The following is a 144,179-nucleotide window of genomic DNA, read 5'->3' on the forward strand; positions in this document are numbered from 1 at the left end:
TGATGTATTTTGTACCTTTGTTATTGTATTTTTCTGTTATAAAATTGTTATTGACACCAGTTCATCAAATTAAGTAACTTGTAAGCATTCATTTCACTGCACACATTTCTGTTGGTCATAGTAATGCACAATATGTGAGAAGTTGGGACTGTTAGTGTTTGCACGTGTGTTACTAATTCAGCAAGGGACTGGATAACAGCATTGCTGGTTCTAAGGACAATTCCAAAAACTTCGTGAGTGTACAAGTGGTGGTTTATGGACTTGCTATCTTCTCTGCAAGACTCTTCGATGGTGATTGTGCACCTGCACAGTCACAACAGATGGCTGCTGGCCATCTCTACAAGGACTACAGTGGGTCTACACCTTTGCTGACTCACCAATACCATTATTTCTACAAGGACTACAGTGGGTCTACACCTTTGCTGACTCACCAGTACCATTATTTCTACAAGGACTGTAGTGGGTCTGCACCTCTGGTGGCCCACCAATACCATACTCTCTACCAGGACTACAGTGGGTCTGCTCTGTGATGACCTACCTACCAATCTTCTTCAAAACGTCGAATGACTCTGCTGTGGGTTTACTCTGTTGTGGCCCATTACCTGTCAGCATGTCAAGAGTCAGCACTGTCTTTCAGTTGGAAGGACAACACTACTTCTTCAAGACTGCATGGAAATCCACTACTTCCGTGTGCATTGTCTTTTACTGCTCAGACTTTGAAAAAAAAAAAACACTGAAATTTTACTGTGACGAACAATCTGGACTGTCTTTATGGACTGTGAGAAAATTTCGCTTTTGACCAACATTGTATAAATAAGTGTGTGCATTTGATATCTTTGTTATTGTAATTATGAAAAATTTTTTCAAATCATTATTGGCCACTGCCCAAAACAATTTGTAAAATTTTTTGTGGGGAGCATGGGGGCTATGTAAGTAGGCTGTTTATGTTTTCTTTATGTAAATAGGCTGTTTATGTTTTCTTATTGGCAACGTTACGTAGCGCTCTGTATGAAAATCAGTGGCTGTGCTGTGTGCAGTCTGTGGCTAGTTTGCATTGTTGTCTGCCATTGTAGTGTTGGGCAGCTGGATGTGAACAGCGCGTAGCGTTGCGCAGTTGGAGGTGAGCCGCCAGCAGTGGTGGATGTGGGAAATGAGATGGCGGATTTTTGAGTACAGAATGGATATTATGCAGCTGGATGTGAACAGCGCGTAGCGTTGCGCAGTTGGAGGTGAGCCGCCAGCAGTGGTGGATGTGGGAAATGAGATGGCGGATTTTTGAGTACAGAATGGATATTATGAACTGCTATGTATATTATGCTTTTTCAACACTATTAAGGTAAATACATTGTTTGTTCTCTATTAAAATCTTTCATTTGCTAACTATGCCTATCAGTAGTTAGTGCCTTCCGTAGTTTGAATCTATTATGTAGCTGGCAGTAGTGGCGCTCGCTGTATTGCAGTAGTTCGAGTAACGGAGATTTTTGGTGAGGTAAGTGATTTGTGAAAGGTATAGATTAATGTTAGTCAGGGCCATTCTTTTGTAGGGATTTTTGAAAGTCAGATTGCGTTGCGCTAAAAATATTGTGTGTCAGTTTAAGCATAGTCTTGTATAAATTGTTCTAAGGGGACGTTTCATACTATGACCTTGCGATCAAATGTTTTCTGTTCCCATTGGAGAGGCACGTCCTTTCGTCTACTAATCGCACGGTTTTGCGGTGCGGTCGCAAAACACAGACACTACAGTGAACAGAGTCGTCAATGAACGAACGCACAGATCATAACTTTGAGAAAATGAAGAAAGTAAACTTTTCACACGAGGGAAGACTTGAACAAAGGATGTCTCCTTCCGCAGCTGCTCACGCTAACTATGGGACCACGACGCTCCTGAGCTCACGCCAAACTTGATGTTGCCTATCTTGCGCATGGACTACTCAGTTTGTATATTTTGCTTATTTCTTTCATAGTTCCACACAACTTCTTCCTGTTTTTTCGATTGATCTGTGTTCAGTTTTTCAAGACCTATCCACTGTGCCAACTTATAATTAAATCTGAGGGGGGGTGCGATGGGGAGGTTCCCTTGTCAGCACGATTACGATGAACACTTCATCACCAGGGCCGAAGAAGCAAGGCAGCTGGCTGGCTCCGGACACTGGACCCCCAGGAGAGAGACCGGGAGCACTACATCGCAAAGCACTGGCCAGTGAGATACATCCCATGACACTCTCAATGAATTTTTACGCCTGTTTGGAAAGTGAGACTGCCGGAAGATTTACTAAAGAGCTACTTTGAGCTGTACCATATCCTTCGTCGCTTGTCGGAGCTCACATATGACGTCGAGGATTACGACCCTTTATCAGGAATATAAATTCGCAGACATGTTTTCCATGTCCTCCGTATGAAGTCCTGCTACAGTTCACAGGGGCAGAGTGACAAGGGGACAAGGAAACACTTGATGATAGTGAAACTTCGACAAGCCAGACTACCTTCAACATAGTGAAGAGAAGGTAACAACAGAACATGTGTAACCTCCAGGGCCTTCATATTTAGGGCAACTGATAAGATCTACAAGGTGGCGCACGAAATGTGTTCCCAATTGTTTCTTTCACTATTTACGGCGCACATTAGATATCCCGCTGGGAGCTCTACAGCAGTACCAGCAGAGCTTGGAAAAACAAATGAGTTACGAAATGACGTGTAATTCACAATACTGCCGCTAGGAGACTAGTAAGCAGCAATGGCTGACAATGGAAGACTGACGACGCAGCAACGATCGGCAATTATGTTACTTCTTCATGAAACGAAAAGCCTTGTTGTGACTCAGAGGCGTTTTCGACAACAATTTAACACACTATGGGTCCCTTGCAAGAAGACCATCCACAGCTTGTACGATAAACTTGTACAGGAAGGAACAGTATTGGAAGCGAAGCGACCTCAGCCTAAGCCTGTTTGTTCACCGGAGAATATTGAAGCGGTACGAATTGCTGTACAGAGAAGTCCCGGGAAATCGTGTAGAAAGGCAGCAGTGCAACCGAGAATATCCAGACGCTCCGTTCAACGCATTCTTAAAAGTGACCTCCGTATGTACCCATACAAGATGACCTGTGCACAGAAGCTCACTGAAGAACACAAGCAGCAGAGACTACTGTTTGCTCAGTGGGCGGAGGATAGGAAACAAACTCTCAACAACGTTTGGTTTTCAGACGAGGCGCATTTTCATTTAGACGGTGCGGCTAATAAACAAAATGTACGCTTTTGGGGCACTGAAAACCCACAAGTGCTTCATGAACGACAGCATTATGCTCCGAGGATTACAGCTTGGGCAGCAGTTTCCAGTCACGGACTTATTGGACCCTTTTTCTTTGAAGAAACTGTGAACAGCGAGCGTTATTTGAGCATGCTTCGCAATAGCTTCATTCCACAGCTTCTTGCTACTGCCTTGCCCTTCAACACGCAGTGGTTCATGCAAGATGGAGCAAGGCCACATACTCCAAACACTGTGTTGGAGTTTTTACACGAGCGTTTCGACATGCGGATCATTTCACTCAGGTTTCCATGTCGCTTGAATGACGGGCAAAATTGGCTCCCCAACAGTCCAGACCTCAATGCATGTGAATTTTTTCTTTGGGGGTACCTAAAGGAAAAAATTTTCCCGAAATGTCCACGTGATTTAATGGAGCTCTGAAGACTTATTCTTCAAGCTTGCAGTGAAATTACGGAAGACATGTGCCGTATGGTAATCACTAACTTCAGTGTTCGTTTGAAGGAAGTTAGGAAATGAGATGGTGGACATATTGAGCATGTGCTGAGTTAGAACAAATCTCTATGGACGGCTCTTCATTGTAGCATATGTTCCTTTCAGATTGTATTGACAATAAAGTTTATCTTCAAAAACAAAATGGTAACACATTTCGTGCGCCACCCTGTAGATGTAGGGTGCCATACTCGTCTGGAATGAGAACTTCTATCGCTTTTTGAGAGGGAGTAATGCCGCTAGCGCTGGTGCATGTAGTTACGAGTAGGAATTAGTATCGCCGATTAGTGTGCTGTGGATTATTAGTTCAAACCTGACCGCCATCAACTGTTTGTTTTTTAGTATTTACCATTTCCGGAAGGTTCTGGAAATATATTTGTAATCTTTGTATATTTTAGAATATTCGATGTTTGTATAAAATAGCAGCATTCTGGATTATTCAATGTTTGTGTAAATAGCTCTCTGTCCAACAGCTCAGTTCTGTTCTGGCTATATATTGTGTTCTTAATGAACGTGCTTTCAGTGGTAAGTGTTGTATTTCATTGAGGATATCGCTTTCGGATTTGCACTTGAGTGTGGTTATGACGCGAAAGTATTTAGGAGAGGGATTTACAGCTCTGGAACTTACCTGTTAACCAAGGGAAGCCTTCCAAAAATTCTGGCCAGAAGTAAGGAACTACGAATAATTTTTATTTGTTTCTATTAATATTGCCCGCAATCCCAGAAAAAAATTAAAATTGTGCATGTGTTTGTCATGGTGCGCACTTACTCTCGCATGTGTGTATGCGTGTGTATCCTGATGAAGGAGCATGTGTACTTTATCTCCAACCCCTTTCTACCGAAGACTATAGCAAGGTCACTGTTCCTCCATTTTTCGTACTGGGGAACTTGTCCAGCGCATAGTCTATCCACTGGCACTCTGCCAGCAACACACCCAATTCCGGTGATAAAACAACCCGAATATGTAATCAATGAATCCAGTTTTTTAGCAGATCGAAAACTTATCGTAGGTGTGAAAATGGTTCGCTGATTAGCAACGACGAGAGAAAGTATAGCCGGCGATCAAAAAGTTTCCGTTCGAAGGCTGCACAGTCAATCAGACAAACTCGCCTTGAACGTTGAGGCAATAATCTGAGCGACGCATCAGGTTGAAGATTTTATGTTATGTTAACCAGAGACATAGAAACGACGAAGAGGCTCCGTCCGCGCAACAGCCGCAGTGGTCTACAACCCCACGACGACTACCGCAGTCCACTTCACCCCTCCGCCTCCCCACACCGAACCCAGGGTTATTGTGCTGTTCGGCCCCCAGTGGACTCCCCCGGGAACGTCTCACACCAGACGAGTGTAACCCCTATGTTTGCGTGGTAGAGTAATGGTGGTGTACGGGTACGTGGAGAACTTGTTTGTGCAGCAATCGCGGACATAGTGTAGCTGAGGCGGAATAAGGGGAACCAGCCCGCATTCGCCGAGGCAGATGGAAAACAGCCTAAAAACCATCCACAGACTGGCCGGCTCACCGAACCTGACACAAATCCGCCCGGCGGATTCGTGCCAGGGACCAGGTGCTCCTTCCCGCCAGGAAAGTCGTACGTTAGGCCACACGGCCAACCGGGCAGGCTAAGGTTGAAGATACTTGTTTGGTAACAAACAATGTGCTGCTGCCCTGAAGAAGTCGGTAACTGCTTGCTGCACATTCTCTTCCGAGAGGAATCGTCCATGCTTCAAGGCCTATTTTGAAAGACCAAAGGCGTGTTAATCGTCAGGGGATAGAGCAAGATTGTATATAGGGTGCTCGAATGTCTCCCATTTGAGGTAGCGTAACTTCTGCGTTACGGGGACATACGTCATCATGAAGCAACAGAACCCCTTGTCGCAGTTTTCCTGGATACCAACTCAGTGGGAGCCATTCGAGCATCCGCCCTATAGCCCTGATCTCTCCCCCATACTATTATCAGGCATTCAGTCCCTAAAAAGGGCCTCGAAGGCTCGACGGATCACGTTGGACGAGGATGCACGGCAGGCAGTTACGAACTTCTCCACGCATCATCAGGACATGCTGTTTTACCGAACAGTTATCTTCAACCTGGGACTCCAATGGGATAATTACCTCAATGCTCAAGGTGATTTTGGCAACGGCATTGCCGCAGTGAATACACCGGTTCCCGTCAGACCACCGAAGTTAAGCGCTGTCGGGCGTGGCCGGCACTTGGATGGGTGACCAGCCGGGTCAACATGAGGTGCTGTCATTTTTCGGGGTGCACTCAGCCTCGTGATGCCAACTGAGGAGCTACTCGACCGAATAGTAGCGGCTCCGGTCAAAGAAAACCATCATAACGACCGGGAGAGCGGTGTGCTGACCACACGCTCCTCCTTTCCGCATCCTCAGGTGAGGATGACACGGCGGTCGGAAGGTCCAGATGGGCCACTAGTGGCCTGCAGACGGAGTGCTCAAGGTGATTTTACCCGCCTGGCATTCCGATTCTGGACTGTACAGCCTGCGAACTGGAAATTTTTGATCGCCCCTTTTATGACTCTAACACACGTTAATTCACTTTAAATGCTATTTCATTTTCTTGTAATGTTCTGAAAGGTCTTGTACTTTGTACATTTATTTAGTCACGAGTTGGAAAAGACATAACAAATATGGCAACAAAAATTGGTTCTGACACATGTGCATTCCCATTACTTGCAGCTGTCGTATCTAATGACATTACTGCTCTTGCTATAATAGAGTGCACATTTTAATCAATTATCTACACAAATGGCGTTCAATGTGTATCACTTTTACAGTGATCAAGAATAACGCTGCAGTCCTATCTTTAGGAATTCCACATTCTGACAGCATACTGCTCGAGGAACAACTGCTGAATGCTTAGGTTCAGAGACATCTACACAGAGGAGACCAAATGACATGCGACATTGCTACTGAGCTGCGGTGTTCGGCTCTTGGACAGTTTCGCCTCGATCCCTGGGCGGTGGGAGACCAGGCCTCAGCTCGGTGCCCTCCTCCATCGGCAGCAGCCGCGAGCAGAACGGAGAAATCGACCGCCGGCTTATCTCCTCCAGCCGCATCAACAGTGTTTTCGCTCGTCTGTGGTCCGCCTCCTCCCACGAGGTCCTCAGCAGCCCCAGCACCTGTGCGCATTACAATTACTGAGACTCGAGGTTCCCTAATGACACTTTCTGCGACGGACAATCACTCATTTTTGTTGTTCAAGGGTGGGTCAATAAGCACAGGGTTACTACACACATTCATTCGTTTCCAAAGCTCTATATTTTCCAAAGCATAACGGGCAGTCAAATGAAAACCAAACACCGGTTGTAGCTGCACCGTGGAATGGTTACACTCAAAAGTAGTCACCATACGCGTTAAGACATCTGTCCCACTGGGAGACGAGACAATCAATCCCGGTTTCGTACAACGCTGACAGCTCCACTTCCGCACCGACTCTTGCACTTTCTCGTCAAACTGAAACCGACGTCCACACACGTTATTATTCATGTCACCAAAGATACACTACTGGCCATTAAAATTGCTACACCAAGAAGAAATGCAGATGATAATCGGGTATTCACTGGACAAATATATTATATTAGAACTGACATGTTATTACACTTTCACGCAGTTTGAGTCCATAGATCCTGAGAAATCAGTACCCAGAACAACCACCTCTGGCCGTAATAACGGCCTTGATGCCCCTAGGCATTGAGTCAAACAGAGATTGGATGGTGTGTACAGGTACAGCTGTCCATGCAACTTCAACACGATACCACAGTTCATCAAGAGTAGAGACTGGCGTATTGTGACGAGCCAGTTGCTCGGCCACCATTGACCTGACGTTTTCAATTGGTGAATGATCTGGAGAATGTGCTGGCCAGGGCAGCAGTCGAACATTTTCTGTATCCAGAAAGGCCCGTACAGAGCCTGCAACATGCGCTCATGCATTACCTGCTGAAATGTAGGGTTTCGCAGGGATCGAATGAAGGGTAGCGCCACTGGTCGAAACACATCTGAAATGTAACGTCCACTGTTCAAAGTGCCGTCAATGCGAACAAGAGGTGACCGAGACGTGTAAGCAATGGCACCCCATACCATCATGCCGGGTGATACGCCAGTATGGCAATGACGAATATACGCTTCCAATGTGCGTTCACCGCGATGTCGCCAAACATGGATGCGACCATCATGATGCTGTAAACAGAACCTGGATTCATCCGAAAAATATGACGTTTTGCCATTCGTGCACCCAAGTTCGTCGTTGAGTACACCATCGCAGGCGCTTCTGTCTGTGATGCAGCGTCGAGAGTAACCGCAGCCATGGTCTCCAGGCTGATAGTCCATGCCGCTGCAAACGTCGTCGAAGTGTTCGTTGACTCAGGGATCGAGACGTGGCTGCACGATCCGTTACAGCCATGCGGATAAGAGGGCTGTCATCTCGACTGCTAGTGATACGAGGCCGTTGGGATCCAGCATGGCGTTCCGTATTACGCTCCTGAACCCACCGATTCCATATTCTGCTAACAGTCATTGGATCTCGACCAACGCGAGCAGCAATGTCGCGATACGATAAACCGCAATCGCGATAGGCTACGATCCGACCTTTATCAAAGTCGGAAACGTGATGGTACGCATTTCTCCTCCTTACACGAGGCATCACAACAACGTTTCACGATGCAACGCCGGTCAACTGCTGTTTGTGTATGAGAAATCGGTTGGAAACTTTACTCATGTCAGCACTTTGCCAACCTTGTGTGCACGCTCTGAAAAGCTATTCATTTGCATATCACAGCATCTTCTTCATGTCGGTTAAATTTCGCGTCTGTAGCACATCATCTTCGTGGTGTAGCAATTTTAATGGCCAGTAGTGTATGAAAATCACATGGTGAAAGGCAGGCCTCTATATGAAGGATGTTGCAGTGGTTCCCAACCAAATCTGTGAAACCGATTGGTGAATAATAATCTGGTACCTCCGTCCCGCCTCAGTTACACGTTAGAAAACGTTCGCACACTTTCACTTACGGATAACAATACACAGGGACAGCTGCGTGCACATATACCGTCCCAGGAGGAGAGAGAGAGAGGGGGGCAGGGGGTAAGGAAATGTCACCAGGATGGGCATCTGGCCACCCCCTAACACTAACACGGCCAAATCCTGTAATAACCCTGCCGACACCATACGAGTAGGGACACAGACAAATCGAGAGAGAAGAATTTAATCTTTTGTGAGCTGAAAATAGACAGACACTATTCCAATCGACCACCGTCCCATTCAACTTGTATTTTCCTCTTCAAATATATCTGCTATCGATAGAAATCACCAGTTCTTCGATTCGTTGGAAACAGTTGCGTTGCTGACGTGTCAATAAAATATCCTTACTTTCGAGTGTTCTTACGATTCCACCAAATTAGAAAGGGATTTTCATAATTGTCCGCCCCGATAGCTAAGTGGTCAGCGTGACGGATTTCCGTCCTTCGGGCCTGGTCTCGATTCCCGGCAGGGTCGGAGATTTTCTCCGCTCAGGGACCTGGTGTTGTGTTGTCTTCATCATCATCTCATCTCCATCCGGCTCGAAGGTCGCGCAATGTGGCGTCGAATGTAATAAGACCTGCACCAAGGCGGCCTTACCTGCACCGCAAGGGGACTCCCGGCCAATGACGCCAAACGGTCATTTCCATTTCATTTCCATAATTATTTTAACCTCTGTTTTTTAAAGAGATTCATAGTTTCATTACACAGCCATTAAAGTCTCATACTACATTGTAACTTCATTATTAAAAGTTACATGATAATTTAACGTTCATTGAATAACAGATTATCCTGCCTTTTTGTAACTAAAAAAAATTTTTTTTTTACTTTGGTGTGCACTTATTCAGTGAAATGTTCAGCAAACGCACCGTCAATGAGAGCAGAAAGCTAAGTGACGTCCGTTTCGTTCATGTGGCTGAGCATAGCAGCTTTATTTACATTTTGTGTTTCGACTACAACTAAGTTTCGTGTTGCTGCTCATAGCGCACGCTTCTACACCATCCAACGTTCAAAAGAGGAAAGCTTGTGATATGACAACATTGTACGGACCACCGGGATGGGTTTATTACCTCACGGCACCTACTGCACCAGTATGTGTGTGGGCCAGTGCGTACGTGGTAGTGATCGAACAGTACTGCAGCTTCACGGCGTGATAATGCGAGAGAAGCTGATAAAAAAATTTCAGCCTTTCCATACAAACAGATAATGTCAAAATTGTTCGTAGATATCCATACAGAGGGTGATGAAAAACAGTGTGAAAAGCTTGTTGCAGGGTTGATTGTGCTGAGAAATAATTGTTAAGAAAAAAATTCGATATGTTGCGTCGCTTCCGAGTTAATTAGCTTTCAAGTTAGCCAATCGGGCCATTACGCGGGAAAAATTCAAGCTGTGCGCCAGACAAAATTAGCGTCAGTTCTTTTCATAGCGCAGATGACGGGACTCGAGACTGCTCAGTCTTCAACTTGGGTTCGATTCTTACTACCGTCACCCGTCCAATTTTTGTATCACTATTTTGTTCAGTTTCAGAAGAACAAACGAAGAGCACATTTGGTGACACCGTCTATAGCGGGCCGCTTGAGTTTTTGCGCATTGGCCTGATTGGCTAACTTCAATGACAGTTGACTCATAAACGGCGTAATCCATCGAATTTTTTCTTAACAATTATTTCCCAGCACAACATACCCTGCAACATCCTTAAAAGTTCTTCAGAGTGGTTCTGACCACCCTGTATAATTAGCAAGCTCAACAAATAATGTACCATGAACTTATTACAACCACATTTTAATCCTTTTCTCCTTTACCCTTCCAGTTCTTGCATTTAATAGTTAAGGCTTTTAATAAACTTCCGTTTTAATTATATTGCATCAAAAAATTTCTTCAGTCTTTGGAAACCTACAAGTAATTGTTTGGTGATTTCTAAATCAGTCTTAGTGAAAAAATTATCTTCTCAGTACCTTTCATACCCACGTTGCTGACACATAGACAAAAATAAATGATTCTATCTGAATAGCTATAAAAGTATATTATTATTAGGACTGCAACAGAGACTGTGCGTTCTTTTTCAAGTTTACCGCTTCCTGCAGCTGTATGCTTTTGGTTATTTTCCTAGCGATGCTCATATATATATCATACTAAATGCAGGCGAGCTCCGCGTTGGCCAATTAGATGAGCTGTTTACAGGTTATTATTGGCGCTATTTCTAAGTCATCACCATTTCACGATAACGAGGTTGTTGCTCGGGGACGCTCGCCTTTGGTTTCTTTATTGTGATTTCAGTTCCCCACAGAGTGCAAACTTTCGTTCGCGGCAGCACTAGGAGTTGCGAGCTGAGCGCCTCGGAGGCCTTTTACTGCCGAGAAAAATCCCCGTACTCTATTTGATAGCAGGCTGAGGGAGCTGGGCCGCCCTGGAGGGTCTGGAACGCGGAAAAATTTCCAGTCTGGGACGGCTATGCCTGAGTCTAGCACTCTAACAGATTTGTTTTGAGAAACATGTTGGCGTATAATTTTTACGTTTCTTAAAACTTCTTACATGACTTTAAATTGCAATGAAATATAGTCAAAGCTAAAACTAAAACGCTATTATGGTATGATGATGACCCGGATGGTGCTTGAAAATGTTCATGATAATGATGAAAGTGGAATGATGAGAGTGACTATGAGGTCTTGGGCATCTACAAGTGTCGATGAAAAGTCTTTGAGATGGAGAACAAGGGAGACAACAGGGATGATTTGAGGTGGAGCGTTGTGACAAGGACTGGCAAGAAGTATATGTCTTGGGACGGATTTCATGGTTAGACAGTGGGATTTGGTTGAAGCCTCAGTAGACGAGTATGGACGATGTATGAAAGTGAATGGAAGTTCGGATATAGATTAGTGGCGCAGCATAGTACCTGGATTGGTAGTAATATTTGCATGTCGCTCGGTGGCCAAGGACAAGTTTTTCCAGTTAGATTCCACTCCAGTAGTTACCTGGATTGCTCATCATTGTGCAGGATATCAATCCTATTTTTCAACATAATCTCCGTTCGATGCGGCAGCCTTACTCCACCTAACTGGGGTGGGGGTCCAGTATGCCTGGATGGTTTTACTATACTGGTCAGCGACGCAGCCAACGTCTTTCAGCTTCAATAACATCCTCACCATCCCCGGAGTTCATTCTTCATTGCGGCGTGTAAGACCTATTTTAGAAAATAGGTCGAAAATAGGTCTTACACGCCGCAAGACCTATTTTCGACTTATTTTGTATCTATATCGTTGTTTCTATATCAATTTGTGGTGTTTCGTATGCGGAGTGTTGTATCTATCGTGAAAATTCTGTATATAATTTCAGTTACGTGGAAGTTTGAATGATGTTGGTTAAACGGTGCTTGTGAATTTAAATAACTACTGGAATGATTGTCATATAATGTACTGTAAATGACTTTGTCCGTACTCAGGGAACGTAGGGTTAAATGTAAAAGGTGTGGGGAAGCCCCATAGCTACGGAAGTAACATGGCGGAGTGGAAAAGGTGTGGTTGGCCCGAAAGTGGCAACTCGTCCTTTGAGACGGGTAAGGAGGATGGGCTGAGCAGTGTTGTGGTTAATATCTCGCTAGCAGCAGCTTATCATTGTGGCTCATATTTTTGGAGTTTTGAGGCCAGAAGAGCTTAAGAGTAGTATTTATGGGCCTCGGATGCTGTATTTGGTGATAATATTGTCATAGCATGATTTTTAGCCCTATAAAAATATAATTCCGACGCCAAGATGACCAGTAATAGGGCGGGGTCAACAGTACTGCCATGACTGCAGCGGGACCAAGCTAACAGCCACTGAAGATTACGTCACCAGTACCACCAGTCTTCCAGTCAATTGTTTGTATTTGGTACCCTGTAAATGGACCAGGAATTTGTGGAATTTAGCTGGTTGTAATAACAATCGTGTTGTTGCTAAAAACTCTATCTTACACCCGTAATCATCCCAAATCTCAAACCTGGACAGGAATACTGTCCTAGTGAATTTAATTCCGAGTGTCCTACTTTATTATGGAAAGATTTATCTCGTAGCAGTAAAAATAATTGTCATTGCTTTTTAATGTGTGTTTAAAGTTCAATTTTATAGTTTGAGAAATACTCCACTTCCAGTGCAATTTTAAATCAATCTGCAGCTATTTTCTCAAACAATTTGCATTACTTGAAAAGCTGCCTGAAAATAGTAAAGTTAATCTGAAATGAAAAAGATTATTAATTGTTGCACTTATGCACTTTGATCAGAATTACGAAGTTTTATCAGCGTCCATTTCATGACTAGGAGTTTGAACTTGAATTTAATGTTGTGTTGGCATTTGCACAGCCAACTATACTTTGAATAGGCTAAAAGACTGCTTATTAAACCACATTAGTTATTTAAAGAGTTATAGTTGTTTTGCTTTACTTAATTAATAATTAATGATAAAGAATACTTACCATTTCTCATACATACTAGTGTAGTTTTGTTAATGAGCATGGTTCTCCAAACCATGAAAGTTTAAGGGTCCTCATGTACTAGGCTATTCCGTCAATGAAGCAATGCAAAGGCTCCTTCAGAGCCAGTGTAGTTAGATTTGAATTCTGTTTAAGCGCTTCAAACCGAGTTCAAGAAAGTAATATTTACTGTGTTACCTACTCTAATGCAAGTTGGTTAATGCACAGGCATAGAGACCCTGTACTGGGTAATGATGTTATAGATTATGACAGACCCCCTCTGATTTAAATCAGAATCATTTCAGCTTTTCGCTGTTCAGTATTTTTACTAGCTTCGTGTGCGTTGGTGACTGGTCCCATAAACTGTTGCATCTAGTTCATTTCAGGTACGTGTTGTTGAGAGAGATCTGTTACTGTTTGCTATCTCATTGGCCATTTGTTTGTCTGATTTTCAAGTTAGTAGTACATTTAACTGCAAGGTTAGGTTACTGTGTTGTAGTGTGAATGGGTATAGTGTGTGTGTCAAGGAAGGCTAGGTTAGCCTCAGCACTGCCTTCTGCTTTATTATGTTGGTCGACGAAAGAATGCCCAATTAGGCTGGCGACCGATATTAATATGTAATGTTACAACTTGCTTTTGTGCTGTCGTCTATTCCCGACCCACGTGTTTTCTGTTCTTATACTCTGCTGGAGTGTTTCGGAAACGAATCCCATTTTGATTGTTCTGTTTCCAATAGGTAATCTCACGGTCAACTTTCTTAAAAATTCCTCACAGGGCTATAACGTTAGCATCGATTATTGTTTAAGACAAGCGGTGTTACAGTTACAAGCTAACAGACAGAAGTGGGTAGGTGCGATTTCTGGGCTCTAGGGTAGATGAGGAAGAACAGTCCAATGTAGTTTCGTCAGGTCCACTCGGATGTGCAGATTTGTGTGAGGTCATGTGTTGTCTTGGAGAAAGAGAAGTTCATCTGCATTTTTATGCCGACTAACACGCTGAAGTTCTTTCTTTAATTTACTGAGGGTATCACTTCAGAGTTGCACCATGAGGCAGGACATCAAACAACCCTTCAGAGTCCCAGAAGACTGTCGCCATGATTTTAGCTGCTGAGAGTGTGTCTTTGAACTTTTTCTTCTGAGGAATGATCTATGTATTGCCATTTTGTTGAAGTGATGAACCCATAGTTCGTCGCCTGTGACGATGTTGGACACAACGTTACCACGATGGGCCTTGTAACATACAAGCAATTCCATAAGATGGTCCATCGTTGCTCTTTATGGTCTTCTGTTAAGCGACGAGGAACCAAGCGGGCACACACTATTGAGCACCCCGACTGATGGACGAATGTTTCAGCAGTGTCAATAGAGATGTCCACTTGAGTAGCGAGGTCTTTGATTGTGATCCGTTAATCACCTCGAATGAGAGTGTCCACACGTTTCAACATTGCGGGAACCACAGCTGTGTGCGGCCGCCCGGCACACGGGAGATCGGACAGGCTTGAGCGACTTTGTTGCGATGACGAGAGACGCCTCGCCCGACGACTCACCACGCTTTTGTTCACTGCTACTTTCCCGTAGACATTCTGCAAGTGACTCTGAATGTTTTTGATGCTGCATTTTTCCGCCAAAAGTGTGAGCCTTGCCGGATCGTATCGATTGATCGATCGGGTCGGCATGATGTGATTTTTGGGGCTATGCCGTTTGACGTGGCTTTTGGCCTCGACGGGCGTGTGGCGCTAGAGAGGGACAGCCGGAGAGCCACGCGGCGCTTGAGAATCGGAGGCGAGCGTGGCTGAGCAGGCCGGGGCACGACGCAGAGACTGTGGTGTGTTTGACACGTTTGTAAGACCGAACCTGGCTTGTAGCGTGGGAATTGGACTCGGCCACATTGCCCGAATCGAGTCGTGCGGCCCTGATTTGGATCTGTAAAGGATTTCATAAAAGATTTGGTGAGAATTGCTTGTCATGGTTTTGGTGCGCATATTATACTGATACTTGCTTCCCAAGTATCGGTACCATGACCGGAAACTGTTGTCCTGCCAACCAAAAGGTCCCCTCTATTTAGTGCTGTATAAATAAACACGTGTTATCGTGTGTCGTTTAAGGTCTATCTGGATTTTGTGATGTGATACAGTCCGAGTATGCGAGGTATATTAATTGGTACTATTCCTGTTCGGAGTGACGGACGGCATAAGCCAGTATGGTGAAGCTGTAATATTTTTCCTGGTACAGTGAACTGTGTGGACGTTGTTACAGTTGGTTCAAAGCACAGGCTTAACATTGAATATGTACGTTCTGTGTTATGTAATAGCATTTCTTGTTCACTTGTAAACAGTGAAATGGTAGCCTTACTTGACTATTTAAGTTTATCAGTATCCTGTTAAGGGGTAATTGAAATGAGCTCCCCAGTTTCAGTGTGGCAAATGTTAACCTACTAGTGGAGTTTAAATATCTAAGCTGACTTGGTATTATGCTATTCGCCCTCCTCCTTTAAGGTTACGTCAAGGGCATTAGTTGTTGATTCACACTTGGCCATTTTATTTCAATGTTCGTGAAACAGGCTGTTATTTTATACATCGTAGTTATTTTACGTTTGAGAAATTAATGTTTGCCGTTTTCTCCTCCCTCCCTTTCTCTGAAATTGTATAGGAGCACAGGCTCTAAGACATTTTTTCCAGTATATTATAGTGTACTGTGTGAGGCACCCTGTCCAGCTTGCCCACTTGCTGTGGGTTCTGGGTCTAGCCGCCTCTGGTCTGGGTCCAGTGGGCCCTCTTCTGCTACTTGAATTAGCCCAAATACAAACAATTGAGTGGAAGACTGGTGGTACTGGTGGCGTAATCTTCAGTGGCTGTTAACATGGCCCCGATACAGACATGGCAGTACTGTTGGTCTCGCTCTATTACTGATCTTGTCGTCGGAATTATATTTTTATATGGCTAAAAACCATGCTGTGACAATATTATCACCAAATACAGCATCCGAGGCCCATAAATACTACTCTTAAGCTCTTCTGGCCTCAAAACTCCAAGAATATCAGCCACAATGATACGCTGCTGCTAGCGAGATATTAACCACAACAGTGCTCAATCCAGACTCCTTATCCGTCACAAAGGACGACTTGCCACTTGCGCGACAACCACACCTTTAGCACTCCGTCAGGCTACTTCCGTATCTGCGCGGTTCCCCACATCTTTTGCATTCAACCCTACGTTCCCTAACTATCGACTAAGTCATTTACAGTACATTATATAACAATCATTCCAGTAGTTATTTAAATTCACAAGCAGCGTTTAAACAACATCACCTGTTTTGAAAATGTGTCACGAAGGGGCGTATCTGTTTGTATTTTATTTTGTGTTAAAAATTGTGATATCCATTATTGGTTAAGGTTTATCTCATTATTGTAATCTCCTTTTGGGAGCTTTACTGTGTAGGGAATTTAATTAACTTGCGAGCCACTTAATGCTTGTTTAAAGATTAATGTTGTCGTTTGTACAGGGCAGTTGCCCGTGCTTGTAAGGATTTTCACTGACTTACCTTATCACAAAAATTTTAAAGATAAAATTTTATATTGCCAAAGAAAAGTTTAATAAAAGTGTTGTTGTTATAAACTGTGAATGTTGCTTACGTGGCCCGGCCCTCCCACTCAACAGTAATTGGCTGATTAGGGTGAACTGACCACCACAGAGTGCACCTCCGTTGCAGTCGCCATTTTGAAGACCACAAATAGGGCCGTCGCCCACCTGAACTTTATGAAACTGTAGCGGCCGAAGTGGCAATATTGCGCCATATCCCACAACAGTTTCGCATTTTTTCAACCGAAATTGGGCGAGAAAAAAAGTGTTGTGTTACTTACTGAACGCCACCCCCCTCCTGTAGGGGAACGTAGGGTTCAATGTAAAAGATGTGGGGAACCGCGCAGATACGGAAGTAGCCTGACGGAGTGCTAAAGGTGTGGTTGGCGCGCAGGTGGCAAGTGGTCCTTTGTGACGGATAAGGAGTCTGGATTGAGCACTGTTGTGGTTAATATCTCGCTAGCAGCAGCGTATCATGTGTTAGTGAGAGGGATAGGTTGCCTGTAGATCAGGGGTGTCCAACCATTTAGCTTACCTGAGCCACAATGGAAGAAGAGGAGCATTTGAGGGCCGCACATAATGTACTTAACACCAACAATAACCGCTGAGAAGAACTTACATTTCTTGGGCCATATTGATACTTGCTTTAGGCCGCATGCAGCCCACAGGCCGCAGGTTGGACACCCCTGCGCCGGCCGAAGTAGCCGAGCGGTTCTAGGCGCTACAGTCTGGAACCGCGCGACCGTTACGGTCGCAGGTTCGAATCCTGACTTGGGCATGGATGTGTGTGATGTCCTTAGGTTAGTTAGGTTTAAGTAGTTCTGTTTCAGGGGACTGATGACCTCAGAAGTTAAGTTCCATAGTGCTCAGAGCCATTTGAAGCATTTGACACCCCTGCTGTAAATGGAGATTTTTTTATTTTTTGTGGTTTTAGGGCGCACAACTTCAATGGTCATTAGCGCCCAGACTACGTTAGGAATGCACCGCGAGGCACAAGTTTAAAACAGCAACTAAAAGGGAAAACACGATAAAAGTCAGACTGACAGGCATAGGATTAAAAAAACAGCAGAATCAAATGTCCTTAGAGAGGTTTGTCAGGTTGATACAACGAAGAACGCGAGCAGCTGCTCGTGGGTCATCCGCTAAAATGGCATCTAGAGTACATGGCAGGCCAAGGTCAAGACGCAGTGTGTTAAAATCCGGACAGGACGTTAAAATGTGGCGGACCATCAGGAATTGCCCACACGGGCAGAACGGCGCCGGCGCAGCCGTCAGCAGATGGCGATTGCTGAACCGGCAGTGTCCAATTCGTAACCGGGCCAAAACGACCTCCTCCCGCCGAGAAGGGCGTGAGGAGGACGTCCAAGCCGCGGGAAGAGGTTTCAAGGCCCGAAGCTTGTTGTCCATAAGTGCAGCCCAATCGGAATGCCACAGCGATAAAATGCGCCGACAAATGACCCTGCTACAATCTGATGAAGGGACACAACAAGAAGCTGTCCGAGGCTGGAGGACCGCAGCCTTGGCCGCGGCATCTGCAGCTTCGTTCCCAGGGATACCGACATGGCCAGGAACCCACATAAAGCTAACCGGAGAACCGTCGTTCACCAGCTATTGAAGAGAGCGTTGGATCCGCTCACGAAAGGGTGAACCGGATACGGATCACTGAGGCTCTGGAGTGCGCTCAGGGAATCGGAGCAGATGACATAAGCAGAATGTCGGTGGCGTCAGATGCAAAGAACAGCCTGGTAGAGGGCAAAGAGCTCAGCTATGTGGAAACGCCACCCGCTTGCCGGCGCTACCTTTATGAGTACGCAGATGACGAGCGCCCCGAAGAAGGCGGCGGCGGTGAGGACGAGCACTCCACCGATCTGGGCGCCCATCCCGCGCAGCACTGGCAGGGCGCCATTCAGCTGGCGGCGGACGGCAGCGTCTGGCACCAGCAGCGGCACCAACACCGGGCCCAGCACCCCGCCCACCAGGTGCGCCGGTAGGCTGCACGTCTGCACAGCACACGGCGAGGCGGCTGACCAGCAGTGGTCGGACAAGACAACAGCATCTAGTACAGAATGCAAGGAGCGGCGCTGAATTATTCAAGCAATGGAGTCAATTACGATAAGAGACCCTTAGGTTTCCACTCCTGTTCCACAAACTACATCTGATCCAAAGTATGTCTCATACCCTTACGTACTGTGGTTTGGTTTGGTTTGGTTGTTTGGGGGAGGAGACCAGACAGCGAGGTCATCGGTCTCCTCGGATTAGGGACGGAAGGGGAAGGATGTCGACTGTGCCCTTTCAAAGGAACCAGCGTACTGTGGGATTGTTAAGTAGATGTCATGAGAGATAGACCCACCACCATAAAGGAAGACGGGAAGTATTGTGTTGTTGGTACAGAAGCAGCAACCAGAAAATGCGTCGCTCAGGGGAGCTCAGAAACTCTGAATGTGGGCTTGTCGTCTATCAGGGACATTTTATCCTTCTAAAGCCGCCCAGTTTGCCGATTTGTGATGAGTCTGTTGAGTGGAAAAGCAAATATACACCCACAGCTAAAGCAATACCAATCAGACTTCATGTACTGAGGGACAAAGATCGTCGAGTAGTGCGGATAATGGTTGTAAAGATTATAATGAAATCAGCGGAAGGAATAACTCGTCAGTTCCAAAGTACTACGAGCAGTCCAGCTAGCACAACGACTCTGCATAGGGAGTTAAGAAGAATGGGATTCAATGGACGAGAAATTTCTAATAAGCCAGACACACTATGTGATCATAAGTATCCGGACACCCCCGTTTTTCATATTAAGTGCATTGTGCTGACACCCACTGCCACGTACTCCATATCAGTGATCTCAGTAGTCTTTAGACATCGTGGGAGAGCAGAATGGGGCGCTCCGCGGAGCTCACGGACTTGGAACGTGATCAGGTGATTGAGTGTCACTTGTGTCATAAGTCTGTACGCGAGATTTCTTCACCCCTAATCATCCCTAGGTCCCCTGTTTCCGATGTGATACTGAAGTGGAAACGTGAAGGGACACGTACAGCACAAAAGCGTACAGGCTGACCTCGTCTGTTGACTGACAGTTGATGAGGGTCGCAATGTGTAATAGACAGACATCTATCCGGACCATCACACAGGAATTCCAAACTGCATCAGGATCCACTGCAAGTACTATGACAGTTAAGCGGGAGGTGAGAAAACTTGGATTTCTTCGTCGAGCGGCTGCTCATAAGCCACACATCACACCAGTAAAAGCCAAAAGACGCCTCGCTTGGTGTAAGGAGCGTAAACATTGAACGACTGGACAGTGAAAAAACGTTGTGTGGAGTGACGAATCACGGTACACAATGTTGCGATCCGATGGCAATGTGTGGATATGGCGAATGCTCGGTGAACATCATCGGCCACTGTGTGTAGTGCCAACAGTAAAATTCGGAGGCGGTGATGTTATGTGGTCATCTTTTTCATGGAAGGGGCTTGCACACCTTGTTGTTTTGTGTGGTACTATCCCAGTACAGGCCTACATTGATGTTTGAACCACTTTCTTGTTTCCCACTGGTGAAGAGCAATTCAAGGATGGCTATTGCATCTTTCAACACGATCGAGCTCCTGTTCATAACGCACGGCCTGTGGCGGAGTGGTTACACGACAATAACATCACTGTAATGGACTGGCCTACACGTAGTTCTGACCTGAATCTTATAGAACACCTTTGGGATGTTTCGGAACGCCGATTTCGTGCCAGGCTTCACGGACCGACATCGATACCTTTCCTCAGTGCAGCACTCCGTGAAGAATGGGCTGATTGAACGTATGCCTGCGGGAGTGGAATCTGTCATCAAGGCTAAGGGTGGGCCAACACCATTTGGAATTCCAGCATTATCGATGGAGGGCGCCATGAACTTGTAACTCATTTTCAGCCAGGTGTCCGGATACTTTTGATTACACAGTGTATCTCTCTAGTCTTTGTCAAGCGACAGTTGAGGTGGTGTAAAGAGCGATGTCACTGGACCGTGGATGAATGGAGACGAGTGATTTGGAGTGTTGAACCAATCTATATCTTGTGGCCATCCAATGGAAGGGTTTAGGTTTGGCGCATGTCTAGAGAATGTTACCTACCATCATGTGTAGTGTCAGCTTTGAAGTATGGAGGATCTGGTGTTGTGATATGGGGGTGTTTTTCTTGGTTAGGGTATTGATCCGTTGTTGCACTTAAGGAAACGTTAAATGCTCAAGGATATGAAAAAAATTCCACAGCACTGTGTACTCTGTGTAGCAGAGTAACAGTTTCAGGACGATTATTGTTTGTATCAGTATGGCAAGGAACACAGTCATATAGCAGCATGAGTGACCAATGGTGTATGGACACTAACATTCTTGAAATGGACTGGCCTGCACAGAGTCTCTACCTGAACCAGTGGATCACTTTGGGACGAGTTAGAATGTCGATTTATCTCCAGACCCTAGCGTCTAACATAACTATTTTGTCTGGTTTCGACTTTTGAGGACGGATGAGTTGCCTTTCTTCCACAGAAGTTCAGATACCTCGCTGAAAGTATCTAAGACAGAGTTCAAACTGTCATAAAGGTGAAGAATAGACACATGCCATAATAATGTCCACTAACAGGTGTCTGGATATTTTCGATCTGATGGTGTGTATGGGATGACTCAGCCCAGCTGTTCGTCTTCGGTATTCTCCAAACCGATTAAGATATCGTAATTCTGCTTTCATACAAATCAACCATTATATGTCTTCACAAATCAGATATGTCTCTCTTTGAAGCTGTGCTAGCGACGTGACCCAAATTTGCATGTGCACCATATAGTATATACTTTATTTTCGGGCCATTGTGTAGAGTTATGAATGAAATCCAGAGAACAACGTCAAGTAACTGAACATCGTTACTGTCATATAACTGAAGCTATGCAAGCAGCAGACGCCAGGAATGTTTTTTGGAGGTGTGAATCTTATGTGTCTCATATTGAACTGCAGTGACATCTCATGGCAATGATAGGAGCACATTATGATGTAGGTAATATCTTTACAACCGCAGTATGTTTGTAACGTATTGTATGAGAATCGTGAGACATGTATGTGTGAGTGATTCAGTATGTAAGGAAGGCTGGCTAATACGTCACAAAGGAAAAAAAAGAGTAAAAACATACATGATCTACATGTTTAGCTCATGTTACAGGACTCCTCATGTGAAATTTAACATATACGATGATGCATTGTTGAGACTCTTTGTCACAATTCTTTGTTGTGGACTCTTGATGACAAACCCCTTTGCTGTGACATGCAAAGAACTGTGGCTACATCTAGGTTTGATGGAAGTAAAATAGAAAGCTGAAAGTTGAGTCATCTGCTGAGCTGCTGAAAGAATTTACTATATGAAAACAAAGCAAAGTTGGTTAAGTTGCTGAAGCAGTTTTTCGGAAAATGTCTAACTTGCAGCATAAAAAATAAAACACCAGATATTTTGGATTCCCATTTTTATCGCTGTGCAACTGTTCTCCAACGATCGCAGGGAATAAATTAGTTAAAGTATACGATTTTTTTCAAATTGTAAGTCTCACATCACGACCTGATGATAAGGTGGTTATCTTTTCATTATTGGCCATCAAATTTGAGTAATTCACAGCCTATTGTTTGAAAAATCTGCTGTGAATTACAAGTGCGAATTGCAGTTGCTAATCTGAGGGAAGAAGAAATTAGCAATCTGCAACTGCTATCCTATTTCTAAATTAGTTCCTTAACCTTTCATAGAGGCATTGTGAAATCTTCTGTATTCATCCGCAAAAGATTTCTGAATCCCATTCCAGAAGATTTTACCCAAATCCTTATGAGCTTTAAAGGCCCTAAATCTCTTTCTTGCCACTGAAGACTCGTTTACCAGACTCGAATTTGAATGTGTCCAAACACAAAATATCTGAATACGCAGATGCACAGGTACACTGAGCGCGCTGCGCTGAACACGTTCTGCCTATTGTTGGTATATGAAAGGAAGTCATGCTGGACAGAACTATGGATCGAAGAAGTTCTGCTATTCACCACTAGATGGCAATGGCATTGTTTTCACAGCATCGGTGGACTACTACTTCCCCCAATTTGCTATGAAGTATTGATTTAGTGAAGAGTTCCAGTAAAAACTTTCGCTCTCTGGGATTAGTTTCGTTGAGTGTTCCAGTGGACTCTGGAATTTTTTGGCTTGGACAAGTAACTGTGTGAAGTTTTTGTGATATCGGTACTAGATGTTGTTTTAGTAGTCTGAATAGAATTAATATTCGCACAAACTAAGTTGACACTCAGCTGTGGCACCGATTGTCAATTTTGTTTGTGCGAAATTCGAGATCACTATTGTTAGTTCTTTAAATCTTTCTACAGTAGTAACTGAAACGTGATGTAGATGTTTAGTTTTTTCAGTAATTGTCAACATTTTATCTTGAGTGAGAAGTGTGGGCTTTATTGTTGGTTTGTGAGTAGGGGGTTACGGTGTGAGATTTGTTCAAAGTATCTTCATTGGTGGGAAAGCAGTGGGGAAGACAGCGGGCATCCTAGCGAGTTCCTCTCCTGGAAATGCAGAATTTTTAGCAGAAATAAGTTAGTACGGGAGCAGGAACATACGATCTGTGCACTTCAGGTGCAGTTACAAAACGTAGAGGTGGAATTAGATGGGAGAAGAGGGCGCTGGGGAATGGGAACTGGCCACTGGTAAGAAGGCTGCTAGGAGAAGAAGATTTTCAGACAGTTATACTTTGCTTATCACCAATAGATTTGACCAGTTGTCGGAGTTTAGTGAGAGGAGCCTCTTGTAGCTGCAGGTGTAGGAAACATGCAGCAGACCATAGTAGTTTAGAGCCCTAAGACAGTTGCAGTTTCAAATTGAAGAGGGTTCTGCTATTGGGTAGTTTACATGGCAGAGGTATAGCCCAGCAGTTGCAGAAAGTGTTGTGGAGTGAGTACCAGGTCACCAGCATTGTGAAGCCTAGTGCAGGGTTGGCTCAAGTGACTGTCAACTTAGGGGAGTTATGCAGGAATTTTACGAAAGAGGTGATTGTGGTTGGAGCTGAGAATAGTCTTGATAGGGATGGTGAGTATGGTGTAGGTGGTAATCTGGAAAAGATAGCTACTCTGGTGTTAGAGCTGCACCTTTTTTAGACTGAAGTCAGCTGCTAGGTATCCCTGTTTAAAAGGGGTCTCTCTAAGAAAGGAACCACCTTCAAAGAAGGTCTCCTATCCAAGGAGTGAAAGAATTAGCACATTTCATCAAAACATAAGAAGTATTAGAGATAAAGTTAGTGAACTACTTATAGATGTTGACTCTATATTATAGGTAAATCAGATTGCTTGGCACCCCTGTTGTTCCAACTGTGCTTTAGAATACATAATGAGGGAATAGTACAAGACTAACCCAAAGAACATCCAAAGTGGAAGACCCAAAGACAACATAAGTTTAAAGTGTCTAGGATTTGCTGATAACCTAGCTCTCTTGTCCAACAGTATTTAGGAAACTAAACAACAAGTTATCTCATTACAGTAAATAGCACAGAAAACTGGTCTTGGAATATCCTTTGAAACAACAGTCATCATGTTAACTGGCCGCCGGCCGGAGCGACCGAGCGGTTCTAGGCGCTTCAGTCTGGAACAGAGCGACCGATACGGTCGCAGGTTCGAATCCTACCTCGGGCTTGGATGTGTATGATGTCCTTAGGTTAGTTAGGTTTAAGTAGTTCCAAGTTGTAGGGGACTGACGACCTCAGATTTTAAGTCTCATAGTGCTCTGAGCCATTTGAACCATTTTTTTTTTGTTAACTGACCCACCGCTCATAAACAAATTTTGCCATAGGAAACCAAGAAATAGAAACTGAAGATAAATTTAAATATCTGGGAGAAATCATAACATATAACCTCAATGAAAAGCCAACATGACGTAACAGAATAAACAAATTGACTAGAGTACAATATATCACCAAGAGCACCTACAACAAAAAGAGCCTGTCAATAGCAACAAAATTAAAACACTGCAAAACAGTCACTCAACCAGAATTGACATACGCATGTGAAACCATCTTCAAAACAAGTAACACTGCACAAATAGACAAAACACTCAAAATAGAGAAAAGAATCATCAGAACGAGCATCAACTAATCATACCAGAAAGATGGACACTGGAGAGTAGCTACAAATGAAACAGTCTACAAGGAAATAGAACCGATAATGAGTACAATCAGGAAGAAACGCATTTCATTTTTCGGACATACAATCAGACCTCAAGAGAACAGAATCATCAGGAGAATAATAGAAAAACTGTGGAATACTGGGTGCAACATTAAGTGGACTACAGAAATCAAGGACGATATGGATGAGCTACAGATTACAGAGGAAGACCTAAGAAACAAAACTGACAAAATCAGGAAACTCACAGACAAACTTCCCGGGTTCGATTCCCGGCGGGGTCAGGGATTTTCTCTGCCTCGTGATAACTGGGTGTTGTGTGATGTCCTTAGGTTAGTTAGGTTTAAGTAGTTCTAAGTTCTAGGGGACTGATGACCATAGATGTTAAGTCCCATAGTGCTCAGAGCCATTTAAACCATTTAATCACAGACAAACAAACCAGACTGCAAACGAGAATCAACAAACAATAGGAAGGGTGATTTCTGACGAAGAAAGAAGGATGAGGTCCGAGAGAATGAAGAACTACTGGGGTGAAAGGAAACTGAAAAATTCTTTGTATAACGTTGTCTAGAGTGGTCCAATTAAGGCCATAAAATGTAAATAATAATAATAATAATAGCTATATCAGAGCACCACATAAATAATACGACAATTCCGAGGCTTCCTTTACCAGGCTACAGATTAGCTGGCTCTTTTTCAAGCAGATATTTTTGGAGTGGGGAAGTGGCCAGATACATAAAAAGCAGTATTCCACTTGAGTCGGTAGATGTATCAAAGCATTGCACTAAACAGGTATTTGAATGTTGTGCAGGGGCTGTTGAATTTCGTGAAACTAAACTTTTAATTATAATTTTTTATAGGTCCCTAGCTTTGACTTCAGAGAATTTCTGTTCAAGCTAGAGAGGGTTCTTTGTTCATTTTGTAGGAAGTGCCAAAAGTTAGTTTCATGTGATGACTTTAATACAAATTTTGTATATGATTTTGCAAGGAAAACGATGTTGGAAGATCTTTTAAATTCATATGACCTGATTCAGACTGAATTTTTTCTAACCAGGGTGCAGGGAACAGTAGCACAACTATAAATAATATTGTTCTTCATTCTTCTTTACTAGATAACAGTTCTGTTAGCAAAATCGCGGTTGGCCTTTCAGACGATGAAGCACAAATTTTAACATTAAAAGGTTTTTCTATTCAAACAAATGTTATATACAGGGTGTTACAAAAAGGTACGGCCAAACTTTCAGGAAAATTTCCTCACACACAAATAAAGAAAGGATGTTATGTGGACATGTGTCCGGAAACGCTTAATTTCCATGTTAGAGCTCATTTTAGTTTCGTCAGTATGTACTGTACTTCCTGGATTCACCGCCATGATTTCATACGCGATACTCTACCTGTGCTGCTAGAACATGTGCCTTTACAAGTACGACACAACATGTGGTTCATGCACGATGGAGCTCCTGCACATTTCAGTCGAAGTCTTCGTACGCCTCTCAACAACAGATTCAGTGACCGATAGATTGGTAGAGGCGGACCAATTCCATGGCCTCCACGCTCTCCTGACCTCAACCCTCTTGACTTTCATTTATCGGGGCATTTGAAAGCTCTTGTCTACGCAACCCCGGTACCAAATGTAGAGACTCTTCGTGCTCGTATTGTGGACGGCTGTGATACAATACGCCATTCTCCAGGGCTGCATCAGCGCATCAGGGATTCCATGCGACGGAGGGTGGATGCATGTATCCTTGCTAACGGAGGACATTTTGAACATTTCCTGTAACAAAGTGTTTGAAGTCACGCTGGTACGTTCTGTTGCTGTGTGTTTCCATTCCATTCCATTGACGGGAAAAACCCACAGTGGTACAACAACAAAGTTAGGAAACTACTGCGAAAGCAAAGAGAGCTTCACTGCAAGTTTAAACGCAGCCAAAATCTCTCAGACAAACAGAAGCTAAACGATGTCAAAGTAAGAGTAAGGAGGGCTATGCGTGAAGCGTTCAGTGAATTCGAAAGTAAAATTCTATGTACTGACTTGACAGAAAATCCTAGGAAGTTCTGGTATTACGTTAAATCAGTAAGTGGCTCGAAACAGCATATCCAGACACTCCGGGATGATGAAGGCATTGAAACAGAGGATAACACGCGTAAAGCTGAAATACTAAACACCTTTTTCCAAAGCTGTTTCACAGAGGAAGACCGCACTGCAGTTCCTTCTCTAAATCCTCGCACAAACGAAAAAATGGCTGACATCGAAATAAGTGTCCAAGGAATAGAAAAGCAACTGGAATCACTCAACAGAGGAAAGTCCACTGGACCTGACGGGATACCAATTCGATTCTACACAGAGTACGCGAAAGAACTTGCCGCCCTTCTAACAGCTGTGTACCGCAAGTCTCTAGAGGAACGGAAGGTTCCAAATGATTGGAAAAGAGCACAGGTAGTCCCAGTCTTCAAGAAGGGTCATCGAGCAGATGCGCAAAACTATAGACCTATATCTCTGACGTCGACCTGTTGTAGAATTTTAGAACATGTTTTTTGCTCGAGTTTTTGGAAACTCAGAATCTACTATGTAGGAATCAACATGGATTCCGGAAACAGCGATCGTGTGAGACCCAACTCGCTTTATTTGTTCATGAGACCCATAAATATTAGATGAAGGCTCCCAGGTAGATGCTATTTTTCTTGACTTCCGGAAGGCGTTCGATACAGTTCCGCACTGTCGCCTGATAAACAAAGTAAGAGCCTACGGAATATCAGACCAGCTGTGTGGCTGGATTGAAGAGTTTTTAGCAAACAGAACACAGCATGTTGTTATCAACGGAGAGACGTCTACAGACGTTAAAGTAACCTCTGGCGTGCCACACGGGAGTGTTATGGGACCATTGCTTTTCACAATATGTATAAATGACCTAGTAGATAGTGTCGGAAGTTCCATGCGGCTTTTCGCGGATGATGCTGTAGTATACAGAGAAGTTGCAGCATTAGAAAATTGTAGCGAAATACAGGAAGATCTGCAGCGGGTAGGTACTTGGTGGAGGGAGTGGCAACTGACCCTTAACATAGACAAATGTAATGTATTGCGAATACATAGGAAGAAGTATCCTTTATTGTATTATTATATGATAGCGGAACAAACACTGGTAGCAGTTACTTCTGTAAAATATCTGGGAGTATGCGTGGGGAACGATTTGAAGTGGAATGATCATATAAAATTAATTGTTGGTAAGGCGGGTACCAGGTTGAGATTCATTGAGAGAGTTCTTAGAAAATGTAGTCCATCAACAAAGGTGGTGGCTTACAAAACACTCGTTCGACCTATACTTGAGTATTGCTCATCAGTGTGGGATCCGTACCAGATCGGGTTGACGGAGGAGATAGAGAAGATCCAAAGAAGAGCGGCGCGTTTCGTCACAGGGTTATTTGGTAACCGTGATAGCGTTACGGAGATGTTTAACAAACTCAAGTGGCAGACTCTGCAAGAGAGGCGCTCTGCATCGCGGTGTAGCTTGCTCGCCAGGTTTCGAGAGGGTGCGTTTCTGCATGAGGTATCGAATATATTGCTTCCCCCTACTTATACCTCCCGAGGAGATCACGAATGTAAAATTAGAGAGATTAGAACGCGCACAGAGGCTTTCAGACAGTCGTTCTTCCCGCGAACCATACGCGACTGGAACAGGAAAGGGAGGTAATGACAGTGGCACGTAAAGTGCCCTACGCCACATACCGCTGGGTGGCTTGCGGAGTATAAATGTGGATGTAGATGTAGATTAATGTGATTTGTAGAGAAGTAATAAAATGAGCTCTAACATGGAAGTACGCGTTTCCAGACACATGTCCACATAACATATTTTCTTTCTTTGTGTGTGAAGAATGTTTCCTGAAAGTTTGGCCATACCTTTTTGTAACACCCTGTATAATTACGAACTATGAAGGAAAGCTAATCCAATGGCCAAGGAGTTTTTTAAACCTCGTTAAGGAACAAGAGTGGTAGGATGTTTTAGCGCTTATGACATAGAAGACATATATAAGGCTTTCCTGAACACATTTCTCACGCTCTTTGAAAGTTACTTTCCTTTAAATGTTCAAAACAGGTTACTAGCAATAAAAAAGCAGCATAGGTGGCTGACTACTGGGATAAGGATACCATGCAAAATAGAGTGGGAATTATACCAAAATGTCAGGCTAGGCGCAAATTGAGACGCGTATAGCACGTGTGACGTGACACGACACTAGAGCGCGAGACGCACGTTCCACACAAGTCGCGCGGGTCCAGCGCATATTGCGACGCGTACACCATACTTCGCACGCTCCGACTGGCGACGCTCTGCGCTGACAGAACCGAAGCACGCGCAACCTGTTATCTTTCTCAAACGAATTTACAGAAACTATTCACTGAAAATATTTTATTTTTGCCTTACTTGTAGCGTTGTATGTAAGCTTCGTGGCGAAGTGCCCACATCTCGCTAATGACCATTCTTATTGTGATGTACACATTTTAGTAAGACACTACGCAAAATTCAAACAGTTTGCAACGAAAATTAGGGGTCGCTATAATTTTTCGTTTGGTGCGTATTACACCATATGTTGCTGCGTATGAAATTTAGCTAACATGTTGAATTTAGACTTGGGAGGAGGTCTCTATCTGCCTCCGATCTCGAGAAAATGGATCATATGTAGCGCGCTCCCTTCCGATCACACTCCCGCGACAATGAAATACTCGCAACATCTCTCATATCTCCTAAACCACCCGAGAGATCGAAACGAAAGTTTGGCGAATGATAGCACACAAGGAGGAGAGTGTTTTGCCAATTCTTAAACACACGGAACTTTCTTATCTATGGCGATGTATCAGTACTTATACTTCACCATTCATTTATTTCACTACAGTGACTGTAGTGTTTTAAGAGTTATCGACAGCTAGCGAAACAAGAGCTTCCCAGTATGAAAATAAACATGAAATTTCTTCTTTTATGTTACTGCAAACCGACACTATGAGGTTTTTCGTAAGCTATTGAGCTTTGTGATTACCAGTTACTTGTTTAATGAGGCACTCCGTTTCGGAATTCTGTCGCAATAGCTGCTGTGAGATGAGTTTGGCTAATGACACTGTGACAAAGGAAGTACAATTAAACCAGTCACCAAGAGAAATGTGGCCGTTACTCACAAACGGTGATGCTTCTTCGAATGAGAAAAGGTTAACACAAAAATAGATTGCCAATTCTGTTGGAATTTTGGTGGAACCCACGTAACCCATCGCCTGCATCTCGTGGTCGTGCGGTAGCGTTCTCGCTTCCCACGCCCGGCTTCCCGGATTCGATTCCCGGCGGGGTCAGGGATTTTCTCTGCCTCGTGATGGCTGGGTGTTGTGTGATGTCCTTAGGTTAGTTAGGTTTAAGTAGCCCTAAGTTCTAGGGGACTGATGACCTAAGATGTTAAGTCCCATAGTGCTGAGAGCCATTTGAACCATTTTTTTTCGTAACCCATCGTATTTTTAACACTGAGTGACTGGAATGGAAACTTACCAAAGCATTTTATTTCTTCTCTTGATCTGAACAGTATTAAAATAAGGAGAGCGTTCCTTCAGGCATTTGATAGGCACATGACGGATACTGGTTACTCACCTGCGACTTGCCAAACTGACACTGTGTGATCGCGAATAAAATAGTTGTTATTGAGAAAAATAAACAATTGATCTGTGGCACAACACAATGACTAGTGTATTGCCAGCAGCGGAGGATAATGCGTGCGACAAGAATGCACAAGCTAGCCATGTGTGCCTTGTGAGCTGGAGTTCGAAAAACATTGTAAGAAAGTAGGTCTGCCTGTGTCAGCAGAACATTTCATCAAATTAAATATATCTAATCATGACACTCTTTTAGGAAATTCCTACTTTCGTAATAATACCGACCATTTTCTTCTTTTGTGTAGCCTATTGTATAATTAGTTTATTAATGCTGATAATGTGCATGCAACAACTGCAATTCTTTTTCTCATCACGGCGAACCAATTAGAACATCCTTATTTATGACTGCTTTTCGACTGTTTCTAGCTTTCAGTGGAAATGTGATGTTCACATGCATGTTGTACAGTGTCTCGTATTACATTATTACATCCTGTGGTGAGTGTACTGTAAGACCTTCGGTACACACACCATCAGATTATTTGACTTGTCGCTCTAACGAAGCGGGCGAGTGTCAGCAATATGTCTCGTGGTTTTATCGTGGCGTGTTTATCTTCTGCCGTTAGGTCAGACGATAGAAATGCCACTTGCACACTTAGAGTAGCAGATTGACGGTGACCAACTTTAAACAGAACTTGATTAATTTTCAAACACATTTATTAAAATAATAACAAGCATAAAAATAACTTAACTTGGTTCTGGATGCTATTTACAACTGACAATCTGAAGTTCCTTTGGTCTGGGTACGTTAATCCTATTCTCACATATCTCTGATACTTGACAAAAGTGTCTATACATTTATCTTCATGGCTATGTACAGGAATATGATAATCTTATTAGGTGCAGACTGAAACTTGACTATAGACTGGTACAGACAAATGCAGACTAATGCAGATTGACGCTGTCTCTGTTCAGTGAGAGCACAAAATATTAAGGTAGCAGTACATTTCTTAAAAAAGTAAGTCTTTGGCACGTGAAAAGGAGCAAACACAAAATCTGAAGAACCAACTGTCTGGTAAGTTCCTCAGTAAATAATTTTTATTGGAAAAAAAGCAAGAAATAAAATACATCCATAGCGATAACAAGGTTAACAAAACAGAAAATGTCATTCAAAAGGTACTTCGCAAAGTATTCGTCCACTCATGTTTTTTTTTACTTTTAAGGCATGAAGACATTGTTTAAATTTTAAAAGCCCGCATCTCGTGGTCGTGCGGTAGCGTTCTCGCTTCCCACGCCCGGGTTCCCGGGTTCGATTCCCGGCGGGATCAGGGATTTTCTCTGCCTCGTGATGGCTGGGTGTTGTGTGCTGTCCTTAGGTTAGTTAGGTTTAAGTAGTTCTAAGTTCTAGGGGACTTATGACCACAGCAGTTGAGTCCCATAGTGCTCAGAGCCTTTTAAATTTTAAAAATTAATATTTATTGGTATTTCCTTCTGCACTTATTACTGCTTGGTCCTTTGGAGTACGCTGCCACAGAGGTTGGAATTTTGTCCCACTCATCTTAAAGAGTTTAAGACTTTCTTGTTACATATTTGCCTTTTATGACGTTCTCTTTCACCATTTTCCATAAGTGTTAGTGGGATTAATATATGAGGTAGGGTGTTGAGTAGTTTCAGTGTATCGTACAGGAGGCACATTCTAGTATTTCCAGCCATTCAGATGTAATTTCACCAGAGACCTAATTTTTCGGCGTTATCTTTTAGATTTGTCTTTGAGATGTTGATATATATTTCGTGATCCACTGTACAGTCTCTAAAATGCAGTTTTCCAACACCTGCAGCACTCGTATAGCACATATCAGGGAACCCTAACTGTGTTTTACCATGGGCAAAGGTTCTGCCGCGTCATGTCCACGTTGTTTATGCCACACCATTCACCTGCCATCCGACCTGAATATGTACTTTAATCAGGAAATTTAAAGCTATTCCTGTAGTCTCCTCCCTTGAAAGCGTCCTCCTGGGCAAAGTGAAAACGTTTCTTCCAATTCTGTGCACTAACCCAAAATTTCTTGCCAGCTACCTGGCCAATATATCCGAACTTCTAGCAAGTATTGCTGACTGTGTTGGCACATATCTACTTGTTCCTCGGCTTTAATTCCCCAACCAACTTAGGACCACTGATTTTAGCATTATTCTTTGTTTCCATCACTATAAACCGCAAGTCTGCATAGGTCAGTGAGCGAGGGCGGTTCGTTGCTGGGTTCTCAATGTTTTGATTACGCAGAGACAGTCTGTGATCGACTGAAGCGTTGATCTATGTCTCGCAACTACTTTAGCAATCTCGTAAGAGGATCTGCACTGATTCTGCAAGCGTAGAATAAGTTTCGTTTCAGTTAGGATCGTCTCACTATGCTTACGGCCCATGTTGCAAACTGTATTACCAAGGTGCCGCTCATAAAGACAACAAATTGTAGACTGTGGGTGCGGGCGGATAAGGCTAGTGTGCCTTGGGTGAGAATTGAAGTTTAGTCCCTGGGTGCGAATTTTAGGTATATTGACGTGATGTATGATTAGTTTATGAAATAGCTTTTGTATGACATGTTCTATTTTGTTAACCTTTTCATCGCTTTGAATGTATATGTTCCTCGTTTTTCAGTAAAAATAATTTACTGAGTTACTTTCCACACGACTGGCTTTTCAGATTATTTATTCGCTTCTTTTCACGTGCCACTGCTTGCTTTTTTTTACTACACAGCTAGACGAATACTTTTTTGTCTACTCACTCTAGGTACGCTGGTGGGGAGAGGAGCCGAAAGACGCCTGAGAGTGTATCTACTATAGCAATCCTAGATGCCAGGGACCATCCGAGATTTAGGCTCAAAACGAGCTCTTTTTCTCTACCAATTAATTAATAAAAGTCGCTTTTAACACAATATCTGCAAGGGGATGTCTAAGCTTCATTACACCTTCTTTATTATTGTTGCACTATGCAGTAAAAACTAATTGTAATGAGAAACAAATGTTGGTGAATATACTACAGACCAAGTACAAATATTTCTGACGTCGAACGAAGTTTGTTAGTGATTCTTGCTGCTGTCCAGCATGTCAGTCACTGTGAACGCCGTGTCAGTTGTGCTTTTGGCTTTGATTATTCTATTAAATTAAATGTGTCAGTCTCAGTAGTTGTGTATTAGTCCAGGGTGTTTATAAATAAACGCACTGTAATGGCGTCTCGGAATATTATCAAATGTAGATTTTCTACCCTCACGTCTAATAATAGCCAAATAATCAGAGTTTTTGCAGCTCCAAACTTTACCAATGCTTTATAATATCTGCTATGAGCGGCGATACTGACGAGAACACTGCACAGAACAGGAGATAACCCAAGAGCGGTTTACTTTTTCCGTTGTGAAAAGGAAAAATGAGTTTGGCTGTACATGTGCTGTGTGACCTTCTACAGACTCGTGGCTACTTTGAGAAATATATACGGAGATTTGATCTATGAAGGAGTCTTGCAATACATTTAAAAAGCTTGCTGAGCCGAGGTATCAGTGGAAATAATGGAACTGTGTAAGGTCATTTCAGACGATTTATTAGCTGCCATTATGGACAATCCTGAATGAGTCACTGTAATCCGAGACAAAGCAATCTGTGTAAACATATGGGTTCACGACCGTCGAAAAAGGTTAAAATGCTTCCATAACTGAGTGTTTTTGGACTGTGGTTCTAACATATTATACACGGTCCAGCTCCACGAATGTGACCACCTGTCAGAAGCCCGAACAACCGCCGTTTGCAGCATGGACGTGCAGGAAGAGAGTCGGTGACGTCCTCGAAGTTACCGACAGTGATGTGGAGCCTTTCTGACTCTATGGCTGTGGTCAGCTACGCTAGGTTTCTCGACTGGGGATTCATGGCGCGAACAGCCCGATTGAAGTGATCGCACAGATTCTCAACTGGGTTTAAATCTAGGGAGTCTGGTGGCCAGGTGGGTATGTTAAATCCATGAAACTGCTCTTCCCACGCTGCATGTACAACGGAGCTGTGTGACACATTGTACTGTCCTGGTGGTAGATGCCATTGTGCCGAGCCCGCCGGGGTGGCCGAGCGGTTCTAGGCGCTACAGTCTAGAACCGCGAGACCGCTACGGTCGCAGGTTCGAATCCTGCCTCGGGCATGGATGTGTGTGATGTCCTTAGGTTAGTTAGGTTTAAGTAGTTCTAACTTCTAGGGGACTGATGACCTCAGAAGTTAAGTCCCATAGTGCTCAGAGCCATTTGAACCATTTTTTTAAACCATTGTGCCGAGGAAGAAACAAACTGCTTGTAGGGTTGGACATGGTCCGAGAGGATAGGCAAATACTTCTGTTGATCCACTGTGCCCTGCAGAATGACAAGATCACCCAGGGAATGCCACGAAAACATTCTCCAGACCACAATGCTGCGTTCTCCAGCTTGCACCCTTCCGACGACTGTCGCAGGACTGTTCACGCCAAAGGCCATGTGTCTGATGGAGCTTCATACGTGATCGTCTGAAAAGACCAACTCTTGCCGCTCAGTGAATGCCCGGTTGCTGTATTGGCGTGTAAATGCCAGCCTCTGTCGAAGAATGACAGTCATCATGGGTGCATGAACCTGGTGCCTGCTGCAGAGGTCCATATGCAGCAATGTTCGCTGACCGGTCGTTAAAAAGATACTGTTGGTAGCCTCTTGGTTCATTTGGACAGTCAGTTGCTCATCAGTTGCACACGTCTCCACAGCCGTCGTTCAGCCCTCCTATCTATGGCTGCAGGTGCACCATAGTTGCCTCGCTGCCAGTTTCAGATACTGCCATTTCGCCATGCATGATATACCGAGTGATCAAGAAGTCAGTATAAATTTGAAAACTTAATAAATCACGGAATAATGTAGATAGAGAGGTAAAAATTGACACACATGCTTGCAATGACATGGGGTTTTATTAGAACAAAAAAAAAAAAAAACAAAGTTCACAAAATGTCCGGCAGATGGCGCTGGACAGCAAAACTGCTACCGTGATGGGTGAGAGGTACGCCGATATGTTACGGAATCGCATTATCCCCAGCCTGGCTGATAAACACCTGCTGGAACGTACGATGTTTATGCAGGATGGCGCTCCACCCCATATTGCTAGACGCGTGAAAGATCTCTTGCGCGCGTCGTTTGGTGATGATCGTGTGCTCAGCGGCCACTTTCGTCATGCTTGGCTTCCCAGGTCCCCAGACCTCAGTCCGTGCGATTATTGGCTTTGGGGTTACCTGAAGTCGCAAGTGTATCGTGATCGACCGCCATCTCTAGGGATGCTGAAAGACAACATCCGACGCCAATGCCTCACCATAACTCCGGACATGCTTTACAGTGCTGTTCACAACATTATTCCTCGACTACACCTATTGTTGAGGAATGATGGTGGACATATTGAGCACTTCCTGTAAAAAACATCATCTTTGCTTTGTCTTACTTTGTTATGCTAATTATTGCTATTCTGCTCAGATGAAGCGCCATCTGTCGCACATTTTTTGAACTTCTGTATTTTTTTGGTTGTAATAAAACCCCATGTCATTCCATGCATGTGTGTCAATTTGTACCTCTCTATCTACATTATTCCGTGATTTATTCAGTTTTCAAATTTATACTGACTTTTTCATCACCCAGTACTTTAGCCATGGCGGCACATGAACAGTTTACAAAGTTAGCCATTTCAGAAATGCTTCCAGCCTTGACCCGAAGGCCTATGATCATGCCTGTTTGGACCTCAGATAAATCTCTCCCTTTTCACTTTATGATAGCTACTGCATTGTATTCTGCATCCCCCAATAAGATTTATATATCCTCCACCGCTGGTACTGCCGCCTGTCGTCTGTGAGTGGTTATTGCACGTTGACGTCGAACATAGGCGATGGTCACATTAATGTGACTAATGTGACTGGACTTTGTTTTTGTGAGGCACTGGACTGTGTCTTCCTAAGGCACAAACTGTCACAGGAGCATACTACCGAAATCTCCTTATTGAGAGGAGAGGCTGTCAGCAAGGAGCATCACGAGAAGCTGTTCAAGACGGTGTTTTCACTCTATAACAGTGGTTCCCAACAGGTGGTCCGCGGCCCCCAAGGGGTCCACGAGCTATGCCAGAGGGCTCCGCAAGATGCTATTAGAATAAAAAATGTATTAAATATATTTTGTACGATACAGATTTTTTGTTTTGGTCGTTTCCTGCATGAGCAGAACTTAATGAGTCACTAATTAACTTTTCTACTTTAAAACAATTCTTGGAGTCATCAGAGGAGAGTTTACTTCAGCAGATCAAGATCAATGCAGCCGAGCATCTACGCAGCCTAGCCACCACTTTTATAGAGTATTTCCCTGAACCTGACCCTGACGACAGATGGATTCGAAATCCCTTCAGCTGTGAAGAAATAGACAAAATCCAAGGCCTCACAGAAGAAGAGCAAGATCAACTTGTGGATCTGTTCAGCTGTGGTACGATGACAAAAATTTTCATCGGTGATAAAATTACAGACTTCTGGGCATCAGCACGCAAGGACTACAAGAAACTTGGAGATAAGGCAATGGCAAAGTTCCTTCCATTCGCAACCACATATCGGTGTCAGCTAGCATTGTCTTCCATGTGTTTCACGAAAAGCAATCATAGGAATCGGTTCGACATGCGGTCGGATTTCGGAGTGAAAGTTTCAAGTTTGGAACCTAGTATTTCAGAAATAATGGACTCAAAGGTCAGATTGAACTCAGCTAATTAAGAACTGAAAATTAAAACTAACTGTATACTGATGGAGTACTCTTTTGTAACTGTAATTTTTAAATAAATAATACGTTGTATGAAATTAGTGTCTTCTTATTTTTCATAAATGTCTACTCAATGCAATCTCAAGTGTAGTACATTTGAAAGACTCAGTTTTAATTTTTTCCTGTCATTTTCAGTCCATACTCAATTTTTATTTTTTTTAAGGAGTTTGTTATACTAAACACCCAGATTTGAAGACAAAGATTTTGAGCAATAATCAAAAACTTAGCAATAACAATGATGGCTGAATTGAAAAAGTTTTAAGCTCAATATTTTTTCAATAATGAATACGTCAATGTTTTTTCTAAGTACCAAAAATTGAAAACGTATAAAAAGACTCTAAATTCGGCTTTTTTAGGTACTTGATACTGTGATATGACAAGGTACTAATTATGCTCGATGAGGCTCGATGAGGGGGTCCTCGAGAAAATTTTGTTGGGAACCCCTGCTTTATAACAATGCCCCAGCTCAGTCTTCTCAGTGTACAACCACACACGCCACTTCTTTGTCCTGTCAAATTTTGCCTCACTCACCGTATACTACTGACACGGCATCCGGTGATATCTTCCTCTATCTTTGGACGTACAACCCAGTGTGTGGCAGGTACCTGCATAATGACGACGACGCTATATTGAAGGTGTGACATTGTCTGAAAAGTAAAAACGTACGCTCCTACAATTGAGGTGGCCTAGAAGTCGCCAACTGTAGGGTGACGTGTGTTGCTTTGAAGGTTAATAAGTGGAGGGCTAACAGTATTATCAGGATTCATCATCGCAGCTTGTAGTTTTATTGTACTTTATGAGTACCGGTACTCTTGGTACACTGGCAGGAATGCGCCACCTCTGTCGGAGTACTCTGAGAGACTGACCGTGTCCTCGATGGCAGTGCGGTCCCAGGGGCGACAGACGAACCCGAGCAGCGCCCCCGCCGAGGCACCGGCAGCCACCGCCAGGGGTGGTGAGTAGTCGTGAGGCGCGGCCGCCATGGAGACCACTCCGGCCACGCCGCCCTGGCCCGCGTGCAGCATCAGCACGTCCCTGCTGCGGTTGTGGCCTGCGGCAGCACAACAGTCAGGCATTGTAAAGCGCGCATAAAATACTGAACGGTCACCTTGTGGTAGGGAAGGTGCAGTCTGACAGCTGAAGCCGTATCTTAGCAACCGTTGAAAGTCTGCCCCTTGTTTGTTAAGCTTGTGGGTGTTGGAGAAAACAGTTCCTTTATTCCCACATATATTTAGCAATAACTGAACACTACACACATGAATGAATTGTGTAGACATGAACAGCACGGAATAACTAACTAAAGCTAAGTCAAAGAATAATTATATCACTGCACATAAATTAACACTTCACGGAATGTTTATGAAGCACTGTACACTTGTAGGGATCGATTGTCAGAAATAGGTCACTACATGACTCCCCCCTTTAATGCTAACGATACTGCAGATTAAATTTCACACGCCGTCCAGCTCTTGTAACTACTTCTTTCTTGAAACCGGGCGGTACGCCACGTGTGTCAGTCGTTGTGTCAGGGAGTGGTGTAGTAGTCCTCGACGTCGGTCTTGGTGTTGCAGTGACTGGTGTTCGCTGAGCGTTGTGGTGTTCATGGGGCACAGGAACACTTGTAGCTTCACCTGTCTTCTCTGGTTTGTGTTCAGTGGTAGCTGTGGTGTCTGTTGCGTCCAGAAATGCAGGCTTGATACGATCTACTGCAACTGTGGTGGGTGTACCGTTAATCATTATGCGGAAAATATTGGCATCCCTACTGACTACCAGATATGGTCCGTCATATGGTGGCTGCAGTGGTTTACGCACAGTATCATTGCGTAAGAATACATGCGTGCACTTGTCTAGCTCCGCAAAAACGAACGAGTGTCTTCCAAGCTGGTTTCTGGGCATTGTTGGTCTCAATTGGCGTGTATGCTCTCTTAATCTTGTGGCGAATTCTGAGGCTGTGATTATATCATCTGCCATGCTGTGCAGAAATTCTCCAGGTAGGCGTAACGTTTGTCCATACACCAGTTCCGCTGCTGTTGCTCTCAGACCATTTTTGAATGACGTTCGTAGACCCAAAAGTACGATAGGTAGAGTCTCTGTCCAATTCGGTGTTGCGTGACATCTCAGAGCTGCCTTTAACTGTCGATGAAGACGCTCAACCATGCCATTTGATGCGGGGTGTTGGAGAAAACAGTTCCTTTATTCCCACATATATTTAGCAACAACTGAACACTACACACATGAATGAATTGTGTAGACATGAACAGCACGGAATAACTAACTAAAGCTAAGTCAAAGAATAACTATATCACTGCACGTAAATTAACACTTCACGGAATGTTTATGAAGCACTGTACACTTGTAGGGATCGATTGTCAGAAATAGGTCACTAGAAGCTGATTAATTTTCGTGTAAGAAGTATCTCCCTTTAATATAAGCGGACGCAGTGCTCCATGGTTCCCATTTCTACCGCTATGTGTCTAATTCTTTCAATTAGACCCGATAAATTGAGATATGGGTAATCAAACTCGCTAGAAAAGATAATATTCTAATTTCAAAATGAAGCAATGGATAACGCAACAACGGTGAATGGCCATGGAACAATACGAGCGCATTAGGGACGGTAAGACTTTCTTTTTCTGATACTATGAATTCAGTTAGTCGCATGAAGTGCATATTGCATACAATGGATATGCCCGGATTGAAAATTCATAGAATATAGTCATTATCTCAGTGGTATGGATGAAGGATACTAAATAATGCTAAGAGAGAATTTCAAAAATGGCTCTGAGCACTATGCGACTTAACTTCTGAGGTCATCAGTCGCCTAGAACTTAGAACTAATTAAACCTAACTAACCTAAGGACATCACACACATCCATGCCAGAGGCAGGATTCGAACGTGCAGCGGTTGCGGTCGCTCGGCTGCAGACTGCAGCGCCTAGAACCGCACGGCCACTCCGGCCGGCCAGAGAATTTCAAGTATCATTCTCATTTATTTCGATAATATTTAAGAAAACTGTTACTCTCTGTGACAAAACATTTAAGGAAACTATTACTCCTTGTGACAATACATAAATGAAATCTATTCACTATCTCTTGCATCTCTTCATACCGGAAACATAGACAACACTTCGTCGCCAGTTACATCTACTAATAGTCCACAGCTCGTGGTCGTGCGGTAGCGTTCTCACTTCCCACGCACGGGTTCCCGGGTTCGATTCCCGGCGGGGTCAGGGATTCTCTCTGCCTCGTGATGACTGGGTGTTGTGTGATGTCCTTAGGTTAGTTAGGTTTAAGTAGTTCTAAGTTCTAGGAGACTGATGACCATAGATGTTAAGTCCCATAGTGCTCAGAGCCATTTGAACCATTTTTTTTACATCTACTAATGATTAAAATGGGTGAAAATGTATGTTACTGAATGGTGGCCTCTTAACACCATTTAGTTATTGTCACACCTATTTAACGTGCGGAGTAGGGAAGGATATTACCTTTCACTCTCTCAAACATTACTTGTGTTACTACACATGCAGTACCATGCGGATCAGTTCATGTTGAAACCGCGTATTATGCAACCGCAATGCAACGTGAGCAAACCGGCCCAGGCTTCATGACTCCACATTATTCATACTATGATTAACGAATGGCAAACCAGTGACTATCGTTAAGAATGCTGGCAACACGTGGCCAAGTTCGACAACAAAGAAACGAGTAAAATAAACCGCTGAATCATGAAAAATTTACATTGCTTATATCCAGAACGATACTATGCAACAGATGAAACATTAATGAACCTGTCCGCTATTGACCTAAGAACAAAAACCGTTGGTTCGCGCCCTTAATCACCTCGCGCCTACGTCCGCTAGTAATCTGAAAAATTTCTACAAATAAAATATCGCTGAACGTTTCCCGGTATTAATTCACACCCGAACATCCTTCATAATCAATGTTACCCAAAAAAACCTACATTATGAATAACTTTTTCTCACCATCAATGACGAGCGCCGCACCCCTGCGTCTGTCTCGTCCAATCGGCGGCCCCAGCGTGTCCTAACATGGCGCATTCCAGGACCAACCACCAACCGTTGAAAAAACAGGTGGTGGGGGTAGGACTTCTGTGAGAACCAACCTCACAAATTCTGCCCTGCTCATCCCCACTATCTTCGGAATCACGAACTCTCTGCCGAATCTGCTCACGTTGTTATGTTGGTACTAAACTACCATACTGTTACTATCTTTGACTAACCCAGATTAGTATATATTCCATACATAATTACGTGTATCCATCCATATACATTATGGGATCAAAGGATGAGAGAGGAGGTGTGACACCAACAGAAGAAAAAATATACACGGAAGCATTCTTGAATCCAGAGGTTAAATAGCTAGACGAAACATTGAAAGGACGCTCTCGGTGTAAAATGAATTATTAAACATGTCGAAATTAATCAGTCAGTTAAATGAAGCGCAAACCTGTGACGTTTCACTGTGTTAACAGTTAATGTCAGTAAGACCACTAAATTAAGGGGACTAAAGTCGTGGTATATCTCCTACTACTGCGTCAGACCTCATTTTGTATCGAGCGAGCTGGGGCAGCGGTTAGCACAATGTACTTGCATTCGGAAGGACGACTGTTCAAACCTGCGTCTGGCCATTCTGATTTGGCTTGTCCGTGATTTTGCTAAATCGCTTCAGGGAAATGCTGTGATGGTTCCTTTGAAAGGGCGCAGCCGACTTTCTTCTTCATCCTTCCCTAATTTGTGGAACCGATGACTTCGATATTTGGTCCCCTCCCCTGAATCAACCAACCAACCTCCTTTTGCCAGCATAGTGCAGCAGCTCGACGTGGTATGGACTCAACATGTCGTTGAAAGTCTCCTGCTGAAATACTGAGCGATGCTGCCCCTGTAGCCGTCCATAATTTCGAAAGTGTTGCTGGTGTAGTATTTTTTGCACCAACTGATCTCTCGATTATGTCACATAGATCTTCGATGGGATTCACGTAGGGCGATCCGGTTGGCCAAATCATTCGATCGGATTGTGCAGAATGTTGTTCAAACCAGTTGTGAACAGCTGTGTCTCAGTGACATGGAGCACAGTCATCTATAAAATTTCAGCGTTGTTTGTGAAAATGAATGGCTGAAAATGGTCTCCAAGTAGCCGAACATAACCGTTTCCAGTCAATGATGGGTTCAATTTGATCAGAGGATTCAGTCTATTCCACTTAAACACAACCCACACCATAGTGGAACCACCACCACCCTGCACAATGCCTTGTTGACAACTATGGTTTCGTGGGACCTGCACCATACTGGGACACTACCATCAGCTCTTACCAACCGAAATCGGGACTCATCTGATTAGTCATCTAGGGTCCAACCAGTATGGTGATAAGCCAAGGAGAAGCGCTGCAAGCGATGTCATGCTGTTAGCAAAGCCACTTGCGTCGGTCGTATGTTGCCACAGCTCATTAACGCCAAATTTCGCCCCACTGTCCTAACTGATAAGTTCGTCGCACGTCCCACATTGATTTCTGCAGTTATTTCATGCAGCGTTGCTTGTCTGTTAGCACTAACTCACGCCATTGCTCTCGGTCGTTAAGTGTACGTGCATATCGCTGTCCAAACACTTTGGTCATCTCAAAGTAATTCGATAAATGAGGCGTCTAGTACTAAAACCGGCTGTCACAGAAGGAATATATTTCAGCACTTTTTAAAAACCACTGGAGACAAAACAATGATAGTCACAAACGCTTTTCTTTTATAGCTACATCCTTTTATTGTTACATCTCTGTACTAGTAGCTCACACCAGCCTTACACTGCAGTTGGGTGTAAAATTATAGTCAAAGGTCATATGAAAATTTGTGTCATTCCCCTCAGAACCTGTTCGAAAATATTACAACAAAAATTACATTCCTTCACCATGTCTTTCTGAAGCCATGTATCTTTGAGAAGTACTTGTAGTTATGTTTTCTGCATCCTTCTTCATTCTCTTTACTGTGCGTTTATGATACTCGTAGTTAGCGGTTCCTGCAGTCGTCTCAAACACTGTTGTTGAAGAGCTCTTGCTTCCTCATTTGCCTCTTCTGATATACATTTAATATTATTGCATATAATCACATGTAGCTAATGATGGAGAACTTTATCTGCACATGTGGTTGTGTGAAGACTTTAGTGGGTTTGTGGGCTTAAAGGGACCAGACTGATATGGTCATCGGTCTGAAGACTTTAGTGCTGTGCTACAGACTCTCATTGAGAGCAACGATATAATTCGAAACATTCAGTTTGACAGATGACAAGCAATCAATGTGACCGGCGCTTTGGATCTACGGGGTGGACTCACCCAGCAGTCAGGTTGAGAACGAGTTTCCATGCAAGTGTCACAATTTTTTCACAACCTCTTCTTCCAGTGATGGCTAGGTGGTGAGAAGGAACGCCTTTTACGTCAACTAACTGCAATAATGGAATGGCTCCCACTGAAAGGGAGTCAGTCAGAATATTGAAAAAATGGTTCATTGCACACACATTCTTGAATTCCCTAGAAAAAAAAGACCTCACACAGTTGCCCTTCTCGATTCCTTCATATTTATAGTATTTTAAGTTCAGTGCCCTGACATCAATTCCCAAAACCAGTAGCAATTAGTTTTTGGTCAAATATTTGAGTAGAGTGAAACCAAGACCATCGATACCTACAAATTACCCCTTGGATTTGTATCTGAATTGAAATTTTGTGAAATGAAAAAGTGTGGTGCCAAATTAACAAGTGTAGTTTTGCAAAAAGGTTTAATTGCTTGAATGTAATCAAGTTTTATAAGAAAAATTTAATTACCAATTTAAAGGAAAATTTTTTGTCTGAATTTTCATAGCCAAATGAAGAGTGTGAAATGGACAAACGCAGTGTAAAACTGACCACTGTGAGGTCTAACAACATGAACAGCTGCTACAATGTAAATGTCTTTCACATTGAAAAAAAAGTCAAGTTACAGCATTAGTTGGAACTCATTTGCTTTCTCGTGATGTATATACTCTTAATAAATTCTGAATAGTCATCAAGATTTCAAAATATTATATTTGCTGGTTTGTTAACAAAAATTGAAAATAAAAATAAATTTGTAAAATCATTTATCTCAACCATCATTCTAACATGTATCAAATGTTTCTCTAATCTGTTTCCTCTCTTACTTTTAAGCAAATCATTTCACAAAACATGTAAATGATATTTCAATTTTTTCTTTTGTTTTATTTGAATCTGGTGTTAGATTAACAAACAATGAATCTTCATTTTTTAAAATGAAGATACAATTTTTTATTTTTATTGCTTATCACAATGAAAATGTTGGTATTCATAATGAATTAAGTGTGGTATAAGAATGAAAAATGCAAAGTGAAAAATGAAATACTCTTTGATATGAGAGAGTGAGTGGTATTACTAGTATTGTGCAAAGTCTGATAAATTGTATCCCTTTTACAATTTATCGTATTTTACTGAACTCCAATATACGTTATTGAAGTGTAATGTAAATAATGTGTAGTCCATTCTCTCAGACACATATACTGAAAGTTTCAAAAATAAGTTTTCTACGATCTAAAAGATGTATTGTGATATGTGGTGAGATGCAAAGTGGTACTGTTTACAAGTAGGTCTTCTGAATTGTACCACTCGTACTATTAACTGCACCACAAAGATCTTTCTCATCTTTATCTAGAAATATAAAATTCTCATATGACCATTATTTATTTTTATTTTAAGATATCAGTAAACGAATTTGAACCCTTAATATATATTCATTATCTAAACTATTGCTTTTCGACTCACACTGGACAATTGCAACTTAAGCTACTCATTCACCTTTGCTGCTGTTTTAATAAAATACTTTTTTCTTTGCCCTTACTTTTGCACACCAGGTATGGAACGATACGCAAAATTTGAAGAACTGAATCATTTATTCCTTCTGGTCAACAATGGCTTCAAGGCACATTGCCAATTTTTGTTAGGCCTAGTCCTCCTGTGAGGACTACTGATCCCAACAGCAGATGATGACGTTCTGCTTCTTATTATTTTTTTGAAGCAGAGCAGATATTTTGTGGACCTACTGACACTCACATGCTACAGGTCTGTTTTGTGGGAGCTGAAGAACTGAAGAGTGCACAATTTCGTTTGGTCTGCCTTGCTTTGCTTGGGAGGTCTTGTCTCTTCACTCATTTATATTTCCTCATTTCTAGACTCTAAGTATGGAGTGGATTTAGTAATCACAAAGCCTGAATCAGTGTTTTGTATGGTCGCTGCCCTGTTGTATGACTCTCATAAGAGCAGAACAGTCCTTGTCTGAGTAATATTGCTGTTAGGGTTTCTGAGAAGCTATTCGTTTGTTGCTTGGTTGTAACACGCTGCAAGTGGTTTTAAAAAATCGATGTCTAATGGCTGTAGCCTATGTGGTGTGTGGAGGCAGGCAAATCATTATAACCCCATTATCTCTAGCTATAGCTACAGCAGGCAACATATAAAGATCACTTATTAGATCAAATCAGTATTGTTAAATCATGTGTAGCGAACATTATTCTAAAATGTACTAGTACAAGATCTAAGAAAAGTGATGGTGCAATTTATAGGATGAGGCCATACAATTTAAACTTAATTTTTGCTGTACAGAGGCTATGGCGACTTTAAATATTCATGTCCTAAATTATCACTGAAGAAGTATAATTTACATGTTATGTAAATTATAAATAGAATTTACATATCAGCAAGTGTATAAATGCTTATCTTCACTAATTAATATTTACTTCCTCAGAGCATTTAATAAATTGGAACCACTGAACAGCAAAATTATCAATAGTCACTTGAACTGGTCACATACAACCACTAGATACAATGTGAAACAATTAAAAATGCAGTAGAATAATATGACTTCCCACTTACATAATTTTTTTCATTTTACAATAAGGAATTTTCATGTCTGTATCAAATAAACTGAAGCTTCTTTTTCTCTATATTCTTTTAATTATAATAAATAATCTATAGCAAAATTATACAGATAATTTTCAGAAGAGGTGGTAAAGTCACACAAAAAGACACTCTAGACCTTCAAAATAAACCACCAGATATGGTACCAGAATACATATATCTTCGAGTTACTTTACAAACAACACTGACCTCATCAACACTCATATGAAAGGAAGAGCAAAAGCAGCAATAAATGCAATTTACAAAATTCAAAACATAAAATAACTCTCAACAAAAACTGCAGTGTCACTATTTAACATGGTCACAGCACCAACAGCAACTTACAGTATCCACATAAAGTGGGACAAACTAAAAGCCAGTGACCATGTGACATTAGAGAAAGTTAAACCCCACCATACTGAACGAATCCTGGGCATTGGGAAGATAGTACCTCCAAGACTGGTCTACATGTTAATGTAAGAAACCTCCTTCATAGAAGATATCAGACTGCAGATTCTGTTTCTAAACACCAACACCTCCAAAAGTACATGAAAAGTACTTATATAAAAACACAACTCTATTTGGAATGATTCTTACTCATGTAGCACCATAATGGCAGAGGAATGGAAACAGATAAACTAAAAACTCTGAAATGTTGTAACATGATATGCAACACATGATTTTCATAATAAAAAGAACAATGTGAATAATAAAACTAGAACTAGAGTAGTACTGTATATCAGCTTGTATTTGCATTTATGTTTGTTATGTGTGTGCACACTGCATGTATTTTCATTAGTAATAATAATAGAATAGTCACTGATATTTCAATTTCTTATATTTCATACTTTCTAAACAAAATATGAAAATAAAGAACAATTTGGCAAAAACCTGTTAACTATTATGTGAATAAGAAATAAAATAGAGTGGAGAGACATGTAACATGTACATGATTTTGAGTGTCATTCTAAATTGCATCAAATGTTTCTCTAATCTGTTTTATTTCCTGGTTTTAGGCAAATCTTTTTACAAACGTTTGTCACTTTTTTTTAAATTTTACTTTTACTTAAATTCAATATCTAACAACAAACAAAAATGGTAATCAACAAACACTGAAGCTTTATTCTTTAATAAAAAACAATTATTTGTTTTCATTGCTTCTCATATGAAAATGCAAGAATTCAAAGTGCATAAAAATCTGGTACAAAATGAAAAATCACCAGGTGGAAAATGAAATACTTTGTGGAAAATGAAATAGAGACTGGTTAGTATTACTGACATGTACAATTTTTTCATCTAATAATAAGGAGTATTCTGTATCTGCATCACACTTTAATCTGTTTCCATACAACCAATAATTAAAGCTAAAAAGAATGTCACATTTATTAATGAAGTAAGTTTTAATGTTTGTTAAGTAATGTTACCAGTCGATAATATATTTAGAATTTAAATAGTAGTAACAAAAAAATTCGCAACAGTATAGTTGTGATCGGAAGACCTTCATGCTAGGTACTTTGCTTTATAACTATCCATCACTCATTGTTCTGTTATGCAATGAACCACAATGCTGTACAAATGTTGATGCAAGTAATTGATTAATAAAGAAAAGGATAATACCGGCATACATTTTATATCCGCTAGAATATTTTTAAACAACTTTAATTGATTCAAATTCTTACAGAACATTTTGTCTATACTATACTGAAACACTGTTTGATCTGGTTTCATATGTAAATAACAAAAATTAAACAGTAGCACTGCAACACTTGTCACATAATACATGTTTCTTTCTTAGTATAAAAATTTCATGCAGTACCAGCTATTTCGATAATTAGGTAGAAATGCTGTAACATCACTCAGAAATCTCCTGGTCTTCAAAATCGATTTTTTCCACTTGGTGATACTAGTATGGACTCCACACTCATACATGTTTTTCTTTTCTCCGGTTCCCTGCCAAGTGTCTGAAGTTTCGCTTTGAACTTACGAACATCCGCGACGATTAATCGCGATGTTAATGAGATCTGCGATTCGCAATGACATCGCAACGGCTCAGCCCAGCAACAGCAGCGGCCGCAGTTCGGCGTACCCCGATTTGTTGCAACCACCTCAGGGGCTGTAATAGTAAGAACGCTTTTGCAATGCGACTTTGCAAATCACGATATATTAAGGGAAGAGGAGTTCATTTCAGGTTTCTTATTTCTTAGTTTTCGTGTTCCACGCGCTGCACTCATAGATATACAGGCTTTTCAACAATCTGATTCTCGCTTCAAAGAAGTTTTTTTCTTTTTTCGAAACAACTCAAGTTTTGTTCTTTAACCGAGTTAAGTCATTGGAGCTCACTCGTCTGGTGATATTTCTTTGTGTTTCATCGTTTATTCGCTGATATGTTGTGTTCTGTGTTCGAATTCACACCTTTTTGTATAATTTATGTTTTAGCAATCACAGTTTAAAGCGTACTTCGTGTCCTTGCACGGTAGGGGAGTTTTCAAGTAGCCTATTAGCTTCAGGAGGTAATCTTTCATTTCATATGATATGGGTTGATACCCAAGGAGCACCTGATGAGCAAGAGATCATGTTCACAGCACATCCGGCTTCTGGTAATCTGACGCACCAATTGGACAGAACTCGGCACGACATCCATCAGGAGGACATCCAACAACTATATCAATCAATGACAAGCCGAATAACCGCATGCATGAGGGCCAGATATGGACCAATGCATTATTGCCTTGCTCAATTTGTGAAGCTCTTTCTCTTGAATAAACCATTCATTTTTTGATACTGTAATCATTTATTCTTCTGTACATGTGCATCACATCTACTAGTTTCCGTCCCATTCTGATAAATTCTTCGTGGTGCGTCGTTTTTTTTGTTAATTAGAGTGTATTTACAGATTGTTGGAGTCAGGTTTTGAATGTGTTTTATTAAGGTAAGAAATGTAAGGCTCTTTTTGAGAGAGAAGACAAATAACCTTACTGACGAAGTACTTCCATTTGCGGAGGATATACAGGGTGTAAATTTTAAGTTGACAAACCAGAATAACTCGAAAAATAAGCTTCACACGTAAAAATGTGTAGAATCCAAAGTTGATTATTTTTGAGGGAGACATCCGCTGGTGCTAAAATTAACCTACCAACCCAGCCCCCTGGATTTGGGGCGGGAAGCAACTTTAAAATTTCAAATGGGAATCCCCATTTTTTATTGCAGAATCCGATTATACATAAAAACTATGTAAATTTTATCTTAAACATTTGTTTTGATTTTTTGCAGTTGGCACTGTAATTCAAGAAAATCCACGTTCTCATTTTTGCGTGGAAAATGGCTACGGATTAATGAAAAATACTTATTTACTTCGTAAATTTTGATTCGCTAAAACTAAAACTCTCCCTCTCTCCCCATAGGGTGGGGTTTGAGAGGGCGGTATTAAAGTTTACAAATACTGACCCATTTGACCAATGTTGTTTGGGTCAACATTTGTAAAACTTTAATTCCTCTCTCTCAAACCCTACCCTATGGGGAGTGAAGGAGAATTTCAGTTTTAGCGAATCAAAATTTAAGAAGTAAATCAGTATTTTTTGTTTATCCGTAATCATTTTCCATGCAAAAATGAGAACTGGATTTTCTTAAATTACAGTGCCAAGTGCCAAGAATCAAAACAAATGTTTAAGATAAAATGTACGTAGTTTTTTATGTAGAATCTGATTCTGCATTAAAAAATGGGGGTTCCCATTTGAAATTTTAAAGTTGCCTCCCGCCCCACACCCAGGGGGCTGGGTTGGCAGGTTAATTTTAGCACCAGCAGATGCCTCCCTCGAAAATAATCAACTTTGGATTCTACACATTTTTTCGTGTGAAGCTTATTTTTCGAGTTATTCTGTCAACTTAAAATTTACGCCCTGTCTGTGACGAGATGGATATCCCTATGGAAAAAATAAAACTATAAGGAAGAAGAAAATGGTGCCTGGAGAGAAGGCTGCAGACGAGATGCTGACTTTGCAGCAGGAAGTGAAAAGGTCGATGCTAAACCGCATCGACAGTTTTTTACAAGACAAGCTATACACATTACAAAAGCATGGAACGTACATCAGATCGTTTTGTTGTATCGGAGACCAGCAATCTGATTAAAACCTCAGAAACGGAACTTCCCCCAACTGATGTTCAGTTGACAAGTATGATGAGATTTCTGACAATAGTATACTTGCAGAAATTTCGTACCTTAGAAGATTTATGCAAGTTGCAAAAATTCCAAATGAAGAGTCTCTTGGCTGGAAATCTTTAAGCTACTTACAGTTCGTGGCTGAATATAAATTTTCGGAAACTGTTTACAACCTCAACTTGTAGGCGAGTTTTTGTAACTGAAATGAATTAAGAATTATCACAGGTCCACTATAAGTCAAACACGGCTCTCCAGTTTGGCAGTTTTTTCATTCGAAGAACAGTGTAGCTGCAGTTATGGATCCTGCTGAGGCAGTTTGTGAATTTGCAGCAGAAAAAGGTAGAAAGGAAAGATTCTAACTTAAATGTTAAAGCCACTTACCATTATCTTTGATTATTTGTGCTGCTTCATTAATAATCAATAAAACTACGTTGTTTATAGAAATGCGTTTTGAGTATTTGCTTCCAGTCATAAAAACTGTTTACAAAATAGTTATATTATACTTTGTTTAATTAACCAGCTGTATAAAAAAAATGCCTCCTCAAATGAAATTACTTGATGTGTGTGTGTGTGTGTGTGTGTGTGTGTGTAGGGGGCGGGGGCAGAAGTTCAAACTCCGCACCGGGTGTCAAACCGCTATGCCACAGACTCCCCACTCGCTGCAAATCATGGAGCTCCACCTACCCGTCATTTGATGGCCTTATCCTTTGTGCCCAGCAAATAGTGGTACATACGTCGAGTGTAGGTGCTCCGTACATTTCACACAAAACGTTTGTCAATATTCCCTGCAGCTCCTTTCCCTGCAGTGAGAAATTCAACGACGCTACGTCCCTTGTAACGTACATCGCTTACAGGCGCCAGTTTTTGAGCACAGTTGCGACTACGCTATCTGTGGGAGGAACTGAATTTTTTTAAATGATGTCATATTGTTTTTAGGTATTACTGTTTTTATTTTATTGCTGCAATTTCGGCATTTGTGCCGTTGTCAAGCATAAATGTCAAAAATCTTCTACTTGAAAATCTCGCAAATTCCGAAATTGCAGTTGTAAAATACAAACAGTAGCAGATTAAAGCAATATGGCACAATTAAAAAAATTATAGAAGCTGCGGACACATATTACAATAAAGTAACGAGATTTTTCTCGCACGCTCAGGAACTCTAAACTGCTTCCGAACAAGTAACGGAAGAGCCAACGGTACTGACAGACCTCAGGCGATAAGGGGCATGGAGGGGCATGTAGTCAGCACACCGGTCTCCCTGCCGTTGTCAGTTTTCGTGACCGGAGCCGCTACTTCTCAGTCAAGTAGCTCCTCAAAATGGTTCGAATGGCTCTGAGCACTATGGGACTTAACATCTGAGGTCATCAGTCCCCTAGAATTTAGAACTACTTAAACCTTACTAACCCAAGGACATCACACACATCCATGCCCGAGGCAGGATTCTAACCTGCGACCGTAGCAGTCGCGCGGTTCCGGACTGAAGCGCCTGGAACCGCTCGACCACCGCGGCCGGCTAAGTAGTTCCTCAACTGGCACGACGGACACCATACAAGACCTGGTCAAGCCCGACAATGCTTAACTTCACACACGCAGGAAATTTCAAAGATTCATACCTAACGTTTTGCATTCGCAACATTGTTGTCAGCTAAGAAAAAAATTGTGGGCCTTTGTTTTGTGGACGATTCTCATATTAACGTCCATGGAGAGCTTTTGGAACTGTCGAGTGTTATAATGTTTGGTTCTCAGGAGCATGTCCTAGCACGCGATTGCTTACACCTGTTCAAAAACCTCGCCCAACTGAAGCAACAGACGAAATGTTCAGCTGTGTCAGGCCAATGCAAATGACTTCTTTAGCCACATGATCGCCATGGGCGATTTCTGGCTTTACCAATAGACCCCAAGACAGATGAGCAATGTAAATAGCAAAACGATGTGGATTCTCGAGAGACGAAGGAACAAAGACCCAACCCGACATTGGGCAAGGTAATACTGAGTTACGAGTGTTTTTTGGGACTGCCATGGTGTGGTGTTAACAGATTATGTTCGTAAGGGGAATACTACCAAAATCTCGTGATAAAGTCTGTCGCGAAGCACCGTTGCGAGAAGCTGTCATGGGAAATGTTTCTTCCGCATGACAGCGCTCCACATACAGGACACAGTCGCACGTGACGCTTCTTTGGGCTCTAAATTTTCCTATCATCTCCCCATATTCTCCAGAGACAGCGCCAAGCTAGTTAGTCCTCTGTTCTCTGACGAAGAACCCATTGCATGTTCGGCATTTCCGGAAAGACGACGAGTTGATTTTCGAGATGAAACATTTTCTGAACAGCATAAATTGCAGATGTCTGCACCCAAGACTCTGACAACTCATCCTGCCTTCGAAAAAATGTTCCACAATGAGAAGGATCATGCAGAGTGGAGCACTGTAAGCACATACTGAGCGAGAGGGAGAGCGAATAAACTTAGCACGAGGCCATGTCTAATGACAGCCGCTTGTGTAGCCACGCGGCAGAATGAACATGCGCACAGGCCACAGAATTACGTTGAGCGCAGGCTCCACTGTTCCGTAGACATCGCGCTGTGTTGTCATGTACCTAATCATCACGTATCCTTAAGCAGCTGTTACACAGGCCGTTACAGCCGCTTGCGTAGGCGCACAATAGAATGAACATGTGCATAGGCCACAGAATTGTGGTGAGTGCAGGCTCCCCTGTTCTGTAGACATCGTGCTGTGTTGTCATGTAGCTAATCATCACGTATCGCCGTTACACGGGCCGTGGTATTCAACATGCAACATGCTGACTAGATCTCCATCGTGCTACTGAACGCTCAGAAACCACTAGGCTTGTCCATACAGTGTGTGTGCTGCAGCGGGTCACACACTATTGATGCGCGTTGCTGTAAGCCTTATCTGGCTCGCAAATCACACAGTTTGTTTACAAAATGGGCAGGTGTAAAATCAGAACCTTAGCCCTATTAAAGTGCACATTTGCTCCCTTGTCCATATGCTAGTCATGTTGCCCTGTCTGTAGTATACACAAATAAAAGCTTCAATCTCCGTGAACATGTTATAAGGTTAACAGGAATGCTCCACGTCTGGTCCATAAGGACTTCATCTTGTAAAAGTTCCATTACAAATAATGCAACAAAAATTTACAACAGTCTTCCACATAAGATAAAATGTATTTAATAATTTTTACTTTTTATCCTAAGGTCATTCTTGCTTCATCACTGCTACTATTCATTAGCAGAATCTTTGCAATATGTGAAATACAAAACTTGGAACCTATGTGCAAAATATCTTACTGCAAGTAGTGCAATCTTCCTTATAGATGAAGCCAATAGAATAAACTGCCTCCTCAGAGAGAGTTCACTTATATTTACATAACATCGAATATTAGAGCATATACCTCTATTGAATTAATAAGGGCCAGCCGGTGTGGCCGTGCGGTTCTAGGCGCTACAGTCTGGAACCGAGCGACCGCTACGGTCGCAGGTTAGAATCCTGCCTCGGGCATGGATTTGTGTGATGTCCTTAGGTTGGTTAGGTTTAATTAGTTCTAAGTTCTAGGCGACTGATGACCTCAGAAGTAGCCATTTGAACCATTTGGACCAATTAATAAGGAAGTCTCAGAACGTATTAGAAAATGTGAAGGTGAGTACAAAAATATTTGAATTCAGCAAGATGGTTTCCAGCTATACATCACACAGCACATTGCTGCTTCGTGTCTTTACGCATTACGCTACAATGCACTTTTGTTAATACTTCCTTGTTTTATATACTACCATCTTCTGAAGGGTTTAATCGCACATATAACTGACAATTAATTATAACAAATAGTATCAAGAAGAGCTGGTTTTTGATGGATCTTCAGCGCTCTGTTGCCTTGAAATGGCATACTTTCATAGCATGCAAGCTACGATTCAGAAATTCTTAGCCAACCATATGATGTTTCCCGTCATTCTGCTACAACAACTTGTACCTAGAACGACGAGTTTTCGAGAGATCCTCAATTTTCTGGTGCTTTGCAAACGACTTACATTCATAGGACTTAAGTTACAATATAAAATTTACAAAATAAGTTCTTCAACTGAAACCCAATGTACTATCTTTCGTCTGAGTACTGAAAAGATACGTAGGCATGTGTGAGCTAGGTGGCGCTCTTCCATCTTATTGGCCTGCGTTCAGCCGCGAATTTAGAATATCTGACAAGCTTGACATTATTCTTCACGTTCGGAAAAGCACACCGACGTACATTTTTCACTTTATGCCCTCTGAAACTTGACACGATCAGCGGTGACGTTCGAATTCGCGATTCGTGTGTTGACGGATCTTGCAGCGTGGAAAGGGCCACATGGCTGTTAGGCCACACTTGACGGGTGCTCGTCCCTTGAAAGCGATTGAGAGCGAATCGCATGGTTAGCGAGTTATACGGAAGGACTGCCGCTCACTCACGAGGAGAACCCGGCAAGTGCCGTAACCCGATGTCCCAGAAAGCTCTCTCAGCAAAAATAAGCGAACACGTGTCTCGGCTTATCCATAGGTATTCTACCGTTTCTGAGAAAATGACCACCAAGCTTTCGACAAAGATGCCTTGAATGTGCGACCGCGACACGCTCAACCCAGCTGGTGATTAGCGTCTTCTCACTTTTGTGACCCATGTTCGTAAGCCGAGTAATGCTTTTATTTATTTTATTTTATTCTTTTCATTTACTTACCCACGTCCAGAGAAAGTTACTAAACGAATGTTCTTTATCAAATTAGAGGATACAAGGACGTTATATTAACTGTAAAATTATGACTGGGTTTGACAATAACTATCATACATTTACTAAATAATATATGTGTGTAGGGTATTTTCAAGGATAGAGGAAAGTGCCTGAAAGCGGACCCCTCTCCTAAAGTGGACCCCCTAGTCTCCTAGCTCTGCAGTCTCGTGAACTCTAGCGGCACCAAGTGTAAACACCAGCTTACGCTTCTACCCATCTGTAATGGAGCGCACCAGTCGTCTACTTCACTCATTGTTCGCCTGTCCGCCCTTACGTATTCTGACAGTGGTTGAAGTTTTCGCATTGTGCTACATTTTTCATTATTTCTCCAAGATATTGGAAGGTAAGCGTTTCAACCTGTATATATTCTTAAATGGTAAGGTCCAAGGTCTTTGTTTATCACTAAACCGGTTCATTTAGAAGTTCGGTTAAAAACTGATGCCGTTAACAAAATATAGGCTGTATTTGCCAAAACTGGACCCCACTTGGTTGCCTAAACTCGACCCCTTATTCTTTCATGTTTGAAGTCTACGTGTATTTGTGCACACTCTTATTCTCTTGGAATTGTGTTTCAGATTCCAAGAGGATAATGGGGAAGGTTGACCAAAGAAAGTGGAGTCCCTCTAAAATGACTAAAGCTATTGACGCAGTTCTGAGAAAGACGATGGGTTGGAAGAAGGCCAGTAAAGTGTTTAATGTTCCGAAAACAACACTCTGAGGTTGTACAATATAAAGTACGGCACACCTGAGGAAGTGGCAAAAACCACAAGAGGTAGACCTACAGTTTTGGGTAAAAAACTTGAGGATAAACTTCTTCACTATTGTCTTGCTATGGAAGCATCTTTCTTCGGGCTTACTTATAACGATTTACGAAGAATGGCCGTGCAATTGGCAAGAGCGAAATGACGTTGAACGTCCTTTCAAAGATGAAATTGCTGGGAAAAAGTGGGTTAAGCTATTTCTTAAGCGCCACAAAGATAAACTGTCAGAGAGGATGCCTACTGGAATATCGTATGCTAGGGCTTGTGGATATAGCAAGGAAAACAGAGAAATTCCAAAACCTTCTGGAAAATCTTTATGACAGGTTTAAATTCACTCCTGACAGAATTTACAACGTTGATGAGTGCGGCATTACTGTGGTACAGTCAAAAGTAGCAAAAGTAATAGGCCTTAAAGGTAAAAAGCAGCCTCCTTAACATCTGGATAATGTGGAGCTCTTATAACAATGGTTGCTTGCATGAGTGCTAGTGGATCATTCGTGCCTCCTTTAGTGATTTTTTCGAGGAAAAAAGGTGCTCCAGCAGGAACAATCTCTGCAGCGCACCCTTCAGGTTGGATTCAAATCAACTTATTTACTCAGTGGTTTCGACAATTTATTGAATTCGCCAAACCTACAGAGGATAAACTTGTGCTGTTGTTCTTGGATGGCGACTTTAGCCACATGCAGAATACTGACGTGATCGACTTGGCAAAATCAAATCATGTCACCTTTGTCTCATTGTCACCTCACTGCTCACACAAACTGCAACCTTTGCACAAAGCTTTCATGGGTTGTCTCAAAGTTTACTACAGTGAGGAAATTAGGCAGTGGTTAAGGCACAATGAACGGGCTGTCAGTGCTTATGATGTAATGGAAATCTTTGGGAAAGCCTATATTAGATGCCAAACAGCCCAAATAGCAATTCATGGATTTAAAGCAACAGGAATATACCCGTTGAACAAATACCTGTTCTCAGATGCTGAATACATTGAAGAAGCCAATAAAAAACGAGATTCATCTTCCTATGAAGCTGCGTCAAGCAAACAATCAGCAGGAAATCAGGGGTTTTCAGACGACAGAGAAGAATGTGATGACATAAATCAACCATCAACTTCGAAAAGCCTGGGTGCTCCTCTATCATCAGTTACACTTGAAGATCCTCAGGGCACCACATCTTCTGAGACAAGTCCATTCGATATCACTCCGATTCCAAAAATTAAAAAGAGCACCTCGAATAGGGGACGAAAGGCATGCAGTTCTACAGTCATCACATCTACTTTTGGGCACTTTCCTCTAGCAATATTTTTAAATTCTCATATTCGTATATTTCATTCTTATATCAATTCTTAGTTATTACATTATATTCTTGTTTATTCTTCAGTAAAAGTTGGTGCATTCTGTTAGATAATACAAATCGTAGAGACATTTGGAACATATAAATTCCGACAGCACGAGCAACATGCGAAGAAGGATTTGTCAGAGCGATAAGTGTGAATCTCTCCTGGGAAAGAAAAATCGTTAACACTGCTGAGGATTTCACGCGTTGGCAATAATTTCAGGGCAAACCACGCATAAGGCATCATTTTTCCGAAAACTGTCCCTTACATTGATTATGAATCAAGACACACTACATGAATTTCACTGAATGTAATTTAAAATTATCTTTCCATTCATTTTTGTTTTTTTTTCCTTCCTTTTTTCAAATTCGTCCACCAGACACACAATTAGTAGACGAATAAGGACAACTTTATTTCAATACACATAGGAAAATATTAGGGTAGTAGTCTTCTGCGGACATGGATAGATAAGTGAATAACGAAAGTAAAAATAATAATCGGATTTAGAACACGGGGAACAAAAGTGTAAAGCCATGATGGTAGCAACTATGGCGGTGCTTTAGTTGGACTGCTGTCGATAAGAGACCGATAAATAACCTAGAAAACTTTGACCGCCGTTTTATCAGAAATAGTTGAATATCTACTGCTCAACCGAGACATTTGTTCAGTTGTTTTGACCCATCTGCTACTTAGCGAAGTTTCTAGGAAATGGGATTATGGCTCTTGCTACGTTTCCCTCGTCATTTTTTTTAGGTGTATGCAGTGCTCTTATGTAGCGGAGGACTAACACCATCAGCAAGTTTCATAGTGGAGTTTTATTTTTTTAGATTGATTATTAAAACTTTATGATAGCCTCTCATATTTAGGCAAGAAATGAAGTTCAAGAATGTTGGGTCGTCGTCTAGTTAGGAAGCCATCAGTAGAACTGAGTGTGTGCTCTGGTGGCGGTAGTGGTGTGAGGGTTGTCGCACCTGAGAAGAGTCTGGAGACCAGGCAGCAGGCGAGCACCCCTCCGGCGTACGCAGCCAAGCAGTTGACAGCCGCCTGCGATTTCCGGGTGCTGACGTCCTCCTGGGAACATCGTCGGCGCCATCAGCGAGGGAAACCGCCTCAGTCAGCACAGCACGTCCCTGTCAGCAGCGTAACGACTAGACTCGCCAGCGTAAACACATACCGCTGGCCATTAAAACTGCAAAAGCAGAAAGGATGTAAATAACGAAAATTTACTTCTTCGCCTGCATCTAAATATACACTGCGGAAGCCACCATACAGTGCATGGCAGAAGGTACCTCGACCACAGCTAGCTATTACCTGTACTTCCACTCCCAAATGGAGCGAAGGAAAAATGACTATCTACAGGGTGAGTCTGCAAAATGGGGACAAACTACAAGGAATGACTTCTGAGAGAAAAAAGAGCAAACATGATCATACTGACATATGGCCACAAATGAGGCTCGACCACTTGAAGGTGGACATGAAAAGATATTTGATAGTGTAGGTTTCAATGACTGAAAGTATGCATGAGAACACACCAGGCAACAGGGAATGTCCTGGCTGTATAGTGTTTTAGCTCCCTACTCAAAAGGGCAGTAATGTTGTCCATAACAACTGCCACCATCCAACCACTAAACACGTGCACAGGCCTTATTACCTACGGACTTGCCTCTGTGGCAAGCCTATATCATAAACACCATGCATGCACTCCTCATGCGGAGCCAAAGGGCCGTCAGAGCTCTACGCCACCAAGCATGCATGACAACACACCAGGCAACAGGGAATGTCCTGGCTGTATAGTGTTTTAGCTCCCTACTCAAAAGGGCAATAATGTTGTCCATAGCAACTGCCACCATCCAACTACTAAACACGTGCACAGGCCTTATTACCCACGGACTTGCCTCTGCGGCAAGTCTGTATCATAAACACCATGCATGCCCTCCTCACGCGGAGCCAAAGGGCCGTCAGAGCTCTACGCCACCAAGGAAAGAGGGACGCCAATGACGTCAGGCCGTGGCCTTCAGAGTCAGCCAGCCCGCAACAGGCCTTCCGTCAGCATCGTAGGACGACTATGCAGCATGCAGTGTGGGATCGAACCTCTCTAATTTTACATTCATGGCTTTTTCAGGAGATGTACTGAGTGATCAAAAAGTCAGTATAAATTTGAAAACTTAATAAACCACGGAATGATGTAGATGGAGAGGTAAAAATTGACACACATGCTTGGAATGAGATGGGGTTTTATTAGAACCAAAAAACCCACCCCATATTGCTAGACGCGTGAAAGGTCTCTTGCGCGCATCGTTTGGTGATGATCGTGTGCTCAGCCGACACTTTCGTCATGCTTGGCCTCCCAGGTCCCCAGACCTCAGTCCGTGCGATTATTGGCTTTGGGGTTACCGGAAGTCGCAAGTGTATCGTGATCGACCGACATCTCTAGGGATGCTGAAAGACAACATCCGACGCCAATGCCTCACCATAACTCCGGACATGCTTTACAGTGCTGTTCACAATATTTTTCCTCGACTACAGCTATTGTTGAGGAATGATGGTGGACATATTGAGCATTTCCTGTAAAGAACATCATCTTTGCTTTGTCTTACTTTGTTATTTTAATTATTGCTATTCTGATCAGATGAAGCGCCATCTGTCGGACACTTTTTGAACGTTTGTATTTTTTGGTTCTATTAAAAACTCCGTGTCATTTCAAGCATGTGTTTTAATTTGTATCTCCCTATCTACATTATTCCGTGATTTATTCAGTTTTCAAATTTATACTGACTTTTTGATCACCCAGTAAGAGGAAGTAATACATACATCAAAAATAGTTTTGCATCGCCTCAGTTCTTCCAGTTCCGTAACCTGTACAGAAAACTGGAGTAGAGATCAACATAAACATCATTTCCTCCCTTTTCATTGCTCATGAAAACCACATATTGCATGTTGTACCGCACCACCATACAGCGAGACCTTCAGAGGTGGTGCGGATGTACACATATTGCCCGAACTCTTACGGGACTTGGTAAGAATGTCTTCCACGAGTAAGGAGTGTGTTGGGTAGGGACACTACGAACGTAGTGTGTGGACATACAAGGTGAGAATGTGGGTCTGGCGGGAGACGTGCGCTAGATACTCCCCGCAGTCCCACTGTCCTATGTGCCCTCAATGGCTCAGATGGATTGCCGGCACGGTAGCTCAGCGTGTTCGGTCAGAGGGTTAGCAGCCGTCTGCAATAAAAAAAAAACTGAGTCAACGGCTCAACACTGAACTTGAACGGGTGTCATGGGACATCCGCACCGAACAAATGCATCGAACAATATCGAACAAAATGAGAATAAAAAAAAAAGGATGGATAAAGCGTCTGCCCTGTAAGCAAGAGGTCCTGGGTTCGAGTCCCGGTCGGATCTCCCCCCCCCCCCCCGTTTTTACCTGTCTCCGTTGATATATATCAACGCCCGTCAGCAGCTGAAGGTATTAATATATAATTCTAATTTCGTTCTAGAGGGCTATATTTATGAAATAATACATATATGGAAATCAGAATTTCAGAAAGGCATCTACCTAGACAGGAACATTCTTTTAAATAATTTACTATATGCTGATTATGCAGTGATCCTAGCAGATAAGGAAGATGACCTTCACAAAGGAAACTACTTGCTATTTCTAGTATTATTTTTTCTTGGTGTCGGTATCGCTATATGTTGAGCTTTAGTAAAGACATTTTTGACTAACGGTGGAAAATTTCGTGAGCTATATTCTTATCGATATGCTACTGTATTTTTTTGATAGTTATAAATTACAATTAACATCTACTTGTAAGTTAAATATTTTTCCATAATACATACAGCTAAAAGTAATTTGCTATCCTGTGATCAAATATACACTTTTAACAATATACTGACTAGTTTTAGATGTGGTGGGTATGTAGGTTATGAATCTTAACTGATTTTTTATTTGATGGTGTATTTAGTACACATGAAACACTTGTACACAGTACACAGTGAAACAGTATGGACTTATGGATGCTGTGAAATTAAAGCCTAAACAATGTATCAAGTTGCAGAATATGTTGGTGAAATTTTTCTTTAAACTTTCTTAAGGAAATGACACCAACAAATGTAGCCTCTGTGTTTAGAAAAGTAGAAGTTATCTATTCAGTGTCAACATCTTTGAGGAGCCGAATTTCCTTGTGGCTGCATTTCCGAACAACTAGATGACGCTGTAAATTCTGATGGTGTGCCCAATGCAGCAGAATCCCTCCAAATGCTTTAGAAAATAATATGTAACATGATGACAGAGCCAGTTGCAGTTTGTACACCGATAACAGTAGCACCATTGAATCATATATCTCACCGAAGGAGTTTCACGGTTTATCAGCATCTCCTCCTAAATAAACAACTGGACACTCAAAGGGAGGAGCATCATATTGACTGCAACGCCAATGAATGTGGCTATTGAAAAAAATCTATAAGGAAAAGGATAAAACTAGAAGAAAAGAAATGTGAAGAGAGCCAATAAGCTGAAAACTAAGGAGCTTAAAAGAAAAAGAGCTTAAAGTGAAAGTGATGAAGAAAGCCATAAGAGTTAGGTGTCATCTGACGAATCAGAGGAGAGTTCATCACAAGACATTTTTAAATTTTACAGGATCTTGTGACTAGTAGTTATATTTAAACAAAATTTCCAGGTGATTTATTTTTAGTAGCTGAAGTGTTTAAGTCAGTAGATGATGATGATGAATATGAGCTCACATTCCTTTGGAAAAAAAAGGTTTGTATTTGAATATGAGCTCACATTCCTTTGGAAAAAAGGTTTGTATTTCGAGAAGTAGAAGATATAGCTTGCGTATTACGTAAGGACGCTGCGATGATTCTGCCTCTAGCAGTCTATGACTGTGAGGAGAGTGTAAAAATATATTCTGTGTGCAATCTACCGGGTGATCAAAAAGTCAGTATACATTTGAAAACTTAATAAATCACAGAATAATGTAGATAGAGACGTAAAAATTGACACACATGCTTGTAATGACATGGGGTTTTATTAGAACAAAATAAAATAAAATAAAATAAAATAAAGTTCACAAAATGCCCGACAGATGGCGCTGGACAGCAAACCGTCAGTGACTGCCCATGACAATCGTGTATAAAAGGAGCTGTAATGAGAGAGAGAATCAGATGCGCCAGCAGTCGCAGCATGTTGACGTTACCTGAAAAGGCGCTTTTAGTGAAGCTGTATTATCAGAATGGGGAATGTGCTAGTTCAGCGTTGCGATCCTATCGCCACAGGAAGGGGATTCCAACGGGTAAAGGTCCGTTGTCAAATGCAGCTGTGGCGAGAATGATTTCGAAGTTCGAAGCCACGGGTTGTTTTGACGACAGACCCCGTAGTGGCCGACCGAACACAAGGCGTAATGCTGCTGAGACAGTTCAGGAAGAAATGGAGACAGTAACGGGTTCGTCTATGCAAGGAGAAGTGAGCGCTCGTGCAGTCGCACGTCGCACCGGAATTCCATACACTACTGTTTGGTTGGCACTTAGGCGTACCCTCCGATGCTATTCGTACAAAATCCATCGGAATCATGAACTGTTACTTGACGATACAATGAAGCGGAGGGCATTTGCGGTGTGGGTGTTTCAAAAGATGGCGGAAGATGACGATTGGTTGAGTAACGTGTTGTGGTCCGACGAAGCTCATTTCACGCTCCCAGGGTCTGTCAACGCCCACAACTGCAGAATTTGGGCTACCGAAAATCCTAGAACTGTCGTAGGAACTCCATTGCACGACGAGAAAGTCACGGTATGGGTTGGATTTACCACATCTACCGTTATCGGCTCCTTTTTTCTTTGAGGAAAGGCGTGATTCTGGTTTTGTAACTGCTACCGTGACGGGTGAGAGGTACGCCGATCTTTTACAGAATCGCATCATCCCCAGCCTGGATGATAAACACCTGCTGGAACGTACGATGTTTATGCATGATGGCGCTCCACCCCATATTGCTAGACGCGTGAAAGATCTACTGCGCGCGTCGTTTGGTGATGATCGTGTGCTCAGCCGCCACTTTCATCATGCTTGGGCTCCCAGGTCCCCAGACCTGAGTCCGTGCGATTATTGGCTTTGGGGTTACCTGAGGTCGCAAGTGTATTGTGATTGACCAACATCTCTAGGGATGCTGAAAGACAACATCCGACGCCAATGCGTCACCATAACTCCGGACATGCTTTACAGTGCAGTTCAAAACATTATTCTTCAACTACAGCTATTGTTGAGGAATGATGGTGGACATATTGAGCACTTCCTGTAAAAAACATCATCTTTGCTTTGTCTTACTTTGTGATGCTAATTATTGCTATTCTGATCAAATGAAGCGCCATCTGTCGGACATTTTTTGAACTTTTGTATTTTTTTGGTTCTAATAAAACCCCATGTCATTTCAAGCATGTGTGTCAATTTGTACCTCTCTATCTACATTATTCCGTGGTTTATTCAGTTTTCAAATTTATACTGACTTTTTGATCATCCGGTATTTTGGTGTAGGCTTGATGGTCAGTGAGCAAAACTTGTTGACTCTTAATGTCTACAATTGTATTTATCGTATGTATTAATATTTAATGTGTCTGTGGTGTCACCACCAGACACCACACTTGCTAGGTGGTAGATTTTAAATCGGCCGCGGTCCGTTACTATACGTCGGACCCGCGTGTCACCACTATCAGTGATTGCAGATCGAGCGCCACCACACGGCAGGTCTAGAGAGACTTCCTAGCACTCGCCCCAGTTGTACAACCGACTTTGCTAGCGATGGTTCACTGACAAAATACGCTCTCATTTGCCGAGTCGATAGTTAGCATAGCCTTCAGCTACGTCATTTGCTACGACCTAGCAAGGCGCCATTACCAGTTACTATTGATGCTGTAAAACATGTACCGTCAAGAGCGATGTTCACCATTTATGGATTAAAGTTAAGTATTCCACAGCTACGTCCTTTTTTGCTAGTCTAATTTCCTTGTCCTGTTGCAGACCTCACGCCAGCCTGCGTGAGGTAAAACGCGTGCCTTTCGGCTTCCTCTAGTACCCGGTGTTGGCTCTCCTGCCAACCCACAACAGTGTCATTCAAGCTATTCAAGTATAACGATGTAAAAAAGTGATATCTGTTTCACTGTGCACTATACAAGTTACACAGTGAAACATTTGCAGCATCTTTTTTTTTCAAATTGTATGTTAATGTATTAATTAGTGGTCAAATTGTTTTTGTTTTCTTCCATAACGTGGGCAACGAACTGTCCTTTTAAATAAATGCAGACAGCTGTAAGAACTAATTTCTTCAAAGTCATCAAAAACATAGTTTTTGTTTCACTGTATATTCCCCTACTACTTGTGCTACGTGAATAAGACGCCCCTGGCTTGCTGGGCTGCCTTACGTATCGGAGTGGGCGCGCGTGGCAGCAGAGGGCGGCGGCCCCTATGGCGATCAGCACGAGCCCGGCGGCGGCGGCGGCGGGGTCTCCGGCAACCACGGACCTGGGGTCCAGCTCCTTCAGCTTCATCACCCGCCGCCCCAGCACCAGCAGAATCGCGAACGCCGCGACGGCGCCCACCGCGTGCACCACGCAGCTGCCGCCCTGCAAACACCGTGTCACCACCCTCACCAACACACGTACTCGAACAACACCTCACCTTTAAGGCATAAAATCGTGACCCTCGCTGCTATGAAAACTGCTAGAGGTGTCGCAAAAAACTTGAGCCGTGAACAGAAACGCATTTTCGTCCACAGTGCCGGGAAAGTTTATTCCTTTGTTCAGAAAGGAGGGCTGCCTCAGGCCGTCGGCACACGGACCGTGCATTCGAACGCTGAGCGTTGAGCGTGCCGAATTTCTGACCTCATAGTGTGGATAAAGCACGTTGCGTACTCTGTCTCTTGGACGTGAATTTTTGGCAGCATTAGCGGAGGCGGAAAAAACCTACAGTTATTTCCAGCAGAATCGAGCAGCTGGCCATACAGCTGACCGAACCTTGGAGCACATTTATACAGCCTTCACGCCTGACGCAGTTGTCATCAGAAGTCAGCCTAGTCGCGGCATTAGCCGGCCACCCAGGTTACCTGATATGTCAGTGTACGATTACTTTGTGGGGGGAGCATTCAAGTCTAATGTGTATCGTAACAACCCTCACAGTCTTCAAGAACTACAGGAAAAGATTCCGGATGAGACTGCAGCGATTCCAGCAGTCCAGCTTCGATCCGCCTTCAGTAACTTGCTGACCAGGGCAAAAAGTTCCAAGAGATGAATGGCGGTCACTTTGAACATCTGCTGTAATCAGAGTACTACTGTCCGCCCCCGGCAGCTGAGTGGTCGCCGGCACGGTAGCTCAGCGTGTTCGGTCAGAGGGCTGCGTGCTCTCTGTAATAAAAATAAAAAAAAAAAAAAAAACTGAATCAAAGAATCAACGATGAACTTGAACGGCTGTCTTGTGACGTCCGCCCAGACCAAACGCAAAGAACAATATCGAACAAAATGAATTAAAAAAAAAAGTGGTCAGCGCGGCGGAATGCCAGACCAAGTGGCCCGGGTTCGATTCCCGGCTGGAGCCGGAGATTTTCTCCGCTCAGCGACTGGGTGTTGTGTTGTCCTCATCTACATTTCATCCCCATCGTCGGCGCACAAGACGCCCAATGTGGCGTCGAATGCAATAAGACTTGCCCTCGGCGTTCGAACTTCCCCGAATGGGGAACTCCCGGCACACAATGTCGTACGCTCATTTCCATTTCAAGGTAGTACCGTATTTTCTTTCCTTTGTCGTGTTTCTTTGTACCCCGGAACTCTGACCTCCGGCTACTTTTATTTGGCCCACCCTGTGTAATTGAGGATCTCTCGAAAACACGCTCTTATTAGAATGATTTGTTGTAATAAAATGAGAGAAAACGTGATATTGGTGGCTAAACTATTACAGTAACTTGTTATAAAAAATATGCTGTTTCAAGGCACCAAAAACGCTTTTTTGTTGGTAAAACTCGTTGTAATTAAGCGTAAGTCGATAACACATCTACCCGTTATAGCTTTCAGTAAATGCTAAGGTGCAAGGCGTGGTTGTAACTTAATCACGATCGGTGTAGTGTAATGACTAAAGATGCGGAACTGCAAGGTAACAGGTGACGCATTACTGGATCCAAACAATTTTTTTTAACCATCTCGTTTTCTAAATGATTGTGACGCTTTCTAATTAATTTAATAGAAGTGTCTCCTATAACGTTCGATGTTGTGTAAGTATAAGTGCGCTCTTTCTGAGGTGTGTTTGCTCGGTTGCCTTATTCTACAAGACAGTTTGCACTACTTGCAGTAAGACGTTTTGAAATTTCTTGTTCAAAGTTTAGTATTTCACATGTTGTACGGATTTTGCTGCTGAATAGGAACAGTGATGAGGTAGGAATGACCTTAGGATTTTACTAAAAACTGAGAACGATGAAATAATTTTTATCTTAGGTTGGAGAAGTACTGTAAATTTGTATCCCACTGTCTATAAAGGAACCTTTATAAGCCTTATTGAACGTATATGGCATTTCCTTTTTGGTTTATAATACGTCCATGAATGTTGAAGCAGCTATTTATGTGTAGAATAGACATAACAACATGACTAGCACATGGACAAGAGAGGAAATGTTCGTTTTAATAGAGCTATCGAAGGCATTTTACGCCCGTTCATTTTGTAAACAGTGTGATATGCGAGCCAGAAACAGACGACAACTGCCGCTTGTGCGCGCTGCGATCGCGCTTACCAGGTTCACATTCAAGTACCGTATGCACAGGTCGCATCGCTTCTAACAAGGGAACCTCCCCATCGCACCCCCCTCAGATTTAGTTATAAGTTGGCACAGTGGATAGGCCTTGAAAAACTGAACACAAATCAATCGAGAAAACAGGAAGAAGTTGTATGGAATTATGAAAAAATAAGCAAAATATACAAACTGAGTTGTCTATGCGCAAGATAGGCAACATCTAGTATAGTCTGAGCTCAATAGTGCCGTGGTCCCGTGGTTAGCGTGAGAAGTTGCGGATCGAAAGGTCAACGGTTCAAGTCCGCCTTCGAGTTAAAATTTTAATTTCTTATTTTTGCAAAGTTATGATCTGTCCGTTCGTTCATTGAAATCTCTGTTCACTGTAATAAGTTTAGTGTCTGTGTTTTGCGACCGCACCGCAAAACCGTCCGATTAGTAGACGAAAGGACGTGCGTCTCCAATGGGAACCGAAAGCATTTGATCGCAAGGTCATAGGTCAACCGATTCCTCCACAGGAAAACACGTCTGATATATTCTATACGACACTGGTGAAGGCATGTGCGTCACATGACAGGAATATGTTGTCGACCCACCTAACTTGTACACTTGGCAAATGGGTAAAAAGATTCTTCTACCTTGCCCGATTTAGGTTTTCTTGTGGATGTGATAATCACTCCCAAAAAAGTGATGAAAAAATAAGAGTTTGTCACATAAACTGAAAATAAAATATTAAACTTTTCACTGGAGGCAGGACTCGAACCAAGGACCTCTCGTTCCGCAGCTGCTCACGCTAACCACGGGACCACTGCGCTCCTGAGAGCGCGCCATCCTTGATGTTGCCTACCTTGCGTATGGATTACTTAAATTGTATATTTTACTTATTTTTTCATAGTTCCACACAACTTCTTCCTGTTTTCTCGATTGATCTGTGTTCAGTTTTTCAAGGCCTATCCACTGTGGCAACTTATAACTAAATCTGAGGGGGGTGCGATGGGGAGGTTCCCTTGTAAGCATTCAGCAGCGCGTTAAGCTCTGCACGCTCTACGTTAGCGCCAGAAAGCAAGGTCTGTGTACGGATGCCTTAAGTTCACTGCTGTTTGGCGACCTGCGCGCTCCGAGCGTTCTCGTTGCTATATCTTTCCTCTATAGCACGACACTGCAGTCTTCGTGCACCGTACTTGCAACAGAAGTTGTTTACAACAGACACATTTCATTACATGCGGTGCCATTAGGTTTATGTCGGAAAAGTAAAACGAGGAAGCAAATATCTTATTGATAAACATCCTTGAGAGGATAGGAGAAACCGATAGCTATATCAATCGGTAAATAAACATAATAAGGAATCATACGAGATCGTGTTGGAGAATAATGCCTCCGAATTTTTCCTCTGAGAACTCTTAAGGCTCTCTAAATAAAAGAAACGTTGTTAACATTCTTTGGTCTTCAGTTTTGTATACTTGCAGTGCTCTGCTGCTAGAGGGCTCCGAGTTGTAGTGTGTAACGTGGAGCCGGCCGGGGTGGCCGAGCGGTTCTAGGCGCTACAGTCTGGAACCGCGCGACCGCTACAATCGCAGGTTCGAATCCCGCCTCGGGCATGGATGTGTGTGATGTCCTTAGGTTAGTTAGGTTTAAGTGGTTCTAAGTTCTAGGGGACTGATGACCTTAGAAGTTAAGTCCCATAGTGCTCAGAGCCATTTTGTAACGTGGCGGTGTAAAACGTGTCTATGTCGATACCTGAAAAACAGAGTGCTGTAATTGAGTTTCGAATTCAAAGAGTGCGTCCACACATGAAACACGGTCTCGTTCAGCATGACACTGCCAGACCACACATGAATGCCGCGGTGTCTGGAACAATTCGATGTCTTGGGTTCACCGTCATAAATCATCGTCCATGCAGTTGTAACTTGGTCCCAACCGATTTTGGTCTGTTTCCAAAATTTAAAGAACAGCTTTGAGGACTTCACTATGATATTGATGAAACGGTCCAAGCAAAGCTGAGATTATGGTTCTGTCAAGAAAGTCAACCATTCTACACTGACTGTTTCAACAAACTGATCTTTCGATGGGAGAAATGTGTTCGTCGTCAGGGTGGCTATATGTTGAGGGACAAATATGTGGACACGAAGAACAAATTTTAATAACATTTGTTTTATTTAAAAAGTATTAAAATTTTGACATCAAATGTTCGATGTTGCTTTTCGCCACGCCCTGATAGTTATAAGTACTTCCCATGAGTTTCACTACCTTAAGAAACTGAAAGGGGAAGGACAAGAGAATTTCATATTTAACTAATATTGACAAACAGTTTGTCAGGGGACTGATACTATTTCCCCATAACAAACCTCCCTTATTTTACGTTCCCAGTGTCGCACTGAGCAAAGTAGTTCACAACACTACGCTTTTTACCCTTTTCTTTGTTTTGTTTTATGAGATTTCTTTCTGGCAGCACGTGATTGGACGTCTTTTACTTAGATGGATCCTGTGCTTATACGACGATTCTTTTCGATACTTTGAGAAACTACCCGCTTTCCACGAGCATATTTATCAAATTATTGGCCATACTGCCATAAATTATTAATGCGATCGTTTGTAGACTCTCTAGCTATGCTAGGTGTGTGTATCTCTGTAGGCTTCAGCTGTCGAGCTGCACTACCCTACAGTGGCCGTTGACAACGAAAGCCCACGCTACTACCGCAGTCCCTTCCCCTACCACTCTGTCTGTACAGCACGAGCGAAGTTACTTTGTGCGAACTCTACCATTTGATAGCTGAAGCAACACTAGAACTCCAAGCAGTGAGAAAGCAGACCGGATACTAAAATCTCATACGACCCAGAAAATGGTTCAAATGGCTCTGAGCACTATGGGACTCAACATCTTAGGTCATAAGTCCCCTAGAACTTAGAACTACTTAAACCTAACTAACCTAAGGACATCACACACACCCATGCCCGAGGCAGGATTCGAACCTGCGACCGTAGCAGTCCCGCGGTTCGACCCAGAAAATGTTTTTTCATAATTTTTCTATGCTATTTACAAAATAGTTGTCATGTTATCGGCTACAAAGTGTTGGTATAGTATTAAAAGACATGAATGATAACAAATTAACCATAGATGAAGCTAAAAGTCAAATGTCGTAAGTCACATTATTATTAAGAAAAAAATACTTGTGAAGCTGAATCTAATAGTAACCTACTTCGACACTGACTGTAAAAAACACAACTTTATTATCCCTATGACATATGAGGTAGTTCCAGTTAATAGCAGAAATGTATTGAAGGGTTCATTATAATAGGGTGATTACATTGCAGCACATGTAAGTGCAATGATCTCAAGAATTACTTTGTTTCTGTAAAACCAAGATGTGATAAGATAAAATTGTTGACCCAAATCACGTTCCGCAGATCTAATACAATAACTGAGTCCCTTGGTAAAATTATGCTAACGGTTACGATAAAGAGATTTGTAAAAATTAAATTACAATGACAAAGAAAGTATGTGTGTAGAAAGACAAACGTCATTATAAAAGTTGCGAGCGGTAAAGTGAGAATGACTTAAAACAGTACACATGCCAAAGTAATGGAATTCAGGTACACACATCAATAGTTTTGCATCACCTCGCTTCCGAGAGTTCCGGAACCTGTACAGAAAAATGGAATAGAGCTCAACATCAACATCATTTTCGCCCTTTTTATTGCTCATGAAAACCACATATTGCATGTTGTACCACCATAAAGTGAGACCTTCAGCGGTGGTGGTCCAGATTGCTATACACAACGGTACCTCTCATACTCGGTAGCACTTCCTCTTGTATTGATGCATGCCTGCATTCGTCGTGGCATACTATCCACAAGTTCATCAAGGCACTGTTGATCCAGATTGTCCACTTCTCAACGGCGATTCGGCGTAGATCCCACAGAATGGACGGTGGGTCACGTCGTCCATAAACAGCTCTTTTCAATCTACCCCAGACATGTTCGATAGGGTTCATGTCTGGAGAACGTGCTGGCCACTCTAGTCGAGCGATGTCGTTATCCTGAAATTAAGATGTCGACGGTGGTGGCGAGAATTGTAGTCTGTGCAGACGAATGCCTCGCCAATGTGCTGCCGATATGGTTTCACTATCGGTCGGAGGATAGCATTCACTTATCGTACAGCCATTACAGTGCCTTACATGACGACGGCCCCACATAATGCCACCCCAAAACAACAGTGAATCTCCACCTTGCTGCACTCGCTTGACAATGTGTCTAAGGCGTTCAGCCTGACCGGGTTGCCTCCAAACACGTCTCCAACGATAGTCTGGTTGAAGGCGTATGCGACACTCATCGGTGGAGAGAACGTGATGCCAATCCTGAGCGGTCCATTCGGCATGTTACTGGGCCCATCGGGACTGAAGTTGCGCATCATGCAGCCTATTGCTCACAGTTTGAGTCGTTAACACGACGTCCTGTGCCTGCACTAACAGCATTACTGAACAAGGTGGCGTAGCTGTCAGCGTTCCTCCGAGCCGTAACCTGTAGGTAGCGGTCGTCCACTGCAGTTGCAGCCCTTGGGCGGCTTCAGCGTAGCATGTCATCGACAACCTAACTCTCTCCTCCATGTCCGAACAACATCGCTTTGGTTCACTCCGGGACACCTGGACACTTCCCTTGTTGAGAGCCCTTCCTGGCACAAAGTAATAATGCGGACGCGATCGAACCGCGGTATTGATCGTCTAGGCATGGTTGAACTACAGACATCACGAGTCATGTACCTCCTTCCGGGTGGAATAACTGATCGGCTGTCGGACCCCCTCCGTCTAATATGTGCTGCTCATGCATGGTTGTTTACATCTTACAACGGGTTAGTGACATCTCTGAACAGTCAAAGGAACTGCGTCTAACACAGTCAATATCAATCTTCATGAGTTCTGGGAACCGGGGTGATGCAAAACTTTTTCTGATGTATCTAGAAAAATACAGAACCCATTTAATTCTGTGATTGTCAGTGACTCGAAGTACGTGTCAAGACAATAATGAGATTATACCTTTAATCGCATAAAATAATATGTTAAAACGAAGGAAGTAACACCAGAGTGACGTAATTACTGTGATGAATGTTTATGTTGTTATATGTTAAAAAGCAGGAGAAACGTGTCGACAATGTCATAAGTTACATATGTCATATCAACACAAATGATACAGACAAAAATGCACCACCGAATTGTTTGTTTCTAAGGTAGTGGATGAACGGATAGTTTGGTTTCGTGGCTGATCAAACAGCTAAAATTGGATAAAATCGCATCGGAAGAGATCTGATGATATGGTGGATGAGTAGCTGAAGTATTCTTGGCCTAACGTGGAGCTTCCCAAGAAACATTCATGAGCGTTGATTTGCTTTGAACGAAGAGATGGATACCTGGGTAGAATCATGGTTCCATAGGCAACCGCAAACATTTTTCCATGAAGGTATTGACTGTTGTGTATCCCTTTGGATAAATGCATCAACAGTTAAGGGGAATAATTTTCAAATGATAAACAGTTTACTTACTTTTTTCTATCTGTCCTGTTTTCACTTGACTGCCTTTAATATTAGACTGCGACGACACTTCTTCGTCGGAGGTTATATTTCTAGTTGATCTTCGTTCCGTTACCGCCACTTAACTTATATCTATAAAAATGACATATTTATGTACATTGTACATATATTTGGAGCATTTGGAAGATTAAACTGGTCGAGTGTGACGTACCGTTACTGTAACAGCAAGTGCACGTGCTGGCTGAAGGCTTTCCATACGCAGTGGGCTAAGTGGCTCGATCGGTCGCTGGCAGTCATTGAATGTACTGGTGTACTGGCTGTGGAAGGGTGCAGGGCCCGCCTTGTTTAACTGTGGCCTATGTAAGGAGATAGTGAACTCGACGAGTATCTTTCTGAACATTTGTCCACAACATTTATGTGTTCTCGGAAACATTCCTGTGGCTGCGTGAGTTGCTTGGCTCCTTGTTTCAGCAAGCTTAGGCCAGGTTCATCACAGATATTGTGTGCCGTCCTTGTGTGACAGCGCAAATCCGAGAACTGGAATATTCTGTAGTCTTGTTTGCCGCTTAAGGTTTCACGAGTGAAATAGTTTATTTTTATGTTTCAAAATCATTTAATTTTTACGATTTATGTCGTGAATTCTATTGACTAACATTGTCAGATCCCTACCCAAGATTTTAAGATTGTGTTGTTGAAGTTCTGAGATCTGAGGGTCTTTGCTAGCCAATTACTTTAACCCTGCTGTTCTGTTCGGGTCTATATGACCCGAAACGAATATGAACGTTATTTTACATTATGTAAATACCAATATATATTTATGAAACTTTGTGACTTTGTCTGAAAATGGATGAGCAGCATGTGTTTTAAAAGGTTTTAAAAAAGTTTAAGAAGTTTGGGCTTCAACTGTAATAGTTGCATATGTAATGTTCGGGTCATAATGACCCGACACAAATATGTTTAGTGTAACTCGTATTTATTTCTAAAATCTGGAAATGGCGAAAATTATTTTTGTTGTGTTGTGTGGGAATAGTGACTGCATCATTCCAACTTACTCTCAACAATCACCTAAAGCTCCATGCGTTCACAACAATGGGCTTGTTTGTTGCTTTCCCCAGGAAATAATAATTGGCAGTTCTCAATAATTGGAATGCTTTGTTTCTGCCCAGTTTGACTTGTGACACCATGGCGATGAGACCATTGAATGATCGTGAGTTGGAAGAAATAGTAAATGCCTCACCAGATGAAGGATCACTTTCTGAGTTTGAAGATCACATCAGCAATGCATCTGAAAGCGAGTGTTCCGATGACAGTTACGACAGTCCACAGCCCATACAAAATAGTGTAGAGACTTTTCTTTCTAAAAATGGGAATATAGAATGGCAGTTGCATCCACCAGCACAACATGGTCGCCTACCAGCTTCGAACATCATCAAGAGTACCCCAGGAGTTACCAGGTATGCAGTCAGCAGAATATCTGATGTAAAATGTTCATTTGAAGCAGTATTTCACACAGCGCTTCAAAATGAAATAATAGAGATGACAAATATTGAAGGGCAGCGAGTTTATGGTGAACAGTGGACAGATATTGATGGTTCTGTTTTCCATGCATACTTAGGACTCTTACTCCTAGCGGGTGTATATCGATCTCATGGGGAGTCTACAAAAAGTTTGTGGGATAAAGATACTGGGCGAAACATATTTCGAGCAACCATGTCTCATGAAACATTCTGTAAGATATCACGTGTCCTGCGATTTGACAAGAAATCTACTAGAGAGGAAAGACGACGTACTGACAAACTTGCCGCAATTCGTAGTATTTGGGAGAAGTGGGTAGAGGTCCTTCCTCAACTGTATAATCCAGGAGAAAATGTTACTGTTGACGAGCAGTTAGTAGCATTTAGAGGTCGCTGTCCATTCAAGCAGTATATCCCAAGTAAACCGGCAAAATATGGGATCAAAATATGGACCATGTGTGACAGCAAAACTTCATACGTACTGAAAGCCCAAATTTATACAGGAAAGGTGAGTGGAGCGGCACCAGAAAGAAATCAGGGAATGAGGGTGGTATCTGATCTCACTTCTGAGTTACGTGGTCAGAATATCACGTGTGACAACTTTTTTACGTCGTACAATTTGGGGCAGCTGCTTCTGAAAAGGAAATTGACTATGTTGGGAACTATACGGAAAAATAAGCCGGAGCTTCCACACAAAATGACCAACAAGGAGGTACACAGCTCTTCATTTTACTTCACAAATGACACTACTGTGGTTAATTATATTCCTAAGAGACACAAGAATGTTGTACTTATGAGCACTCTCCACCATGATGCGGAAATCAGTGACAGGGCTGATAAGAAGCCAAAAATGATTTTGGACTATAATTCAACCAAAGGTGCTGTAGACACGCTTGATCAGTTATTAGGTACATATACATGCAAACGAAAAAGTAATAGGTGGCCAATGATAGTTTTCTACAATATTCTTGATGTTTCTGCTTATAATGCATACGTTTTGTGGATTTCGGTTGACCCTAATTGGAATGCAAGCAAATTGACTAGAAGGAGAATATTCTTGGAGGAACTTGGAAAGTCACTGATAAAAGAACATATTGCATCAAGAACGCATTTCCCAAGAACAGAAGATTCTTTGAGAATGGTCACAAGCATCCAAAACCCGAATGATGTGGGTGGTGTGTCAGAATCGGTAACAACAAGAAAATCTACAAAACGTGCACGCTGTAAGTTCTGTCCATCAAGTAATGACAATAAAACAAACATGGTGTGTGGAAAATGTAGTAAACATATTTGCAAGAAACATGTAACCTACTTGTGTCCACAGTGCAAGCAGTAAGAAAAGAACTGTAGTATTTTATAAGATGATTGTATTGAAAATTCTGTTGTTTCAAATTTATGTGAATACTTGTGCCTAAACTACAATCAGTAAGAAGAGAGGATTCTAAAGTTGTAGTGCTTTCTATGTTGGAATGTAATAAAAAAACTGTAGTGTGTTCTGTACTGTAGTGTGCTCTAAGATGAATATCTGTAATGACAACTGTCTGTTGTTAGAAAATGTCAATACTTACGTCTAAACTGTCAACAATAAGAATAGAAGTATGGAAAAACTGTAGTGCTTTCTAAGTTGAATGCCTGTAATGGAAACTGTCTGTTGTTTCAAATTTATGTGCATATTTAAATGAAAAATATCCCTCAATAAAGTTGTATGCATTGTTATTATTATTATTATTACCATTATTATTATTATTATTATTATTATTATTATTACTAACAAGGTACTGGAATAGAACAACAATGTCGATAGCTAAAACTGTACCAAAATTTATGTTTCTAAAGCATTTTGATATGTCGGGTCATATTGACCCGAACAGTATATATGTCAAGTAAAAGTGAACAGAACAGCAGGGTTAACTTAAACTTCTTTATGGCTTTCACAAAGTTCTTGGATCATTACATGCAACTAGCTGTCCTTTTTAAACAGGAGATAACATCTACATCTGCATCTACATCTGTGTCTACATCTACATCATACTCCGCAACCCACCTAATGGTGTGTGGAGGAGGGTACTTTCGGTACCACTATCTGATCCCTCCAACCCTGTTTCAATTCTTTTTATTAACCTGATTTAAGGTCACTTTCTTCTTTCTATTGGTTTAACTGTTACATTGTAAAACTCTTCTAGTTTTTCTGGCGATTTTTATTTTCTTAAAATAGCTCTGGTTCTCACTAAAAATCTAATCTAACGAGCGCCTTTCTAGACGTTCTATTATGATCAGTGGCTGCGTGAATTTAGATGGAAGTTATGTAGAGCCTTCGGTACCTTCAGTACCTTCAGTACTGAAACTGGTGCTGGCTTCTTGGTTATTTTAAAGGAACTGGCTGGTTCTTTCACCACCTTTGTTTTGTTGTATATTTTTGAGTAATCTGTGTTATTTGGTTGTTCAATAAATCAGTGCAGTCCTAACTAAGGACAATTTTTCAGTCTTATGTGAATGATGTTTATTTAGTCGCCTGGCGCTTCCAGTCCCAACCTTCGCTCCCTAATACTCAATAAGAAAACTATAACAAAGATTTAGAGAAAGCACTTACTTTGATTCAAAAAGGAGTTCATTACTGAGGAGCACAAAATATCAATAATTGAGGAGCAACCTTCAAACAGCTTAGATATTAAGAAACTACAGTTTAAGAGAAGCCTGAGGGTTTTAGTAAACGTCAATTACAACTATCACATAGACGAAATGGTTGGCTGTATTATACGCAGCACATACACAATGTGGTCAAAAGTATCCGGACACCTGGCTGAAAGCGACTTACAATTTCGTGGCGCCCTCCATCGGTAATGCTGGAATTCAGTATTGTGTTGGCCGACCCTTAGCCTTGATGACAGCTTCCACTTTCGCAGGCACACGTTCAGTCAGGTGCTGGAAGGTTTCTTGGGGAATGGCGGCCCATTCTTCAAGGACTGCTGCACTGAGGAGAGGTATCCATGTCGGTCGGTGAGGCCTGGCACGAAGTTGGCGTTTGAAAACATCCCAAAGGTGTTCTATAGAATTCAGGTCAGGACTCTGTGCAGGCCAGTCCATTACATGGATGTTACTGTCGTGTAACCACTCCGTCACGTGCCGTGCACTGTGAACAGGTGATCGATCGTGTTGAAAATGCAATCGCCATCCCCGAATTGCTCTTCAACAGTGGGAAGCAAGAAGGCGCTTAAAATATCAATGTAGGTCTGTGCTGTGATAGTACCACGCAAAACAATAGGGGATGGAAGCCCCCTCGGTGAAAAACACGACCACACCATAACACCACCGCCTCCGAATTTTACTGTTGGCACTAGACATGCTTCCAGATGACTTTCATCGAGCATTCGCCATACCCACACTCTGCCATCGGATCGCCACATTGTCTACCGTGATTCGCCACTCCACACAACGTGTTTTCACTGTCCAATCATTTAATGTTTACGCTCCTTACACCAAGCGAGGCGTCATTTGGCATTTACCGGCGTGATGTGTGGCTTATGAGCAGCCACTTTACCAAGAAATTCAAGTTTTATCACCTCCCGCGTAACTGTCATAGCACTTGCTGTGGATCCTGATGCAGTTTGGAATTCATGTGTGATGGTCTGGACAGAAGTCTGCGTATTACACATTACGACCCTGTTCAACTGTCGGCAGTCTCTTCACTCTCACATTGGAAACAGTGGACCTTGGAATGTTTGGAGTGTGGAAATCTCGCGTACAGACGAATGACACAAGTGACACCCAAATCACCTGAGCAAGTTCGAAGTTCCGCGGAGCGCCCCATTCTGCTCTCTGACGATGTCTACTGATTACTGAGGGCGCTGATAGGGAGCAGCACCTGGCAGCAGGTGGCAGCACAATGCACCTAATATGGAAAACGCATGTTTTTGGGGGTATCCGGGTACTTTTGATCACACAGCGTATCTGGTGTACGTCCGATGGTTAATCTGGTGTCTTTTATCTGATGTTTCTGAAGATACATTAAGTTTTATTTTTGTGATGTGTAGATGGAGGCATCCCGAAACGAACTGCTAATGAGATTCTTCATACAATGGAAAATGTTTCTTCGTCCTCATTTGAAAGGAAATGTAGCATTGATAATAATTTTTGACGCCAATTCAATGGAGCAATACCAGGTCGGTCCGGTGCGCAGACACTTACTGTCTGTGAAAGAGAAACACGAAGAATAGTCAGTTCTTCCAGTAATGATTTGGTTCAGCTGTCTGCGAGTGTAATTGTGTGGGCGGCACGGCACACATACTCAATCGCTCCTGAAAACATTGATTATTCTTTGGATTCTATTGTTTCCACAAATAAATATCTTTCAACTGAAGCTGAAAAATCTGTATTGATTGCGGAAATGAAACTACAATTTAGAAAACATTTCGTCTATTTATACTGTGAATTAATGCGAAGTTTCTCATTGTAGCTGGACGTAGTACGAAACGTCTCAGGAGCATTTTCTATCATGAATTACTCCACTTAGACGCCAAAGACGCAAAATAAGAAAAAATTGAAAATACCCTTAGAAAGGCTAGAGAAATGGCATCCTATAACTTTCAATTCTGACATCTGACACGTTATTAATATTTTCATATAATATTGGTGATGTAATACTTTTGAGTTCTATGCCCGGAAAAGTATTAATTATGATCACATATATTAACTTCGTAAACTGTTTACTTTTATGTTTGGAGACCATAGCCTCGAAATATTTTTGTCATTTTGTTATATATAATCTAAATGTTTATGAAATTATTTAATTAATTTCTAAATGAAAATGTTTAAACATTTTTTACATATTTCACTTCCCTTGGGAACACTACTAAGAATCTGTGGAATGATAATTGTATCCAAACGTATCAGTTTCAGTTTGAACCAAACCTAGAAAAATTATTGTGTTATTCCAACCAACTTTCCAGCTAATGACTGTCTTATTTAATTAACATTCTCGTATAGCGCAAGGTGTGGAAAGTCTGAATATAGGATACATTTCTTTTATATCCATCAATGATCACAAAACGTTATGGTCCTTAAAATACCGATTTCGGTTAACGAAGACCATATTCAGATCTGCAGCAAAACGTGGGAAAACAAATACAACTAGTGGACAGTTTCCTTCTTAAAATAATAAAAATCCCAGAATGAAAAGTATAACTTCCATAGGTCGAAACATGCGCGTAAAATACGACGAGGCATACCTGTTTTGCAACATGTCATATGAGTAATATAATAAATTCACAGTGTATTTCTTGACAAGAAATACATACAAAATCAGCTTAGCTACCAAGCATATATTTAAAATACGGTGTACGAAAGGACACAGTGCGAGCAGAGTCATGCTCTTAAGAAAATAAACTGAAGTACAGTAACCATAAAATATGTTTGTGGCACAGGCAATTTAGATGCCGCTACTGTAGGTTTATTCATATTCGTTAATTTTATCGTTGTACAAAATGAAAAACAATGGGATTACAATGGACAACATCTATAATGAGTTCAGAAGCGGTCTATGTTATTACATGGATAAAATTAAAACAAGAATAAAGTGAAATTTTGAAATTATTGAAAATGAAGAGAGACAGTGTTTCTGAGATACTTTTTCGTTGATTTTAGATAAGAATATGGTAATATAAATGGTTCAAATGGCTCTGAGCACTATGCGACTTAACTTCTAAGGTCATCAGTCCCCTAACTAACCTAAGGACATCACACACATCCATGCCCGAGGCAGGATTCGAACCTGCGACCGTAGCGGTCGCGTGGTTCCAGACTGTAGCGCCTAGAACCGCTCGGCCACCCCGGCCGGCGAATATGATAATATAGAAGAGAATTGCACCTTATGAGCCAACCATAGGGTTACCCATTGTATTTTACTGCATTTTGCACATTTATAAGCGAATATGAGTCATCTTGCAACAGCGACGTCTAACGTGCTTATGACACAAACATGTGTGACTACTGTACCTCGATTTATTTTGAAGAGGATCGTTGTTAACAGTATAATTCTAACGGCATTGTGGCCTTGTTTACATTATATTTTAAATATGTTCTACGAATATAAGCTGATTATGTGGTATTTCTGGCGATGTCACTGTGGCTTCATTATTTTACTCATAGAACATGTTATAAAACAGCTATGCCTCTTCATATCTTAAGCGCACGTTTTCACATCTATGAAAGTTATACTTTTCATTCTGGCATATTTTATTATTTAAGATGTAAACCCTCCACTAGTTTAATTTGTTTTCCCATGTTTTCCTGCAGATCTGAAAACGGTCATCGTTGACTGAAACTGGTGGTTTAAGCATCAAAAACTGATGTGATCATTGATGGAAAGAAAACAAATTTATTCTACTCTTCCTGGGTCACTGGTTTAATCCGCGACTATGTCGCAGCTTGTGAAAAATTTAGATGTAGAGGTAATACTAGAACTTTATGAACTGCGTGCACTAGATTGACTATGAAGCAATTTATATCGCAAGGTGTACAGTAAAGATAATGTACACTGCTGTTGGAAAATGTGAAACGACAAGACCGTGAGATGTGATCACAACAAAATTTATTTCACTGGTTAGGAATATGACACCCCACAAATGATTATGTTTACCGATCGGTACGCGCACTGTGACTGTCGAAATTCAGTGCTGAGTAGCGCCACCATGTGCTGAGTAGCGCCTGCAGATGCTTCTGGGGAATAATTTGCCACGCGGTTTGTAGGCACGACCATAAAGCATCAACTGTGGCTGCAGGAGGAACTGGAAGAACAAGTTGCTAACCGACCATACCTTAGGTATGTTCAATGGAAGCCGGCCGCTGTGGCCGAGCGGTTCTAGGCGTTTCAGTCCGGAACCGCGCTGCTGTCACGGTCGCAGGTTCGAATCCTGCCTCCGGCATGGATGTGTGTGATGTCCTTAGGTTAGTTAGGTTTAAGTAGTTCTAAGTTCTAGGGGACTGGTGACCTCAGAAGTTAAGTCCCATAGTGCTCAGAGCCATTTGAACCATTTTTTGTTGTCATGCTGGAATGTGGCTTGTGGAACGGCCCGCGGGAAGGCAAGTGCGTCGAACTGTAAAACTTCTCTGGCGTAGCCGTTGCTGTTCAGATTGCCCTCAGGACGTAGTAGGCGAAATCGCATTTACAGCCAATGGCTCCCCAAATCATCACACTTGGCGTTTATCTACTATGCTGCTCAGCAATAGTCTGTCCGACTGAGATCACCACGGCGGCGTCGAACACGTATCGGCTACCACTGTAGGACAAGTTGAATTGGGGCCCGTCCGAAAATCATTAAATGCTGTCACTCAGCATGTCAGTTCAAAAATGGTTCAAATGGCTCTGAGCACTATGGGACTTAACTGCTGAGGTCATTAGTCCCCTAGAACTTAGAACTACCTAAACCTAACTAACCTAAGGACATCACACACATCCATGCCCGAGGCAGGATTCAAACCTGCGGCTCCAGACTGTAGCGCCTAGAGCCGCTCGGCCACTCCGGCTCAGCATGCCAGTGTCGGGTGTTCATGTGCCAGTTTCAGTCTATGGTGTTGGTGTTTTCTGGTAAATGGAAACCGATGCAACGGCATGCGTGCCGCCAGTCCAGCCAGCAAAAGAGGGCGTCGAACAGTCGACGTAGACATGCCCTCACCCAGTGCAGTGTTCGAACGCGGAACTAACTTTGTGGACGATGCTGATCAGTCCATTACGGCCAGGCGAATAAGTTGGCGGTCATCTCTCGCTGTGATCATGTTTTGTCGTCCAATGCTCTGTCAGCACTGTTTGCGACCCTCTTCTCTCCGCTGGTTCCACATATGGTTCACTGTTGAAGCAGCGTGTCCTGTACGACCCGCAGTGTCACACAACGAGAGACCCGCCTCCAGGACACCAATCATTCGACCCCGTTCAAACACACTCACATGCCGATGTAACAACCTATGATGTCGGAAGTCACAGCGGCCCTTGGTTGCGCGTATGACGGCTCGGCCCCGACTAAGCGTTGCGTGATACTGACCTGTTCGGTCACAAAAACAGGGCTTCCGAGCACACACCATCTCTCTGTCCTTTAAATAAATTGCTATGGTTTCACTGTTCTACCTGTCCTCTTATTGCGGAGTGTTGCAGACCACTGCTTCCGTGTGATTAGCTTTTCACAAACAGTAGTCTATTTATAAAAGTTGTAAAACTCTATAGGCTTCTGTGTGATTTAAATGAGTTATGATTTCCTTAACACAATTCCCATTATTAAGTAGTATGTACGTCTCCGTAGCTGAGTGGTTTGCGTGGCTGGCTGTCATGCGCAACACCCATGTTCAATTCCCAGTACGGCCAGGGATTTTTACTTGCTGGTAGGACTGAAACAGTGACCACTCAGCCTCGTGATTCCACCTGAGGAGGTGTGTCAATGAGGAGTAGCAGCTTTAAGATCTACAAAACCCACAAGGGCAGGGAGAACTTTGTGTTGAACCGACGCCTCTCCATGTCGCATCCAAATAACTGTTGACTGATAGATGAAACGGCAGTCGGTCGGTCCAGATTGGCCAAATTGGCGGGACTTTCATCTTTCCTCTCCACTATTATACTTGTTTCTAATGTAGATTATTCCGTTACTTCGTGTTAATGTTCGAAAATATCAATAGTTGTGGGTACTAGTGGCCATTTAATCGGGGGGCAATGGCAGTCAATGTCCTCCCCAGCCACCATTACCATTACGTGACAAATCTCTTCTGTCTTTTTCCAGATTCCTAGAAAGTGCATTAGGACTACCGATAAAACTAGGAGTTAAATTAGGGCAGTTACAGTACAAATTTTTTCAAGGTTTACTGAACAGTCTCTATCATTTGTAAGTGTATCGTACTTAGGGTTTTGAAGTGAACGAGATCCAACCTATCAACCCACAAAAATTTACTGACGATGACTTCTTGGTGGAGACGATGTTCCAATAGTCAACACACCTACCAGGCACCACTGATGATTTTGTTAACGCCCTGTATAGGCTTGATAATGAAACACTAACAACTGTTTCAGATCTTGACCATTTTCACGTTACCTAGTTCGCAGCCTCAGTTAACATTCTAATGCAATAGTTCGTCGTTTTAACATCCGCATGCAGTACCAATAGAAGCAGTTGCACTGTTACCTGATCTCTGCACTTGGGCAAATAAAGTAACTTCCAAAGGGCCAAGCGCTAAGCAGTACTCACAGCTGTTCGTATCGACACTAATGAAAAACCAAAATTGAAAAACAGCAAAGAAAAGAAAAAAAAATGTAAAACCTGAAGCTAATTCAAAGAAACCAGACAATCATAAAGTAGAGGAATCAGTAACAAAACCAAAAAGAGAAGACAAAGAAATTGTTTGACTAAGATTATAGCGATTCCAATGAAGGAGAACTAAAATGGATACAATGGGAACTACACAGCCAACCAGTTGCACGTCAAAACTTTATTCAAATCTTTACCTGGGTTTCGACAGATATAGACCTGCCTTCTTTAGAAGTAGTGATAACACGTGCTACATATTGATCCTTATAAATGCTATGGCATAGCCATAAGGCTTAGTCAACAGTAAAAATAAGCCATGTGCCTAGAAAAAACACAAACTATTTGTATATGTATGATGCACGTCTTCCTTCAATTATACACGGATTATTTTTACCTTTGACTAGGCCTTATGACTTCGTATCTCTCTTCACACTACATGTAACACATGTTATTACTTCCTTGGGGGAAGACAGGTTCAATATCTGTTGAAATCTACGTAAAGGTTTCAACAGACTTTCGTCATGTAAGTGGTTGGCTGCATGATTCCCACTGTATCCATAATTCTATAGTTGCTGACTGTTGCCATGTTCAAGATGTGAGAGGAGTAGTCTTTCACAAGGAATCTGAAAATGAAGACTTAGAAGAAAAGGAAGACGTCCGTTTTTACTAAGAACAGTTTGGAATGTATGAAATGCTTAGGTTTTGGTGTTCTTTTTGTTGAATATGGGCTCATTTAACATGTAGCGGATGGGACTGTGCTGAAATCTTCAAATGTGACTCATGTGATAGCAAATAACGAAATTAAATATTATTGTAGACCTTTTCCTTGTATTTTAGTAACAGAGATGTAGCCGACCACTGTAAAATAACTACAATGATATAACTGCATTTTTTAAAGACCTTCAACACGACTTTAAAGGAATTTAACTACTGATAGCCAATACAAACAAGATGAGTATTATGACCGTCAAACATACATATTTCTAAAGAAGAAAAATAATCCAGCAAAAAAAAAAAAGATATAAAAGAGAATCGTTGGAAAAAGTACATAAATACATAAGGAGATAAAGCTTTATGGTCAAAATATCTTTTTAATTATAAGATTGATATAGACATTTCCTTAAGTAACAACCACAGGTGGAAATACAACAGACCAAAAACAGTCTTTCATAAGGAAGACTGACTACGTAAAACAGACAGCATGACGTCGGCGAGCTCCTGTATTCCAGCAAAACTGGCTATCTCTGCCAGCTACACTCATACAACCCAAGATCAGGCTGTCACGGCAAAGTTGACAACACCCAGAACACAAACAAAACCCATACGACAACATGGTCTCAGAGACCAATTTTATAATCAAAGTGACGTCTCTGATGGCAACTTTGATCATGTTACAAGACCGAGACCGTTGGTTTAGTCTAGAAGCCATACCACGCGTCTATCTTTGGCACAGATCTTTTTCCGTGTTTTACGCAGGCACCTTTTGCCTTCTGCTATATGCCGCTACCGATCAAAAGCTTCTATCTACTCTCTCAATTCTTGTTACGGTCTTCAGACTGGATGCTAGTCTGATGCAGCTCTCCACGGTAGTGCATCTCTGCATAACTACTGCAACCTACATCCATTTCACCATGCTTACTGTATTCAAATCTTGCTCTCCCTCTATATTTTTAATTTCCACAAGTCCATCCATTAAAAAACTGACAATTCCTTGATGTTTCATAATGTATATCATCAATTGAGCCCTTCATTTACTAATGTGTGCCATAAATTTCTTTCTTCCCCAATTCGATTCAGTACCTCTCCATTAGCTACTCGATAGATCCATCTAATCTTCAGAAATCATTTGAAGCATCACATTTCGAAAGCTCTTCTTGTCTGAACTGTTTACTGCTCACGTTTCACTTACATACAACGCTACACTCGACAAATTAGGTTCAGTAAAAACTTCCTAAAACTTAAATTTATATGCGATGTTAACGCATTTTTTTTTCAGATATGCTTTTCTTGCTAGAGACAGTCTGAATTTTATATCCACTCTACTGCGGCTATCATCAGTTTTTTTGGTGCCCAAGTAGTAAAATTCATCTACTACTTTTAGTGTATCATTTCGTAACTTAGTTTTCCCAGCACTGCTTAATTTAATTCGGTTACACTCCATTATCCTTGTTTTATTGTTGTTGACGTTCATTTTGTATCCCGTTTTCAAGGCAATATGCATTCCTGGTTTCATTCACAGAACATCTTCGCGGATTAGGGTGAAAACAGTTTAAGCTACAAAATCAGATCTGTTACAACTTAAATAATGGCCACGTCTCATGTGTAGACCACGTCATGCTCTGTTTACGCTTGTTATTAGTATGTTTGCTTTTAAGAGTTCTGTGTTGTACACTGGAATTCATGACATGCTCAACATATGAGACGTGGCCATTATTTAAGTTATGACAGATGTGATGTTGTGGCTTAAGCTGTTTTAACCCTAATCCATGAAGATGGTATCTGACTGAAATCGGTCGATATTTGGGTTTAAAATGAAAGCAGCTGATGGTTAAACACGCATTTTATACAATATCCATTACGTCCAACTGCTCTTCCGGTCCTTTGTCGTCACTTACAATATTACAATGTCACGGGCAAATCTCAGAGTTTTTACATGTTCTCCTTGAACTTTAATTCCCTTTTCAACTTTCCCCCTGGTTTTCTTTGTTTGCTCAGTGTAAAGACTGAAATATATAGGTGATCGGCTACAACCCTGGTTCACTCTCTTCTTAAATAATGTTTCGTTTTCACATTATTCGTGTGTTATTAATGTCGTCTGGTTTCTATAAGGCAGTATCAAAAGGTTTTCCTTTGAGGGCACTGCTGCAGCCTATATGCAAAGTAGCTCGACTCCGATTCGGGTATACAGTGAGGTTAAAGAAGACATGAGATACTTCCTAATATCGTGTCAGACCTTCTTTTGGCTGGCATAGTGTAGCAACTCGACGTGGCATGGACTCAAAGGTCGTTGGAAGTACCCTGCAGAGATACTGAGTCACGATGACTCCATAGCCGACCACAATTGCGAAAATGTTGCCATTGCAGGATTTTGTGCAGGAACTGACTTCTCGATTATGCCCCATAAATGTACGGTAGCGTTCGGGTGGCCAAATTATTCGCTCAAATTGTCCAGGAGGTTCTTCAAACCAGTTACTAACAGTTGTGACCCTGTGACATGGCGTATTGTTATCCATAAAAACTTCATCTTTGTTTGCGAGCATGGAGTCAATGAATGGCTGCAAGTAGTCGAACATAACCACTTCCAGTCAATGATCGGTTGAGATGGACTAGAGAAAACAGTCGATTCCATGTAAACATAGTCCACACCATTATGAAGCCACCACTAGCTTGCACAGTGCCTTGTTCCCAATTTGGGTCCATGGCTCCGTGGAGTCTGCCCCACAGTAAGACCCTACCATCAGCTCTTGCTACACTACTGGCCATTAAAATTGCTGCACCAAGAAGAAACGCAGATGATAAACGGGTATTCATTGGACAAATATATTATACTAGAACTGACGTGTGATTACATTTTCACGTAATTTGGATGCACAGATCCTGAGAAATCAGTACCCAGAACAACCACCTCTGTACATAATAACGGCCTTGATACGCCTGGGCATTGAGTCAAACAGAGCTTGGAGGGTGTGTAACGGGTACAGCTGTCCATGCAGCTTCAACACGATACCACAGTTCATCAAGAGTAAAGACTGGCGTATTGTGATGAGCCAGTTGCTCGGCCACCATTGACCAGACGTTTTCAGTTGGTGAGAGATCTGGAGAATGTGCTGGCCAGGGCAGCAGTCGAACATTTTCTGTATCCAGAAAGGCCCATACAGAACCTGCTACATGCGGACGTGCATTATCCTGCTGAAATGTAGGGTTTCGCAGGCATCGAATGAAGGGTAGAGCCACGGGTGGTAACACATCTGAAGTATAACGTCTACTGTTCAAAATGCCGTCAATGCGAACAAGAGGTGACCGAGACGTGTAACCAATGGCACCCCATACCATCACATTGGATGGTACGCCAGTAGGGCGATGACGAATACACGCTTCCAATGTGCGTTCACGGCGATGTCGCCAAACACGGATGCGACCATCATGATGCTGTAAACAGAACCTGGATTCATCCCAAAAAAATGACGTTTTGCCATTCGTGCACCCAGGTTCGTCGCTGAGTACAACATCGCAGGCGCTCCGGTCTGTGATGCAGCGTCAAGGGTAACCGCAGCCATAGTCTCCGAGCTGATAGTCCATACTGCTGCAAACGTCGTCGAACTGTTCGTGCAGATGGTTATTGTCTTGCAAACGTCCCTATCTGTTGACTCAGGGATCGAGACGTGGTTGCACGATCCGTTACAGCCATGCGGATAAAATGCCTGCCATCTCGACTGCTAGTGACACGAGGCCGTTGGGATCCAGCACGGCGTTCCGTATTACCCTCTTGAACCCTCCGATTCCATATTCTGCTAACAGTCATTGGGTCTCGACCAACGCAAGCAGCAATGTCGCGATACGATAAACCGCAATCGCGATAGGCTACAATCCGACCTTTATCAAAGTCGGATACGTGATGGTACGCGTTTCTCCTCCTTACACGCGACATCACGTTTCACCAGGCAACGCCGGTCAACTGATGTTTGTGTATGAGAAATCGGTTGGAAACTTCCCTCATGTCAGTACGTTGTAGGTGTCGCCACCAGCGCCAACCTCGTGTGAATACTCTGAAAAGATAATCATTTGCATAGCACAGCATCTTCTTGCAGTCGGTTAAATTTCGCGTCTGTAACACGTCATCTTAGTGGTATAGCAGTTTTAATGGCCAGTAGTGTAATTGAAATTGCGACTGATTTCACCACGTCATAGTTTTCCAGTTACCTACAGTCCAAGAGATATGGTCACGAGCCCAGGAGAGGCGCTGCAGGCGATGTTGTGCTGTTGGTAAAGGCATTCGCGTCGGTCGTCTGCTACCATAGCCCATTAACGCCAGATTTCGCTGTACTGTGCTAACGGAGACGTTCGTCATGCATCCCGCATTGATTGCTGCAATTATTTCACGCAGTGTTGCTCGCCTGTTAGTACTGACAACTCTATGCAAATGCTGCCACCCTCGGTCGTTAAGTGAGGGCGGTACGCCACTGCTTTGTCCGTGGTGAGAGGTAATGCCTAAAATTCAGTATTCTCGGTACAACCCTGAGACTGTGGATCTCTAAATACTGGATTTCCTAACGAAATGAAATGTCCCAATCGTCGAGCCCTAAGCTCCGCGCTTTAAGTGTCAATTCCCGTCATGCGGTCATAATCACGTCGGAAACCTTTTCACGCGAATCTCCTGATCACAAATGACAACTACGCCAATGCACCGACCTTTTGTATCTTGTGTACGCGATACCACTGCCCTCTGTATATGTTCATATCGCTGTCTCTTGACTTCTGTCACCTCAAAGTACAAGGAGCGACGTGTAGGTAAGGGATGAGTGTGACATTCGTGTCTTTCCTAAGTGCATGTGGTAAACGCGGAAACGTTAACTATGTCGATATCATTACCTAATACGTCCAAACAAGCCCGACGTGCTGTTATTCTTTTCTTGGTTGCCGAAGGGAAAACACCGATGGATATTCATCGGAGAATGAAGAAAGGGTATGGAGCAGCCTATCTATCGAAAACCACCACAGTGGAAGGGTCAGTCATATTCCGTGCTGGATGCTGCTGCTTCATGACACCGAACATCCTGACATCGCAAAAGTCGTAACGGAGAAGCTACGCCAACTCAAGTGGGAGACACTAGAGCACCCGCCCTGTAGTCCCCAACTCTCCTCATGTGATTATCATACCTTCGGTCCATTAAAAACGGCCTGCCGGACGAGGATCTGCAGCAGGAACTTTCACAGTAGCGATGACGAACTAGTGCTCGTAACTCTCAAGGTGGGCATATTAAACCCATGTTTTCTTTCCTCCATACTACCATCACTCAGATTATGAAATACGCTCCTGGAAATTGAAATAAGAACACCGTGAATTCATTGTCCCAGGAAGGGGAAACTTTATTGACACATTCCTGGGGTCAGATACATCACATGATCACACTGACAGAACCACAGGCACATAGACACAGGCAACAGAGCATGCACAATGTCGGCACTAGTACAGTGTATATCCACCTTTCGCAGCAATGCAGGCTGCTATTCTCCCATGGAGACGATCGTAGAGATGCTGGATGTAGTCCTGTGGAACGGCTTGCCATGCCATTTCCACCTGGCGCCTCAGTTGGACCAGCGTTCGTGCTGGACGTGCAGACCGCGTGAGACGACGCTTCATCCAGTCCCAAACATGCTCAATGGGGGACAGATCCGGAGATCTTGCTGGCCAGGGTAGTTGACTTACACCCTCTAGAGCACGTTGGGTGGCACGGGATACATGCGGACGTGCATTGTCCTGTTGGAACAGCAAGTTCCCTTGCCGGTCTAGGAATGGTAGAGCGATGGGTTCGATGACGGTTTGGATGTACCGTGCACTATTCAGTGTCCCCTCGACGATCACCAGTGGTGTACGGCCAGTGTAGGAGATCGCTCCCCACACCATGATGCCGGGTGTTGGCCCTGTGTGCCTCGGTCGTATGCAGTCCTGATTGTGGCGCTCACCTGCACGGCGCCAAACACACATACGACCATCATTGGCACCAAGGCAGAAGCGACTCTCATCGCTGAAGACGACACGTCTCCATTCTTCCCTCCATTCACGCCTGTCGCGACACCACTGGAGGCGGGCTGCACGATGTTGGGGCGTGAGCGGAAGACGGCCTAACGGTGTGCGGGACCGTAGCCCAGCTTCATGGAGACGGTTGCGAATGGTCCTCGCCGATACCCCAGGAGCAACAGTGTCCCTAATTTGCTGGGAAGTGGCGGTGCGGTCCCCTAAGGCACTGCGTAGGATCCTACGGTCATGGTGTGCATCCGTGCGTCGCTGCTGTCCGGTCCCAGGTCGACGGGCACGTGCACCTTCCGCCGACCACTGGCGACAACATCGATGTACTGTGGAGACCTCACGCCCCACGTGTTGAGCAATTCGGCGGTACGTCCACCCGGCCTCCCGCATGCCCACTATACGCCCTCGCTCAAAGTCCGTCAACTGCACATACGGTTCACGTCCACGCTGTCGCGGCATGCTACCAGTGTTAAAGACAGCGATGGAGCTCCGTATGCCACGGCAAACTGGCTGACACTGACGGCGGCGGTGCATAAATGCTGCGCAGCTAGCGCCATTCGACGGCCAACACCGCGGTTCCTGGTGTGTCCGCTGTGCCGTGCGTGTGATCATTGCTTGTACAGCCGTCTCGCAGTGTCCGGAGCAAGTATGGTGGGTTTGACACACCGGTGTCAATGTGTTCTTTTTTCCATTTCCAGGAGTGTATTTTCATTAACTTCTCGTAATTTTCAATGTTTGTAGACAAGATAATGTTAAATGTAACTATACATTTCTTCCTGTGGTTTAGGAAAGACTCTACGAATAGAAGTCGAACGGAGTAATATGTGTGGAACTACGAGGGCGTTCAATAAGTCATGGCAAACATCATTCGCCCCTCCCCCCCCATTTCCGTTGAAATTTTTGAGGGTCATCGTGTGATGTTCCTGCTTCAGCATCTATAGTTTCATAACGTTCCGATAGATGGCGGCGCTATAGGTAGCTTTCAGAATAGCGTCTGTAACGGAAGTGCGTTCCGAAAAGAGCACTGTCATTGAGTTGTCTTTACCAGAAAACGAGTACATCGCAGATATTTTTGAGTCGTTGCGCGAAACGTTTGTCATCATCGCAGGTAGATCGCGCAAACCTGTCCGATCTACATCTACATCTACATACATACTCCGCAATCCACCATACGGTGCGTGGCGGAGGGTACTTCGTACCATAACTAGCATCTTCTCTCCCTGTTCCACTCCCAAACAGAACGAGGGAAAAATGACTGCCTATATGCCACGGTGTTTTACAAAACGTGTACCGCCAGCCTAGTGCGTTGGTAGGGTAATTGTCTCAATGCTCACAGCCGTTTTGCCTGATCGGCATACCGATTCTTTATTATATGGCCTTCGGACGGAAACTTTTTGATTGTCGCTTATACAAGTATTATAGCTGTCCTTTCGTTCCCTGTTTTATAACCTGTAGCCTTCAGAATTTCAAAGAGTATATTCGGGTCAACATCGTCAAAGGCTTTCTATAAATCTAGGAATGCTATGAACATAGATTTGTCCTTATTTAACCGATTTTCTAAGGTCAGTTATAGGCTCAGTATTCCTTGGCGTGTCCCTTCTTTTCTCCACAATCCAAACTAATCTTACTCGAAATCGGCTCCTATCAGTTTTTCGTGCCCGTGTAAATAATTTGCGACAATATTCTGTAACCACGATTTATTAAACTGATATTTCGGCGATGTTCAAACTTATCAGCACGTGCCTTCTTTGGTATTGGGATTATTATGTTCTTCTTGAAGTCTGAGAGTGTTTCTGTTCTGCCAAATGAGAGCATATTCGAAAGCTGATAACTGCCGGGAGAGTGATGTGCTGACCACATGCCACTCCATATTCACATCTAGTTACCGGCGGTCAGTCGGTACCGTCGGGCCTTTCGAGACAGGTTCGGATGTAGTTTAGGTGTGACATTATTACCAGGTAACTACACTCAGATGGTGGACCCGTACCCTGTGAAAAGAAGTTACGAAACTAATACTTTTGCAGAGGTGACAGTAGAATTTTCTGTGATGGTCTCCACGCAAGTGCGTGTGTGGAGGGCTCCTTTTATTTGTTAAAAAAAAGGTTCTCGAGAACTCGTCGGACTCTAGAATTTGTTCGTTCTCCGTTCTTGGACAGCCCAGTATTGAAGCATCGAGTGGCAGGCTGGGGAGGCGTACCTGGTCCACGAAGTGGAAGGTGTGCGTGGCGAGCCAGCCCTGTGGGGCCCAGACCCAGTGGAGCAGCATCGGCGTCAGCACGCCCGCCAGCAACATCGCCCCCAGAGCCGCCCCCGCCAGCGGCAGCCGGCCCGCCGCCCCCGCCGTGAAGATGGCGCTCACCATCAACACCGCCCCCAGACCGCGCAGCGCCGTAGCCACTTCTTGCGTCTCCAGCACCACTGCGGGATCCCAGCCTGGAACAGCGCGTCTGATCTCACGTCTCACCACGTTAGCGACCATGACAGGCCTAACCAGATGCTGGCCTACGGAAAACAGACCGTTTAGACTGACTAGTACATCACTGAAAGTGGTGACAGACAAACAATACATACGTCATTCTCTTTGGGACTTTGTGCCATGTCAGTTCGCGCGACATGTCTTTATCCTAAATGCTGAGTCTGTTGTTGCAGCACGACAGATATTTCGTCATTTTAATCGTACAGCTCCAAGTTTCCTTATGACCCTAAGTTCGTTACTGATTTCAGGGGAAAATCCTGATAAAGATGCGAGAGCACCTGAAAATATCGACATTGTCAGAGAGGTAACTATCAGGAATCCGAAATGGCCCGAGCGTCAATATGAGCGCTGTCTAAGGATGAACGGTGGTTCTGTGAGGATAATGTACGTTAGGGTTTAAAATTCCATTCGTATGAAATATTGGTGGTTCAGCAGATCAAAGAGGGGACTTCCAACAACGAGAAGACTTCATGTGTGCACGCAAGTGATCTCTGAAGATGTTCAAAATGTAATAGTGTTTATGAGCAATGAGGCACTTTTTCACAAAAATAGGTCAGTTAACAAACAGAAACATCGTTTTTGAGCCCTTGAAGACTTTGCATAGTTTATGAAAGACCTTTTCCCTAGCAACACGTGATTGTCAATGTAACCACAAAAATTTTTTTATTTTGTTTTTGAGGTAAACGGCGTAATAGTGATAATGAACTCCGAACATCATTGGTAGTTAGACATGCATGTCTGGAGGACATTGTAATACGAAGATACAGACACTCTATAAACACGGACATTGCACCCATCAGAATTGTGACCGTACCTCGACGAGCTAAAATTGAAACTTCTTTATTTATATTTTTTGCTTATATAGCTGAGTGAAATAGAATGCACTGTCTCTTTGATATTCTCTATCATTTCAACACTGACTCACAATATTCTAGCGCAACACGATCTGACTGCTCAAAAAAATGATGAACTGACTTCAAATAATTAATACAAAAGAATGGTCGTGAAATAGAAGAAATCCTAACACTAACCCATACATAACATAAGCCACCCATACATAACATAAGCCACTTATCTCACAAAAATCTTCATTACACGAACTACAGCAATGCCGCAGCCACCAATACTGTCAGCTAACTACTGAATCCTGCAACTACTGGTAGGCATGTGGTTAGAAAAGGAAAGATTTTGTTGCAGAGCAAACAATGTATTTACCTAAATAATGTGGTAATCAGTTCAAAAATTATACAATCGTCCATGACATCCAGTTCCAAAATGTATATGATCATTGACAAATTACATTTCCATGAAGGACGCACGTCCAGATCGTCTGCTCCCACTAACACTTCAAACCTCTAACCTCCATCACCGCTGGCTACTCACTCCCAGCCTCCATCACTACTGGCTGTTCACCTCCAACTTCCATCACTGCTGGCTGTTAACTTCAAACTGCTAGACCGTCTAGCCACAGTCTCTTACAGAGTGTGCACAGTGCTGTCAGAGTTATTAATGCAGGGCGCTACATAGTGCTGCCAACATACAAACACATTAACAGGCTACTTACAAGCTGACGATGGAATATTTATATCTCCCTGTGCGGTAACCATGAACTGTGTTAGCGTAAGTGGTGTGAATTCCGTGACATACGGAAGTTAAGGTCGGTCCTGAAGGAGTGCTCGGGCAGCCGAAGTTTTTAAGTCGACCGCCCGCGATAAGCCAGAAATCCGGGTTCAAGTCGTGGTCCGCCAAAAACTTTCATTTTTCACAAAACAGCTGACATCAATCAAGACTAGGAACATGTGGATTCCGAATCCATTTCACAATGAATTTCGAACGTTCCGCACACATGCTAAAAACGTTGTTTCATACAAGGTATACTTAATTTCAGCAGGAAGGTACACCTATGCACACTCTAAAATCAGCCATGGAAGGTGTGATGAAAATTTTTCGTGGACGCTTCATTTCACATTTAGATAACGTAACACGACCACCAAAATAACCAGACATGTCCGCTTTTGACTTTCTTTGTGAGGGTATTCGAAAGAATGTGTCTGTGTTAACAAACCCCAAACTTAAATGAAGCTGAAGCTGTTATTAAAGAAGAGTGTCCCGAGTTACGAGTAACCTCTGGCAGAGTGTTGAAACTGTATTCGAGAGCATAGCCACCACTTGGATGACATAATCTTTCGTAGGTAGCCATCGCAATCGAATAGAAGATGTTAACCTTTGATTATGTGTAGATAAAAGAGTTCTGCTTAAAAATTAATATACTACTATTCATTTGAAAACTGTCTGTTTTTCATAAATCACCCTGCAAAAATTCGGGGGAGTATACAATTCGCTATTCTAATTTAAATGAGCTTCATTCGTTAATTATTGTTATTTATCAATAACATTACTTTTTACACTTATTGAGAAAAAAAGTTATTTGTACTATTGACCATTAAAGTTAGAGCACTACGGAGGCAGCATGCAACAGATAGCATACACTACGAGGCCGGCCTGAGTGGCCGAGCGGTTAAAGGCGCTACAGTCTGGAACCGCACGACCGCTACGGTCGCAGGTGTGTGATGTCCTTAGGTCAGTTAGGTTTAAGTAGTTCTAAGATCTAGGGGAGTTATGACCACAGCAGCTGAGTCGCATAGTGCTCAGAGCCATTTGAACCATTTGAACCATGCACTACGGCGAAAAACACAAAGAAAAGAAGAGATCTACTGCCATCTAACAGTCATGGAAAGGTTGTAGGTCAGCAGTGAGAGGCAAAGTTAGGTGCGGAGCGTCAGGTTACTATTTTTGTGAAACCAAGGCAACATAAAACTTAGGACAAATATGTAAAGATCAACAATAAAAATATGAAATGCATTTTCATACATTATTTTACCAAGGAAGACCCGGGATTTATGGAATCAGTGGTTTTAAGAATCAGCTGAAGTCAATAAATTTGATCAAAGCCCTTTGGACCGATGGAATCCCTGTCTGAAGATACGTTAGGCCCTTCTCATTACTATTATGCACCATAGTATCCTCGAACAAAACAGCTGTACCCTTGTTGGTTGAAGAAAACCACATGTCACGTCGGTCTACAAGAAAGGTAGGATAAGTGATCCACTAAACTACCGTCCAGCATAATTGATAGTAATGTGTCCTAGAATCTCAGAACATATTCTGAGCTGAAACTTAATAATAACTCGAACAGAATGACTTTCTCTATGTCAAGCAACGTGACTTCCAGGGTCCTTACAGCTTACTCTTTCTTCCCATGACTTTCGGAAAGCCAGGAATGCAAACACTATGCCTTGACTTTCGAAAAAGTGCTACACCAGCTCTTACAATAAAAACACTGTACAAATATCCAGCAGGGTCTTTATAAAATTTGAAGTGAAAAGATTAGTACTTTGCTTCAAATATTCAGAAACATAAATCTGTGAACTTTACAAAGCACGGAAAATTATTATACATTGAGTACAATATCAGTAAGTCAGAAATGGAGTTAGTTAAATCGGACTGATATTTGAATACAACAGTCTGTGGGGATATGAAACGGAATGATCATGTGGGTCAATATCAACATCAATTGGCAAATTTCGGTTAGTTGGTAGGCTACAGGAAAGTGTAATCAGTCTACAGAGAAGATTGCTTGTCAAAAAATCTGTGATCCATACTAGAATATTACATAAGTGTGTGAAAAATATATCAAACAGTACTAACAAGGGATATAGAACGTATATAAAGAATAAAAAAAAACGGCAGTACAAATGGTTGCAGGTTTTTTTGGTGTCACGGAACGGCTATAAACGCGGGGCAGACGCTTGAAACTTGACGTCACCTTTCCATCGACAGCCTACAACCATAGTTTCAGGAACAGAACTAAGTAAGGAAATTTTTAATATATCTCACAGAACTCCATTGGGGAACAAGGAAACAAGATTAAAATGTCATCCTGCCCGCTTTCGATGCGCGAATGTACCGGGAAGTAACCGTCATATGTGGTCGGATAGGAAGAGCCCTCCACCACTATATTGATAGCGGTTTGCACTGTGTGGATATAGATGTTGATCCCCAGCACTGCAAATCATTTTATTTGCTGTATTTGAACTGACTGTTATTACATTATGCGTTATGGGACGGAGAATTGTAGGACTCCCCTTGATAGAACAGGGGTGCACCACACAAAGGAAGCAGCTACCCAGGTAGCAGAGTACTTGCGGAGCGTACGTGTTTTTTTTATGTTGGGTTGTACTTTGAGGTCTTCTGACGTACGCTCATACATCCCGAACAAAGTAAAGTGTAAAAAAAAAAAATAATCTTAAGCTGTCGAAGCATTCGTAACAAAGTTCCTGAATTTACTACACACCAGGATAGTTGTTGTGCTCAAATTATTCTCGGAACCGGGAGAAGTCGAAAGCTATTAAATATTTAGCAAGGCATGGAACCGTTATCAGTAAGACGGATTAGTCGCGACAAGAGAGGCAGTGTTTTCTGCATTCGACAAAAATATTGTGACTATCGAGGTCGAAATTGAGTCTGACTGTGAAGTTATCTGGATGCATGCAACTTGTCTAGGTGAACTCTAGCTAATTACCGGGTGTTTTTTACCGGCCATCCGATTACGCTTTGACAATTCTGCAACCATTTAGAGAAAGTCTACGCTCAGTAGCACGGAAATACCCAGATCATTCAGTACTACCTGGAGGCTACCTACCGAATATAGACTGGGACGTCTATGAATTCACTTCAGGTGGTACTGACAGACAGTCTTGCGAAGTACTTCCGAAAACTGTCCTCAGTAGTTACTTCGACAGCCCACATGCAGTGGAAATATTTTAGATCTTGTAGCTACAAACTGGCCTGATCTTTCGACGGTGTCGATACAGAGAGATCGATTAATGATTATGATGTCCTCATTGCGACGATAGTTACTGAAGTTAATATACCTTTAAGAGGGCCAGCAGCGTATTTTTGCTAGAAAGAGTAGATCAGGAGTTGTTAACATGCCACTTAGAAAATGAATGGGCATCATTCAGTTCCAGTATGATGGACGTAGAGTAATTTAGGTCAAAAATATGTGCCGAATTAAGGTGGTTTAAGAGCCCACCGTAGTTTTATAACAAAATTCGGAAATAGATGAGGAAGCAGAGAGTGTTGCACTCTCGGTTAAAAAAAAATAATGCGCAAAAGGCGATAGACAAAAGTTAGTAGAAATTCGTGCGTATGTAAAAAGATCGATGCTTGAAGCATACAAAAACTATCACCATCGTGCCTTAGCAAAAAGAACCGAGATCCCGAGAAAATTCTGGTCCTACGTAAAATCGCTGACCGGGCAAAATGCTTCTATCCAATCACTCGTTGACCGATCTGGTGTGGCAATAGAAGACACGAAAAGGCAAGGAAACGTTCACACATGGGTATCGTAGAAACATACCATCGTTTGACTATCGCACAGACTTCCGTATGCACCATATAGGAATAGGCGTCCCTGGCGCAGACAATCTAATGAAAGGATCGCCAAGTCCGAGTAGAATCGCTGTGCGGTCTCACAAAGAGTTTTCTACGGCAATGGGCCCTTACTTAACTTGTATATATCGCGAATCTCTCGACTAGCGCAAAATTGCAAGCGACTGGAAAAAAGCGCACGTCAGATGGGTAAAAGAAAACGGACCAGCAAACATACTGCATAATATCCTAAACGTCTGTTTGTTGCAGAATTCTGGAACATATAGGCTACTCAGTCTGAGTATAATAAATTTCCTTGAGACGGAAAAGCTTCTCTCCACAAATCAGCACGGATTTAGAGAGAATCGCTCATACGAAACTCAGCCTGTCCTTTCCTTTCATGATATCCTACGAACCACGGATAAAGGCCAGCAGGCAGATCCGATACTCCTAGACTAACGAAAAGCGTTTGTCACGGCGACCCACTGCAAACTGTTGACGAAGGTACGAGTAAACGCAACTGATTCCTAGATATGAGAGCGGCTCGAAGACTTCTTAAATAACAGAACCCAGTACGTTCTCCGCGATGGCGAGTGTTCACCTGATACAAGGGTACCGTCAGGAGGTGACCTAGGGAAGTATGATAGAACTGTTTTTTTCTATATACATAAATGATCTGGCGGACAGGGTTCGGAGCAAAATGCGATTATGTACGTATCATGCTGTGGTGTAGGGTGGGAGGTTTATTGGCCAGACTATAAAGTGAAAGGGTCATGTTTGTGGAGCATTCAAATGTGACAGTCTCACGATGTTGGACTGAATGGGAACCAGAAAGCAGGCATACCGTCTGACCGCCGTAAGGATGATCGCCATACTGGTGCAGCTGAGCGCGTTGTAACCCGTTCACAGCTGCATCTGCCATCAGAAAACAAGTAATAGACCTTACACAAAAATCTCTGTCATCCTACACCATTCATCAGAGACTAGGGGCAGCTGCACTAGGAAACTACCATCGCATGCGTAGGATGCCGTTAACGCCACAACATAAACGGCTGTGTCTGGAGTTTTTCGTGGCCAGGAAGCACGGAGTGCTGGTGAATGAAGTCGCATTCTGTTCAACAATTAATCGCGGTTCTCCATTACCCTGGATGACCATCGTCGGTGAATATGGCGGCAACCTGGGGATTGTCTCAATCCTTCAGTGGTTTGGTGAGGCACAGCAGTGATACTCCTTGGAGCCATAGTGCCATAATATTTAGCTTCAACTCAAGGCCGGTTATGGTTGAGGGAACTGTGACGGCACAATGGTATGCCATGCACATCCTGCTTTACCTCTCGTGTGGCAGTTATCATGGTTGCCATTTTTCAACAGAACAATGCTTGTTCACACATGCCACGTGCCTCTATAAACTGCCTGCATGACGCTGAGGTATGCTCGTGGCCAGAAAGATCCACAGACCAGTTCCCAATACAATGTATGTGGAACATGTTCGGTCGTCAAATCCATCTTAGTGCCGATATGCAGGATATCAAGAACCGTTAGAACAGTTGTGTGTCTACTTAGGAGGGAATACAATGGCTGTATGAGATCCTTCGGAACCACTCGCATCCAGGCCAGAGCCGGCTGGAGTGGCCGAGCGATTCTAGGCGTTACAGTCTGGAACCGCGTGCCCGCTACAGTCGCGGGTTCGAATCCTGCCTCGGGCATGGTTGTGTGTGATGTTCTTAGGTTAGTTAGGTTTAAGCAGTTCTAAGTTCTAGGGATCTGATGACCTCAGCAGTTAAGTCCCATAGTGCTCAGAGCCATTTGAACCATTTTGAACCAGGCCAGAGAGGATGCAACGTCATAATGGTTAGTGTGATCATACTGCCAAGTTCATTGCAAATTTGACCACTGAAATAATAATAAATACCCTCGCAACTGTGAAATTTCAGTTCTTTTCCTTGTCCTGTCCTGGGTGGTTCACATTTTCTTTGTTGGGGTGTACAAATGGCTGCATATCTAAGTACAAAAGTCGGAAGAAGGTAAGTGTGTCAATAGAACCATGGTGTTCAAACAGCCTTCAAGTTTCTGACAGGTTTATCTTTTACCTTAGATTACGACTAGCTGAATAGCATCTATCTGCAGCTCCTGAGAATTAGTTGTAGTGAACAACACGCTCATACCTATTACATGGTGCACATCCTTCCCGAAAGCAATGGTGTAGCCCAGCACGCAGAAGGTGGCGATGGCAGCCGACATGTCCACTGCGTTCTGCAGCATCAGGTGCTGCACGTCGTGCGCTGGTACCCAGCTTGCCTGTGGACAGAAGCACCGCTCCATCAGCGGTTACTGTGTTTAGACTTTTGCCAGAGCACCACACACACAAGAAGAAGTGACACCACCTTGCAAGGCAGGTACGTTAGCTGGCGCCGACGATCCGACCTGAACTGCCCACACTGCCTCACGCAACGCGCTGATAATGAGGCGGCTGTTGTTCACCACTAGCACCTCACTACGTGTTTCGCACGTACACTGGGCACGTTACTCTTATCACGCCTGTCACCCCTCTGACTGCAGACATCTCGTGGAGCTACCGTGTCTCATCGGCATCACCTGCGTCAGGAATTAGGCCTACCAAAGTATTTCAAACCCCAGAGTTCATTCACTGCTGGCCTTCAAATCTGGGCTCCATAGTACGCATTCTACAGGAGCTTCTAGCCCACTACTTAACCCTTTATGCATGGGATCTTCACTTCGGGTGATATTTCATGATTTTGTCATTCAAGCTGATGAGCCAATTACACTCCTGGAAATTGAAATAAGAACACCGTGAATTCATTGTCCCAGGAAGGGGAAACTTTATTGACACATTCCTGGGGTCAGATACATCACATGATCACACTGACAGAACCACAGGTACATAGACACAGGCAACAGAGCATGCAAAATGTCGGCACTAGTACAGTGTATATCCACCTTTCGCAGCAATGCAGGCTGCTATTCTCCCATGGAGACAATCGTAGAGATGCTGGATGTAGTCCTGTGGAACGGCTTGCCATGCCATTTCCACCTGGCGCCTCAGTTGGACCAGCGTTCGTGCTGGACGTGCAGACCGCGTGAGACGACGCTTCATCCAGTCCCAAACATGCTCAATGGGGGACAGATCCGGAGATCTTGCTGGCCAGGGTAGTTGACTTACACCTTCTAGAGCACGTTGGGTGGCACGGGATACATGCGGACGTGCATTGTCCTGTTGCAACAGCAAGTTCCCTTGCCGGTCTAGGAATGGTAGAACGATGGGTTCGATGACGGTTTGAATGTACTGTGCACTATTCAGTGTCCCCTCGACGATCACCAGTGGTGTACGGCCAGTGTAGGAGATCGCTGCCCACACCATGATGCCGGGTGTTGGCCCTGTGTGCCTCGGTCGTATGCAGTCCTGATTGTGGCGCTCACCTGCACGGCGCCAAACACGCATACGACCATCATTGGCACCAAGGCAGAAGCGACTCTCATCGCTGAAGACGACACGTCTCCATTCGTCCCTCCATTCACGCCTGTCGCGACACCACTGGAGGCGCGCTGCACGATGTTGGGGCGTGAGCGGAAGACGGCCTAACGGCGTGCGGGACCGTAGCCCAACTTCATGGAGACGGTTGCGAATGGTCCTCGCCGATACCCCAGGAGCAACAGTGTCCCTAATTTGCTGGGAAGTGGCGGTGCGGTCCCCTACGGCACTGCGTAGGATCCTACGGTCTTGGCGTGCATCCGTGCGTCGCTGCGGTCCGGTCCCAGGTCGACGGGCACGTGCACCTTCCGCCGACCACTGGCGACAACATCGATGTGCTGTGGAGACCTCACGCCCCACGTGTTGAGCAATTCGGCGGTACGTCCACCCGGCCTCCCGCATGCCCACTATACGCCCTCGCTCAAAGTCCGTCAACTGCACATACGGTTCACGTCCACGCTGTCGCGGCATGCTACCAGTGTTAAAGACTGCGATGGAGCTCCGTATGCCACGGCAAACTGGCTGACACTGACGGCGGCGGTGCACAAATGCTGCGCAGCTAGCGCCATTCGACGGCCAACACCGCGGTTCCTGGTGTGTCCGCTGTGCCGTGCGTGTGATCATTGCTTGTACAGCCCTCTCGCAGTGTCCGGAGCAAGTATGGTGGGTCTGACACACCGGTGTCAATGTGTTCTTTTTTCCATTTCCAGGAGTGTATTATGACCGCCGTCCACTGCGAGGTTGTATGCCCCATTGTGGCGCTGAGGGCACGTGACGCGGTAAGAGAAGTTTATGAACGGAGCGGAGACGAAAGGCGAATCATTCTAGCGACGATAAGCGGTGCAAATGCGGAAATCCGTCGACTTAAGCGACTTTGACGAAAGCTTGATTGTTATGGCCCAGCGTCTGTGAGGGAGCATCTCGGAAACGGCGCAGCTGATTGGCTGTTTGCGTGCTACTGTCGTGAGGATCTGTGGGTAGCGCTTGAAGAATACTGAAACCACGAGCAGACGACAAGAAGCTGGACGTCCATACCTCATCACAGATCATAGGTGTCGGAGGCGTGCCGGCTCTCTGGAGTAGGATAGGCGGTGTTTAGTGGCAGATCTGACAACAGGAAACAGTGCTGGCGCAGGCACACGTGTTTTGGAGAGCACCGTTCAGCGTACAGTGTTGAACATCATGTACCGCAGCAGTCGTTTATTGGTATTTCTGATCCACTTAGCTACCATAGTGGTGCAGTGGGAAGGGCTGGCAACGACGACAAATATCATACAACGTATCACATCGTTGTATAACTCGGATATGCATTACATGCTAAAAGACAAGACCATGCCGCATTAAGTCATGTCAGATCACTGGATGAATTACGAATAGAGCAGCTCCATTGCCCAAAACTCACTGGCAGGACACAGTGCAATGAAGACGCAACAAAGAAAATGGAACGAATGCGACAACTGAAATTTCTAACATCATAAGTGACTAATAGATTTCAAATGGATAATCAAGAAGGACCTGGAATTAGTTTATTTTAATATTGAAATATAAAACCTATTAAGAATCGTGTAAAATTAATTTTGCTTGGCCGGCCGCTGTGGCCGAGCGATTCTAGGCGCTTCAGTCTGGATCCGCGCTGCTGCTACGGTCGCAGGTTCGAATCCTGCCTCGGGCATGGATGTGTGTGATGTCCTTAGGTTGTTAGGTTTAAATAGTCCTAAGTCTAGGGGACTGATGACCTCAGATGTTAAGTCCCATAGTGCTTAGAGCCATTTGAACCATTTTTATAAATTTTGCTTGTTTTTTTATTTCATTTCTATAGGAAAATGACGATTAGACTGACTGATATATTATTGGTAGGTAAGTACAACACTATTCTATTGCAGATACGATCAGCTGAAAATCCATTGAGAAATTTCACACACACACACACACACAGGACTAAACAGCAGAAAATAAGTATTTAAATGCAGTACATAGTACATTTCTAACACAACATTTTCTTAAATCAGACTAAAAAGTATAAAAGATTTCTCTTTGCCCCGATTGCTAACCCCCATACAGATAGTTCTGAAAATTGGCGTTTATGAGATATAAATAGTTACGGAGAAACTTTTAATGTCTATAATGAAACCGTGGGGCGCATGGACGTATAACTGATGCACGGATAGTTCACTTCGTAACTATTATCTACTGCAAAATTGTTGAGGCTTTCGTGGCCAGTTGTTGACAAACTGCTTGTTGGGTTCTGTCTCGGGTTCTGCGGTCGACGTTAGTTTGATGATGTTTTTGTACTGCGTCTCTACAGGGAGGAGATTTGCAGATTGTGCCGATGCCTTGACCAACGACGGAAGAAGAAAGTGCGACTGAAGTCCTCTCTTGCCTTTCTGTCGCGATCCCTATATCGCCTATGTTCCGCCGCCCAAGTTCATCGTCTCTATGACAGAATGGAACGAGTTGTTGTTCGTGAGCGATTACATGCAACTCGGGAGTATTTGGAAAGAACGGATGAGGAACTTTTGGACATTTTCTATCAAGTAAGTAGCAGAATGCATCGAGACGATTGGGAAAAGATCAACATCATCACTCACAGGAGCACGCAGAACGAAATCGACAGCTGCGCTGAACGACAAAGAAAAAGTTTGCGCGAAAAACTGTCGCATCATCCATGACGTTTAAATTTATTACTTCTTTTCCACCAATTCCATTCGCAACACATTTCGCAGGCAGTTTACATATATTCCGCTGAATGTACGGTCTACCCGACGGGAGGCCCTAGCCACACGACATTTCCATTTTTACCTACAAAAATGATATCACTGTACGACGCAAAGTTTGGGAGTTGTGACATTATAAACACTGAACTGCGTGAAAACGAAATTATAGGACGAAATTCCCTAGCAATGAAGGTGAACTATGTATACAAATATGTTTTAAATATGTTAATTATGTGAGAAATAAATGTGAGACGTGCATGCACCTAAACCCCTGGGTCGCTCTCAACCGAACTTAGTACGCATATTAATTACAATCTGGAAAGAAATACTGTCGGAGTAGGAACCATCAATCTCCGGTTCGGATAGGGATGATATCGTAGAGGGAGAAGGTGGTAAGAGGACGGGGACAGACAGAGAGGGAGAAGCTACAGATTGCCACATACAGGTGGGAGGAAGAGATAGATGGAGACGGGGGGAGGAAAAACAGACAGAAAGGAAAAATGATTCAAATGGCTCTGAGCAGTATGGGTCTTAACATCTCAGGTCATCAGTCCCGTAGAACTTAGAACTACATAAACCTAACTAACCTAAAGACATCACACACATCCATGCCCGAGGCAGGATTCGAACCAGCGACCGTAGCGGTCGCGCGGTTCCAGACTGAAGCGGCTAGAACCGCTCTGCCACCAGCGGCCGGCAGAAAGGAAAGAAGAGGAAATGGACAGAGAGAGGGGGAGGAGAAAATGGACAGAGAAGGGGAAGAGGAGGAAATAGATGATGAAAGGGAAGAAGAGGAGATGGACAAAGAGAGGAGGGTGTAGGAGATGGGCAAGAAAGGAAAAGAGGAACAGATGGATAGAGAGAAGGGGAAGGAGGAGGTGGACAGAGAGAGGCGGAAAGAGAATAGGGACTAATAGAAGATTGAAATAAATAAATACTGAGCAACGCTGGGTAATTAGCTAGTTATAATGTAAAACACTGGATGTAACGATGAGTGTTAAATGTTTAGGATCTGTTTAGAGGTTGTAGCTGTGTTTGAGAAAAAGTTGCGGGATATTTTCCTATCTGTATTCTGAAAGTTACTATATAGTTACATGTAGATTCGGGTTGAAAAACAGAATGCATAATAGGTAGAAAGTTAAATATAGAAAATAAGAAGGCTATAGCCTGTTAAACTTGGTGGGAGCACGAAAAATTTCGATAATAAAAATTTGGTGCCTTATTTTTATAAAAATTTCATAATCACACTGATCATTCTTATTACTGCAGTTGAGTATATTTATATAAAAGCTTATGTGTATAAATGTATTTCCACTCAGTTTCTTATTGATAAATTTTAATGTAGGGAGCGTCGTGGAACACAGGACGAAACGTCAGTTTCAGTTATTGTTAATTTTCATGTATGAGGTAGAGCTATCAACACACGACAGACCTTTTACTATTACGAAAGTGTGTGTCAAGTGATATAATTCTTAGTTGCTTTTCTTAGGATGGGGTATGATCCAGTCTAGTTGAATTTCAAATAATGAGTAATCTGAAGACAAGTGTTCATAATGGTATGATAAAATATTTAAATATTTTCATTCGTTGTTTAATAATTTCGCATCAGACGTTGCGCTTTCAGCCAGGTTTCAACAAACGAAGCTCGGAACAAATCTAATTCTCGAACGGTATTCATATACTTAGAACACGTTAAATTCGTATTCAATGTATTCTGTGAATTCAATTCAAATGAATTTGCAGGACATACTAAAATAGTCACAAACATGCTCGAAATGGGACTGGAACACACGACCTTCAAATTCCGCGACAGCAACGCTAGCCAGAGACCACGAAGATCGCTTACCTTAAATACGGCCACTTCCCTTTGACACTATGCTTTGGCTAGAGACATTTTAAAATCTGAGGAGAGTCCAGACACCGTATTTCTCTTGTCAATTAGTGAATTATATGCATGTTTCGTTGGTCACATTTGTGAAAATTCGCTAAGATGTGGAACCCAGTATATTTACAAATATACATTTTTTCAGTGAAAATGCTAATAGTGATGTGTTTACTACATTACGTTATTGTTAATGTTCCGTTGATGTGAAGGTTATCAAAGACCAAACAAGCTCAAATTTTGATGTGACTGATCTTTTTTTGCCGCTGAGAAAGCTTGATCGTTATGGTGCAAGAGGCAGTGGCAAATCAATGGATTAAATCATATTTGGACCATCTCTCTCAGATAATTGAATTAAAGTACACGGAAGGAAATTAACTCCAGGTACGCCTTTCAGAACCGTATGGACCAAGCCACAGTGGTCCACAGGCATCAATTTCTTTGTTTGGTATACATTTTACACGTTGGAGATTCAGAAACAGTACTGTTTGCAGATTACACCAGTCTATTGACTGAAGGAAATAAAGAAGAAGATCTTACTGAATCTTCTAAAGATATTACGAAAAAAGTGTCTGCACGGTTTACCAAGAACAAGCTAATAGTCAACGTCAGGAAACCAGTACCCATGAACTTCCAAACAGATGAAAATAAAAATGCACCGCAACCAAAAATATGTATGTATAATCAAAACATTTGTGCTCTTATTGAAACTAAATTTCTTAGGATTCATGTTCAAAAACATCTTAAATGAAACTCTCACATCACGTTCTTAAATTCACAGCTAGAAAAACTGAGATTTATGGTAGGACCAATCTGAAATAACACTATTGCAGAAACAATTAGGACATTATACTTCGTTCATGTACATTCATCACTAAAATACGGTATCATTTTCTGGAGAAATATGCACCAGACCAAAAACGTTCTCTGGAAACAAATACAAGAATAATGAAACAAGCAAGCAGCCATGCAAATCTTTTTTTAAAGAACTAAAAATTACACCCTGGACCTGAATTTATATTTTGGAGATAGTTCTATCAAAAAAAGTGTACTAAGAAGAGAACAACTTTTTCCTGAAAACAAATCTGTCTATGATTACAGCGCCAGGTCAGATTGTGACATACATGTTAGTCGTTGTAACACTTCATTACGCCAAGAAGTTGTATATCATGCAGAAACAAAACTATCCAAGAAAATACCAAGACGTATAAAATCACTTCGTGAACCTTAAAACTGCAAAAAATCTGTCTACCTTCTGCAAAACTATTTTTTTAGCTCTCGCAGTATCTTACATATGAAAATATTTAACTCACACTTTTAATTGTTGAAATATGTTCTAAGTTTACGGTATATTGTCACATTAGTAATTGTTCACTGTTTGGATCTAATTTGTTATAGAAATGTAGATGACATCGGAGGAAATCGGTGGAGGCCTAATCAAAGAAACCACTCTAACATTAATTCAGATGAATTAAGGAGACAATGGGGAAAATTAGATCGAAAGCCCAAATACTAACTTGAATTTCATTCCTCCTGCATACATGTCTAGTACATTAGCTCATGACGAGTCCTGGTTCCATCAATACCTTTATTATCATTATTATTATCATTACTGTTATTAGTGAGCATGTACGGATAACTTGAACTTTTATTTGCATTATAGTACTGTTTTTACTGTTAGCCTAATGAAGGATCCCAAGTTAGACGTTAGAGAGGGCGTAAAATAAATGGTTAAATGAAATGCTGAATCATAAAAACTGAAACACCTATTTAAAAAAAATGAAAGATGTTATAGAAATCCATTTGAGTGGTAAAAAAAAATAATGAAGAAAATACAAGGAAGGAACACAGGGACTAGAAGATAATTAGGGCATTTAAAAGTATATCAGCATTTATGCGGACCTTAAAAGACTCAGGTTAAAATTCTATGTGCATATTGAAAAAATGCAACCAATCATATCAATTAGACAAGTTGTGGATTTTTATGAGAACTCGAAATACAGACAAGAAAACGGATCTAAGCAGTAAAAGAAGGGCTGAAGGTAGTAGGACTAACATAAATTTTTTAGCCACAAGTAAAACGCAAGAGCCGCCGGGGTGGCCGAGCGGTTCTAGGCGCTACAGTCTGGAACTGCGCGACCGCTACGGTCGCAGGTTCGAATCCTGCCTCCGGGCATGGATGTGTGTGATTTCTTTAGGTAGGTTAGGTTTAAGTAGTTCTAAGTTCTAGGGGACTGGTGACCTTAGAAGTTAAGTCCCATCGTGCTCAGAGCCATTTGAACCATTTAGCCAAAACACAAGAGGACTGGAATATATTGGGCTGATGATAGGACAAACAGTCCATTGGGACTGAATGAAATTTGAAAACAAGCAGGGCTAAAAGAAAACTTTGAAATGTCTGTTTGTTGCAGCTCAAAAGGAGCCATTATATATGGAATATTGATAGTAATAATAATAATAATAATAATAATAATAATAATAATGTTCGTCGATTTCAAAAACGTCCTTGATTCTGTTGACAGACAAACTATAGACCAAGTAAATGGAGAATTTGGTCCAAAGTCTAAATTAGCAAATATAGTTCGTGAAACTCTTACCGATGTAGTATCTAAAGTGAAATTTATGCGAGGAACAGCTCAGCCATTCGAAATAGACACTGATGTATGGTAAGGTAATGGAATTTCTGCAGAAACAACAAAATTTCTTTCAAACATTAAAAATGCACCAAAATTTCTGTAAACAGATCCTGGCCAAATTGAAAAGTTAAAAAATATTAATATCTTTGGTAGATAAGCCAAGAACTTTTTGGATAAAACAGCTAAAGGGGGAAGGATACATAAAACAGAAAGTGCTTATGGTATAACTGAAGACCTTTACAACAAAACAAAATGTCCATCTAAAATGTGAAAGTTAGAATGTTTATATTCAAGCAAATGTCTAGTATTAAACTACAAGTTAGAAAAATCAGAAATATCAGGAAGGTGAAACATTGGGAAAATATTAGACCCATGGAAAACTGCGGAAGGTTGGAAATTACATAGTAATGATGAAATTTATCGAAAAATGAAAAAAAAAGAAAATACATCAGACTGAAGACTGGTACTTTTTTTGCACTTTTTTATCGAATGCGAGAGAACATATTAACCAAAAACATCTTAAAATATTTATGGGATAAGAAGTAAAAAAATGATTTGTAAACAAATAACAGAAAAGCTGAGGAAACAGCTGACAGAGAAATATTTATGGAGAATTTATTGAATGTGAAAGGATACCAACGTAGGACAGTGGAAAAAACTGGTCTGAAGTGGTCAGACGAAAATAAAAAAAAAAAAAAAAAAAAAAAAAAAGAAAACGTAGTGACCAGATGAAACAGATCTGGAAGAAAAGAAGACAACACTGAATGAGGAATTTAAATTGGTTGCGGTCCTTAGTTGGCCCACTCGAGAAGAAAAAATAACAGCAGTAATAACAGTAATAATAATAAGAATAACCTTTAACTTGGATGAAATATGTAAATCTACCTTATACGCAAAGAGTTGACTCTGCATTTCAGTTTCTCATTACATTCTCTGGATCGCACACACACACACACACACACACACACACACACACACACAAACAAAAAGACTCACAAATATGTAGTGAATAATCGTATGTACAAAGACAATATCTTTCTGATAATAATATACAGTGATGAGTTTTAACGCATACATTAGTATTGGTACAAATGATCGTATACTAACTAAATTTAAAAACGTTATGATGACAGTGTACAGTATGCAGGGCTATCTCTGCAATAAACCTTTGTCCAAGCGTCGTTACTTACCTCAACCAGGTAAAATCCAATTCTCATTACCAAAATGCATATCGCCAGCAATAAAGTAGAACTTTGGTCAGAATCTCTCACGACCTGTGTTTCGCTCTGACTGTAAGTATCGTGGTACAAGTCCCCTGGATCGTCGAACACACCCGCCATTGAAGATATCAACGATTCAGTGGTGTGAGCAAAACAGTTGAGAAACGCAGAGCGATAAACTGACGGCAATATCAGCTGTAATTTACTCTAAGAGTCTATGAGAGCAACTTAAAAACAGTTAGCAGGCAGACCAAGGGTGAGACGTATTTGATCCTCATGAATTACACAATGAAAGGTATTATTTTGAAAGATATCGCGTCTTGTTTTCATCACTCATATACGTATCATATTCTTTCAACAGATGTTGCTTTTCAGTTAAAATTGTACGCTGCAACAGATTAATATTTTCGTACTATGCCCAAGTTTTATAGCTTACTCTGTTCAACACAAATACGGCAAATTATTTTCCTCGTCCTATGGTTTTCAGTTTTAACTACAGCTGCATCCAATTTGGCGCTAGCTGATTTATGTGCTATTCGCAGTGAATCCTTCACAGCCAAAGAAATCAAATGTGTTCATCAAACGTGATGTTTGAAATTTCTGTACCGCTGGTAGCGTGGAAAATTCAAATAATTGAGCAGTACGATTTATGGAGATAGACGTTTACTTATTTGTTTGGCGTTCGACGTTGCGCACCATGCAGCCTTCAATCGCGCAGTGAAAAAATAGGCTACAAGAGATACTGATAATAGTTTTGTCCGAGCTTACACACGTAACTGTCACAATTAGTTTACAAGGATTATGAACAATTTAAGACATGTGGTGCAAATTACACAAGAGATCTATAATAACCAGAAATCACATATTTAGAGTAATTTGATAAATGTAGGATTAATTATTAGATACGTATCTGAAGCTAACTGTTACAGCTAAAACCTTGAAAATAAAATATAACAACCGAATTTCTAAAGAGATTCAGTCCATAACATAACTGCGTTATTGGAGAAAGCTTTTGCAAAAATTATCATGTCTTAAGTGCAAGATGATGGACACCAAGTCCAAGTTTCAGTTCGTTATTCGGGGTACAGTCTATTCTTGCTCATCACAAAGACGATCTGTTTTTCGAGAGTTTATCCCTAGTCGTATTTACTCTTGTTCGACGGTGGTTCAGGGATTTCCATGTGGTACGCTCTTTTTCTATCCGACAGGTAACGTCTGCTTTCTCTTTAAAGAAGTGCAGCTGTCTCACTGTCCACCTCGTCATTCTGGCTGTTGGACGATATTTTATTTGTCAAGAGGCTTCTTCTCTTCTCAAACTCATTTACTGTGGCTAGGGACAATGCAGTGGATACGATACATTGCAGCTGAGTTCGATTACTTCCTCTTACTCAACATACATTCGTGCTATGGTGGTAATATTCCAGATAATGTTTACTGGTTGTCTTCTGGCTTTGATTTAAGTAGGCCACTTGGTATTGATTAGGATTCATCTACTGTGATGTGCAGCTGTGTTGCCTGCGGTGAACGATACCTCAAGAAATGGACATTTCCTGTTGCTGGAAAGCAAAGGACAAGATACATAGACATTCAGCATTGACTCATGCTCTCCACTTTTAGGGGTGAAAAATTGAGGCTTAACATTCCGTCGGCGACGAGGCCATTTTGAAATGAAGGACTAGCTCAGACTGATGAGGTACGAGTAAGGAAATCGCCCAGGTCTTTTTCAAAGAAACCAACCCAGCATTTTCCTAAATTTTCAAGAAACTTTGGCCTTACCTTAAAGTTGTTCGTGCACCAACCTCACAGGAGACCTGCGGAGATAACAAGGAGGGAAGAAATAAAGCAAACAATCAGGAAGTATAAAATTCAGCTTCAGGAATGGAATGGCGACTACCATCTTAAAATATTTTAAGCCTTTTCGTCTTTTTGAACGATACGCATAAAATGTTCAAATATGTGTGAATTCCTAGAGGACAAAACTGCTGAAGTTATCGTTCCCTAGACTTACACACTACTTAAACTAACTTATGCTAAGAACATCACACACATCCGTGCCCGAGGGAGGACTCGAACCTCCAGCGGGAGCGGCCGCGTAATCCGTGCATGGCGCCCTAAACCGCGCCGCCACTCCGCTCGGCCGATATGCATACAATCATATCTGGGGAGTGTTGTGACTTGGCGAGACAGCCAAGCCACAATGAGGTAGCCGAAAGGCACGCGTTTAAGCTCACGCAGGCTGGCGTGAGATCTGGAACAGTTAAAGGCGTTGAGTCTAGTAAAAAAAGTACGTAGCTTCTGGAATACTTAACTTTAATCCATAATTGGTGAACATCGGTCTGACGGTACATGCATCCCAAGATAAACAGCAAATGATAATGGCGCCTTGCTTGGTCGTAGCAAATGACATAGCTGAAGGCTATGCTAACTATCGTCTCGGCAAATGAGAACGTAATTTGTCAGTGAACCATCGCTAGCAAAGTCGGCTGTACAACTGGGGCGAGTGCTAGGCCGTCTCTCTAGACCTGCCGTGTGGCGGCGCTCGATCTGCAATCACTGACAGTGGCGACACGCGGGTCCGACGTATACTAACGGACCGCGGCCGATTTAAAGGCTACCACCTAGCAAGTGTGGTGTCTGGCGGTGACACCACATTCCTCCCTCGCAAATCGGCGTACGGTTGTGTTATAAGGCTTCCGCCCGCCGTGGGGAGGACCCCATGTTGACGTAGGCGACGAGGTGGGGAGCCTAACAACAGGCGAGGCTGTGCCACCCGCACCCTGCCATTCGGTCCGAGGGGAGCTAGGAAACGCCTGAAAACCTAGTCCAGGGTGCACGCCAACATGCGGTGTACGCTCCCGTAGAGAGACAGGAGGGGCCGGAGGGTCGACCTCCATCGGGTCGGGGCACCCGACGGGCGAAGACGTCCTATGGTCCAGAGCGGGCAAGAATTCCATGTCGGAGGACAGCTGGACACGGGAAGCGATCTGCGGCGGGTGACCCAGGGAGGCGCCCGGCGGTTGCAGCGACGCGTCCACTGCGTGCGTCGCCGGCGGGAGAGCAGGCGGCGGCGCGTCGCCATGGGGCAAAATGGAAGGCAGCGTCGGTAACACCTGGGGATGAGGCGAGCCAGTAGATGGGTCCCCAGGGCGCTGACCGGACGGCACCGTCGCTGAAAGCAGACGGGGAGCGGCAGAACCCAGGCGACGACAGAGGCGCAGCTGATTGAGATGCCGACGCACCTCACCAGAGGCCCCCAAAACCAGATACATAGCGCGGCCGAGGCAGCGAAGAATGCGCCCTGCGAGCCAACGCCGTGAACCTGGACAGTTGCGATAGTATACAACGTCGCCTGGGGCAAAAGCAGGTGTCTGCCACTGCACAGGAACCTGATGCGGAGGATGTAGCAAAGACATCAAGATGCGATGACGGCGACCGTGCAACAACTCAGCCGGCGAGCGACCATATCAGGGCTGAGAGCGATACGTGGACAAAAAGAGCAATAACGCCTCCTCCCGAGAATGCGACTCTTTCAACATCTGTGACTTGAAAGTCCGGACCAAACGTTCAGCGGCACCGTTTCACTGTGGCGATAACGGCGCGGACGTCAGATGTTGAATACCATTGGCCTTGCAGAATGACTGAAATTCTGCGGACATGAATTGTGGGCCATTGTCGGAAACAATAGTCTGTGGAAGACCTTCAATGCAAAAGATAGCGGATAACGCTTGGATGGTGGCAGATGACGTCGTGGAAGACATCCGGACAACATAAGGAAATTTACTGAATGAATCTACCACAACCAACCATCGAGCATTCCATAATGGACCAGCAAAATCGATGTGTAAGCGTTGCCAAGGGGTAGTGGCTTTCGGCCATGCAAAGAATTGCCACGGTGGTGCGGACTGTTGTTCGGCACACGCCATGCAAGAAGGGCACATATTCGTAATCGCAGCATCGATTCCGAACCAAGTACAGTGCTGACGAGCAAGTTGCTTCGTTCGCACTATACCCCAATGTCCTTGGTGGAGAAGCCGTAAGACAGAGGACTGTAACGAACGTGGGACCACGACCCTGGACTGATCATTATCAGAACGCAACAGCAAAACACCACGTCGAACAAAAAGTCTCTCCTTGTGAGCAAAAAAATCGGCGAACCAACGGATCCTGGATCCATGACTTTGACAAGGGCCATTGTGTAGCAACAAAACGCAGAACGGTAGCAAGGACAGGGTCAGCAGCTGTGGCTGTAGCTACACGACAAAAATCAATCGGAAACGGTTCGACCACGTCATCGGTTTCCGAATCAATGAACATGCAAGCAAGTTCGGAGGAATCGAATGCTCTGTCCTCAGCAACAGGCAAACGGGACAACGCATCAGCGTTTCCGTGCTTAGCAGTGGACCGATACAAGATATCGTAGCGGTACTGCGTGAGGAAAATTGACCAGCGAATGAATTTCTGCGCTGTACGTGGAGGTACAGGCTGGTTCGGATGAAAAAGCGATGTCAAAGATTTGTGGTCTGTGATGATGGTAAAGTGACGACCATACAAGAAATCATGAAACTTAGTAACACCAAATATGAGCGCCAAAGCTTCTTTCTCGATCTGTGAATAATTTCTTTGCGCTGACGAGAGCAATTTGGACGCAAAGGCAATAGGGTGATCGTGCGATCCATCTTTGTGCGCAAGCACAGCACCGATCCCGAAATCCGATGCATCTACCATCAACAAAAGGGGCTTCTGGGGATCGAACGGCGTAAGGCAAGTATTGGAAAGCAACGCCGATTTCAACTGGCGAAAGGCGCGTCCGCATTCCGTCGTCCAGACGAATGGAACACCTTTACGGCGTAAGCGATGAAGCGGTGCTGAAATGGAAGAAGCATGGGGGATATAGCGATGGTATTAATTTATTTTACCCAGCACACTCTGTAGCTGCTTCAAATTCTGCGGCGAAGGCAAGTCTTGTATGGCACGGAGGTGCTCTGGACTGGGATGTATGCCTTGGGCATTGAGTACATGGCCCAGGTAGGGTAAGTCCCGAGCAAAAAACACACATTTGTCCTTCCGCAAGCGAAGACCATTTTGTCGCAAGACCTGAAATAATGTTCTGAGATTGGCTAAATGTTCTTCTTCTGTCTTTCCGGAGATCACAATATCGTCGAGATAGTTTGCTGCAGTAGGGACCGACGCACAAACAGTTTGTAAATATTGCTGAAACAATTCAGGGGCGGATGCACACCCGAATGGCAGTCGTTTGAATCGATACAAACCAAGATGCGTGTTATCCACCAAAACGCGCTGGGATTCTTCGTCCACTGGTATTTGCAAGTACGCATCTGCTAGGTCCAACTTCGAAAAATATTTACCCGGGCACAGTTTGTCGAAAAGAACTTCCGGGCGGGGTAAAGGAAAAGTTGCAATCACTAGTTGTGGATTCACTGTTGCCTTGAAGTCCACACAAAGTCTCAATTTTCCGGAAGGTTTTGCAAAATTACTAAGGGTGATGCCCAGAGAGAAGCCTGCACACGTTCAATTACACCTTGTGATTCCAAAACATGTAATGTTCTTGCGACGTCATCACGCAATGCGTGGGGAACATTGCGCGCTCTGAAAAATTTCGGTTGCGCGTTTACTTTCAGTTCCAAATGTGCTTTATAGTTCTTAGCGCAACCAAAGCCCGGTGCAAAAATGTCTGAAAATTCGTCACATAGACGAGAAACACTGTCTGAAGGTACAGTCTGGTTCACTGATAGTACCTGATTGACTATAGACAAGTTAAACAACTGAAATAAATCGAAACCAAACAAGTTCACTGCAGCAGAAGAACGAAGTACGTACAATGACACAAGTTTTGTTTGTCCCTTGTATGTTCCAAGAAAGCTGCACTGTCCTAACACAGAGAGCCCGTGACCTGAATATGTAGTTAGCTTAACATTTGCGGCACGAAACGGAGGTGTGCCCAGTTGTTTGTACGTGTCTTGATTGATCAGTGAAACTGCAGCTCCGGTATCGAGCTGGAACGGTATCACTTGGCCGTTAATGGCCAAGTCCACAAAAAGTTTATTGTCCTGCTGACGACAAGAACGACTGTCTCGTGCAGCGTGAATTGACACTGGTACAAAATCACTTGCGACTTGACGTGATTTCCGGCGACGTCGATGCACACGATTTGTGGGATGAACACAGTCACAGTTAGAGAGAGTGGCACTGTGCGGAGTGGCATGAACGACATGAATTTCCATAGGTGAAGTTTCACGACCCTGAGTATCCTTGGTTCGATTCCGATTCCGGCGCAAAGCAAAGGGCCTGGAATGGTTTGGAGCTTCCGATCGGAGCTTTTTCTGGCAAACACTTTGAATATGGCTTTTTTTATTACAGAAAAAGCAAATAGCCTGGCGTGACAGGCAATTCTCACGCGAATGTGTAGTAGCACACGGTGGGCATGATTTCACTGTATTTGCTTGCTGGTGCGGTACACGTGGCTGAGAGCCAGGCGGCTTTGGCGCGGCCGGACGCGAGGACTGTTTACTGTTCCGTGCAGCTCGCCCGGAGGACCGGTTAACCTGACACACGGGTGGCGAAGTTGCAAATGATTCCTGAGCAAAGTCAAGTGTGTTCTGCCGGTCCAATATGTCTATCACTTGTTGAAGGGAGGGATTGACTAGTTTCAAAATCTGTTCCCTTATACGAACATCAGAAACATTCTGTGCAATAGCATCACGTACCATAGTATCCGAATAAGGGAGTCCACATTCACACTCAAAAGCACAATCCCTAGTAAGGCCTTGCAAGGTTGCAACCCACTCCCTATTAGTCTGACCGGCCGTACGTTTTGTACGAAAGAACGTATACCGTTTGGCAACTACATTGACTGATTCTTTGAAATATGCATCTAATGCAGACAAAATTTCTTTGTAGAACAGAGTTGCTACGTCGCGTCGGGGAAACAATTTGACTATCACACGGTACGTGGACACTCCGATGCAAGAAAGGAGAAAAGGCTGCCGCTCATTACCTTGAATTCTGTAGGCAGCGAGATGGAATCCAAATTGGCGTGACCACTCCGTCCAGCTTTCCAGTGCAGCATCAAAAGGACGAAAAGATGGTGCAACTGCGTGTTGTGGCTGCGGGAGCGGTGGAGCGGCGGCGGCCGCATCGTTTTGCATTGCACGTTGACCCTGGACGAGCTGTCCAAGGGCATCCAGTAAGGCCTGCGTCTGCTGATTCTGTAAGCAATAAAATTCGGACAGTACATCTGGAGATTGTGGCGAAGCCATGACACAAGTAAATCAGGACAACATCAAGACGAACGCAAAATCCTCGTCGCCAAACTGTTGTGACTTGGCGAGACAGCCAACCCACTATGAGGTAGCCAAAAGGCACGCGTTTAAGCTCACGCAGGCTGGCGTGAGGTCTGGAACAGTTAAAGGAGTTGAGTCTAGTAAAAGAAGTACGTAGCTTCTGGAATACTTAACTTTAATCCATAATTGGTGAACATCGGTCTGACGGTACATGCATCACAAGATAAACAGCAAATGATAATGGCGCCTTGCTAGGTCGTAGCAAATGACGTAGCTGAAGGCTATGCTAACTATCGTCTCAGCAAATGAGAACGTAATTTGTCAGTGAACCATCGCTAGCAAAGTCGGCTGTACAACTGGGGCGAGTGCTAGGCCGTCTCTCTAGACCTGCCGTGTAGCGGCGCTCGGTCTGCAATCACTGACAGTGGCGATACGCGGGTCCGACGTATACCAACGGACCGCGGCCGATTTAAAGGCTACCACCTAGCAAGTGTGGTGTCTGGCGGTGACACCACAGGGAGAAAACAAATATAAGAAATAACTAGGCTACATACAAAAATGTTTGTTACGCTACATGTTAAATACATACAGCTACACACACAATATGCCGGTCTATACAGGCCCTGCAAAGAACAGGGTCGGATATCGTCGATTCACAGCAGGCGATTCGTTTCTGCTAATTCACTGTGGTGACTTAAGTCAAGGGATATACAGATGGTGGTAGTATCGCGTATACAAGGTATAAAAGGGCAGTGCATTGGCGAGGCTGTCATTGGTGGAGCTGTCGTTAGCACTCATGTGATTCGTGTGAAAAGGTTTACGATGTGATTGTGGCCGCATGAGGGGCATTAAAATAACTTTTTAACGCGGAATGATAGTTTGAGCTAGGCGCATTGGACATTTCGTACCGGAAATCGTTAGCGAGTACAATATTCCGATGTCCACAGCGTCAAGAATGTGCCGATCAGGGGGGCGCAGAAAGCTATGCGCAGAAAGCAACGTGTTTTCTCAGTTGTGCGCATGACGTCACGGTGGAAGCAGCTGTGCCAAACAGTACACAGTTCGAGAATGAGATTTTCACTCTGCAGCGGAGTGTGCGCTGATATGAAACTTCCTGGCCGATTAAAACTGTGTGCCCGACCGAGACTCGAACTTCGGGACCTTTGCCTTACAAAAGGTCCCGAAGTTCGAGTCTCGGTCGGGCACACAGTTTTAATCGGCCTGGAAGTTTCAGTACACAGTTAGAATTGTGTGCGATTGTTTTTCTTGTGTTGTTTTGTGTTTGAAGGAGTATTTTGATTGAGTTCTTTCTTCTGAGGTACTCAGTCAATAGCGGAAACATTCGGAATTCAGGAGTGTTAACGGTTTTTGCTGTAATTGATATTTGATTCGGAACTGAAATAGTTAGCGATAGTGGACAGCGGAATCAACATTGTGTTCGACAGCTCTATAGTTTATGGTTCGTCCTGTGAAATTCTTATTGGAGAATCTACACGTAAGTGAGAAAATTAATTTTTACAATGCCAGGCTGTGCTGTAACGGGCTGTTTTTCCTACAACTGGAGCACAAAGGGAACTGACGTAATGTGTCACAGTTTCCCGCGTAATGAAACATTACAAAAACTATGGTTGTCGAAATGTTGTAGGAAAGACAGTGTAAATGTTGCGCATGCAAGAATATGTTCTCGCCATTTCGCAGAAACAGATTACTTAAGGGATTTGCCGTCTGAATTGCTTAATTTGTCCCGAAAAAGAATGCTCAAGCCAGATGCAGTTCCTTCGCGCAATTTGCCGTGCAGTAGTGCGACTGTCAATGTGTCACCCGCAATAGAAGACAGAACCAAACGGTATAAGAAACGAGAACTACATAAGAAATCTCTGGAAACTCTGGAAAAGCTGTCACCAAATAAGAAACATCATAATAAGAGCACATGTACAGATGACAGTTTTTTTCAGACACAGATAAAGTTACTTTGATGAATACTATAGCGGCTTTAGAAAGAAGGAATGCTGTCCTTACAAACAAGTGTGTGCAACTTCGAGCTCTCAAGTAAATTCATTTCAATGCGATTAAATGAATAGTTTCTGATTTATTTGAGCCGAAGTTTCGAATTTCAAGTGTGTGTCAGTGTGGTTGTGATCTGACATTTTACCGATGTGTGAGGCATAAGCTGCGAAAGAATATAACTCATCAGTTTTAACTGTAATATTTTAGCAGCAGAAAAGCAGTTTAGACATCTCATTTCTGGTAGAAACAAAATCTTCCGCCAAAAACTTGACGTAAACGCGCATGCCGTGTCGTCTGCTTGTGAGCGCTTGCTTCCACGCTGACGTCAGTAGGCCAGCCAATGGCCGAGCAGAGCGCTTACTGCCCAACCTTATTATTTAGTAACCTTGGTGCCGATGAAACCAAACTTCAGGCATTACCTCTCACCACGGATAACGCAGTGGCCGACGTCCTTCACTCAACGACTGAGAGCATTGGCTTTTGCGTAGAGTTGTCAGTGCTAACAGACAAGCAACACTGCGTGACGTAACCGCAGAAATGGATATCGGATGTATGACGAAGGTATCCATTGGTATAGTAAGGCGAAATTTGGCGTTCATGGGCTGTGACAGCAGACGACCGACGCAAGTGCCTTTGCCAACAGCACGACATTGCCTGCAATGCCTCTCCTGGTCCCGTAACGATATCGGTTGGATTCTAGACGATTGGGAAACCGTGGCTCGGCGAGATCAGTCCCGATTTCAGCTGATAAGAGCTGATGGTAGGTCTCGAGTGTGGCGCAGACCCCACGAAGCCGTGGATCCAAGATGTCAACAAGGCACTGTGCAAGCCGGCAGTGGCTGCATTGTCGTTTGGGCTTTGTTTGCATGAAGTTGACTGGATCTTCTGGTCCAACTGAACCGATCATTGACTGGACATACTTAAGCTCTTCTACTTGGAGGCCATTTTCAGCCATTCATCCAAACGTCATGCACAAAATCTCGTCTCAGTCGACTTCAGCTTTAGTGTTTACTAGAATAAGGAATATCAGGATTAATCCCAGAGGAGGGGCGATGATACTAGCTCATACAATTTTCTCATAGTACGTATTACCACACAAAAGTACAAGTTACAACATTTGCTATTCATACACATTCTGGATGGAACTCAGGGGAATATTCTTACCCAGACACAGCTATCATATATTACGTGATGTGGCGTTAAATCTCATAACATTATATAGCTGTATGAAATAACGGGTGGCTGTGGTAAACAATTGGCAGGATGTTCGAGAATTGTGGAACTTAACGACATGAAGTCATCGATAATAAGTTAACTTCTACTTATATTAGCCCTACTGCAGTGGACATGACTCTGGGATCCCCGGATTTGCCTGCTTAACCCAGTAAGCAATTGTAAATTACACAGAGGGACAAAATCATCATCCAGTTCAGATCAAACTGGAAATGACCGCTACTTCGGGCAATGAGCGAGAGATCAATGGGAAATGCAGATGAAAAGAAGCAAAAGGGAAGATGATTGAGCTAGTATTTTAGTGACAGTTCAAGTAGTATATCGTGGTGCAGCTTATTCAGAAGAGAAAGAAGAAATATATCAGCACTTGGCACATCGTAGCAACTTAACTATTGGCACTTACGTTGGATAGCAGAGAAGATTCGGGTTGAGATAAGGATCCTAGGAAAGGGGGGAGTGGGTCGACTGTGCGGCTGGTCCCGGCAGAGGTTCGACTCCTCCCTCGGGTATGGGTGTGTGTGTTTGTCTTTAGGATAATTTAGGTTAAGTAGTGTGTAAGCTTAGGGACTGATGACCTTCGCAGTTAAGTCCCACAAGATTTCACACACATTTGAACATTTTTGAAAGGGGGGGGGGTTCCCCTGGGTGATCAGTTGCCAGTGGTTTATAGGAAAAGGAGGACAGGGAGTCTGGGGGGTGATCTTAAACATAAGATGACCAAGTGTTTAAATTGACATATGATGTGTAGTCGGACACCAGACGTGATAGGATGATTATGTCAGCCTGAACCAGGTTTGATACTGTACTCACTAATGACTTTAGTAGGTGGAGGCGATTTGAGACCCTGGGACATAGGGACCAAGAAATAAATAATTTTAAGAAGATGGATGAGTCACCTACTGTGAGGCAAAATACTTGACCATAACAGCAAATAATAACTTTACTTAGAAGAGCAAGGCCATTATAAGGTGAATGCAACGCACAGAATTGCACTAAACAGTACTAATAATAAATCCGTGTGGATCAACGGTGTGGTGCAAGACTTTAACTGGATGCAACTTCAGCGACTTGCGTGTTCCTAACGTACTCCAGTAACTTTATTGGGCAAGGGCCAGGTACAGTTTAACGTGGAATTCGAGTCACATGTCGTTCCTGGTGAATCTTCATATTATTGAGATGTGAAGGCTAGATTAAAGGCAGACGGAAGTGTTCATTCGATGCCGTGACCTTTCAGTTGCCAATCACGTGCCGAACCAATAGACCACAATGCCATGTACCTGCAGTTCACCTAAGGGGATCGGCAAACCCCCAGACCATGAAGCATCACAGGGTTGCATATGTACAACGCGTTCTCTCCTCGAACTGCATCGATTCCAAGACGGATGACAGATAGCAGGACAAGCGCCACCGGAGTCTCCATGCCAGCGACCTATTTCCTCCGTGTCACTTGTGTGGAAATGGATTGGCACAAATTCCTCCACGCCCTGGCTGTAGAGAGCGGCTCACTCCAACACGACGGCCATCTACAACCAACCCATCCCTTTGACTAACAAAGTGAATTATCTGGGACAATCTCTCGACAGAAAATTAACAGGGGATGCATATCTCCTTGCCGTCCAACACAAAGCCCGAAACCGACTAAAACTACCAACGTCGCACCTTGGGTCTGAATCTTTCTATCATTATCCTCACATACAAATTCCTCATCCACCCCTTTCTAACCTACGGTAATGTTGTTTGGATGCCTGCTTCGCCTAAATGCTATGAAGCCATTGAAATCCTGGAAAGACATGCACTCTGCCTCGTCTTCTGCATCCGCCTGCCTTCCCCAACTCGCATCCTGTACCAGCTCATCCGCTTCCCACACTCTCTTCTCTTCCTAAAGCACCTTCGGATCCGATACACAAATCGCAAAATCCGGTCCCAGCACCCAATGGCCCACCCAGGAGTCACCAATCTGCGCCACTACATCCACATTCCACCTTCCATGCACTTCCATGATTCATTCATCCTTTCCCACTGGAATTTAAAAAACTTCCACTCCCAAATGATGAAATCCGTCCCGGGATATACCCCTCTTTCCAATCCGAACTGTTCAAATGTGTGTGTGTTCTTAAGGGACCAAACTGCAGAGGTCATCGGTCCCTAGACTTACACACTACTTGAACTAACTTAAACTAAGCTATGCTAAGAACAACACACGCACCGATGCCTGAGGGAGGACTCGAACCTCCGGCGGGAGGAGCCGTGCAGTCAGTGACATGGCGCCTCTAACCGTGCGGCCACTCCGAGCGGCTTCCAATCCGAATCACGACACTCAACCTCACCTCATCGTCCAGTTTTCTCTTTCCCCCTTTAGCCATCTCGCTGACTTCCAGTCGCTACCTTCGGTTCTGCAGGACTCCATGGTCATACTCATCATCGCACCTTCATCATTATAACTTTTTCATGAGATAATACCGGTTCAAGAGTGTGTGTACACTCCTGTACACTCCTGGAAATGGAAAAAAGAACACATTGACACCGGTGTGTCAGACTCACCATACTTGCTCCGGACACTGCGAGAGGGCTGTACAAGCAATGATCACACGCACGGCACAGCGGACACACCAGGAACCGCGGTGTTGGCCGTCGAATGGCGCTAGCTGCGCAGCATTTGTGCACCGCCGCCGTCAGTGTCAGCCAGTTTGCCGTGGCATACGGAGCTCCATCGCAGTCTTTAACACTGGTAGCATGCCGCGACAGCGTGGACGTGAACCGTATGTGCAGTTGACGGACTTTGAGCGAGGGCGTATAGTGGGCATGCGGGAGGCCGGGTGGACGTACCGCCGAATTGCTCAACACGTGGGGCGTGAGGTCTCCACAGTACATCGATGTTGTCGCCAGTGGTCGGCGGAAGGTGCACGTGCCCGTCGACCTGGGACCCGACCGCAGCGACGCACGGATGCACGCCAAGACCGTAGGATCCTACGCAGTGCCGTAGGGGACCGCACCGCCACTTCCCAGCAAATTAGGGACACTGTTGCTCCTGGGGTATCGGCGAGGACCATTCGCAACCGTCTCCATGAAGCTGGGCTACGGTCCCGCACACCGTTAGGCCGTCTTCCGCTCACGCCCCAACATCGTGCAGCCCGCCTCCAGTGGTGTCGCGACAGGCGTGAATGGAGGGACGAATGGAGACGTGTCGTCTTCAGCGATGGGAGTCGCTTCTGCCTTGGTGCCAATGATGGTCGTATGCGTGTTTGGCGCCGTGCAGGTGAGCGCCACAATCAGGACTGCATACGACCGGGGCACACAGGGCCAACACCCGGCATCATGGTGTGGGGAGCGATCTCCTACACTGCACGTACACCACTGGTGATCGTCGAGGGGACACTGAATAGTGCACGGTACATCCAAACCGTCATCGAACCCATCGTTCTACCATTCCTAGACCCGCAAGGGAACTTGCTGTTCCAACAGGACAATGCACGTCCGCATGTATCCCGTGCCACCCAACGTGCTCTAGAAGGTGTAAGTCAACTATCCTGGCCAGCAAGATCTCCGGATCTGTGCCCCATTGAGCAAGTTTGGGACTGGATGAAGCGTCGTCTCACGCGGTCTGCACGTCCAGCACGAACGCTGGTCCAACTGAGGCGCCAGGTGGAAATGGCATGGCAAGCCGTTCCACAGGACTACATCCAGCATCTCTACGATCATCTCCATGGGAGAATAGCAGCCTGCATTGCTGCGAAAGGTGGATATACACTGTACTAGTGCCGACATTGTGCATGCTCTGTTGCCTGTGTCTATGTGCCTGTGGTTCTGTCAGTGTGATCATGTGATGTATCTGACCCCAGGAATGTGTCAATAAAGTTTCCCCTTCCTGGGACAATGAATTCACGGTGTTCGTATTTAAATTTCCAGGAGTGTATTTTGTAGTATAAAATCGTCAAAACACTTACCATCGCTATTTTCATCTATGTGTATTTTACAAATTCTCGTTTGTTGCCATTTGTTTATGCAAAGGTCGTCACTATCATCCACCAATGTGTTTTACAAAGTCGTCAGTTATTATCACCTTTTATATGTTTTAACCAGTTTAAACAAAGTTTTTCTAATCGTTGGCGGTTTTTGTGCACTGCCAGCCGTCCCCGTTGGAAGGAATTGAAATAACAATAAAGGAAAAAAAGAAAAACGTGTCGTCGGTTCGCTCCACTGAAGCTCTAACCCAATTCATGCGTCGGCTCTTAGCAGCCCATCAGTCAGAGCCGGTCGGTAGCCATCGCAGCGGGTCCTACGACTTTCCAGCGACATCCCCAGGCATACCTGTCAGCCAATACGTCGAAAGCTCAATCTTCGCAGGGGTTATCAGTGGCATAGTCTTCAGGCTCCATTGCATTTATTTACTTTGTGTCTGTCAGTGTCTGAGAAGTTGTATTATCTTTTATCTACGAGAGTTTTTCTTTGTTATTAAATCTCTCCACTGTGGTCGTGATAAACCTTCGTTCTTGTTAACCCGCGTCTTATTAAGTCTTATCAAGCATTTCCTCGTGGGAGTTATAGCAACCTTAGTCTATTTCACCGACTAGAGGATATGAAGGATACCCGTCTCTTCTTGTTTGCAGTCTAGGTTGTTGCCTATCTCACCCACTGTCCAATATCCTGCAGTGCCTCGTATTTCCACTCAATCTTGTCTTTCTTGGCCGTCTTCTTCCTTTCATACCTTCTCTGGGCCCTCTGGACATACCCAAACAGCTTCAACTGTTACTCTTTGCTAGTCTCTTCCCGCGGATTCGCATATAAATTTTTTCCGAATGACTGTTCTTCAGAATATCTCCCTCCTACACTTACGGTCTGTTTCAAACAGGTATCTCGTCTCCGTCTGCATGAATCTGCCTTTTTATTCACAGGCTCACTGTCTAAGATTCGCAGTCATAGATCAACATCAAGTTGTTATCTGTACAAAGCTAACTTGATCCTTTCGAAATGTTTCTCTCTTCTTGACGAATTTATGTCTGACTCTGTTAAACAGACGGCATGTTGTCGGTCCTGTTTCTATAATTTCTTCTTCCGCCTTTACATCAGCATATGTGATAAAGCACATGTACAGGGTGTCCATAAGGTCTCGCTAACATTTCAAAAACCATGATTAGAAAACTATTAGAGACAGAGCATCGTGATTTACCGTAGAGCATTTAGCACCACTCATTTTTCTGTTATGTCAGAATTAAAGTTTGTCCCTCACACGTCACTCTTAGAACATCAAGGTAGTATTCGACTTCTGCCCATGTACTGGTTCTGATTGTTTCATTGATTCGTGCCGAAGGATAGCAACGTCATTTACTGCTGTTGTATACACGAGATTCATGAGTAAGTCCGTAAAAGAAGTCTAATGGTGTGATATTGGTGGAGCGCGGAGGACATGCGAACCATCAACATCTCAGGAAATGTATGAAGATGGTATCTGTTCTTTCGGGCATGTCCGAATGAAAATGATAATTAATGATAATGAAATGATAATTAAATCAAGACCCCAAGCTGCCGACAGGCGTTGATATAGATCAACGGGGACAGTTCAAAATGTGTGCCCCGACCGGAACTCGAACCCGGGATCTCCTGCTTACGTGGCAGACGCTCTATCCATCTGAGGCACGGAGGGCACAGAGGACAGTGTGACTGCAGGGACTTATTCCTTGCGTTCTCCCAGTGAGACCCACATTCCCAACTTAGTGTCCACACATTACATTCGTAGTGCCCCTGCCCATTACAGTCATTATTCGCGGCAGACAATCTCACCGAGTCCCGTAAGAGCTCGAGCCATACGTGTGCATCCGCACAGAAGAAGAAGAATGTCAATGTCCGGTTAGCCCTAACTATATGAAGATGGTATCTGTTCTTTCGGACATGTCCGAAAGAACAGATACCATCTTCATATAGTTAAGGCTAACCGGCCATTGACCTTCTTTTTCTGTGCTGGATGCACACGCATTGCCCGAACTCTTACAGGACTTGGTAAGATTGTCTGCCACAAGTAATGAGTGTAATGGGCAGGGGCACTACGAATGTAGTGTGTGGACATTAAGTTGGGAATGTGGGTCTCACGGGGAGCGTGCAAGGGATAAATCCCTGCAGTTGCACTGTCCTTTGTGCCCTCAGTAGCTCAGATGGATAGTGCCTCTGCCATATAAGCAGGAGATCCAAGTTTCGAGTCCGGTCGGGGCACACATTTTCAACTGTCCCCGTTGATGTATTTCAACGCCTGTCGACAGCTTGGGGTCTTGATTTAATTATCATTTGATTCTCAGGAAATTTGTGGTTCAGCACATTCCGCACGTTAAAACTCCAGTATCGTGACTGGGTGTGCACCATCATGCTGGAAGATGATGGACGGCTGCAGCTCTTCAATTTGTGGTAGCAGGTACAGTTCTAGCGTGCCAAAGGAAGCATTTTCCGATGTGATTTTTTTTGCGCAGAACTAAGGGGCCATTACTTTATCATGCATTAGGCGACACAAATCTTTCAGCCTCGGGCTGTTACGGATGTTTTCACGTGTGTTGCATGGGTTTCCGGAGTCCCAAATCCCAATATTGTGGCGTCTGATACGTCCAGAAATATGGAACGTTACTTCATCTGAAAAAAAAGCACGTTTCAGCTAGTCATTGTCAGCATCTGTGGAGGCCAGCATGGAGCATGTGTGCTGCAGAGGGCGATCATTAGGCTCCAGAGCCTGGAAAATTTGCCCTTGGCACGGAAGGAGGCGTAACCTTTTATGTAACACTTCATGGACACTACAAACGATCCTGTCGGAGGGACATCCGTAACTGAGCATTATACCAGAGGTTGAAAATACCGCTACAGTTATAATGTTCTTTTTATTTAGCACAAGACCGGTTTCGGGCTCTTATACGCCCAACTTCAGCTGTCGTAACATGGTGCAGTGATCCCGAGCGCCGCGGCGGACATGTCCAAGACGCGTTGTGCTACCAACGAGCCCAGAGCATGGACAGTTTATGGACAGCTGATCTTGCTTCTTCCAGTTCGTGTGATTCATGACGAAATGATCTATGGGGGCAGCGTTGAAATGCAGCTAGCGCTATATGGATACTTTCTTGAGACACAAGCGGACGTCCACTTCGAGGAAAATCTTTCACACTGCCTTCCTCTTCTAAAGTTTTTGAACCATCACCTTATTCTTGTTTTTGTAGGCGTTGTCCACGCATACTGGCGTTGACAGATCCGCATTACCGTTGTCAGAGATTTCGATTTTGCGTATCAAATGACACATTGCGCCTTCTCCTGCTTTGTCGCCATCTTATTACACTGCAAGTCAAATTTGCAACAAAAGACAAAGGAGAAAGAGCCCTGAGAGCTGTTAAACACATTACAACAAACCAAGAATCTCTGTCTCTAATGATTTCCGAGTCACGATTTTTGAAATGATAGGGGGAGTTTATGGACGGCCTGTACTTACGTTTGCAAACGTATTCTAGTGGCTTACCATCAACTGTGACGTTATATTGTTCTTCGCCTGCGTTTAAAGACAGATAAAGAGGAAAACTGATTCGAAGTCACGGTTCACCACAGCTTAAGCGGATAAAAAGCTGTTAGTTGAATTTGTAATAGATTTCCCTATGTATCGTTTTCCTCATTTTCATGGAAGACACAAACGAAACAATCCTTACTCTAAACGTGACGGCGACGAAAATGGTAGAAACAAGTCGTGCTTTGTTGGCAAGTAGGTTGTACGGAAACCTTCAACCGATTCTTACATCAGTTATTCAGATGTAATCGATCTATGTAACATTGTCGTCCTCTGTGAAAGTGAGACAGAATTACAGGGTCTACTGAATAAAATGAACACAGTACTGAGAGTAAGCCAAATAAAGACGAAAGTGTGAAGGACAGCAGATATGAGTCAGCGGCAAACTTAATGGTTGACGAAAAGTGGCCGAAGAGAAGAAATTCTGCTACTTTGGGCACGAAATAACGCACGGCGGACGGAGTAAGGAAGATATAAGAAGCAAACTCGCCGAAAGACGTCTGACTACTATCAGATGTAGTGAACGTTGCTTTCGTCTCTCCTCGAAGATTCCGTGGCGTCGGGTGAAGCCACAGTCGCGCTCGTGGCCGAAACCCAAGCACTCTTGTGAGAAATGCGGTGTACGAGACCAATGGCGCGAAGTGCTCCTCTCCGGTTTAATCGGAAACGTTTGTTAGCGGACCCGAGTTAACGGAGTGCATTCTTACATTACCAAAAGAATATAAATAAGGATCGCCAGTCCCGTTTTAAACTACGACATAAGGATAAATTTCGGAACTGAGAGGTCAGTAATGAAAAGCACTGTAGCTATCTAATTGTTTTTAGGAAAGATTCAGAGATCTGATAACTGAAGTGGAAGTATTCACCACTGACAGTCCAAGAAATCACTCGCTACTGGCAGTCACTGTTGGTAATTACCCTAACGACAAGCAGGTATACGGTTCGAAGTCAATAGTGAAAAGGTCACTCAGAAATATCGTTCTCAAGGTCGCAAACATGCAAATGAAAGTTATTGCGGTATCGAATAGTCTTAGCCAGTTCCGTCACTTTTAATCTAACCACTACTTCCTGCTAGCTAATATCTCCATGTTTCCTCAAAGTTCTTGTCTTAACAAAAAAGCCCGCAATCATTACTCCTCAACACTCGCAGAGAACAACAGGAAAAAGCCTAAGCAAAAGTCGACGCCTGCGTACGGGAACACACTTGGGATTCTCCTAGTTTTCCGTATTTCACCCTGCCATTTGGTTGGTCACTAAGGATTACAGTCTTCTGATAAAGAAAATGGAGACACCATCCCCACCCCAGAGGGCCCACAACTTTTCTGCACTACCTGCAGACTTTTAGATTTCCCAGCCGCTCCAGTAAATTGCTTAAAATATAGACCTTTCATTCAATCAACAATCAGGAGCAGAATGTAGGCATTGTCATAGGCCATTCGCCTGTTCCTGCTTTCAGCGCTCCTGTAATGTCCTGTGCTCTGGCAGGAGATTAAGTAGCCTTCCTGAAAATGCCTTCTTGGGGGAAACTAGTCTCCCTGTAAACCAGTGGGCTCCAAACGGCACCAGTTAAAAAAAAAAAATCTGTGAATTTCTAGCCACTCTCCATCAGGCCGAACAAAATCCCTCTTCCCACTGCCACCTGAAACTTGATGAGGCGACTAGAATACCGAACCGGGGCTAGAACACCCGAGCAGCTGAGAAATGTGTGTTAGAATAAGCATCAACAAGAGAAAGAAATTTTTGAATACAACATTATACGGAACAGAATCGTGGACTCTGGTAAATGAGTAGCAATAAAGAAGAGAAGAATCCCAAATTTGATTTTACGGATGGATGCAGAAAATTAAGTGTACTTGCAAGATAAGAAATGAGCAGGTTTTCTATAGAATTGATGAGAAAAGGAATTTGTGGATGACACGAAATACAATATGGGACAGGATGCCAGAGCATGTAGTGAGATATCAGAGAATAACCTACATGGTACTACAGGGTATCACAGAGGGCAAAAACTGTAGTATAAAAGTGAGGCTGGAATACATCCAACAAGACATTGAAGACACTAGGTGTAAGTGACACTCTAGGATGAAGAGTCAATAGGAAATGGTGGTCTGTGGCATAAAATCACTCAGAAGACTAAGGTAAAAATAACCAAACAAAATAAAAATCATATATCAGTACCAATAATAAAATATTAAAATTTTTCAGGTAATTGTTCCACAGTCTTGTAACGTCGTAGCATAGTTTTCAAACACTGAGAGACGGATAAACCCTAACAATGTGTTCCCAAAACGTAACCTCTAAGTTACCATTCCATTTTTAGCCTGTTTTGGGTGCCTCTTCTGTATTTTTGTTTGGTAGTCCCGGTGATGGATGTCAAGAAGTTGGTGTGATCTAAGACAAAGAGCAAAATAATGAGATGCACACGTAGGGCCTAATAACATCTTTTACTTAACTTGAATAACAGCTAGTTTAGTGCATAAATCAGTGCGAGTCAATGAGATAGGCCAGCTCGATATCTACAATAATAACAGAGGCTGAATGACAACAACACTTCGACTAGAGAGGTAGAACTGAACTAACAGACAGACTAGATTTTGGTGTGGCGTCCTCTTGTCGGCTCCGTGATGGCGCACGCCGCGTGGACTGAGGAGGGTGTGCCTCATTCGGATCCGACCACAGATCTGCGGTGCAGACACATGGCTGCTGTCAGCTTCCTGACGTGGACTGGTGCAGCTTGGTATCGATAGTGCAAGATACAATATTTCCTCCACCCCCCCCCCTCCCCCCCCCGTCCCGCGTCATTCCCCCAAAACTCGTCGCGGTCGTTGTGTACTGCTGTTGCCGGAAACGACGGCAGGGGGGAAGTCTGGTCGCAGCTACCACTGAGGAGACGGTAGCAGGAACTTCAGCCGATGAAAAGCTGTCACCCGCACAACGATGTTCATCTTGTGAATAGGTGGAAATATTGCCCGAAAAACCAGCCATAGGGTGCGCAGCCATGCCCAGAGACGGAGAATATTTTTCTATCGGCAGAAGTGCAATGGCGACTGGAGGGTCCATAGAGGCCCACCGGAAGGGGATAGGGCGAAGGTGGCCTACATCGGGTGACTAGGTCTGCGGGCGCTGCTGAAACAGAGACAGCACTTTGTCGACGTCTACTGGATCTCCATCTGGCGCCGGCGGCGCGGGACCAAAGGCAGGTGAAGGTCGCTGAGGCTGGTTAGTCCTCCTGGACACCGAAGCTGCAAATGAAAATCCTGCAGCAGGATCAAAACCGAAGGTGATTCTGATGGTGCTTCTGCCACTTGGTGGGATCCTGTACAGCACACAAAGAATGGCCTCTGAAAAAGGCCAAATCATTCACATTAAATTTAGAGCCCTGTGAGGATGCAGCATCTGAAGCAGTGTCCTATGTCAACGTCCACGCAAGAGTTCGGTTGCGATTTGCCATTGCGTGACCGGGAACAGCAGGATAACAGGAAGAGCACTAATGCTTGTATGGAAAGCTTGTAACCTATTGATCTGTGATGAAATGCTCCGTTTCACCATTAGGCTGGGAGTGTAACACTGCAGTCGTGACATGTTTGATGCTACCGGCATCACGAAACTGCTGAAATTCTGCCAATGTGAACTGGGGTCCTTTGTCTGAAACCAACACTTCAGGTAAGTCTTCGATGCAAAAGGTTGATGTCAGAGTCTTAAAGTGTGTTGTGGTGAAGTGTAGGGGTGCTATGAACGGGAACTTGCTAGAGGTGGGGGGTTGGGTTGTTTGGGGGAAGAGACCAAACAGCGAGGTCATCGGTCTCATTGCATTAGGGAAGGATGCGGAAGGAAGTCGGCCGTGCCCTTTCAAAGGAGCCATCCCAGCATTTGCCTGGAGCGATCCAGGGAAATCACTGAAAACCTAAATCAGGATGGCCGGACGCGGGATTGTACCGTCGTCCTCCCGAATGCGAGTCCAGTGTGCTACCACTGCGCCACCTCGCTCGGTGCTAGAGGTGGTTACCACAATAAGCCAATAGGAATTCTAATAGGGACCCACAAATTCGATATGTAAACGGTGCCTAGGGTCGCTAGGCTTGGGTTAATCAAAATATTTTTCTGTAGTGCAGCCTGATGCTCCACACGTGCCAGACATTGTGAAGTTAATAGTCATGCTTATAAATTAAGGATAATGCTGATACATGGTGAAACAACGCTCTGGTGGGCGGTTTGCGGGTTTAAATCACCTCAGGGGACGACCATGCGGTACATTTGACCTGCGGTCGTCGCACGGTGGCGCTGGCACATACGCAGAAGTGTGTTGGTGCATGTCAGAGTATAGTGCAGCGAGAAAGTGTGCAAAGTTTTCAGACGTGCTAATGGTGACTGTGTGTTGAAAATGGCTCAAAGAACTCGTATTGGTGACGTTATGAGGGGTAGAATACTAGGGCGACTGGAGGCTGGTCAAACACTGCAGGTCGTAGCACGGGCCCTCCGTGTGCCACAAAGTGTGATCTCAAGATTATGGCAACGATTCCAGCAGACAGGAAACGTGTCCAGGCGCTACAGTACGGGACGTCCACATGTACAACACCACAAGAAGACCGATATCTCACCATCAGTGCCCGCAGATGGCCACGTACTGCAGGTAGCCTTGCTCGAGACCTTACCACAGCCACTGTGACAGTTGTCTCCAGACACACAGTCTACAGACGACTGAACAGACATGGTTTATTCGCCAAGAGACCTGCAAGGTGAATTCCAGTGACCCCTGGTCACAGGAAAGCCCGTAAAGCCTGGTTTCAAGAACGCAGTACATTGTCATTGGAACAGTGTTCCCAGGTTATGTTCACGGACCGGTCTAGGTATAGTCTGAACAGTGATCCTCACCGGGTTTTCATCTGGCGTGAACCAGGAACCAGATAACAACCCCTTAATGTCCTTGAAAGGGACCTGTATGAAGGTCATGGTTTGATGGTGTGGGGTGGGATTATGATTGGTGCACGTACACCCCTGCATGTGTTTGACAAAGGAACTATAATAGGTCAAGTGTATCGGGACGTCAGGTTGCACCAGTGTGTCCGCGTTTCCAGGGGTGCACTGGGCCCCACCTTCCTCCTGATGGATGATAACGCACGGCCCCACCGAGCTGCCACTGTGAAGGAGTACCTTGAAACGGAAGATATAAGGCGAATGGAGTGGCCTGCCTGTTCTCCAGACCTAAACCCGATCGAGCACGTCTGGGATGCTCTCGGTCGACGTATCACTGCACGTCTTCAAACCACTAGGACACTTCAGAAGCTCTGACAGGCACTGGTGCAAGAATGGGAGGCTGTACCCCAGCTCGACCACCTGATCTAGAGTATGCCAACCCATTGTGCGGCCTGTGTACGTGTGCATGGTGATCATATCCCATATTGGTGTCGGGGTACATGCGCAAGAAACAGTGGTGTTTTGTAACACATGTGTTTTGGGACGGTTTTCTCAACTTATCACCAAAACCACGGACTTATAGATATGTGTCGTGTGTGTTCTCTATGTGCCTATGCTATTAGCGTCATTGGCCGCGCGGTTCTAGGCGCTTCAGTCTGGAACCACGCGGCTGCTACGGTCGCAGGTTCGAATCCTGCCTCGGGCATGGATGTGTTTGATGTCATTAGGTTAGTTAAGTTTAAGTACTTCTAAGTTCTAGGGGACTGATGACCACAGTTGTTAAGTCCCATAGTGCTCAGAGTCCATTGAACCATTTTTTTTATGAGCGCCAGTCTTGTGTAGTGCCACCTTACGTGACACCACAGTCGGCAATTATACAGTATTTAACTTACGAGCATGAGTGTAGTTCCATTTGAGAGGTCATGCCGAACCATATGAAATGGCGTCAAGCTAGCTGCCCACGGCCGTGACGAAGAAGGCAAAGGATTTCAATCTGAAACAAACGTGGCCCAATGGTGTCATATGTAAGTGGATGAAACTCTGCTGGGTTGTGCCAATCTGAAAAATAATGGCGTACAACTAAATTGCTGATCTGCTTAATTGAATGTTGCCAACCAGTGCGGACGTACTGCAATAGAATCTTGAGATTGGGGTCCACAGCCATTGCCTGAGAATTCTGTCAGTGAGCGATGGGCAAACCATGTTTCATTGTTCTGACATAAATATGAAAGCGGGAGTCTTCTGAGGTGCCCAATGCCGAATAAATGCCAGCTGGTAGGCGAGAGAAAATAGCCACATAAGAATGCTTAGCCTTCATCTTGTACACAGTTTCGTACTGGTAATTAGAGAGGAGCAGAGACCAACGCTGCAAGTTTTGCGCCGTGCATGGAGAGATTGGCTTCAAGGGCTTAAAAATGTGAGAGGATTGTGTTCGATCACCAAGTAGAATTTTCTGCCATGTAAGTATTGATGGAATTTGGGCTCTCCGTATACTATAGCAAGAGCTTCCTTCTCAATCTGTGAATAGTTGCACAGTGGTTTATTTAAGAGCTTGGATGTGAAGGCAACAGGCCTGTTCAATGATCTAACTCTGTGTGAGAGAACAGCGCCAATCCCTTAACAAGACATACAACTGAAGGCACGACTGGCTTAATGGGAAAAAAATGTACCAAACAGCTATCGGCCAATAAAACATGTTTCAGTTTCGGAATTGCGACTTGACACTTCGTAAACCATTCAAATGCAGCGTTCTTTAGTTGAAGACAATTCAACGGAGCTGCAATTTGCATAGCATTTGCAATGAATTGAATGAAATAAGTTAGTTTACCCAACACAGCTAGGAGTTCGCTTATGTCCCTAGGAGCTGGGGGTCCCAGATGGCAGTTAAGTGTGACTGCAAAGGGTGGATACTGTGACTGTTGATAAAGTGTCCAAAGTATTCAATCTCAGTCTGGTAGAAGGAGTACTTGGCTTTATTACATTTTAACCCAGTACCTGAGAGCACCTGAAACAATTTCCTGAGATTGGCAAGGTATTTAGCGATTGGCAAAATATTAATATTGCAGAATAATGGGTATGTAAAATACAAATGGCATCAGTAAAGTGATAAAATGAAGTGAGGGAAATTGAGAGTGGGGAAAAAATGCAGCGGTGGGGGGAGGGAGGGGTAGTGGCAAGAGTAGCTAAGGGTTTAAAAAGAGAGTGTCATATACTAAAAGTACAAAAAGTCGATTGTAACTACTAGTTTTCTATGTATTACCTTTCGCAATTTTAGTATAAGATCATTTCTTGCTAAGCCCACTGAATCGCTGTCAGTACGCCTCCCTCCCCCTCCCTTACCTTATTTCCTCGCCTTCAACCTTTCCCGCTCCATTTTTATCATTTTACTGTTTTATGCCGTTTAAATTTTACATACCCATTGTTTTACACTATTAAGACTTTAATGAAAATTCTTACGTAATTATACTTTCTATAATTTTAGGGAGACCATTCTTGTTAAACTCATGGCATCCCCACCACTTCCCACCTTTACTCCGTTTTCCCTCCCTCAACCACCCTTACTTCATTTCCCCCTCCTTCTCCCCCTCTTTTTCCCCTTTCCCTCTCCCATATCCGCTACCTCCATCTGATTCCTCTTTAAAACACTCATCGTCGTTGCAAAACACAGTACTCCGATACTAGGTTTTCAATAGATAATACGAATTTTTATATAATTCTTTCTTATACTTATTGCAAAATGCTAGATGATACATACACTCCTGGAAATTGAAATAAGAACACCGTGAATTCATTGTCCCAGGAAGGGGAAACTTTTTTGACACATTCCTGGGGTCAGATACATCACATGATCACACTGACAGAACCACAGGCACATAGACACAGGCAACAGAGCATGCACAATGTCGGCACTAGTACAGTGTATATCCACCTTTCGCAGCAATGCAGGCTGCTATTCTCCCATGGAGACGATCGTAGAGATGCTGGATGTAGTCCTGTGGAACGGATTGCCATGCCATTTCCACCTGGCGCCTCAGTTGGACCAGCGTTCGTGCTGGACGTGCAGACCGCGTGAGACGACGCTTCATCCAGTCCCAAACATGCTCAATGGGGGACAGATCCGGAGATCTTGCTGGCCAGGGTAGTTGACTTACACCTTCTAGAGCACGTTGGGTGGCACGGGATACATGCGAACGTGCATTGTCCTGTTGGAACAGCAAGTTCCCTTGCCGGTCTAGGAATGGTAGAACGATGGGTTCGATGACGGTTTGGATGTACCGTGCACTATTCAGTGTCCCCTCGACGATCACCAGTGGTGTACGGCCAGTGTAGGAGATCGCTCCCCACACCATGATGCCGGGTGTTGGCCCTGTGTGCCTCGGTCGTATGCAGTCCTGATTGTGGCGCTCACCTGCACGGTGCCAAACACGCATACGACCATCATTGGCAGCAAGGCAGAAGCGACTCTCATCGCTGAAGACGACACGTCTCCATTCGTCCCTCCATTCACGCCTGTCGCGACGCCACTGGAGGCGGGCTGCACGATGTTGGGGCGTGAGCGGAAGACGGCCTAACGGTGTGCGGGACCGTAGCCCAGCTTCATGGAGACGGTTGCGAATGGTCCTCGCCGATACCCCAGGAGCAACAGTGTCCCTAATTTGCTGGGAAGTGGCGGTGCGGTCCCCTACGGCACTGCGTAGGATCCTACGGTCATGGCGTGCATCCGTGCGTCGCTGCGGTCCGGTCCCAGGTCAACGGGCACGTGCACCTTCCGCCGACCACTGGCGACAACATCGATGTACTGTGGAGACCTCACGCCCCACGTGTTGAGCAATTCGGCGGTACGTCCACCCGGCCTCCCGCATGCCCACTATACGCCCTCGCTCAAAGTCCGTCAACTGCACATACGGTTCACGTCCACGCTGTCGCGGAATGCTACCAGTGTTAAAGACTGCGATGGAGCTCCGTATGCCACGGCAAACTGGGTGACACTGACGGCGGCGGTGCACAAATGCTGCGCAGCTAGCGCCATTCGACGGCCAAGACCGCGGTTCCTGGTGTGTCCGCTGCGCCGTGCGTGTGATCATTGCTTGTACAGCCCTCTCGCAGTGTCCGGAGCAAGTATGGTGGGTCTGACACACCGGTGTCAATGTGTTCTTTTTTCCATTTCCAGGAGTGTACTTTAATGAAAATTCTTACGTAATTATACTTTCTATAATTTTAGGGAGACCATTCTTGTTAAACTCATGGCATCCCCACCACTCCCCCTCCTTACTCCGTTTTCCCTCCCCCAACCACCCTTACTTCATTTCCCCCTCCTTCTCCCCCTCTTTTTCCCCTTTCCCTCTCCCATATCCGCTACCTCCATCAGATTCCTCTTTAAAACACTCATCGTCGTTGCAAAACACAGTACTCCAATACTAGGTTTTCAATAGATAATACGAATTACTGATAGTGTTACTTAGGTAAATTCTAAATTTTTATATAATTCTTTCTTATACTTATTGCAAAATGCTAGATGATACATATTTAGTTATACACGCCATGTAATTAAAAGCGTGCAACTGAGATTGAACAATAATTCAGAATTACGGTACTTTAAATATCAGTACAGTTGCCGCTTGTCTTAAGACGAATATGTCTGCTAAAGTGATGACATATTAATTACTTAATAAATAGTAGTGAGGGGCCTGTAACAGGTAGTCTCCTAGTCGTGTAGATAAAGTGCACAACACGGGACAGTTGAAGGAAAGGGGAACGACAGCTTGTGTCAAATAGCGAGCAGTTACGGTGCACTGTGATGGTGCTCTTCATTACAATATGGCTCGGAAACAACATCTGAATAATTTCACACTAGGAAGGATCATCATGAAGATGGAAGAAGGACAAATGTGACGAGTATAATCAAGGAGTTTCGTACTGATGACAGTATTATTTAACGAACATGGGTAAAGCTCCTAAGCACAGGCACTGGTGCTCAAGACAAAGGAGATGGTCACCACGGTCAGCTGCAGTAGCAAGTGACCGCTACATTGTGCAAGAGGCAAGATGGGAGCCACGTCAAATAGCGGGTGCAACCACATTTAGCAGGACTCCAAGGCACGCAATCTCACACTCCACGGCGGCACGGTGGCTGCACGGGGTCGGTCTCTTTGCCCGATGACTAGTACGTTGGCGTTCTGCTGACACCAGAACATTAGTGGCAACATTGTTGATGGCGGCGAAGAGCATAGGTGCTGGACCAACAGGAGGTCTTCTCAAATGAGAGCAGATTCATTCCGAGTAGTGGTTATGGACGTATCCTCATAGGACGAGAGGTGCGAATAAGTAATGCACCCAGAAACAGTGTCGAACATGAGCGTTTTTTGTGATCCAAATCTTACGGTGTGGGGCGTGATGCATGGGCGTACTGATTCGCAAATGTTTGAATACGGTACCTTATTGTGACGCTACACTTTTTCCCCAGGTGCGTCTTTTCATGGGTGCATTCGGCTCTAATTTCATTTTTATGGATGACAATGCGCGACCGCATCGAACAGCGCAGCTTGAGGAGCTCTTTGAAAGGGAGGATATTCGGCAAATGGATTGGCCTGCCCCTTCATCCGACTTAAATCTCATCGAACGCATGAGTGATGCGTTGGTGGACTTGGTTCCAATGGCTCTGAGCACTATGGGACTTAACTTCTGAGGTCATCAGTCCCCTAGAACTTAGAACTACTTAAACCTAACTAACCTAAGGACATCACACACACACCCATGCCCGAGGTAGGATTCGAACCTGCGACCGTAGCGGTCGCGCGGTTTCAGACTGAAGCGCCTAGAACCGCTCGGCCACACAGACCGGTGTTGGTGGACTTAAATCATGTTTAGCATGTGCGATATGCGTTGCAGAGACGTATCGAAGCCTTTCCCCATGAACCAACGATCAAACAGCTGTTGTCCTCCACGGTAGTGGTGGAATGAAACGCCATACCACGTGAACTCCTTAGCAACCTTGTGGCCAGCGTAGGAGCACGTTGAGGAGAAAGCATTGCCGCCCGTTCTAATGAATGCTTCTCTTACTTCTTTGGTTTTGATGAAAGTCTATGTGTGTGTGCGCTATCTTGGTGTAATGTTTTATCTGTACAGAAGTGTATCTGTCGCCTTTATCGCTCTCTCACCCTCATACACAATTCTGTACAATAAAGTCAAGGGCTTAGGTTTTCTTATCAGGCTTATCCGTGCAAAGACAGACAAAAAAATTATACTAATGGGAGGATTCTGAGTAACTTCTAGATTTCCATTCGCTCTCTCTTTCTCTCTCTCTCTCTCTGTCCTTTATCTGTGTACAGTTCAAATATAAGTTACATGAAATCAGCCTAGTAGAATCTCTGGTGGAGCCCTTCGTCTTAATATTCAGCGGCTGGCTTGCTAGAAAAGATCTTTACATACGTTATTATTATTAAGCGCTGCATTCAGTTGGGAAAATCGATCGTTTGAACACTTCGTTCAGTTTACGACAGATCTAAAATTTCAGATGTGGACGAAGCCTTTTTGGACGATTTCAATGAAACTCAGAGATTGCAGGCTCTCTTCGTCACAGCTGAAACTTCCCAATTAAGTACAGGGCCCAGACAATCATCAATGATTCAGACAGAGAACGCATTCGTCATTCACTCTAGAATAAAATGGTCACAAACCTTATTTCTGAGGAAAATTGTATATTGAATCCATTTCCGTACATGTTCCGTTTCCGTGGATTTTAAGTCTCATGCAATTTACTTTTACAAGTCCTTCTTTCTCTTTATTTACCACGCTAGCGGCACAAACTTTCCTGTCTCGCTTTAGCGCGAAGAAGAGTAAATAAATCTCCTTTAGCAATCCGAAAATCTTCCAACAGATACTTTCCGAAGCTGTTCCTTTCTCTCTCCTCTCTTTATAATGACCATGGAGCATACATCTCTGTACCTCTGTTGTTCCAAAGAATAAACGTACTAGAAAATCTGCTCAGATACTTTTCAAACGTAAATAAATGTGGATGATTTGATTGACCATTATTAATTATTGCGGGGTAGAGGGTAATTTTCCGTGGGGAGATTACACCGTGATGATTACACACCGTATTAAGAAACACGTCCCTCATTTTGTAATGTGAAGGAGATTACCATGAATCACGATGACCTAAGTGTAATAATTGCCTTCGAGCAAAAGTATCATTTGTGCACTTCTCATTCGGTATTTCATTCAGTTAGCTTCTGTACTGCACGCTTAGTTGACAAAAGTCATGGGATGCCTCCTAGTATCTCGTCGGACCTACTTTTGCCAGGCGTAGTGCAACTCGCTGTGGCGTGGACTGAACAAGTCGTCTTTTTTTTTTTTATGAGGTGGAGCCCCTACACGCCCACACCGGCATGATGGCCAACACAATAGGTCTACTGCCATCTCTGCATAAGGGTTAGTATTCACTAAAGTGAGGTGTCGCAGGATGTGGGTACTGCGATGTTTGCATACGTCTGGTTAAGGTTAACCATTAATGCGCTCTCATCTGGAGATCGATTGGGTCGAAATCGAACGAAGGGTAGCGGTTTGAAGAGCAGAGGAAAAAAAGTGCCGAGGCAAGAGCCAAGGGAAAAAAACCTCTGCGATAGTTAAGTCGGGTGGTAAGAGCAGCAGCGGTTGTCTTGCTGCCTGCGATAGGTCGTGCAAGGATAGGCTTTGTTAGTAGTGGGTATCATGCATGTCGATACCTTGACGTGTTGTTGTGCTGCTCGTAGGCTGGCGCTTGGTGCTGGTGCAGAGTCCTCGTTCAGCGTCAGCAGCCTGCAACTGTTAGTTTTACTATCGTTCTTGTGTCCGATAGCTCATATACCGGAAGCACAGTGTGAGGGAATGTTGACGGATTGTTTGTGCGTCTGTGGGCGAGCTCGTCGGTGTCCCTGCTGTGGCCTGTTGGTCGGCTCTAATAGCAGCTGGTAGTTACCAGTCAGTGTTGCTGGTATGCGGGGGCTTGCCGACGTTTGTCGCTTGTTTGCGTGTGTTAGTTTACCACAGGTGGCTATGCCCTAGATAGCAGTGTCTTTGGCCGCTTGTGCTTCCACCTGTCGTTGTGATGAACAAGTCGTTGGAAGTACCCTAATATGGTGTCAAGCTGCCTCTGTAGCCGTTCATAGTTGAGAAAGTGTTGTCGGTGCAGGATTTTATGCACGAACTGACCTCTCAGTTACGTCCCATAAATGTTCGATGGGATTCTTGCTGGGCGATCTGGGTGGCCAAGTCATTCGCTCGAATTGGCCAGAATGTTCTTCAAATCAAATGCGAACAGTTGTGGCTCGGTGACATGGCGTATAGTCATCCGTGAAAATTCTATCTTTGTTTTGGAATATGAAGTCCATGAATGGATGCAGATGGACTCCAGGCAGCCGAACATAACCATTTCCAGTAGATAATCGGACCAGAGGACCCAATCAATTCCATGTAAACACAACGCACCACTAACTTGCACAGTGCCGTGATGACTACTTGGGTCCAGGGCTTCGTGGAGTCTTCCCCACACTCGAACCCTGCCATCAACTCCCATCAACTGAAATTTGAACTCCTGTCGTGCGGCCATAATAGGGTCGTAAACCTTTTCACATGAATCAACTGAGTACAAATGACAGTTCCTGTGCATTATCAGTTTTGGTGAAAGTCAGTAGATTGTCTAGCCGAAGGCCTAGTAGGACTACTGAGTCGCTCCGCTCCTTGTTTTTGTCCTCTAAGGAAATCGCCTTATTGAGGGGATTAGTTTTCTAGTGAAGACTGTTTTGTCTGGATTTATTTTAATTTTCCAGATTTTGCACTAGTGATTTAGTCTAGATGATATTGTTGCTTACTGCTGATGAAGTGTAGGCAGCTACTACCTTTTTTAAACAGCAGTGTCGTCAGCATACGAAGGTAGTTCGTTTCCTTGCCGGTTCTGGGACATAATTTGTATACAGCGAATGTAGTGCTGGGCCCAGAGCCGAATCCTGCGGATTCCCGGTCACGGCATCCCCGATCATACTAACATGTCTGTCGCTGCTAGCGGAGTATTTCCTCCCCGCCAGGAACGAGTCAGTCATGTCTATCATGTTTTCTGGAATAGCTAACTGGGGTAACTTGTAAGTTAAACCATCATGCCAGTCTTAATCGATCGCTTACTCGATGTCGAGAAATACTGCTCCTGTGCTGGTTTCATTTTCCTTGCCCTGCATTTTTGTTTCGCCAGATGCAGGGATTGCTGAATGGTACTATGTTCGGGACGGAAGCCAAACTGCTCAGGCGTGATAATGTCGTCACGCAGGAATTTGGTAAGGCCTCTGTGGATAAGACCCTGCAGTGCTTTCTGTAGGTAGGACAGGAGTGAAATGGCTTTGTAGCTTTGGGGAAGCATGGGAATTTTATTGGGTTTGTTTGCCGTTACAATCTGAGAACTTTTGCAGGCAGTTAGGAAGTAGTTTAAGGAGAGGCGCTGGACATATACAGGGTGGTCCATTGATAGTGATCGGGTCAAATATCTCACGAAACATCAAACGAAAAAACTACAAAGAACGAAACTAGTCTAGCTTGGAGGGGGAAACCAGGTGGCGCTATGGTTGGCCCGCTAGATGGCGCTGCCATAGGTCAAACGGATATCAACTGCGTTTTTTAAAGTAGGAAACCCTATTTTTATTACATATTCGTGTAGTACGTAAAGAAATATAAATGTTTTAGTTGGACCACTTTTTTCACTTTGTGATAGATGGCGCTGTAATAGTATAAACGTATAAGTATGTGGTATCACGTAACATTCCGCCAGTGCGGACGATATTTCAAAAATGGTTCAAATGGCTCTGAGCACTATGAGACTTAACATCTGTGGTCATCAGTCCCCTAGAACTTAGAACTGCTTAAACCTAACTAACCTAAGGACATCACACACATCCATGCCCGATGCAGGATTCGAACCTGCGACCGTAGCGGTCGCGCGGTTCCAGATTGTAGCGCCTAGAACCGCTCGGCCACCCCGGCCGGCGGACGCTATTTGCTTCGTGATACATTATCCGTGTTAAAAGGGACCGTTTACCAATCGCGGAAAAGGTCGATATCGTGTTGATGTATGGCTCTGTGATCAAAATGTCCAACAGACGTGTGCTATGTATGCTGTTCGGTATCCTGGACGACATCATCCAAGGGTCCGGACCGTTCGCCGGATAGTTACTTTATTTAAGGAAACAGGAAGCGTTCAGACACATGTGAAACGTCAACCACGACCTGCAGCAAATGATGGTGCCCAAGTAGGTGTTTTAGCTGCTGCTATCGCGGCTAATACGCACATCAGTAGCATACAAACTGCGCGAAAATCGGAAATCTCAAAAACCTCGGTGTTGAGAATGCTACATCAACATCGATTGCACCCTTACGATATTTCTATGCACCAGGAATTGCATGGCGACGACTTTGAACGTCGTGTACAGTTCTGCCACTGGGCACAAAAGAAATTATGGAACGATGACAGATTTTTTGCACGCGTTCTATTTATCGACGAAGCGTCATTCACCAACAGCGGTAACGTAAACCGGCATAATATGCACTATTGGGCAACTGAAATTCACGATGGCTGCGACAAGTGGAACATCAGCGACCTTAGCGGGTTAGTGTATGGTGCGGCATTATGGGAGGAAGGATAATTGGCCCCCATTTTATTGATGGCAACCTAAATTGTGCAATGTATGCTGATTTCCTACGTAATGTTCTACCGATGTTACTACAAGATGTTTCACTGCATGAGAGAATGGCAATGTACTTCCAACATAATGGATGTCCGGCTCATAGCTCGTGGGCGGTTGTAGCGGTACTGAATAGCATATTTCATGAAAGGTGGATTGGTCGTCGAAACAGCATACCATGGCTCGCACGTTCACCGGATCTGACGTCCCTGGATTTCTTTCTGTGGGGAAAGTTGAAGGACATTTGCTATCGCGATCCACCGACAACGCCTGACAACATGCGTCAGCGCATTGTCAATGCATGTGCGAACATTACAGAAGGGGAACTACTCACTATTGAGAAGAATGTCGCTACACGTATTTCCAAATGCATTGAGGTTGACGGACATCATTTTGAGCATTTATTGCGTTAATGTGGTATTTACAGGTAATCACGCTGTAACAGCATGCGTTCTAA

The 144,179-nt window shown here is 43.6% G+C and overlaps 1 protein-coding gene across 1 annotated transcript; it reads right to left on the bottom strand.

Moving 5' to 3' along the window:
* Nucleotides 1-6,676: 6,676 nt before the first annotated feature.
* LOC126101466 (putative ammonium transporter sll0108) lies at nucleotides 6,677-110,039 on the bottom strand. The gene is made up of 7 exons (XM_049912117.1): nucleotides 110,013-110,039; nucleotides 100,266-100,398; nucleotides 92,388-92,623; nucleotides 64,733-64,979; nucleotides 38,275-38,459; nucleotides 18,600-18,881; nucleotides 6,677-6,889 (listed from the first exon to the last, which is right to left on the bottom strand). Exons 1-7 carry the CDS (start codon nucleotides 110,037-110,039, stop codon nucleotides 6,677-6,679), a joined length of 1,323 nt encoding a protein of 440 aa, XP_049768074.1.
* Nucleotides 110,040-144,179: the final 34,140 nt, after the last annotated feature.

This window comes from Schistocerca cancellata, chromosome 9, assembly GCF_023864275.1.
Source record: "Schistocerca cancellata isolate TAMUIC-IGC-003103 chromosome 9, iqSchCanc2.1, whole genome shotgun sequence".
In the NCBI taxonomy this organism is placed as follows: domain Eukaryota; kingdom Metazoa; phylum Arthropoda; class Insecta; order Orthoptera; family Acrididae; genus Schistocerca; species Schistocerca cancellata.

Bases quoted from the DNA above. Each gene is read 5' to 3' on its own strand.
- LOC126101466 (XM_049912117.1), bottom strand. From the start codon at position 110,039: ATGAGAATTGGATTTTACCTGGTTGAG. The intron at 100,399-110,012 runs GTAAGTAACGAC...TTCTGTCCACAG, and splicing joins TTGGATTTTACCTGGTTGAG to GCAAGCTGGGTACCAGCGCA. The intron at 64,980-92,387 runs GTACGCCTCCCC...CGGTGTTTGCAG, and splicing joins CCTTCCACTTCGTGGACCAG to GGCGGCAGCTGCGTGGTGCA.